The following is a 125,698-nucleotide window of genomic DNA, read 5'->3' on the forward strand; positions in this document are numbered from 1 at the left end:
CACACATGCCTTGAGGAACATTGATATGAAACTTCCCCTCAATTTGCCCAGCTGTTCTGGAAAATATATTTATATGTTTCAGGGTAAATCCTCTATCTCTTTGCTGATGATTCCACCCTCTGCCGTATCAACTGTCATCCCTCAGACCGCCAAGCAGCAGCTTCTTCGCTCTCTGCACATCGAGGTAAAATCACAAACTGGTCCAACACGTGGAACATGTCGTTCAATCCTGACAAAATTCACACTCTCACTCTGTCTCTCTGAAAGGACTGTTTGGACCCCCCCCCCATCTACTTTCTCAACAATCCTCTGGATGAAGTCATTTATTTCAAGCTTCTGGGTCTCACTATATGCCACGATCTTTCCTGGGAAAGCTACATTTTCAACCTGCCCTCCAAGGCCAGTCGCCGACTGGGAATCCTCCATCATGCAGTCCTTCCTCGGCCCACCTGAGCTCCTGCCCACATTTAAAGATTTCATCTGCAGTCTGATGGAGTGCTGCTCTCCCCTATGGGCTGGTGCTCCTGCCTCTCCCCTTTCTCGGCTTCACGCTGTGGAAACCAAGGCATTTCGAATCATTTGTATTTCCGGCGATGAGGCTGAGTCTTTGGGCCTCTCACTCTCTCACTGCAGGCAAGTCGGCGGTCTTTTTGTCTTCTACTGTCTGCTCTCCCATGTCGCCCCCCTGCTCTGTCTGTGATTTGTCCCCACCATATTTCCGCAGGGCGCTCAGTGTCCACCAACAACCCCCTTCTAGTAAAACAACCAAAATCACGAATCACTGCTCACCTTCACTCTTTCATTCCTCTTTTTCCCCACCTTTGCAATAAACTCCCTCACTCTGTTCAATGCCATTCTTCCCTCCAGACTTTCAAAAAGCTGTTCACTACCACCTCTTATCGTCTCCCATCCAAATCCTCGATCTTTTCTACCCCCTTGAATCCACCCAAAACACACCTCCTTCAAATTTCCTGCTTTCCTTCCTGAAAGTCCCTGTAATATCCATCTTGTATACCTAGTGTTCCCCGCCCCATCCCTCTCCCTTCCACAGATCTCCTAATGTCTCTGTTCCCCACTGTTTTGTCCTTCACACTCCCGCCCCTCTTGTCTCATGCCCCCCTTGCTGTGCATTGTGTGTTAGCTCTCATGCAAGCCTTGACAATGTATACAAAAAAAACCTCCAATATCGGTGCCACACCATGTGAACTATGACGTCATATGTGTAAACTTTGTTCTTATGGATAGGTGGTCATATTTGCAAAGTTTGCCTCAATCTGTTCAGTTCAGAGAAGATTTTTGAAGGTTAAAAAAAAAAAAGCTGCCGAATCACGTGACCAATGACCTCATCAAAACGTGTTTTTTGTGGACCATTTTATCTCTAAATGGTCCTCAAAAATTTTCACTGATCGGATGTAGCGTTTTACTCGTGCAATTATGGCGTCATAACGAGGGCACCCATGATGTCATAAAAAAAAAATCACACTCATTCCCCATGAGGAGTATTTAGCGTGTACCAAGTTTCAATTTTTTCCTTAGTGCGGTTTCAGGGATAGAGGCCAAAAGTTTTCAGTTTTTCCAACATGGCTAACACTCCACGTGACCCATGACATCATATTTATCATTTAAACATTCGACATGAGTCGCCACACCAATGGTGAAATTTCGTCTCAATCCGACAAGCGGGTGCAGAGAAAAATCACGAAAGTTCTGTGCGGACAAACAAACACAGACAGACAAACAAACAAATGAAAAATCGTGCTTAGCACGACACTTGGCGAATTAGTTGACCTTTCCGTGTGGTGGTCCAAGCTGTAATGTCATGGAATGTGTGGTGTTTATTTGTTGGTACATTAATAAAATTACACGACGTCACAAATAACAATGATCAGGCGCGCGTTGTCATGGTAACGGCAGCAGATTGAAAATTTTCACAACTCATTTAAAGCCACCATGTGACATTCAACAACTTATCATCGGTGCTTGTTGCCTACATTCTGATCGTAGAAAATATTTGAAAATACCTCGGAACATTGCTTTTCAACCAGCTTTATGATCCCGTTATCAGGTTTGAAATATGTTGTAAAACAAAAATATGTATTTTATATGTGTGTTTTTCATGTTTTGGGTGACCCTGACCTTGGGTCAATTTCGATCAAACTTTGTACACATGTTAATATTACATGCATAAATAGACAGTGTAAGTTTCAATATAAGTGCAAAACTCTTCGAGAAATAGCCATGTGTAATTCACAAAATTACCCATTGGTTTATAATGGGCGATAATCTAAAGTGATGCAGAATCCAGATCCTGATCTTGAACATCACCAAAAGTTACATATCTTTTTGCACTCTGGATTTCTATCAGCTGTTAAAATTTCATCCAAATCGGTTAAGAATTGTGAACTGTAGAACGAATATAATTTTTTTTAAATCACACCAAGAGCTAAAAACTTTGACGTCATACGCTTGCGAAAACTGTGCATAATTTGTACTAACATGCATTTTAAAACATTTAGATATTCCATTGAAGTTTGTTTTGGCGTCAACAGGAAGTCGCTACGACTTCCGGTTGCTGAGTTATGTTCAAAAGCTTGTTTTCACCTTTTTTGATGTAATGTCATGACGTTAAGTGCGATTATGACGTGATTTGATCCCAGACTATTTCAGCAAGATTGGCTATCACGTGTAAAAATTTGAGAAGGATTGCTTCAATACTTTCAGCTGCACACGAGCGTAAACATATTTTTGAAAAAATGACGTCAATAGACAAAACTTTGACGTCATACGCTTGCGAAAACTATGCGTAATTTGTAATAAGATGCATTTTGTAATCATTTAGATATTTGAATGAAGTTTAATTTGGCGTCAACCGGAAGTCGCTGCGACTTCTGTTTACTGAGTTATGTCCAAAAATGTGTCACGTCACGACGTTTGGTCCGATTAAGACGGGGTTTGGTCGCGGACCGTCTCAGGTGGATTGCCTATATATAAAATAATAATTTTATATATAATTTTATATATATATTTTATATATGAGGACATAACTCAGTAAACAGCGGACCGTCTCAGGTGGATTGCCTATCAGGTGTAAAAATTTAAGAACGACTGGTCCAACCGTTTGGGCTGTAGACGACCGGACAAACAAACCAACAAACGAAACAGACCAATATACTTGACAAAATCGAAGATTTCGCCAAGTAATATACAAACAAACGGACCAAATGCAATACCCTTTCCTTCCACGACGGTAAAAATAATGCTCTACGTCTTTTTTGGCCCCACCTCTCAATGGTGAAGAATCACTTTAAAAAAATTAAATAAATCTCGTATCCAGATACGGATTCGGATCTTCACCAAAATCTAATCAGTCCGTCCTTGTCACAAACCGAACCTGTCCACAACTTTTTGAGATATCATGCACACAGACAGACAGACAGGGGTGAAAACATAACCTCCTTCACTTTCTGTGGTGGAGGTAACACACAGTCATCGATTTCCCACTTGTTCCCCTGTGGAGGATGTAACACACAGTCCTCGATTTCCCATTTGTTCCCCTGTGGAGGAGGTAACACAAAGTCCTCGATTTCCCACTTGTTCCCCTGGGGTGGAGGTAACACAAAGTCATCCATTTCCCATTTGTTCCCCTGTGGTGGAGGTAGCACAAAGTCCTCCATTTCCCACTTGTTCCCCTGTGGTGGAGGTTACACAAAGTCCTCCATTTCCCATTTGTCCCCCTGTGGAGGAGGTAACACAAAGTCCTCCATTTCCCACTTGTTCCCCTGTGGAGGAGGTAACACAAAGTCCTCCATTTCCCACTTGTTCCTCTGTGGTGGAGGTTACACAAAGTCCTCCATTTCCCATTTGTTCCCCTGTGGAGGAGGTAACACAAAGTCCTCCATTTCCCACTTGTTCCGCTGTGGAGGATGTAACACAAAAGTAGGGTGGATTTACTGGTTCTGGCTCACTTTTCCCCATGTAAATGAATGGGGGATTTTCAGCGATTCCCTTTTTTTTCCCCTAAAAATAAACCCCTTTTTATCCGTTTTTCCCTGCTGTGCAGGGGTTTGGCTTTTTGTGAGGCAATGTTTTATGGCCGGATGCCCTTCCTGACGCCAACCCTGGTCGCCTCTTACGACACACAGGGATATGGTACACCTATTCTTACCGGGGCATACACCAGGACCAGTACACTGGCACTCATTTCGCAGACCTCAGAAGGATGAAAGGCTGAGTCAACCCCCTGGTGTTAATTCAGCAGCCAACGGGGCTTGAACTCAGGACACTGGGATCCCAAGCCGCCACCCTAACCACTAAGCCAACACCAGGCTTAGCCAACACCAGGCTTTGTATATATATAACCAGGCTATCCCAAGGTATATTTATTTGTCTCCCCTTTTAACCTGGAGGTTGAAACTCATTGAATTAAACAGCTCACTCATTGAACCTATAAAGATTTGTTCATTCTCAAATTCCTTCAATAGTTTAATTTTCTTTGCACAATAATCCCCATCTAAAATATTGAAAAACAAAACATTTGAATCTTTATATTTTTTAAGATACCCCTTTTGTGTCATTACGAAATGATAAACTTCTCTTAATGCTTTTGTTTGACCACCTCCTGAGCCACATATCATTTTGAGATTATAGTAAATTGTTTTTTCATTGTTCAATTGATAACCATCAAAGTTTTCAGTCCATTCAAGGATATTCATTTTTTTCTTTACATCCTCTAACTTACTACTTTTTAAATTGATTCGCTTATTTGTTTTATTTACCTTTGTTTTAGTTATTTTTTCAATAAGACTTATTTGATATTTTTCACATTCATTATGTTTTCCATTTATATATCAAGACTGAGATTTTCTCCACTCTTTAGTTTGATTAATACTTGGTTTGACCATTTATATATTGTGAAAAAACGCGGCGGTAGCCTTAAAAAAAACCCTAACTCATCTCCCCATCGTTAAAACGCAATCTATTTTATACACTCTATCATACAATATCCATATGGAACACAATCTATTCCATTATCTAAAATAAATCTCTTATCATCAAAGGCTCCTAATGCCTTTTTATTTACTTCTTCACTATATATGTTATGTTTATAACTTCTTATTGTATTCATTTTCCTATATTCTTCTTTCTTATTCATCAAACAATTATAATAATTTCTAAAAGTTATTGATTTCTTTATTACATATTTCTTTATTCCCTTTAACCTCTTATCAATCTGATCGCCATACTTATAAGCATATGCCTTTGCTCTCAATCCAATAAACTCACTCATTACTTTTCCACCCAACTCATCCTTAAACTTACCAATAACCTTTTCATTCTTTTTTGAAAATAACTCACTCTTCTTGCTGAAATTACTTGTATCATATACTCCAATATTTTTCTTCATATCTTCATAAACATCATCAGTTTTTATATCTAAGATAAAACTATCAGTGTCCATCTACAACAATGAAACATTTTCACCATACTCTTTCTTTAAGTCATTATACAAATAATCATACATCAATATCTTTGATAAATCAAGAACTGCTGTTCCAATATAAATTGGTTTATCCATTACAATACTTTCCTTTTTCATATGAATTGCAGAAAAGTTCTCTGAAAAAACCTCTTCTCTCTCAAAACTTGGTTTATTTATCAATGTCGAAGCTTCTTTCCAAGATGTTGCGAATCTAATGTTTTGCCTGTTTCTAACATTTTCCATAGTCTTTCCAAATACAGCATTATTCATTAATTTATAAAAGTCCCCTTCAAATTTTACTTTTGTATTTGCTCTCATATCTGTATTGAATTGAATATACTTTTTCACCCAAGGACTTTGTTTAAATTTTAAAACTCTATGAATTTTAGCTACTCTCAATCCTTCTCTCAAAAACTGTTTTAAGCTTCTCTGATGCAAAACATATCCCTCTTTATCATAGAATGTTGTTAATAACTTTTCTGTTGATTTACCTTTAATATTAAAACTTTTATGATAATCACTTAACCATTCTTTCTTTGGGGTTTCTTTCTCACATGCAAAAGGAAGATCTTTATGCTTATTATGAAGATCACTCGGGTACCTCAAATCAACTTCAAAATAATAACCTTCTTCTTCGTCATTCAATTCCTCTTGAGAAGAAATAACAATATTCATCAAAGCCTTTTCATAATCCTTTCCTTCCACCCACTCTAATTTACCATAAGGCAGAGATTGAGACATTGCCCATCCATACAAATTATTAGCATCAAAATACATCAAATAATTACTATCTTTTTCACTATCATAATTTGGAAGATATTTATTATTTGCTTTAGCATATCTTTTTGAACATACTTGTGATATTCCACCTCTCTTGGACTTCTCAATCATCAAAAGCATATCAACATCACTGATTAAATCTATATCTTGTTTTGTCATTTTCAACATTGCACTCCAAGCTAAACCAGGAGCTGTGAAATAGTGGGCAGGATCTAATCTATAACAATTTTTATTATGACAGAGTGATCTAAAAGCTTCAAACACATCAGCTAACAATAAAACATCTGTTTTTAGATATAAATCATGATATTCTCCAAGGTTCTTTATCTTAAATATTTTCCATATTTCTTGTGCGTGTTTATATTCCTTATCACTTATCTCTTCTTCATAAAGGTTATTATAGAAACTTTCTTTTGATGGAAGTTGTGTTTCTTTAAATCTCATAAATGAATCCATATAATCATAAGGATAAATTGCCTTACTTGTAAGAATTTTCTCTTTACTTTGAATTTCATTCCTTGTTTGAATTTCCTCTCTCTCGTAAGAATTCCTTCTTTAATCAGAATTTTCTTTATAATTAGAATTTCATCTTCAGTTAGAATTTCTTCATTAATTAGAGTTTCCTCTTTACTTTGAATTCTCTCTTTAATCTGAATTTCCTCTTTAGTGAGAATTTCCTTTTTTGGAAAGAATGAATTAAGATTTGGAAAAGAGTCCGTGGAGCTTAGATTTGATGCGAGGTAGGCTAGTGGTGTTCCCATAAACTTGTAAGAATCTAGAAACCTAATACGAGTTAAAGGTTTTGTGAATATCATTTTTGTAAATGAAATATACTTTTGACTTGTGTTTGTTATGGCAGAAATATTCCCTGGTGTTTTTGAAAGTTCATTTATAAATAGATGTGTATCATAGTTGGCGCTGTTGTGAAGAAAGACTGGAATAAAAGAAGGTAATTTATAATTAAGATTACAACAGGAATGAGCGGGACCTCTATATTTACCAGTAAGATGACAATGATCCCTAACTTTAGACTCCTTAATTTCCCCCTCACAAATATGACAGATATTGTTCTTTCTAAATTCTAATTTTTCTTCTTTGGTTAATTTCATCGGTTCATTTGTTTCTTTCATTAATTTAGTGAGTCTTATACAATCCTTTTCTAATCGTTTTACAAACTCTTGTGAAGCTTTTTTTTCACGATAATGTTCAAGTTTGTTACACTTTTCTCCAACAGATGATTTGATATAATAACAGAAACCACAAGTAATATGTTTTTGATATTTATTTGTATATGATTCTTTTGGATTAGGAGAAGTAGTATTTATCTTTTTAAGGATACATTCAAAATCAGCGTATATCACAAATGGGTGCATGATAGATTTATTATAATCTTCAAAAGAAATCTTTTCACCAGGTTTAGGCATTGTAATTACAGCTGATTTATGATTACTACAATATTTTGAATGTTGTTCTAATCGTTCTTTTGTATGAAATGAATTAAGACATCGCTTACAAGGATATATTTTGTTTGCTGTTCTGAATACCTGAGAAGAGATTAATCTTGATAAATTATTGATGTATGTGTAATGTGAATTCTTTCCAACACTAAAATATATAAGATCAATGTGTGTTTCTTCATTTTTATAGTTGTTTGAAATTTTTTATATTTGAACTTTGTTTGTATCCGTTAATCCATACACATTAATAGAAAGATTATTCTTTTTCTCAAATTTAGGAATATCTATTAGTGGCATTGGGAATTTAAAATCTTTAATGTCCAAGGTATTCTCATATTTCATATATTGTTTTACTCTTTCTGAATTACATTTTGGTGGATGAAAGTGAGCAAGAACAGACCAGAGAAAACATTTATTATCATTGTTCTTAATATTAACAACTGCCTTCTTTAGTTTTATTTCTTTTGGTAATTCAATATAAGAAGAAGCTTTAAGAGGGTTTGATTTTAGAATGTGTATATCTAAAAAGATGATTTTTTTATATTGAATCCACTTCCTACCACTGTATTATCAACATCCTCCTCTTGTCTTGATAGTTCTTCATAAACCCCACTATTCAAAAAATCTTGAAATGATGTTATAAAATGAAGATCTGTTCTCATATAAGGAGTTTGTTCTTCATCTTGTCTTTTCATATTCATTTTCACTCCCATATAAAACTTTAAAGTTTTCATTTCTTTTAATGTCTTTTTAATAAATTTTTCAACATCAGGTTTCACTATTTCAATTGATTCAGCTATTGATGATGGACCGGGTTCTCCAAATTGAAAAATCCTTATTTTTATATGCCCTTTAAATGCCCCATCAGTGTTTTCAATATAATAGTCTCCCTTTACTTTAAACTCATTTTTCTTGTGTTTTTGTGATTGAAGATGTCTATTATAACTACTCTTCAAAACATCCTTTGAGCAGATATCACAATGTTTTCTTTCCAACTCAAGAGGAGATATTTTATGAAACAGATTAAATGTGTGTTTGTTGGTTCGGAGGTGTTTTCTATAATGTTTATATTTGTGATTACAAACATCGCAGTATGTTGTATTCACCATATTTATATAATAAATCTTTGCCTAAACTAAAATTTTCTTGATGAAAATTTCGTTTATTTTACAGGTGAATCTGTGCTTAAAACCATTTTATCCTCCAATTTTTTCACTTAATAAATACAATGTTTCAAGACACAAAAGACAAGTTTCAAACAATCTCTTCATTTGTTAAAGATACTGAGAAATATGTCAAGGATGTAAAATTGAACAAAGATAAATATAACAACTATTGGATAAAAACTATTATGGTAAATAATATGAGTTCTTCAATTTCCTTCAGTGGAAGGGCTTTTAGTATACCTGGTAGAACATCAATTAAAGTATCTCTAACAAAAGTTTCTCCTCTCCTTCGAGTAATATATTCAAAACTAGAAAAAGCAATGAAACAAGAAAAAGTATCAAAAAACAAAAACCTGATGGATGAAGCTTTAGAAAGAAAAGATAAGACCATCTGTAATATGCAAGGAGAAATTTGTATTTTTTTCAACAACCCTAAAGATGTAAATCCTGATGAAATAAAGGATGTTAATATATCAGGTGAAATGACATTTCGTTCAATAGTAATTAACGATCATTTTAAAATTACCTTTAATATAAAAAATGTTGTCGTTGAATCTGATAATGAAAAAAAGTATATCAATATCGATGGTAATATTATTAAATATGAGTCAATATACAACTGAAAGTATAGATGAATTTCAGTTTAAGTAAAGTTTTACTTTATAAATATGCTAGACTTTCCTGATTCTCCATATGACAAATTTGAGAATTGTCCTGCGTGTGAAAGACGGGGATTAAACACAGAGTCAAAAGCCTATAAACAATGTATATTCTGTGATTATCTTCTAATTAATGATAATAAAAAATATAAAAAGGAAAATAATTATTTTAGATTTACACCAAAAATGAATTACTTTACAAGATTGATTAGAGAAATGAATGTAAAGTATGAGGGTGATAACACACCTTTCCTTACAAGGGAAGAAACTGAACGTATAAGAGAAATGTTCAAAGGATTGTTGTTATATATTATTCATGGATGTAATTTTCAGGGAAATATCAACACAAGATATTGTATAAATAAAATAATGGATTATCTTGAAATTAAACCTGAACTTAGGATAAAATATAGAGTTTCTAAAAAAGCCAATAATAAATTAAATAACCTGTTTTTCAAATATATAAATGAATGATTTTTTTACCTATTTGGGAAAATAAGATAAAATTTAACAACCATAAAAATCTCCCAAATTCATTAAGATGTCTCATAGTTGGTTCAAGTGGATGTGGAAAAACCTGCTTACTTTTAAAAATGCTCCTCACTCCCAACTTTTTAGATTATGATAATTTAATAATTTTCACAAAGTCGAGTTTTCAACCAGAGTATCAACTACTCTCACAAGGTTTTAATGCTGGTCTTCAAAAGAAGATATAATCGGTTTATTTAAACGTCAAAAAAACCTAAATGATTATAACATTGAAGATATAATTCAACTATTTTGTGATACACAGAGATGTAAAAAGAAATCAAATCCTATAACTTGTATTCTTAGTGATAATACGGATGATATACCGTCTCCCCAAGATTTGAATAAATCAAAAAAGAACCTCGTTATCTTTGATGATTGTGTTAATGAGAGAAACCAAACGGTAATGGACAGCTACTACACAAGAGGAAGACATTCTTCTTGTAATTGTATTTATCTTAGTCAATCGTACTTTCAACTTCCTCGTCGTTCCATCAGAAACAATGCTAATACTTTTATTTTATTCAAGTTAAATTCAATAGATATCAATAATTTTGGAGAGATAATTGTTCTACATTATGTAGTAAAAAGAAATTTGAGGATTACACGAAGCACACAACTGAAAAATATAAATATATTGTTGTGAAACAAGATGAGATATTAAGGGATATATTTTTTGTTTTATAAACAATTACATATATAAATGACAACTATTATTGTAAATCTTGTGGGTAAATCTGCTTCTGGAAAAAACTTTCATAAATCAAGGTTCTTGTGTAGTACAAATGAGAATATTGTAAATTTACTTAAAAAACACCCCGTGATACGCATTGTATCAACAACAACTAGAGCAATAAGACCTGGAGAAGTAAAAGGTGAAGATTATCACTATATTTCAGTGGAGGAACATATGCGATTGAGGAATGAAGGGCAAATATTTGAGGAGGTTTCTCTTGGTACAACAAAATATTCACATTGTAAGAGTGAGTTAAGGAAACTAAAATCTGGTGGTGTTGGGATATTAGAAACTAATCCAGAAGGAACGAGACAAATTATTAAATATCTGAGCGGAGTGAAGATTTTATCATTCGGTTTTGATGTTGATGAAGAAACTCAACGCAAACGTATGAAAAGCAGAGATGCAAGGATTAGTGAAGAAGAAATTACAACTCGCATTAATGTTAATAAAGAATTTGATGAAATATTTAAAGAAAAGGATTTATTTGAACACATCTACTTGAATGATGAAGAAAAGGAAAATTTCCCTGTTGATCTTTACAATTCATTAAATGATATTTTACAATAAATAAATGGATGCAAAAGAAAGAGCAAGAATATTTAAGGAACATCAAGAGTTGGTTTCAAAAGTTGTAAAACAACAGGAAGACATAAAGAAGAAACGCAGACAGAAACTAACGGGCGAAGAAGCATTTGAAAGAAAACAAGAGAAATTTTTTAAACCACTTTTAAAAACTTCCCAAGAAAAAATGAAAGATGTTTCCACAGTCCCCACAGTAGAATATACTCCCAGAAAGCTACAAATGTTAAAAGATTTCAGTCAAATGATGGAGGAAGAATTAGAGCATATTGGAGAATTAGAATATCATGATGAAGAATTATTTCAACAACTGGAAGAGATTAATCAACCCCCTGATTATATTGTGAATGCTGTTCAAAACAATGAATATTCAGCGGATTCAAAAACCAAAGCAGGACTCATTCCAACAGAACAACCAGCAATATTTCATCTTCTTCAAGAAAAGGTATTGATATTTAATGATGAATTAAGGTTCTTGGGTTCTGCTCAATCCCCTGTTAAACTAACTCCGAGATTAATGTTTCTTCTCACAAAAAATGGAAGACAAGGTTCAACTGTGAGGGATGAATCAAAGTATATTGATAAACCATTGGATATGGAAAATAATGATGATAGAGTATATATTGATCTGCTGAACACTCTAAATTATAAGGTTATTCTTTCTGGTAAAAGTAGGAAGAATGAGAAGGAGAAACACATTATTCAGGCTTTAAGTATCCTTGGTTCAGGTGTTAGTTTTCTTCCAAATGACCCATCGCAATTAGTTAATAGACTGTTATCGTTGTTAGGTAGTAAGAAGGCTGGAAATAACAATTGTTTTAATGAAGCATCAGCCATTTTAGACCAGTTGATGAACATGAAAATAATTAATAAATCTCAATATGAAGACATTTTATCTCATATTAAAAAAGATGAGAAGCACAATCCTTAGTTTCAATTTCACAACAAGCGACCACACATCTTCATTCCCATACCCACTACAACTTGACACAACAAAAGAATATGAGGCATCTTTATTGTCCATGGAAACTTATAATACCTTATTTAATATAACCGAGAAAAATGACAAGTTTAGTTATAATCCGGGAAGTGGATACAAAACGATAACAGTCTCACCCGGAGCATATGAGATTTCTCAAATATCTTCCAAAATTGCTCGTCTTATGAAAGAACAGGGTGATGAACCAAAAATATTGTTATAGACATTCAAAAACATACTTCAAAATCAACAATTAAAGTTAAAAATAACTACAAGGTTGATTTCACAATTGATAATTCATTTAGAGAGTTATTGGGTTTCTCCTCAAAAAAGATTGAAACTAATGGGACGTTTTACAGTGATAATGTCATTCAAATATCCTCAGGAATAAATTCGGTGTTAATTCACTGTGATTTGATTGATGGTGCTTATAATGATGGAAAAAAAACAAATACAATATTTTCATTCAGCGCATACTCAACCCCAATTGGTTATAAATTCAATATGGAACCTAAAAATTTGGTTTATCTACCTGTGTCAGGAAAAACCATACACAGAGTAAATTTTAGGATAACCGACCAAGATAATCGTGTGATTTCTTTTAATGGAGAAGTTATATCCATCAGAATTCACCTACGTGAAGTTTTCCAATAAATAAATACGATGGTTATTGTGAGGAAACACGAGTTGGGAAAATATAAAATAATTACAGGGGATGGGATGTTCCTTCTCCCTTACTACAAGGGTGAAGGTATGTATCTTGGTAGAGGATACTATAAACCTAAGAGACAAAGGGGTGTTGGACATCAATTTAGAGGAGATGGGATAATTGATACTCTCATGGGTATTGGTTCAACTATTCTTAAACATAAAGATCTAATTGGTTCAACTGCTTCTGCTGTGGGAAATGTAGCAGGTGCTGTAAAGAGTATAAAAGATGCTCAGAAGGAATCTCATAAATTACAAGCAATAAAAAGAAATTAAGAAAGACAAAACTCAGTTGTCCCCCAAGAACGACAGAAAATAATTCAAATACTTGGATCAGGGTTTCAAAAGTTTTAACATCTTTTTCCTAAATAAATACAAGTATGGAAGCAATTGATAGTATCTATGATTTGGATGATACTATTATTATCTCAAACTCCACTAAAAAAGAAGATTACTTCAAGGTAAATGCAATAACTGGAACAGACTGGAATACGAATGGTACAAAAAGTTTTGAAATAAATAATCAACAAACCTATTTGAATCTCTCCGAAAGTTTCTTGTTGTGTAAATTTAAATTCACTAAAGCTGGGAATAACACAAACGCTACACTTGTAAATGATTTCTTCTGGAAAATGTTTGATAGTGTGCGTTTGTATATTGGAACACAAGAAGTTGAAGCGGTTGATTATGTCTCTGCTGTATCTGAAATGATGAAATTTACACTCTATACATTCAGTGATAGAATAGGAAAGGGGTCTGTCGAAGGTTTTATTCCTGATATGTCAATGGGAACAAACACAGACCCTGGATATACTCAAAGGAAAGGAATGTATAATGATGATACAAAAGCAGAAAATAGTTTTACTGTGGCAGTTCCTCTTAAAGGTATATTTGGATTTTGTGATCATGATAAAGTTCTGTATGGTCTTAAAATTAGATTTCAACTACAAAGGAATGATAATGAAAATCGATTGCTTTTTGATGTTGGTAATGCTTTTAGTGATCAGAATAAATTTGTAATTGAGGAGATGAGTTGGTATATCAGTGAATATACTCCTAATCTTAAAACAGAAGAGATGTTGAATCGAAGACTTAACTCAAAGAAACCACTCAGTGTATCATACCTCTAAAGAAGATGTCAACACGTTAAACTCAACCAAACTACTTACACGTGGAATTTGGGTGTTCTGGAAGGAAAGCCACGATATCTGTGGATGATTTTTAAAAAGCCAGATGGTGATACTGCGACTGATAAGAATAATGCATTGAGTGATAATGCTAAGGTGAAACAACTTCGCGTTTCTCTAGATGGAACATTTTATCCACGAGATAGATTGGAAATTAATTGGGAAAAAAATGATTTTGCTGAAGCATACAAGTCTTACCAAAAGGTGTGTGAAAGTAATGGAAATAAAGAACCTATTTTGGATATGACAGCATTTAAAAGTTTGAATACAATCTATGCGTTTGACCTGAGCGCTCAAAAGGAAACTATAAAGTCTAATCGAGTGGATACTTCCCTATACATTGAAAGAGGAGAGAGTGAAGAAGTTGATACATATTGTTTGCTTTTGGAAGAAACAGAATTGCAGATTAATACAGATAATGGTGTGATGATTAGTCTCACATAATTTTTTGTTAAATAAATGAGTGGCAAAGTACCAACTGGGGTATATGTTAATCAAATCAATCTTCATCAACTATCATCTTGTGTTCAAAATCAAAAGCCTTGTACGATTAACGTTAATACAATTCAGAGAAAAGGAGCAGTAAGAATTGATGTTTTGCTCACAAGAGAACAGGTTAAAATCTTGAATGACACTGGCTCACTTAAAATTAAAATGACAAAACCAATGTTGAAAAAATATTCAATAAGAGAGACGAGTGGAGGATTTCTCCCATTTCTAATTCCTTTATTTGCTGGTTTAAGTGCGGTTGGAGCATTGACGGGTGGTATTTCAACAGCGGTGAAAACTGCCAACGAAAGGAAGGCTCAACTCCAGGCTCAAAAAGAATTGGAAAGACAAAACAAAGAGTTGGAGAAACAAATTAGTGGAAGTGGCGTAATTGTAGATTTTGCTGAAAAACTTGAAGGTCTGCCTGATAAAGCGAGATTGTTAGTTGGAGATATGCTTTCTTCTATTGCACAAGCAGGTGTAAAATTAACGAAAAGAGGTAATGGATTATATCTTTCTAATAAATAAATGAGCATTGATGAGTGGTTGGAAAAATTTGGAAAGAATACAACATCAAATTTACAACTTGTCAAATATTGTAAGAAATTAAAAATTCATAATGTGGTTATTTGTATGAGAGATGAATTAACAAATGTGCCGAAACATACAAAGAATATTATTATGAACTTAGAAGATAATAATGGGAACGGTTCTCATTGGGTTTGTATTTTTAATAGTCTAGACAAATATTATTTTGATAGTTTTGGTCTTCCACCACCTGTTGAAGTCATAAAATTCTTACAGAATGGTGTTTATCAAACATTTCAAGTCCAATAATTAAATTCTAAGTGTTGTGGTCAATTATGTCTATATGTATTATTTCAACTCAACAAAAATAAAAAATTTTATGATATTATTTTTAATCTAATATAAATGACTTATGTTGGTAAAGATGGTTCTATCTTTGGTGTATCTCAAGAACTGGATATTGATTTATCAAATTATTACACAAAGGCACAGACTGAACGACATAAATATAATATAACCAAAAATATTAACATGAAAAATGCTTATAAATTAAAAAATTATCCAAGCCCGACTGACGCGAATGACTTGGTGAGATTAAGCGATTTATCACAATATATATACTTAAATAAAACAGCCGTGTATTCCAAAGATACAGAAGTGTTGATATTATCTCCAGGTCATACAGAATTCACAGTTCGAATTACAATAATTTTTTATAAAGAAGGGCGTATCGTTTGTATGAGAATAGAACAATGGGGGTATGATATGAATGATTTAGGGTATAATTGGTCATTTAAAATTAACCTCGAAGACCTGGAACAATTAAATCAGTCTCGTAAGGAAGAATATTATCCACTTGGTATCGAGAATGAGTTTTGTGGGGCTACGATTAGTAAACAACAAATAAAAGAATTTAATAAGGGTAAATATAATAATGGTTTTGCCCTTGTTTATCTCATGAAAACAGAAAAAACAGGATTATATATAATAAGTAAGGAAATACAAAATGATTTAACTATGGGAAGATGGGGAGGTGTTTCGTGCCATAATATTATTCGAACATATATTTCCAATACATAAATGACAGCAAGAAGGCTTCAAGAAAATTATCATTTCTGTGTTCAAGCATACCTTCAAGAAAAGGGTATTTGGTATTTTAATAAATATGTTCTACAACATAAGAATGAGGTATTTTCAATAAAAGATTGGCATTATGCTGATGTTGATAAACTGACAACTTTAGATTTAATTAGAATGTTAAATAATGAAAAAATTATAAGGTTAAGAAAAGGTAAGGCTCTTTTAGAAATTCAAAAGAAATTTTATTGGTTTCCTGTTGTAAAAAAAATTATTTTGGATACAGGAATAACAAGAAATCCTGATGAATATATGTATAATATTCTATGGGGTGTAAGCGATTCAAGGATAGTAAGGGATGAGGAAGGAGTTGAAGAAGAGAGGGAAGAGGAGGAAAAGGAGAAGGAGGAGAGGGAGAAGAAAGAGAAGGAGGAAAAGGAGAAGAGAGAGGAGGAGAGGGAGAAGAGAGAGAAGGAGGAGAGGGAGAAGAGAGAGGAGGAGAGGGAGAAGAGAGAGAAGGAGGAGAGGGAGGAAAGAGAGAAGAGAGAGAGAGGGAGGAAAGAGAGAAGAGAGAGGGAGGAGAGGGAAGAAAGAGCGAGACAAAATAAATATCAAAATATGGAAACCAGTGAGATTAAAAAAAGATTAGGGGTATTACAGAAAATAACTCAACCCACCGAGGAGGAAAACAAAGAATTGACAAGTGTATTTGCAATACTTTCGACAAGACTATTGACATCGCCAAGCTATTCATTTTAATTCAAGTTTTTTCTTAAATAAATGGAGGAGAGAGTGAAGGCATTTCTAAGGATTCTTTATGTTTTAAAAATTAAGATTCAAATGTGCATGTTGGAAACTAAAAAGGTTTTTGCACTCTGCAGGAATTTTTCTCATAAATAAATGAGTTATTGTCTCAAATGTAAAAAGAAAACTAATACTAAAAATATTTCATATATTAAAAGTAAAAATAACAGGGTTATCCAAAAAGGAATATGTTCGGTGTGTGGTTCAAAAAAAATCAATTTATCTCCAAACACAAACGAGGAGGAGATATACAAAAGTTTTTATCAGGAAGTAAATTTACAACTACTGGAATACCAGGGGAATTACATCTACCAGGGTATTCTTTCTGTGGTCCAGGCACAAACTTGGATAAAAGATTAGATGAGGCAGACAATCCTAAATCCTGGAGTAAACCAATCAATAGAGTTGATGAAGTGTGCATGAGACACGATATTGATTATGGGAATACCACAACGTTGGAAGAAAAGCATGAAGCTGATAGAAAAATGTTGTATAATTTGTCTCTGATACAAAATCCAACCTTGAGAGAAAAAGTTGATCGGTTCATTGTGAAGAAGATGTTCAGTGCTAAATTGAAACTTGGACTTGGAAATTCAAAAAACTTATAGGCTCGAATGATGTCATTAAGACTGAAGAGCAATTAGCTGATGAATTACATAAACCAATATTCACAAAGTTTCAGAGAAGGAAAGTTTATTCCAAGGAAGTTGATTATATCTGGTCTGCTGATTTGATTGAACTCAATAATGACAAGGGGTACAAGTATGCTTTAACCGTTATTGATTTGAGGAGTAGATACGTATGGGTTGTCCCATTAAAAAACAAAACAGGTAATACTCTTATGTTAGCCTTTCAACAGATATTTAATAAAAGTAAGAGAAAACCTAAAAAATTGTGGATTGATGAGGGTAGAGAGTTTAATAACAAGACATTTATGAATTTTCTAAAAAATAACAGTATTACATTATACAGTACCTTTAATGAAGGGAAGGCAGTTGTTGTTGAACGTTTTAATCGTACCTTAAAAGAGACTATATAAAAAATTTACACAACTCGGTTCACAACAATGGTCATCTTTTATTCAGGATATTGTGGATAAGTATAATGACACGATTCACACGTCAACAAATATGAAACCATCAGAAACATTTACAAAATTAAAATATGAAAAAGAGATTAATGTCAGAAAACCTAAGTTCAAAGTTGGTGATATCGTAAGAATATATAGGTGGAAATCTCATTTTGAAAAAGGTTATATGAAAAGATGGACCAACGAGCTTTTTAAAATTGTTGATGTAATAGATACGGTTCCTTGGACTTATAAGATATATGATTTGGAAGGGGAAGAGATTTTAGGTTCATTTTATTCACAGGAATTACAAAAGACAAAGATAAATTGAAATTTTTTGACTCCGCCCCTTTTTGACTCCACCCACACAAGCCCCGCCCACACAAACCCCACACAAACCCCACCACACACAAACCCCACACAAGCTCCACACAAAAACTCCACACAAGCTCCACACACACAAACCCCACACAAGCTCCACCCATATTCATCATATTCACATAATTAGTGATTAGTTAATTAGTTCCCCACACACAACATGTTTATTTAATTAAAAAATTATCCACCCATCCACACAAGCTCCACTCATCCACCCATCCACCCATCCATTTATCCACACAAACCTCATCCACATTCACCCCTCCCACATAAGCCTCATCCACATTCACCCCTCCCACATAAGCTCCACCCACATAAACCCCTGCCCACATAAACCCTGCCCACATAAACCCCTCCCACATCCCACCCACACAAGCCCCACCCACACACACCCCGCCCACACAAGCCCCACCAAAGCCCTGCCCACACAAGCCCCGCCCACACAAGCCCCACCCCCCTCATCCCCCCTGTGCGCCCCCCACCTTTGACCCACCACCTCCCTCATCCCACCCCCACCCTTCCCCACACACACACATGGGGAGGGGAGGGATGGGATGAGGGGGTGATGGGTCATTGGGGGGGCGCACCTACCCTCCCTTCATGTCTTGATTCTCTTTTTGAAATTCAGAATCAAGTAATTGTAAACAAAACAAATATAATTTATTAATATTGAAAATATTAAATATTCATTTGCGAGAATGTATAATCTTTCCCAGCAATCTTCTTCAGATGTCTTGTGATTTCGAAACTCAGACACCATATTCTGTTTTGAAACAAAAAGTGGATAATAATTAGGTTTTATAAAGATAATTACATGGTAATATGAGTAAGCCTCGTTGACCACTGAATTAACACACCAGGAGCCTGTCATCCTTTCAAGGTCAATAAAATGAATTCCAGTGTACTGACAAAACCGCGTCCAAACTAATGATGCAACCAACATAAGACGACATTCTAAAGAGAGAGTGATATTAATAATAATTCAGAAACATTTACCTCCAGAAAATCAAGTGTTGTACAAGATTGCTTCAACAGCTGATGTTGTGTGATAGTGCTGAAAAAAAAAATAATAAGTCAAGGGTATAGATGAAGAGACAGACAGAGAGAGATACAAACAGACAGGGAAAGCAACACACACACACACACACACACACACACACACACACACACACACACACACACACACACACACACACACACACACACACACACACACACACACACACACACACACACACACACACACACACACACACACACACACACACACACACGTGTCTCACCATTGGTTTAATTCATTCGAGATCAGAGACTTCGTACCAGTCATTATAAATCATTGAATCATTGACCTCTTCAATAAGAGCAGAGAGAGGTAGGTAGAAAGACAGACAGAGAGACACACACACACACACACACACACACACACACACACACACACACACACACACACACACACACACACACACACACACACACACACACACGTGTCTCACCATTGGTTTAATTCCTTCGAGATCAGAGGACGTGATAAGACTTCGTACCACTCATTATAAATGTCTTTCAATTCTCTTCTAAAATCATTGATCTCTTCAATAAGAGTATTCATTTGATGCACCTCATCGTGATATGTAAACTCAATTTCTTCCAACGACCTGTCAGGAAAAAAATATATCAGAATTATCATGATTTAATTAATAATCATTTGCTTCATCGTTCAAAGAGAAAACCATACACAAACTTACCAACTCTGTAGTGAGCTGTTGTCTTGATCGGAAGAAAGATCGCTCATGTCTCAGTTGTAAAAATGAAAATCCCGTCTGGCAGAAACTTTGTCTGGTGAATCACTTATAAGGCAACGACGAGGAAATTACCTAAGCATTGGGTGCGGCCACAGGAAATGACAGCTTGGAAAATAACTGAGCGATTGTATGAATCATTTACAAAACATACTTAAAATGGTTTTGATTCAAATGTTTTCAGTTCGTGTTCTGAGATAAAATATAAACACGAGACCTTGTCTCACAGAATAGTTCCTATTTTTCACAGCATGACAGTCCAAAACCACTTCCTCATTCACACAGCACGACCGTGTCAAAAAAACACTTCCTCATTTTCACGGCATGAACTGAAAACATTTGAAACAATTTACTATAATCTCAAAATGATATGTGGCTCAGGAGGTGGTCAAACAAGAGCATTAAGAGAAGTTTATCATTTCGTAATGGCACAAAAGGGGTATCTTAAAAAATATAAAGATTCAAATGTTTTGTTTTTCAATATTTTAGATGGGGATTATTGTGCAAAGAAAATTAAACTATTGAAGGAATTTGAGAATGAACAAATCTTTATAGGTTCAATGAGTGAGCTGTTCAACCTCCAGGTGTTCAATTCAATGAGGTTCAACCTCCAGGTTAAAAGGGGAGACAAATAAATATACCTTGGGATAGCCTGGTGTTGGCTAAGCCTGGTGTTGGCTTAGTGGTTAGGGTGGTGGCTTGGGATCCCAGTGTCCCGAGTTCAAGCCCCGTTGGCTGCTGAATTAACACCAGGGGGTTGACTCAGCCTGTCATCCTTCCGAGGTCGGCGAAATGAGTGCCAGTGTACTGGTCCCGGTGTATGCCCCGGTTAGAATAGGTGTACCATATCCCTGTGTGTCATAAGAGGCGACCAGGGTTGGCGTCAGGAAGGGCATCTGGCCATAAAACATTGCCTCACAAAAAGCCAAACCCCTGTACAGCAGGGAAAAACGGATAAAAAGTGGGTTTATTTTTAGGGGAAAAAAAAGGGAATCGCTGAAAATCCCCCATTCATTTACATGGGGAAAAGTGAGCCAGAACCAGTAAATCCACCCTACTCACAAAGTCCTCCATTTCCCACTTCTTCCCGTCATTTTCAGCAACTTCTTCAACACCTTGTGACTTTTATCCACGTATGAAAGTTTCCGACCTCTCCATTAATAACGATGTACAATGTCTGTGCGAATTGGAGTAAATAAAAGTTATTCGGATGATTCAAACCTTGAAGAGGATGATCCTTTGATTCCGAACCTAAATTGAGGTGTATATCGATATGTTTATGTAAATGGATGTTGTACATTCACAGGCGATTGCTCTAAAAAAAAATCTTTCTTTGGATTTGTTTTCGTAATATAAGGATAATGTAATTGATGAAGGGAATAGTGAATAAGTAGAATATGTGAGAAGTATTTAATATTTATTTATGATTTGGGGGCGGGGCGTGGAGGACCCCAACTGTTGCCGCCATTATAATTTGAAGAAGAAGAAGAGTTAAAATGGCGGAAAATGGTGGAGCTGATAAATCCGACGGCCCACTGGATCCTCATCCAAATCCTGAAGCGTTTTCAGATCCTGATGCAAGACCCTTTGAGTGGAACGCCGACCTGGAGGTTTCCTTCTTTGAACTCGTGATGTACCAGAAACCGATTGGTAAGTTTAAATTGATTTAATTTCCATCTTTCTCGTGTCCCGCATCACGCCATGTTCACGTCGTCACACGAGGAACATAAAATGACTTCAGGGGACGATTAACAATGTTAATTATTCCACAGTTTGCATCCTTAATGGTTCCCATCGTCATTTCTCAACCTCAGGACGCCGATTTACTAAGTTTTTATTTATTTATTTATTTTTGACCTGTGAGGCCACGGCTCGGAGTACGAGTAGTCCACCCCTCGCTCCCCTCACGAGCATCTTATTATTTAATTATTTATCTTGTGACCAGACACTTGTACCTTTTTATTTATTTATTTTATGACCACACACTGCCACCTTTTTATTAATTATTTATTTTATTGCCGCCCACACGAGCACCTTATTATTTAATTATTTATCTTGTGACCAGACACTTGTACCTTTTTATTTATTTATTTTATGACCACACACTGCCACCTTTTTATTAATTATTTATTTTATTGCCGCCCTCACGAGCACCTTATTATTTAATTATTTATCTTGTGACCAGACACTTGTACCTTTTTATTTATTTATTTTATGACCACACACTGCCACCTTTTTATTAATTATTTATTTTATTGCCGCCCACACGTGCACCTTATTATTTATTTATTTATCTTGTGACCACACACTGCCACCATTTTATTTATTTTATGACCACACACTGTCACCTTTTCATTAATTATTTATTTTATTTCCACCCACCGGCACCTTTTTATTTATTTATTTATCTTGTGACCACACACTGCTACCTTTTTATTTATTTATTTTATGACCACACACTGTCACCTTTTAATTAATGATTTGTTTTATTTCCACCCACCGGCACCTTTTTATTTTTTTTTTTTATCTTGTGACCACACACTGCTACCTTTTTATTTATTTATTTTATGACCACACACTGTCACCTTTTCATTAATGATTTGTTTTATTTCCACCCACCGGCACCTTTTTATTTATTTATTTTATGACCACACACTGCCACCTTTTTATTTATTTTATAACCATATTACAGATATTTATTTGCTAATGTGACAATGCAAACTAGTGTTGTAGTCGCAACCGCCTCAGTTTTTCTTTTAAGTTTCGATGAGAAAGTTCACAGTGGGGTCACTCTACCCATCAGGCTGATTTTTCCCCCCACCCACCAACCAAATTATGAGTGAGCTGGGGAGGGGGGATGGTTGCATGTCATCGGTGATCTGAGTCAAGAAAGGTGGGGGTGATGAAGGAAGGACTAAAAACTGCAGAGCTCAACATAGAAGGTTGCTGGTGTTGAGAAAAGCTACACCCCCAACAAGCTGGCCACGCCTCTCCTCTTCCTCTGTGTCGCTGCATATGGGACCAGAAGGCCCATTTACAGCCTTGGACTGCCTCCTCTCCACCGCTCTTCTGGGTTTGGCCCAAACCCTTCAGTCCTGTGTTAATGATGCAAAGTGGTTGTGTGTCTTCCTGATGAAGAGGAAGCATACCCCCCCCCCCCCTGTGGAGAGGAATCTTCGCTCATGAGTGTTACATAGATGGAGGAGATTCAAATGTTTTGGAACGTGGTGCTGTTCCAATGGTGGTACTGGTTGAATTTTTTTTTTAATCTATTGGGTGCAAAAGTGAATTGTGACGAGCTGTGGTAGTGGCTCACGTTGAGTAGGTTTTAGTGAGGAGGGCACCCTGGGCCCTGGGAGCACACTGTTCCAGAGCAGATCATGGGCCCTGAGGGGGTGATTCTGACTGGTGGGACTGGGCACCCCAGGGAGGGCCCATGCGCCAGGAAGGGCTTCCCCAGAACTTGGCTGGAGCAAGCAAGCATGGAGGTTGCCCCAAGGGCTTGGGAGTGCTGCACCAGAGAAGCAGAGGGTCACACAACCCAGCCACTTTGTTGTTTCACAGCACAAGGAGAAATTGAGGGCGAGGCCTAAGACTTGATGGAGCACCAACGCATGGAGCGGCAGTTAAATTGGTTGCATTGAATCACTGTAAAGAGTGGTTAAAATTAGAGAAAATGTGTTTTGAAAAATGTTCAGATAGTGGGAATCCTTCCCCTTTGCACCATTTTGATGTCACCGGTTGCTGGAAGGCCCTGCGGTCACCTCAAATACTTGTGCCGGGACTCGAACCCATGATGGGTCGGGTTGGCGGAGGCGGCTGAAATTCCATAACTTCAGACTCTTCAGAGTTTTGCCAAGTTTGAATTCCTGTATGCTCAACTATCAACGCATCAGGCTGTATCAAACGAAGCAGACCAGGCACTGAGGGCTAGACTATTGGACCTCGCGCTTGCGTACTGTGGAATCCTGAATGACGTCGCGGATTTTCACATGCAACGGTCTGTTCTCTTGGCAATACAAGGATTGAGGAGGAATGCTGCCATTCACGTCTGTAAACTGGATAAAGGCACCCGAGTGGTAATCGTGGATAAGATTGATTGCATCGACGAGATGATGGACATTCTGAAAAACGAAACAATTTAAATATCTGTGCAGTGTAACGGAACATGATCGCACACCTCAAGTGGAGGGTCAGATTGTCAGACTGTTACAGTTTCTCAAACGTGGACAACGATCAAAGGAGGTGCATGACAGAATTAAACCTGTTGGAGTCCAACGTCAAAGAATGTACGGCCTGCCGAAGATTCACAAGGAGAATATCCCTCTAAGACTGATCCTGTCCATGGTGCGATGGGCACAACATGAACTTACCAAGTGGTTGGGAGAGGTACTGCAACTAGTATTGGATTCACTTTCTCATTTCATGGTTAAGGATTCCTTAGCATTTGCAGAATCAAATGGAGCTAAAACTCCAACAAGTGAGGACAACATCATTGCATCCTTTGATAGTAAAAGCTTGTTCACGAATGTACCATTGACAGACGATTTGAGATATGCGCACATTTGCTGGAACAACCGATGATCTCGGAACGCGTCTTCGTGGAATTTATGAACACAGCAACAAGGGAGGTGGAATTCAGTTTTAACATGATGTATGTTCAAACGGACTGTGTTCCCATGGGTTCTCCATTAGGCCCAGCTCTTGCAAATATCTTTTGAAGGCTATCACGAAATGCAGAAACTGGTTGGCGAGGGGTCGATTTCCCCCATCGTATTCTATCGGTATGTTGATGACATTTTATGTTTTGTTTGAGTCTTGGACGGTATGTGACAATTTCCAGGCATGGCTCAACACTCTCCATCCAGCGCTGAAGTTTACCACGGAGCTGGAATCGTCAAACACATTACCGTTTTTGGATGTTTTGGTTGATAGATCCAACCTTGGTTTCACGACATCCGTCTACCGGAAGCCGACTTTCACAGGGCGGTATACTCGGCGGGACTCCTGCAGCTCCATGAGAAACAAAATTGCCTTGATCAATATCCTGGTTAACAGAGCACAAATGATTTGTTCACCTTGTAATCTTCGTGCTGAAATTGACAAAATCATGAATATACTCTGTGAGAATGGTTATCCTGAGCATATAGTGAAGAGATACGTGCAAAGTTTCTAAACACGACAAAAGATTGGTCTGGACAAATGTCCAGTCTATATCTGGATGCCCTGGAAAGGGCAATCATCACGAAGGTTTGAAGTACAAATCAAACATATTGTATCCAACACGTTTCTGGCTGTGTAACCCGAGTAATCTTTACCTCTTGCAGTTTGCTGACCTTGGTCAACAAGGATGTGCCCACCTCACAAACCAGCAATGTTATTTATGAGTTTAACTGCCGATGTGAAGCTCGGTACATGGGCCGCACAACACTAAGATTGTCTGATCAGATAAAACAACACGTCCCCTTGGCGATTCGAAGAAATATTGTGAGGGTTAGAACACTATCAGTGCGAGCATGCAGAAATATCCAGCGAACACCAGCCACTGTATCTGCCATTGCACAGCACCTGGTTGCCAACCCTATCTATGCAGATATGTTCAGGATATTGAGCCGAGGTCGGAGCTCATTCCATTTTCGTTTGTTAGAAGCAACCTTCATCCTTGGCACCAATCCAATATTATGTCGTCAAAAGGAATTTGTACGATCTCTGTGTCTCTTTCAGCATCGAAAGATCAAGGGAAGTTCGGTAACAAATGGTGAATGGACCTTCGGGGAAACCCATCCCTCCCTCTCTCCAGGATGCGGTTGCAAACGTCAATCATCGATGATCTCTGCTCCAGCCAATGGCAGCTCGAGGTGAAGATGATGAGCCGACCAATGGGCGTTCGGATTAACCGTGACATTACGGTTGAACCAATCACTGTCTACCTTATTGAGACTTCTGTATAAAGCACGCGCCTGCACTTCCTCCTTCACTTTCTGCGTTTTTTTATTTTTATTTTTTTTAATTTTTTTTTTTTTTACCCTGAAGAGTGCAGCACGAAAAGCTTCGGTCACGATTATGTCGTGTTTGTTTGTATCCATATTAATGTTCTGCAGTTCGAAACATCCGTTTACTCTTCAGAGAAGAGAAAAAAAGAAGAGGAGGCCCTCCTGGTGCATGCACCCTCACCCCAACCACATGTTTGTGAAAATTCCATCTGGATTTAGAATTGTACAAGTTGCATGCTTTAGTGAGTGAATGCATAGGATTAGTGGAGCGACACATCAGACTTGGGTTGAAGACTGTTTTCAATTTTGTTGTCCATGTGGGATTCCAGATGAAGGTGGGGAGTAATTTTGTGTGACGTGTGTGGCCATGCCCAACATTGCTCCCCTTTCTGAGCGCATGCTTGAGAGAGTCTTAGAGTATGGTGGTGGGTGATTTGGAAATGACTCCTTGTGGCATAAAAATTCTTCATAATGACTTAGTTATTTCCTTAAAGTGAATGTCTCGCTGTAATGTTAGTCATGACATTTGATGGATGTCAAAACTGATGTCGATGCATTCTGGGAAGCCAGAAGTTTACAGCTGCTGCAAGCTTACATCACTCTGCGAAGATTGCATTGTGTTGTAAAGCTTATACTGCGTTGAGGTTCATATAGAGCCACGAGGATATCGGTGTGACCAGGCCCAATCTTCGTTTCATCAACATACAAGTGCTACTCGTTAAGAAGGATTGAAGTGTTTCTCAAAGTCCCACATTGTACCGGGAACTCAACTTGGTGCTGATTGTTGTTTCATGGGGATGGGGGTTACAATGGACTCCCTGCAGCGTTACTCCTACATTACCATGTTATAATCGGTTCAAAGTCTGAATATGAGTTTCACACCATGTCAAGGAATCCTTCAAAAGATATTGACCAGCAAAGGAATATATAGAAGAACACAGACACTGGAGCAAGTCTTCCACCAGAGAACCAAAGCTTATCTGATCATGCAGCTGCACAGCAGTACTTCTTCACCTGATGGAATACCATATGTCATGTTTCAATCAAAGGAAAGTAAGGTTGACAAGCTACATGAGCAGAAACAGCTGGCAACAAAATTTCTTTAACTTCATCAAGCCTGAGGTTTTAAGGAGGCTGACACCAAATAAACAAGTTAATCCACAAGCCTCAGACAAGCAAGCATCTTCCCTGGAGAATTTACCTATCTTTATTTGAAGTCTGATAATGGAGAATCTTGTCAATCGACACCACAGCAAGGACAACACAACATTAATGGAGAAAACTAGAGGAAGCTTGCATCCAGTGCAGTATCTTGTCAAATATGCCGATGAACAATCTACTCAAAGCCATGTCAGCCCTTGATCATGTTGACGTAGCACGAGATCACACTGAACAACCTCAGCAAACTACCATCGTGGGCCCTCAATTTGGTCAAGGATGAAGATATTGATGACCATTATATGGACGTCAGAGCATTGATGACAGTTTGCCTGGACCTTACTGCAGGAGTTCAGGATTCTTTGGTCAGGAAGAAGGCGGTGTGTGGTTAGGCTGATGAGTGTTTGTATCCCCTTTTGAACCCATACGCTTTGAAAGTATTATATTATTGTGGGACTTCCTTCTGCAGTGGAGCATAACGACATTGTCTGGCGATCGTTATTTCCCATATTGCATTTTCAGAATAAGCATGAGCTAATTCAATTGTGATTTAGGATAACGCTGTTGCATGTGTTGAAAACTGCCGGCTTCCTTCCTCACGTGCACGTCGAAAACTGCTTTTGCCTCAAACCCTACTTCATGTTCTTCCCTTCGCAATCTGTCTTGTGTTCTTTTAAGTGTTTTGACAGGCCATCATGCACACATTTGGGTGGGAAAAGTCACGAGCGCCACACCGGCACAAACGAGGTGAAAATTCTGGGAGGGTTGCCCCAGCAAGGGACTGAGTCATGGGGCAATAGAAGTTGAACGGGGAGGGGTTAGTGTTGTGAGGTGGGGGCTGAAGCTGTAAATGGGTGAGATGCAAACAGTGTTGGGGGGGGGGGTCAGATTCACACACCACTTGCTGGAAAGCCTGCACGTGGACTCTGTTTTTCCATCCAACGATCATTTGCCTGTCCATAGCCTCCAGCCACTATCTCCCCCATTCCCCAGTCTGCTGCGCCCACTTCTCCCCTTGAGCCAGTTTCCAGTCCACAGGATGAGCAGTAACTGCAAGGCCAATTTGTGAGCTACCTCAAAGTGGACTGCCAAAGTCAAAGTAGCTGCCTCAAAGTGGACACTATCTGCAGTATTTCTCTCCTGTCCAATCTCACTTGTCTATCTACTGAGGTCTTGATGTTTAATGAATGAAGGAATATGCCAGTTGTTCTTTGGCTTGTGGACACATATTGGGTAGTCAGGTGTTTATCATTGTGTTGCTTCTTATCCATATTCCCACCTGTTGTTTGAACACGCATAAAATCACTTTTTGTGGGTGATTTGAGTTTCTCATTGCTCATTTCAGTTATATTGTTGTGGGGCTGGGTATCGTTGGCGAGCACTACCGCTCGGGGAAGCAGTAGAGTCGGCTCCACCGGAATTTAGGTCGTGACCCTCGGACAAGTCCGAAAGGCACTGGCCCCTTACAGGACCATGAATCGCCAATAATTCGAACGCGTGGAGTAGGGTTAATTGCCAACTTCAATACACCTAAGTCCCCACGCGGCAAAGCTTACCGGGGAATTCACACCCTAGACAGGCTTCGAGCGGAACGAGTCGTTATCGTGCTCGAACCGTGTGTAACCCGAGCGGATGGTTACCGAGGCCTGTCGGTCCAAATTAACAATTTACTGCTTCGCTATTTCTCAACACGCACCATGCTAAGCCAATGAAAGAAACAGATACGATCTGGAACATTTAACAAAAGGGTTTATTTATAATGGGAGAGGGAAAGATGAAGAGCAGAGTTGTCACGAAATAAGCAATGCAATGTCCAATGAGCAATCACTTAAACAATTTCTTCTTATCGGACTGGCGCCACACACACAATGGGGCCAGTTGTCTTTTATTGTGCCCTCCAGCTCGGGAGGGAAGAGCCTGTTCTTGCACCTGCCTGCCTCGTGCGGTAACGTTGATCTTGTTCGGTGGCGGGACTCGAACCCGCGCTGATACACCAGACACCGAGGGACCGAGGTTTCAGCCACAGACGCCAGCCAGCTCGAATAATGACGAGGTGAGGGATCACTACGACGAGACGAGAGCCAGCGACAAGATGAGACCAGTCACGAGATGACCATGCCGTCCCCTTTCTTTTTTCTCTCCCGTGGACGGGGGGGGGGGGCCATGCCTCACGTCACCGCACTCCTCATTCGCCGGGGGAAATCTGACGTCTCCCCATGATTGGTCGGGGCATCTCGATCCCCCACCCCCCGAAGCGACTCTGCTTCTCTTGGAGCTTGCTCTGCTCCCATTGGCTGAAAGGTGGCAAACGTGCTCTCACCCTTCCGATTGGCTGAAGCGTGGAGTCAGTACTTCGGTGACCGACGGAACTCCGCCCACACGCGTGTTCGACATGCCATCGTGTGGGGAATGGTCCATCGTGTTATTTTTTTGTGGATATAAATTGTAGAGCTAAGAAAAGAACTGCTCAGCGCACATACACTAAATCGCCCATTAAACATAGGACGGGACCCTACCTAGAAACTTACCGATATAACTGATCTATAGGACCTGGCTGTTGTGTGCAGTTCGCTTTCAAATTCGTAACAATATATGTCTGTTAAAGGACCGATTAGGTTTGGGAGATTAGTGCCCAGTCAAGACTGTGCCTGTGTCGGAGCAACCATTGCTCGGGGTGCGACTTTGGGAATACGGACATGTGGCACTGATTAGCATGCCGCCTGTTTGATTTAGGTGTTCATTAGAATACGGTGTCGTGACAAACGGGCTCATAATCTGGCTCGGTGCACCCAAATCGTTTCGCCAGTGCGACCACATTGTGTGGTTCGTTGGTTTCGGACCCGGCAACTGGGCTGGACCTGATGGCTACAACATTATCATATAAAACGTGCACATAATGCTAATTCGGTAACATTCTTTACTTGACTCTATCTTCATCGCAAACCTCAATTTAGTTCTTTACCCTAAGCAAACCTTTTAATTTGTCAGTAATTGGCTGATTTACCGACTCCTCAGATCAACTGTGTATTGTACTCTGTTCATGGAGTTTTCATCCCTTTCAGCTCAAAAACTCTTCAAACAGTGAGTACACAACCCTTGCCTTAGGTCCACATCATTAGATCCATAACGACACACACTCCAACACACAGATTGATTGCAATACCCTCTCCCATTTCTTTGGGAATGGACGAGACGAATAGGTTTTTATTTTATTTTGGCAATTTATCATACTCTGTCTTGAAAGTTGCGACATTGCAGCAATACCAGATTTACATCTCCCTCTTTTTACTTCGTTTTCAAATACGTCGTCACAATCCCACTCGAACGTCGCTGACAGCATCCATCCTTTCTCCTATCCATTGCTTCAGCATTCGCCTCTACCCACCCTGTACACAAACTACTTTGTGTTTTTGCTGTAATGTCGAGTGGCTCAGGGGCACCATAAAAAATGTTACCTTCAAAGTGAAATTGGATGTTATTCGTCGGATGGATGCTGATCGTGCGGTTGATGTTGGGTTTTGTTTGCCTCCAATTACGGTGCGTACCATCTATAAAAAAAAGTCGACGTTCATTGCAAGTTGTGGCTTGTTTGACCGCTTTCCGGAAGAGGTACTGAAGGCAAGACTATTCGAACTCGAAATTGTTTTCGTTTTATTCAAGTATATCTGGTAATTTTTATTTTATATTAATTATTTCTATAACTACTGTTACCGAAGGTGGATGGAGGTTATGTTTTCGCCATTATTTGACTGTGAGCACGATATCTCAAACAGGTATGTATTTGGACGAAATTTGGTGGACAGGTTGCTGTGTGACGAGAACAGATTGATTCAATTTCGGTGGAGATCTGGATCTGAGAATTTTTGAAGAGATTCTTCACCAATGAGAGTTTGATTTGTCACAAAGTATGATGCAGCCTTCGAAAGGGTTTCCAGTTACTGATGAGATTGAACCACATGGTGAAATGGAGAAAAAGTATCTGTTTTGTCAACAAAGCTTCACAATTCCGGTGGAGCACAAGATCTTCGAAAAAGGCGAGGTTTAAAAGCGACAAAAAATGGTCATGGCATCCCTGGAAGGTAATCCCAATTTTGGGCATGGCTTTTGAGAATAGTTATATCATCATACATCCTTGAATAGTTTAATACGTGTATCCCTCCTCTCTATCATCTAACTTCATCTGTATCTTGTTTGGCGTACGATTATATTTATTTGTAAAATTATTCCATTCCGTGCACGTTGAGAAACTGACCTTGGATTTCGGAAAAGGTGTGTTCATGCTGTTGGTATGTGGAAGTTTTTTTGGAGGTCTCATTCAGTTATGAAAAAAAAACCATTAATAATCTCACATCATGTTTGAAAGGGCAGATTATACCACAGGCAAGTTTGTTTATTTGTCAAACATTGCTACCTTTTTATGCCTCTGCTGATGAAGTTGCCAGAGGCATTATGTTTGCATTCATTGACTGCTTTATCCGATCAGTATGAAAAATGTTGAGGTCATCTCGGGCTAAACTGTATTTGAGAGCAAAGTTGAGGCCATCGGTCACATGGTTTGGCAGCCATGTTGTTTTTCACATTAAAACCTTCAAAAATCCTCGTCTTCAAAAATCCTCGTCTCCAAAACAGCTGAACAGATCGAGGTGAAACGTTACAGATGTGATTGCCTCTCCATTATGAACAAAATTTCTCTACCTCTGATGTCATCGGTCACATGGTTTGTCAACCACATTGGATTTACCCGAAAACCTTTAAAAATCATCTCCTCCGGAATGGCTTGACAGATCGAGGAGAAACTTCTCCCATATATTCCTCAAGCCTTGGGGATACCAGGCTGTTCACACAAACACACATGCACACACAAACATTTAAGGCCATTTATCCCTGTAAGAACAAAGGTTAGTCTTGTGGGTCCCATGATGATCTTCTATCATGGTTTCCTTTTTTTGAGGCAATATTGTTGTGGCCCGGGGTCTGGCGGAGAACCACCACTAGGTGGGGGAAACTATGTCGATTCCCACCAGACTCCGTGACGCGGCGGGTCGCTTAACCGACCGTGGACGCCAATACCTCAGCCGCGTGGCGTAGGGTGCTCCTGTCTGGAATCAAGTGACCTAATTAACCACGTGGTTTCGACTACCGGGGAACCACGCCCTCGGTACGCCTTGCCCGAACCGGATCACTCTACCAACTACCGACTACCTTTCCGGATCGGATGCAGTCGAGCGGCACTGCCAAGGACGTACCGGCGAGAAGGAACGGATAATCGGGAATAAAGACCTGGCTAAACTCAGATTCGAACCATGCTGGACCCATGGAGGAAAAGACAAAGACGAGCTGGGAACATTTCTACATGTACTTATTTACAATAAATGGGGAAAAGCATGTGGCACAACAAAAAGGTTTATTCGGTATGTAATGCAGGGGAAAGATGAGAGAGGTGTTGGGTGCAACAATTATACAAGCAAATTACAAAAGCGGACACAGTGCCGACTTGATGCGAGATTAATAAAAGCAACAACAATTAAGATCTTATTCAGGCTTATCTAACGGACAGGCACCACACACTCAGGGAAAATAAACCCAGTGGAAGGCAAAGGACTTTTGCAGCCAGGGAGGGATGGAGTTGAGGTCACAGTTTTGGTACCTGAGCGTGTTTTGGGGGGAGGGATGATCCGTGGTGCGGCACCCGACAAAAGTGGTGTGGTTCGGTCTACCGCCGCACGCGTGGTAATCGTGTCTGGCGGAGTCCAAAGAGGCGAGAGATGAGCAGAGTAGGCAGGACCATATAAGAGGCTTGGGCGAGGACCAGTACAGTAGGCGGGCCGTCGAGACGAAGGCAGAGCCAGCCAGCAGGAACACTTTCACAACAATTATCTTTGTCCTCCCAACTTCTTCACAATTACAACGACCAACTTGGAGGTCCGTGCTTTTTCAGACTCGAGCTCGGGGAGGAGCCATGGCGAAGCCGACGTCATTGTCCGATCTGAGCATCCAGATTGGCCCGGGCCTTCATGTGATCCGCCTTTCTGGGGGGGGTTTCGGCCAGACACTGGTAATGCCCGCCCACTCTCTGCGTGTCAGTTTGGGAAGGTGGATGCCAATGCGGAACCCATAGCGAACGTTGGGATTTTGCCTCAGAAAAACGAGTCTCTGGGATACAGTGGGTAGTCGGTGGTACGCTGTGGCCAGCGTAACGAGGGGAGCAAGCGAGACAGATTTACCTCAGTAGAAGAGTGGGAAGTGGAATGGAGGGGATAAAATAAAAGGGAAAAAAATGATTTAATAACCTAACTAAAGCCCATCGCAGTGTACCCCCGTGTCTTCCCACTACCCAAGGAAGGGATCTAACGACACGTATATTAATGGAATAACTGACTCAGGACAACTATGTTGTATGCATACGGTTCCGAGAATTGTAACAATATTTTATTTTTATATATATATATATATTTTTTTTTAATGGCTGGATGCCAACCCTTATGTCGCCTCTGACGACACGCAGGGATACGGTGCACCTATTCTAAAACGGGGCATACACCGGGAGGATGCCAGGATGTTCACTAATAATTAATTAATAGGTCACATGGTCTGGCCACTGTATTGGATTGAACAAAAGTCTTTAAAAATAATTAATTATCTTTAACTGCTTCATCAATCGACGTGAATTGTCACAATTATCTAGTCATGGGGGATATACGTTTTAAATTTCAACCTGATGGTCTGGTCTGGCAGATTTATTTCATATTTTGATCTGGGTTCAGGGATTTTAATCAAACTTGGCACAAGTATGTATCATGATGGAATAATGTGGGTGGAGGCATATCTGGTGATGTGATGTCCAAGAGTGCCCATTTAGTTTACTTATTTAAAAAAAATCCGTTGCATGTAAAAATGGCTTTTCAGATGCTCGATGCACAGACACATTCTCTGCCTTTTACACCCTAAGCCTTGAAATGTTCTCTGTTTGACTCTCGTACTTGCTCGTCTCTATCCCGATTCACGAGTCCAAATCAAAGTCCTGCCTCTGCTATGGGGATTTCAACTTGAATCAGGTTAACCTCTGTTGCACTCACAAATCCCAACTGAAATACCAACCTTTCTTCCAAATGTGAAATCCCTCATGTGCAGCTTCTCCTCTTAAATGTCTGTTTGGACCTCAGTGCAATTTTAAAAGTTGTAACCAGTGTAATAAATAAAGGAATTTAGGCCATGTTACACGATATTAATTAAATTGACGAAGACTATGTAATTATCTGTAGATACAGTATGAATGAGTTCCATTGGAAACTGAAATGCACCAATGACTACATGATTAATATTGTTACGAATCTGGAAGCCATGAGCACTCAACATACAGGTCCTATAGCTCAGTTATTTTGATAAGTAAATGTGGATAGATGGCTCCCCTTTCCCTTATTTAATGTACATGTGCTGCGAAGTTATTTTGATAGTCAAGGTTTTCTTTTATTTTTACAACAACGCCAGCATCACCCTCACCTTCACATCGCTCTGGCCGACGCCATGGTGGGCGGAGTTCAAGGAGGAGCCTCACGGCGGCCCTCGACCAATCAGCCTGCTACGGGTGAGGTGGCTGCCGCTCAGCCAATCAGACCCCGCAACGGTGAGAAAGGCGGTCTGCGTGACGTCACCACGTCCCTGGGCGTCTGCGTGATGTCACCCTTGCCGCCCGTTATGGCCAATGACAGGGCGACGAGCACATTTTGCGTGCCAAAACCATCCAGCGAGGAGGGAGGAGGCGGCTCCTCCCCCCTGGACTAGGGTGAATAAGGTGGCGGCGCGATCGGACGAGGAGAGATCCTTCCTCCACAAGAACCGCAAGTCGATTGCGTGCCGTCTATCTGTTGGTGAACGAGAGAGCTTTTGAGATGGTTGATGACCATAGAGATAGAGTAGGCAAGGTTGTGGTCAATCTGATGGGCAGGTTGAACGAGTGTGGAGTTATCAGCCCTCGCTTTGACGTTCAACAAAGACTCGGAGAAGTGGCAGAGAAACCTCCTCCCTTCTCGACAGTTTGGGATACAGAGAGGAGAGGTTTGGTTGCCGGGACAAGCACAGAAGGGAGGTATGGATTCTATCATCTCATCTCGACACTGGCCTGGTTCGCCCGTGTCAGCTTAACCACACGAGGTGGACAGCTGTGTGTGTGTGTGTGTGTGTGTGTGTGTGTGTGTGTGTGTGTGTGTGTGTGTGTGTGTGTGTGTGTGTGTGTGTGTGTGTGTGTGTGTGTGTATGTGTGTGTGTGTGTGTGTGTGTGTGTGTGTGCGCGCCCGTCTCAGTAGGAATTGTTTAAGTGCTTGTGTGTAAATTTGCATTATCCTATAGTCGGATAACTCTGCTTCTTGCGTGCTCCCCCTTTCCCCCATTATAAATAAATACATTTGTTGAATGTATCAGTTCGTTGCTGTGTTTCTTCCATTGGCTTAGCATGGCGCGTGTTGGTGAATAAAAAGGCTGTTGCCGCTGTAAATGTACATTTGGACTGACGGGACTTCGGCAACCATCCGCTCGGGTTGCGCACGGGTCGGGCACGCGAACAGCTCGACTCGTACGAGTTCCGTCGAGTGTGAATACTCAGTAACTCGCCATGTGGATCTCTTGGTATTTTGAAGATTGGCAAATAACCCTGTACCACGTGGTGGAATTATTGCCAATTCACGGTTCGGTAAGAGACCCGTACCCTCGGAGTTTTCCGAAAGGTACAATCTCTATTCTGGGTGTTCGATAGAGATGACCCAACTGCTCCACCTCGCGGTCGTGCTCGCAGTCGAAACATGGCTCCGCAACAATGCAACTTTGACATATTCTGATTCAACTTGAGTACAAGTATGTGGCTCTTTGTGTCTGAGAGGACATTGGAGCAGCTGGTTCTCATTTGGGGTAACAGTTGGAATGCATGGAATGCTTTATATACTCTTATCTGTGCTGGGAACATGGAGGGGTGGGTTGCCGTTTGTACTTTATTACTGTTGAAACACTTTTTTTTTCAACAACCTCTATCTTCCTTGGACCTTGAGTAATTGTTTGTACTTTTTTCTCATTGGCTGAACTCTGCTTGACTCCAGAACTTGTCTGCCTGGACCACCTGGTACTTTACCACTGATTGAATTTTGTTTCACCCTTTTCTTTTCCCATTGGTTGAACTCTGTTTCACTCAAGTTTTTTTTTATCTGACTTGAGGCCTTGAGCAAGCTACTCCTCCCAAACTAAGAGACTGACCACAACTGTTTCTTACCTTCTCTTGTTTGTTCAACCATCTCGCTCTGTCCCCCACTTGTCCTCGTTTAAGTGTAGAAGTACTTGGTCATGGGCACTGTGTTGGAGAGGTTCATTGATTGTATTCTGTTTATTTCTCTCCATGCGTATGTATTAAAGATTCTCTTTTGTTACGCTGAACCTGAGTGAATATCAATATTTCTTCCATATGGTGAACCATATTTTGGGCATATTGAGCTGATGTGGAGTTTAACTTTAATTGGCTAATTTTCCCATTTCCCCCATTTTTAACCTCCGCCATCTTCGAAGATGGATGGAGGTTACTGTTTTCACGTCTTTCTGTTTGTTTGTTTGTTTTCTTGTTTGTTTGTTTGTTTGTTTGTTTCTGAACAGTATTACGAAAAACTCCTCGACGGATTTCAACGAAACTTGGTGGGGGGGGTTAGGTATGGTCCAAGGATCATGCCATTAAATTTTGGACTTGGTCCCCCCCCCAAAAAAATAGAGAATTTTTTTTATTTTTTTTGCATTTCTACATGTTTTAAGTGATTTCCAACCCCCCCCAAAAAAATTGTTACCCCCCACCCCCAAAAAAAGATTTTTTTTGCATTTCTACATGTTTTAAGTGATTTCCAACACCCCCTCAAATTTTTTTTTTACCCCCCCCCCCCAAAATTTTTTTTTTGCATTTCTACATGTTTTAAGTGATTTCCAACCCCCCCCAAAAAAATTGTTACCCCCCCCCAAAAAATTTAGAGACTTTTTTTGCATTTCTACAGAGTGATTTCCAACCCCCCCCGAAGAAATTGTTTTAGAAATTTTTTTATTTGTTTTGCATTTCTACATATTTTAAGTGATTTCCAACCCCCCCAAAAAATTTTTAGAAATTTTTTTATTTTTTTGCATTTTTACATTTTTTTAGTGATTTCCAACCCCCAAAAAATTGTTACCCCCCCAAATATTTTTTTTTTTTGCATGTCTATGTTTTAAGTGACTTCCAACCCCCCAATAAAATTGTTACCCCGCCCAAAAAAAGGGGGAATTTTTTTTTTTGCATTTCCACATGTTTTAAGTGATTTCCTACCCCCCAAAAAGAAATTGTTAGAGGTTTTTTTTGCATTTCTACGTTTTAAGTGATTTCCAACCCCCCCCCCCCCACCAAAAAAAAAAATTGTTAGAGAAAAGAACTATAACTGTCAGCACTGTTGACATCATATTTAATGAATAAGATAAAAGGTTCACTTGAGTGACCCAGCAGTATTGGCGGCGGAGGTTTTGCACTCTCCCGAGTGCTCCCCCCTCTAGTTCTTTCCTTCATTCATAGATAAGTCTGTTTGGAGTACAAGACAAAGCGAAATAAACTCGTGGATTACTTTGTGGGGATAAATTAGGAATGCAAATTGTTTTCCAACATGTTTGTTTTCATGTATGGATAGGTACAGTATTTAAAACGAGCTGCAGAATCATTATCGGCACTGGCTCCGAGCACATTTCATTTTGTCACAGTTCACTACTCTTTAGGCCTAAGTCACATTTGCTCTACGGCGGCCGTACGCCCTCTGAATTGACAGAAACGTGCGGCGGCCGCAGAGTTTCTGCGGTGGCCTCAGGGTGGCCCAACGCCGTTTGGCTATCTTTTACAGGCCGTAGGGGTCGCCGTGGAATTATAATGCGGAGTTGTAACTTTTTTCATTTCTACGTTCGCCGGAGCAATTCAACAAGCTGAAAAAAAAAATGAGCCCACTCGTTACTATCCGTCTGGCCGCACGTTCGCCTTAGGGCCCCCCCCCCCCCGCGGTCCCCTTGCGGGCACCTTGAGGCTACCTTGCGTCTGCCTTAAATTATATGGCCGCCGCAGGGCCCCCTAAAGGTCACCGTGCGACATCAAATCAAAGACCGTACGGCAACCCCACGTTTTCGGTCTCCACAATTTCTAAATTCACTGTGCGGCTCCCCGGGAGAAAAAAAAAAAAGTGACTGCTACATTGTGTGACCGTGGAAATACTGCGGCCGCCGTATAATTGCTAGTGGCCGTAGATTTTGGAGACCCCACGGCTGCCGTGGCAAATGTGACTTCGGCCTAAATAAATGTGATCACATGACGCACTCAGTATTTTATTTGTCCACCGAGCCTTGCAGCAGCGATTGGCCTTCTTGGTTTTCCAAACACAAGATTCATCTTCGTACAAATGTTCGGATCGCACCATCTCGTGGCACCTCGGTAACCCCTTATCCGCTCCGAATTTGCTGAGCACTGTATCGCTCCGGGCTTCCCTCCCCTTCTCTTTCCAAGCCCACAAATTATTCAAGCAGTCCGTCCGAGATACGGAGGCCTGATCTCCCTCCCCGTAACCCCTTCCACACCCTCGCCTCACCCGTCCCGACAAGCAATCTCGGCGCAACATTTTTGTGAGTACCTCTGTGACTGACTGTTCATTTAGTTGACCATTTGTGTATTTAATTAGTTCTTTATTTTGATTTGTTTAACGTTTCTCAAAGATGTAGTTAAGTGAGGTTAGTTATGTTCGGGTTACGAAAAATATGCCGTGGCAACGCATCCCCCCCATTTTCACACAACGTCTGTGGGAATCTCCAGTTTGCTTAATGTTGCACTATCTCGGAACACATCCATGACATTATGTGGAAACTTACTGTGGTGTGTTTTAAATTAACATTTATAAAATGTTCCCACAGGCGTGAACCGACATTTTCAAATGATCAGCATCCGTGACAAATTCAGCAAGAATATTGGGAGGCAAGTTCCTTCCCAGGTGTTGTGGGATCATCTGAACACTTACTATGACATTGAGGCACTGGTAAGTTGTTCTCACTTTGTTACATAAGGAAACATTTCAAAATGAAACGATATTTATTTGTCTCCTGTGTACATCATAATAATTGAGATTGAATATTATCCACTGCATTACGTTGTGCCAAAGATAAATATTTGCTTTTTTAAAAATTCATTTTGTCTGGATCTGAAGGCCTTTGGCTTGAAGTTGAGGACTTCCACCCTTTCCATGTAATCTTTTAACTTATTTTAACCTTTTAACATATCCCTAGACATATCGCGTGCTTTTGACACGGTCTGGCACCCGTGTCACCAAACTCTGCTCTGTCACCAAATATCAAAACGCCCTGCTCACCAACCTCTCTTCCTATGGTATCCAAGGCCATCTCCACTCGTGGCTGGCAGACTTCCTCTCCTGTCGCAGCCAACGTGTGGCCCTAAATGGAGTTCTCTTATCCCCTCTTCCTGTCCAGGCTGGAGTTCCTCAAGGTGGCGTTCTGTGCCCTGTTCTTTTTCTGGATTTCATCAATGATCTATCTGACTGGAAAATCCTCTTTATCTCTGTGCTGATGACCACCCTGTGCCGTACCATCTGTCATCCCTCAGACTGGCAAGCAACAGCTTCTTCGCTCTCTGCAGATCTGCATAAATAACAAACTGGTTCAACACATGGAACATGTCTCTCAACCCTGACAAAATATCACACTCACTCTGTCTTTCCGAAAGGACCATTTGGAAACCCCCCCACCCCATCTACTTTTGTAACAATCCTCTTGAAGTCCTTTCATTCAAACTTCTGGGTCTCACTATCTGTCATGATCTTTCCTGGGAAAGCCACATTTCCAACCTGGCCTCCAAAGCCAGTCGCCAACTGGGAATCCACCGTCGTGCAAAGTCCTTCAGGACTGACCACATACGACTAACACACCTCACCTCCTGACCACATACAAAGCTTTTATCCGCAGCCTGATGAAGGACTGCTCTCCCCTCTGGGCTGGTGCTCCTGCTTCTCACCTTTCTCGGCTTCACGCTGTGGGAACAAAGGCATTTAGGATCATTGGTATCTCCCGCGGTGAGGCTGAGTCTGGGTCTCTCACTGTCTCACCGTAGGCAGGTCAGTGGTCTTTGTCTTCTCCTGTCGCCTCTCTGGTCTCACCCCCGCTCTGTCTGCGATGTTCCCCCCCCCTCATATTTCCACAGGGTGCTCAAGGACCGCCAGCAACCCCCTTCTGGTAAAACTACCAAAATCATGAATCTATGCTCGCCTTCACACTTTTATTCTTCTCTATTTTTCCCCCCACCTTTGGAATATACCCACACATTCTCTTCAATCCCACTCTTCCCCCCAGGTCTTCAAAACAGCTGTTCACAACCACCTCTTATCTTCCCCATCTAAAGCCATGATCTTTCCTACCCCCGCTAATCCACCCCAAACCCACTTCCTTCAAATTCCCTGTCTTCCTTCCCGAAAAATTCCCTGTCGTGTAAGGTCTTAAAAGTCCCTGTGATGTCTATCTTGTTTCTTCCATGGTCCCCGCCCCATCCCTCTCCCTTCCGGAAATCTCATAAAGTCTCTGTTCCCCACTGCTTTTGTCCTTCCCCTCTCCCACCCCTCGTCTCCTGCCCTCCCCCCCCTTGTGTGATGCCTCTCATAGGAGTCTCGACAATGTATACAAAAAAAAATTGACACCACAGTCTGTACAAATAATATACCGTTGCATTTTGGTTGTCACAATCAAAGATGAGACTTGTTTTATCCTCTGAAATTGAGGATCCTGAAAGAGCATGGCAACAGATGACCATGCACTGACAACGTGGTAATGAACAGGAAAAGTGTTGATTGGATCCTCACGTGGCCCCGATGAGGATGCACGAAGACGAGCATGATTGTGTGCAATGCGTAAATGCATTACATCAACAAGCTAACTCTAACCAACAACCGTGAAAGAAGACTCTTCCTGAAGAGGTATCCTCGGCTCTTGAAGACTGCCTTTCAGAGCAGAGAAAATGGCATCTGCTCAGGAAAGAACTTTTTATCTGTCTTCTTTTTATTGCTTTGCATTCATTTTTAGCTCACCTGGAATATCGTTCCGGGGAGTTTATGGGATCGTTCGTCCATCCGTCTGTCCATAAATACTTGCAACTTCTTTTCTGAAACTACACAAACAATTTCGATGAAACTTTACCACAACCTTCATAACCCATGGTGTACCAAAGTTTGTTCTTGGCATTAAAATAAAATCCGCAGGTATTTATTTTCTTCTCCATTACATGTTTTGTGGGTCATCCACACCTACCAGGTGAGCATCCAGGGGTATTGCTCCAACTTTTTTTTCTTTGTCTTGTAATTCTGCAATTGCATGCAACTTAGCCGAAAGGCTACCTCAGTGTAGTTTAAAATAATGAATAAAAGGACACTCGGTGGAGCACGTACCTCCACCAGGCTCTTTAGTTTACGTTTTGTACCCCACTGATAGGCTGGTTCGGAATTCGGACCTGAACTAAAATTTCATGAGCTTGTTCTTGTCAACTAACCAACTCGTCCACCAAGTTTCGTCCGAATCCGTTGACTGTCGTGGCCAAAAATATTAGCACCCTTGCACTTTTTTCAAATAATGCACCATTTCTTCCATAAAATTGTTGAAATCTTTTGGTATCCACATGTGTGTATTTGGTTTGCAGTGGAACAAAACCAAAAAAGGCTGAAAAAAAATTGACTAAATAGTAAATTCCACATAGAAATCCTAAAATGGCCCGGACAATATTATTGGCACCTTTCAGAAGTTGCTTGAAATTATTAGATTTCAAGCAGGTGATTCTCCTTTTACTTTGAAATTGAACTCACCTGTGGTGAGTTGCAGGTGCCTGCAATATAAAAATCACTCATCCAACCAGTTTGAATAGAGAAAAGGAGGCATTCTGCTGTTTTGTGTCACTGTGTGTACCACAATGAGCATGGAGAAAAGAACGAAAACCAGAGAATTGTCTGAGGAGGTCAGACATAAGATTATAGCCAAGCATGCACAATCTCAATGCCACAAGTCTATCTCCAGAGACCTTGTTGTTCCTGTGTCCACCGTACGCAATGTTATCAGGAAGTTTAAGGCCCATGGCACCGTTGCCATCCTCCCTGGATGTGGCCACTACAGAGAACTTGATCGAAGATTGCAGTGAAGGATTGTTCGAATGGTGGAGAAAGCACCTCGATCAACTGCCAAACATATTAAAGCTGACCTTCAGACACAAGTTACGACAGTTTAAACTCGCACCATCTGTCGCCAACTCCAGGAAAGGGGGTTCTATGGAATGAGACCCAGGAGGACCCCACTGCTGAGAGGGAGACATAAGAAAGCCTGACTGGAGTTTGCCAAAACACACCTGAACTAGCAAAAATCCTTCTGGGAGAATGTCCTGTGGACAGATGAGACCAAATTAGAGCTTTTTGGTGAAGCACATAATCTCCATGTTTGCAGAAAACAAAATGAAATCGTCAAAGAAAAGAACATTTTTCCCTGCAAGCAGTTGGGAGAATGCACCCTTCAGATTTGGGAGAACTGGAACAGTTTGTGCAAGAGGAGTGGGTCAAACTGCCAGTAAAGTGGTGTCGGAAGCTCATTCATGGCTATAGGAAGAGCTTGACTGCAGTTATTTTGTCGAAAGGCTGTGCTTCCAAATATTAAGTCGAGGGTGTCAATAATTTTGTTAATGCCATTTCTTTTTATTTTCTGATTTAAAGGATACATCAAGTTCTGAATCAAAAACAAAGGTTCTGTAATATTAACAGTGAAATAAAGAATTGTGGAGAGAAAATACTTTTGTCAATTTCAACTTATTTTTAGAAAACATTGAGTTTATTTGAAAAAAGTGCAAGGGTGCCAATATTTTTGGCCACAACTGTATAACTTTTTGAAATGTCGAATATATATATATATATATATATATATATATATATATATATATGTATATATATGTATGTATATATATGTATATATATGTATATATATGTATGTATATATATGTATATATATATATATATATATATATATATATATATATATATATGTATATATATGTATGTATATATATGTATATATATGTATATATATGTATGTATATATATGTATATATATGTATGTATATGTGTGTGTGTGTACATACATACAATTGCCCGATCACTCAATGGTGAAGAATCACAAAAAATTATTGGATCTTCACCAAAATCGAATCAATTCTTCCTTGTTGCACACCCAACCTGCCCACCAAGTTTCGTCTGAATCCGTTCACAACTTTTTGAGAAATTTTGTTCACAAAGAGATAGGGGTGAAACATTACCTCCATCCACCTTCAGTAGCGGAGGTAATAAAACAGACGGACACTTCTCAAATTGTATTATGAGAACAGCCATAAGGGGGAATGGGAGTAAGAGAGACTGGTTATTTCCTGAATAAATATCGAGCACAAGAATGGCTTTCTATGGAAACTGACCGAGGGCATGTGTTGAAGCATGTTCAAGAGATAGATGAAAGTCTTTTTCCATCATTCTGTAATGTGTCCAACTCCCACCATCCCGCCTCTCTCATACTCTAAATCGCCCTGTTGGTAATCTGTCTGAATGTTCTCTGAAGTATTTATGAGCGGCTGCTTTGCATGTGGCAAATATCCCCCACAAATGGGAAGAACATGAGAAGAGGGTTGCATACACAGTGTGGAACAGCATGTCAGTGGCTGTACCTGGACACAAGGCATCTTGCAAGACTTGAAGGTTCTGGAAATTGGGGCACATGAGGCTGCACCCTCCTCGTCCTTCGTGGCTGACAGGATCGAGAGGGCAGGACGATGCTCGTGGATGGAGTTTGTTTTCCACAAACGCTCGACACCAACTGCTCAAACTTTTTTCTTCACCCTCACATGCTTTTCCCTTCTCCCATGAGTCTTCTGCATAGTTGCATCTCTTTTCCTTCTCTCATGAGCTTTTTTCTTTCCTCTCGTGAGCTATTTCCGTCACAGCTCGTGCGAGCCTGCCCTGTTCACTTCTTTGCACTCTTGCCCTGTTCTTCACATCGCTCTTCCCCCCCCTCCCCTCTCATGAGTCTTCTCCGTCTCTCATTGGTGTGTGGCCGATGGGGGTCGGTCCATGACGTGCCATGTGGAAAATTCCACGTCATTCTGAGGAAACGCTCGGTACAGCCCTCGCCCGTCCCTTCACACGCACAAGGCCGCGACAGAAGCTACCGATCCCTCCCTCACACGCAGGCATTCCCTCATACAGTTCTTTTGCACCCCACAGACCACGAATACCAAGCGTCATGCACTGTGCCATGCACATGTGTAAAATAATGTAATTAAAACGGAGAGATTCCACCGGACCGAGGGATGACCGAACGGCCGCAGGGTTGAAGGTAAACCCAATGTGGTGAAGGAGGGATTGTCGCAAGGATGTTTTCTGAAGGAGAGTTATTGGTGGATTGAGAAAGGCAGAGGGGAGGGGGAGGAGGGAAATGGACAGATGGGGAAAAGGAGGGATGATTGAAAGTAACAGAGCAGGAGGGGGGAACCATTACAGTGGAAAAAATACAACCTTGCTAACGCATGTCCCCACTGAACAACCCCTCACCAACGGACCAAGGACTACCTACACAAAGACAATTGAAATAACTATTCCTCAGGTCCCCTACGTGGCCAAATATGCTCTCCCCCTGGGGTAACTTTTCAAAACCAGAACAATATTTCAAAAATTTACTGGATCAGGCATTGTGTGTGGTGGAGGTGTGTGCTCCACTGAGTGCCCTTCCATTTTAGAAATGTGTTTACATGCTTGAGAATTTCATTTTCACACCGAATATACATATATTTATTTTCACACACATTTTCAGAAAGATTTGTGTTTTATTCAACACGAGCAGTCTCCCCCTGCCCCCTTTCGGTTGGAATGATATGGGTGCACAAGGGGAATTCTAAGTGGAGTACAATCTTTGCTGAAGTTAAGTGACGAAATTGATGATACGTTAATTTCTGGTTTGAAAGTGTTTTGCTTCCAGTGTGATGAGCGCTTTTATTAACTTCGAGCAGAGTACCTTTCCCCTGGGTGGGTCGAGTTTGCACAGGACTTGCTGAAAAGAAGTGGAGTCCGTATTTTTTTTAAGAAGACTCGATGTTTGCGAGATGTGCTTAAAAGGTTCTTGATGGTCGAAAGGTCGAAAAAGGGTACGTGAACATTAGTGTCGAAGGGATCAAAAGGGTCTAATCTCTCAAGCATGTAAAAAGGTCAAGTGGTCAAGAGTCAAAGATGTCTCTAATCTGTCTTTTGGGTGTAAGAGGTCGAAATGATTCGGCCGAAGGAGTATAAAGGTCACAGGTCTGGGGGTGTCCTTCGGGGCGTCAAGGGTATTGGTGGGGGGGGGGGGGTCTGCAGGCTCTTTGGGGTCTTGATGGTTTTGGGGGGGGGGGAGTCTCGGCATTCTAAAGGGTCGACAGGTTTCAAAGCTACATTCCAATAGTATGTAATCAGTAGATGTACGTACGTGTGTGTCGTCAGCGTGTCACTAATGTTCAAATAGAATAGACATCTTGTGACACACAGACATGAACTGAGCTTTAAATATATTTTGACGATCTAACATTATAAATAGTACTTATTTTATATATATATTATATATATATACACACATGTATGTGTGTTGTTGCTCTCGTTGGGCCCCGTGACTGCCCTGCAAGGACACTGCTGATAATATTCCACCGTTAACCACAGCCATGTAGGTCTGGCCCTTGGCAAATGTGTGTGGTGTCCCTGCCCTATCGGGCTGATTGACAGTTGTAGTCTCACCCACCTCTGAGTCCTTCCTCTTCCTTCACAAAGGAATGCAGTTTTGTGTACTTTTCATGGAATCCTTTCAGGCAATTAATATTGCAATCATCAGTTTGCACATTCCCACTATAAAATGCAGTTGATTGGTGTTAAAATCAAGTTTGTAGCTTAAACCAATTTTGAGTTCGGCTGTCTAAAAAAAAGAAAAAAAAAGAATGACCAACGGGCACTTTTGGGTTTCATTTTTCTTGTTCAACGATGACCCATGGTTTAATGAGGGTTATTGGATGGATGAGGAATTCTCTGCAGACGACTGGTCGGTAATTTATCGGTGTGTGTGTGTGTGTGTGTGTGTGTGTGTGTGTGTGTGTGTGTGTGTGTGTGTGTGTGTGTGTGTGTGTGTGTGTGGTGTGTGTGTACACACACACACACACACACAAGATTTATGTTGTCTTGAGCTGATGGAGTGTCTGGGCCATCCCAACAAAGTCTACCGACTTCTTGATGGTACAATTTCATGTTCAATGATATGATTTTAATTTGAGCCTTCCACTTCCTTCTGATGCCTCCAACACCCCCTCCATTGATCTTAAAGAAAAGAGAAAAGAATGAAAATATTTTCCATGTGCAAAACCATTCTTACCCAAACTTTGTGTCCTTCAACCCCCTCTCCACTCCTGCTTGAAGGTCCTCATAAATTTGCATAATTCTTTCTCTTTTATCCAGAGTGAATCTCATGATCTTCCTTTTCCCAACCTGGAGCAGCCTTTCTCTTTGCCGGAGGAGATCATGGCTGTGAGGGAGAAGAAGGATGGTGAGGGTCATGGGGTTATTGTTGGGTATGCGAACGAAGGCCTGTGATTATAAGCTGATTTACCAGGGGGAGCTTCCCAATTATGAAGCAAACGGTTTTCCTGGATTGAGAGTTTTTAGATTTGTTAAGGAACATATTGGTGGGCAGCCAGGTCAATAATCTCAACTTCACTTGAGTAAAATTGATTAGCTAAAACCATATCAATATCTTGCCATTTGCAATTGCAGTGAAAAGAGGGAAATGTTTTAACCTTTACACCGGAACGTTATGGAAAAACTGTTGTTTGTCACCTGGGGTCTGCTGTGACTCTGCCATGTATTTGTGAAAATTTAACAAGTAAAAGTAACACACAAAGCATCATTTTGTCGAAGCAACTTTAATGGCAACCCTTCGAACGGAGTAAACCCAAATTCTCTCCAATGAAATGTATATACTATGCTCTTTGCAGTAATTTTTTGTGACTTCTCGCACACCATCTGCGATTTCCTGTCCCTTGTCCTGGAGCACATGTAACGACGACATTTGGTGGGTCTCTCCCTGGATGGCGGTCATCCATTTATCTTGCACCCCAGAGCATTGAGGCCATGCTTGGCTCCTTTCTGAATAACTTGTGGTTCAGCCAACCAGTCTTCCATCTGACTGCTGATCAACTTGTTACCAAGCTCACTCAAGATTGCTCGACGTGTCCTGGAGTTGTTCGAGAAACGTTCAGGAAACGTAATTGTTGACACAATCAGAGCAGCAACATCTATAATGTTGAAGAAGATTGCCATACGCCAGTGCAGAATTTTCCTTTTACGGGTGTGTGCAGTGTGACCAAATAGCTCAAGTTATCAACTCCACCCTTTGTTTTGTTGTCGTACACCAGGATTTCAGGATTGTGTTTGGGATTATCTTCTGCAGGCACATCCTTGTTTTGATGGATTGAGAGGCAGATGACCCTTTTGTTTTTCTTTGGAACGTTTGACACAATTGTGAGGTTGTTTTTTTTTTCCACTAAATCCAAATGTTGCCAACCACTTCATGATGAGGACTTGTATTTCAGCAGGAATATCAGGTTTATTGCTTTTCAAAGTCCCTTCCAGTGTATTGTTTTGCTGCAGAAGTTCAATTGCTATTGGGACACCGGTGAAGAAATTGTCTGTGGTTACATTTCTTCCTGTTTTGTACCAAGGGGACACGAGATCCTTCGCCACCCTTCTACTCCGGTTCACCTTCTGGGTTTCATTCAGACGTTTACCAAGGTACACCTGGCCAGTCAGCGCATAGCTTCTCTCACTGTCACGGTTCCACCAAACCTTGATGCAGTATTTAGCTGGTTTATACTGGCCAGGTAATGATGAAAGGGACAGTGACCTCTATATGGTACCAACTGCTCATCCGCAGTCGTAGAAGGGCCAGGTATGTAATATTTCAGCAGGGCAGCAATAAATATGTCTCTGATGGCAGTGAAGTTCATCATCTTCCCCCCGTGCGTTTTGTGTATTTCGCTTGGTGAATCGAAAGTGGCACAAGATTTGTTGAAACCTTTTCAGGCGCATTGTTGCCCTGAGCATCAGTCTGCCAGTTCTGAAAGACCAACGTTCATCGAGCTGCTCACGGTTGCTCTTGACCACACCTGCGAGAATCGGGAGTCCATAAATGATTTCAGCTCGACGTCAGTGACAGATTTCCAATCGCTTGGTGGCTGGTCACCATGAATTTCATTGCACTAAAAAGAAAAATAATTTCATTTTGCTTGTGGTCTGGTGAGACTCTAGAAGCCAGGGAAGATTGTTTCTAACTTCCATCACGTTTGTATTGCTCCAAAATAGTTTCACGTAAAAACTGTTCATATTGTCAGTTGAATTGAGACAACACGATGGGAGATATCGCAGAAGGGGAAAAATGACAACATTAGTTGCAGAAAAATCAACAGGAATAGCACCGAGGGGTCCCAACAGACCCCACATGCCGGCTTCAAGATTAAGGATGTGGACAAGCCCAGGTTACCATGTATGTCTGTGGTGGAGAGCGTCTCCTCAAAGGGTGAATGTGTCTGTTGCCATCGATGGAACCTTTTTTGTTGTTTTTGATAGCAAGTGTTAGCTATTACGACCACCTCCATCCCATCCCGTACAACTACCCACCTTCATCCATGCCACACATTCTTAATCTCGCTCTTTGTCGATTTAAGTATGCAGCAGCCAGGCAACTCGAGGTCTAACACCTGATCCGCTGTGATGTTTTCAGGCATAATTTTCAATTGTTTTTGAAAGTGTCCTTGCCTTTCATGTGATGATCGCTCGCCTTGAGAATATTTGTTTTTGGAGATTTAATCCTCCAACAATCATAGCACTTGGGAAAGTCGTCCCGTGGCCAGACAAATTTTTTTTTTTGTATCCCACTGATAGGCAATGGCTTGTTCTTGTCACAAAATCTTCTCGGCTGATTCCTGTCACCTACCCAACTCATCCACCATGTTTTGTCATAATCCATCCACAACATTTTAAAATATGTTGTGCTGTATATCGTTTTTAGGACCATCTCTCAATGGTGAAGAATCACTTTTAAAGCATAACCTTTAAACGTGAAAGCATAACCTCCGTCCACCTTCGGTGGCAGAGGTAACAAGCTATTTCCAGATGTGATGCATTTTGGAGAACAGTTGGGTACCATCTTGTGCAGCATGGATAACACTGAACAACAATTTTTTACTGGAGATGTGTAAAGTGATTTAGACTAATTTGGGTACGCTGATTTCAAAAATCATAACCGTTTTGCTGTATCACGTCAGGATTTTCAGTAACAGAAATATTCCCATTGCCTAGAAGTCAGGATTTCAATGAAATTTACAAAAATTCATTTATTCATTTATTTCATCATGAATGCTTCAAAATTATAGAAATTACAGAAAAACTCCACTAGAATGGAATTAAAAATGCTTTAGGCATTTGGCTTTGCGTTTGTGCTGCTCTGTGTCAGTTTCACGATGCAGGAACCAGCAGAAATCGCCCATCATGTTCGGGTTGTGCCGCCCTTGGTAACGCGTCTCCATGAGTGAAATCTCTTGGTGGAATCGCTCGCCGTGCTCGTCCGAGACTGCTCCCAAGTTGTCAGGGAAGAAGTTCAGGTGCTGGTGTAGGAAATGGATTTTCAGGGACATCCTGGAGCCAAGTTTCCTGAAGGACTCCAGCAGCTGCTGCACTATTTCTTCATAGTTGTCCGCGCGCTCGTTCCCCAAGAAGTTGTCCGTCACAGCTTTGAAGCTCCTCCACGCTGCCAGCTCTTTGGGGTTTAGAGTTGTCGGAAAAGTTTCGTCCTTCATAATCTGTCGGATTTGCGGTCCAACAAAGACACCAGCCTTGATCTTGGCCTCCGACAAGGTGTTGCCAAACTTTTCCTTGAGGCCCACGCCTCAACCCACGCCCATTCAGATCCATTGCCCGTACAAAACTTTTCATCAAGCCGAGCTTTATGTGGATTGGTGGAAGGAAAACCTTGGCTGGGTCGACAAGGGCGACATGCTTCACGTTGTGTCGACCAGGTACATGCTCTTTTCGCTCTTCCCAATCTTTCTTCGTCCAGTGATTCTTGTCGTCTCTGCTATCCCAGAGACAAAGGAAGCACATGTATTTCGTGTAGCCTGACTGCAGCCCTAACAAAAGCGCCACCACTTTCAAGTCTCCGCAGATGTGCCAGTTGAAGTCATTGTACTTGATGGAATCAAGCAGCTGCCGCATAGTCTCATAGGTCTCTGTCATGCCGAACACGTGAGCCAGTGGGACTGATGGGTTCTCGTTGCCATTGTGGAGCAAAACAACCTTCAAGCTGTTCTTCCCCGAGTCGATGAAGAGGCGCCAGTCTGCAGGATCGTGATCACACCCAAGTTCTTTCAACAGACCGTTGATGTCACTGCAGAATGTCATCGTGTCTTCCATCTCAAAGAACTCAGCCATGTCTCTGTGACGTGCTCTGAACAAGGATATCTTGGTGTTAGGTTCAAGTAGATTCCACTGCTGCAGCCTTGATCCAAGCAGCTCTGCCTTCGCCTTTGACAGCGAGAGATCTCTTACAAGATCATTTAAGTCTCCCTGGTTCAGAAGGTGTGATTCTTGAGTGTCGGGTTCAAAAGGTTCATCATCACCATCCTCTTCACCACTGCTTACAGCTATGTTCTGATCAGCTGGAGGTGTTGGAACGGGGTTCTCGTCATCATGAGGCACAGGTTTACGAGCAGAGACGCAGTCAGCGTACTTGATGTGACCTTTAGTCTTCTTGTTGAAGCCGGCGATGCTTGTGCAGCAGAAATAACAATCATCATGATGATTCTGCGGCTCACGCCATATCATGGGCACCGCAAATGGCATGCTCGCGCGCTTGCCCACCAACCACTGAGTCAAGGTTGTGTGACAGCTTGTGCAGCAGATGTGTGGTGCCCAGCTCTGTTCTTGGTCCCCCACCTTACACCCGAAGTAGTGAAAGTAGGCGGCCTTCATTTTCACTGCTGAAGATATACTTCGCTGTTGATCTTTTTTGGTATACCGACCACAGACATAACAGAAGTTGTCAGGATGATTGGTACAGGAACGCCAACTCATCTTTATCTGAAAGAAAGAAAAATATAACACAAGTTAACAACAATTGTACGAAATAGACATGTTAAAGACATATGTAAATTTCATTGAAATCCTGACTTCTAGGCAATGGGAATATTTCTGTTCCTGAAAATCCTGACGTGATACAGCAAAACGGTTATGATTTTTGAAATCAGCGTACCCAAATTAGTCTTAATCACTTTACACATCTCCAGTAAAAAAAAACTTTTGAAATTTGTTGTTCAGTGTAATCGTCGTGTTACCCCGCATGCTTTCACAATCACTTGGTCTGTCTGTTACTTCTTCCCCGCATAAACAATGGTAGCGCCCAACATGTGAAGAGTTGTTCAGATGTATCTTCAGCGGGGTGCCTGCTTCTGGGCTGTCAATCGGGTGCTCCCAACTATTTTGGTGTCGTCGACGCCACAACTGAGAAGGATTAGAAAACAGATAGAGTCCTCAGATGAGTATATACCAGCTAGCTCGAAAGGGAGAGGAAATCGGCTCCAGGCTGATTTGCGATCGCCAGAAGCACGTGCACATGGTCAGCGCCTCCCACTCGGGTGATCTGGTGTCAATTGAGAATGTGGTCTTCGTCCAGTGCTGCATCACCACCTGTGAGGAGAGTCGGTAAGAGATGGCAGACATTTTGTGTTCAGGCTCTGAATGCTAAATTGATTAATTTGCACAAGGAATGCGGTGATGAGATTATTTTATAACCCTTTTCGGAGTTGTTACCCTCGCCAGAGGAAAAGATCGCATTTGGAGCCGTTGAGAACAGAACTCGAGTATGGTTTTTTTATTTTTTATCTGCAACCACTTGTTGGATTGAGTGACTTCATATCGTATGTTTTAATGATAATTATGATGTCATAGGTCACGTGTGACAGGCATGTTGGTGGAAAAAAGGAGAAACTATGGACCTCTATCTCTGAAACCATGCCAAGGAAAAAAATTGAAACTTGGCACATGGCAAGTACTCACCATGGGAAAGTGCTTTTTAAAATGTTTTTATTTATTAATGACGTCACAGGTGCCTTTGTTGTGACATCACAATTCTATGTGTAAAACGCTACATCCGATCAGTGTGAAAATTTTTGAGGTTCACCTTGGCATAAATTCGTGGACAGAAAAATAACTGACGTCAACGGTTAGGTGGTTCGGGGTGAAATCCAAAAGTCATTAACATTTTTTACAAATGCATTTTTGGCTCTGAAATATTCCATAGACATCAAATTTGGGTAAAGGTTGGTCTTCATACTCGTCTTGGTTGGAGTCAACTTATTACATACCAAAATAATTGATTGCATACATATTATTTTTTGAAAAAAATGGTTTTTGATGATTTTCTAAAAAGACGTTTGACACGAAAAAAGCCTTTTTCGAAAGCTCAATTTTTTTTTTTTGAAAGCATCCCTCCAGTAAATTTTTGATTTGTAATGACACATCATTATCAGAAATAACTGTTCAGAATTAATTTTGACCATATGGAACAATATAATTTTTCACCATATCACATCAACAACATGAACATTTTTTTCCGTCCCTTCGCTTTCCGTCCCTTCACATTGTACAATACCGAGAAGTTTGTTGGGACTAAACTTTCACTTAAAGTACATATAAAACAAGGATAAATGTGTCCAAGAGCAGCGTCTGAAAGGTTTTGTCAGCTAAAAACAAAAAAACAACTACAACAAGAACAACTTCCGATATTTTGTCACATGCCTTGATTAAGCTGCGAGACCCGTCATAGTGTATTTACGAAATTACAACACATTAAATGGAATAATCTTTAAATAGTAACGTGAACTTTTCGAAACTTTAAAGCAAATGTCTGAATATATTTAAAAGTTCATGATAGACGCTCTCAAAAGGCATCCTCAATGCGAGGATGTGTACAGGTGTTTAGTATTTAAGGAGATCCGGATCATGTAAAGGTTTTGTCTTCACAAGAAGAACAACAACAACGCCGAGCATTCTTAGAGCAGCGTTCGCTAAGCGAGACGCTGCTAAAAATGCGATTCAGACTTCTCCCATATGATTACAAATGCAGTAAAACAGATTTAATTTATATTTACTAGTGCGGGCCCATCGGTGCATAAACGACGACTGGATTGGGCCATTTTTTCACCCCCTCTCTCGTGGGTGAGGCGTGCCAGTATGTGCAGCTTCGTTCCTTCGCTCTCGTAAACGACAACTGAATTGGGGCATTTTTTTTCAATTAGATCGGACCAACCGTATCATAAATGGCCATAACTTGGGAAACACTCAGGTCCCCAGCGTCATTTGTGACGTCGTATCAAACGAAGAAGAATTGTGACGCCCCCTCTCTCTCGCCCCCCTCCTCTCTCGCCCCCCCCTGCAAATGTATTCACAAAAAAACAAATAAATAAATAAACATTAATTGTGACGTCATAGCACCATGTCCTGTCATGGGTTTGGTAAATGAATGGCCATAACTTGGGCACGGCTTGTCCGATTAATATCAAACCTTGAAAAGGCACGTACTCAGGTCCCCAGCGTCGATTGTGACGTCATACCAAACGAAGAAGAAGAATTGTGACGTCAACCGTGGAAAAGAAATAAATAAACAATTGTGATGTCACAGCACCGTGTCTTGTCATTGGTCGACAGATAAATGGCCGTAACTTGGGAACCGCTCGTCCGATTGATATCAAACCTCAAAGGCACATCCGCGGGTCCCCAGCAATATTCCTGGCAAGTTTCAATCAGATCGGACCGGCGGTCGTCGAGAAACGGCGGTCGCATACATACATACAGACAGACACACACACACACACAGAGATTGCTGGAATTAGATTCAATTAGATCAGACCAACCGTATCATAAATGGCCATAACTTGGGAAACACCTGGGAAACACTCAGGTCCCCAGCGTAAATTGTGATGTCATATCAAACGAAGAAGAATTGACGCCCCTCTCTCTCGCTTCCCCTCTATTGCCCCCCTCCTCTCAACCCCCCCTCTCTCAACCCCCCTCCTCTCTCAACCCCCTCCTCTCTCAACCCCCTCCTCTCTCAACCCCCCTCCTCTCTCAACCCCCCTCCTCTCTCAACCCCCTCCTCTCTCAACCCCCCTCCTCTCTCAACCCCCCTCCTCTCTCAACCCCCTCCTCTCTCAACCCCCTCCTCTCTCAACCCCCTCCTCTCTCAACCCCCTCCTCTCTCAACCCCCTCCTCTCTCAACCCCCTCCTCTCTCAACCCCCTCCTCTCTCAACCCCCTCCTCTCTCAACCCCCCTCCTCTCTCAACCCCCTCCTCTCTCAACCCCCTCCTCTCTCAACCCCCCTCCTCTCTCAACCCCCTCCTCTCTCAACCCCCTCCTCTCTCAACCCCCTCCTCTCTCAACCCCCCTCCTCTCTCAACCCCCTCCTCTCTCAACCCCCTCCTCTCTCAACCCCCTCCTCTCTCAACCCCCTCCTCTCTCAACCCCCTCCTCTCTCAACCCCCTCCTCTCTCAACCCCCTCCTCTCTCAACCCCCTCCTCTCTCAACCCCCCTCCTCTCTCAACCCCCTCCTCTCTCAACCCCCCTCCTCTCTCAACCCCCTCCTCTCTCAACCCCCTCCTCTCTCAACCCCCTCCTCTCTCAACCCCCTCCTCTCTCAACCCCCCTCCTCTCTCAACCCCCTCCTCTCTCAACCCCCTCCTCTCTCAACCCCCTCCTCTCTCAACCCCCCTCCTCTCTCAACCCCCTCCTCTCTCAACCCCCCTCCTCTCTCAACCCCCCTCCTCTCTCAACCCCCTCCTCTCTCAACCCCCTCCTCTCTCAACCCCCTCCTCTCTCAACCCCCTCCTCTCTCAACCCCCTCCTCTCTCAACCCCCCTCCTCTCTCAACCCCCCTCCTCTCTCAACCCCCTCCTCTCTCAACCCCCTCCTCTCTCAACCCCCTCCTCTCTCAACCCCCTCCTCTCTCAACCCCCCTCCTCTCTCAACCCCCCTCCTCTCTCAACCCCCTCCTCTCTCAACCCCCTCCTCTCTCAACCCCCTCCTCTCTCAACCCCCCTCCTCTCTCAACCCCCTCCTCTCTCAACCCCTCCTCTCTCTCACCCCCTCCTCCCTCTCAACCCCCTCCTCTCTCACCCCTCCTCCCTCTCACCCCCTCCTCCCTCTCACCCCCTCCTCCCTCTCACCCCCTCCTCCCTCTCACCCCCTCCTCCCTCTCACCCCCCTCCTCCCTCTCACCCCCTCCTCCCTCTCACCCCTCCTCCCTCTCACCCCTCCTCCCTCTCACCCCCTCCTCCCTCTCACCCCCTCCTCCTCTCTCTCTCACCCCCTCCTCCTCTCTCACCCCCCCTCCTCCTCTCTCTCACCCCCCTCCTCCTCTCTCTCTCACCCCCTCCTCCTCTCTCTCACCCCCTCCTCCTCTCTCTCACCCCCTCCTCCTCTCTCTCACCCCCCTCCTCCTCTCTCTCACCCCCTCCTCCTCTCTCTCTCACCCCTCCTCCTCCTCTCTCTCACCCCCCTCCTCCTCTCTCTCACCCCCTCCTCCTCTCTCTCACCCCCCTCCTCCTCTCTCTCACCCCCTCCTCCTCTCTCTCACCCCCCTCCTCCTCTCTCTCACCCCCTCCTCCTCTCTCTCACCCCCCTCCTCCTCTCTCTCTCTCACCCCCTCCTCCTCTCTCTCACCCCCCTCCTCCTCTCTCTCACCCCCTCCTCCTCTCTCTCTCACCCCCCTCCTCCTCTCTCTCACCCCCTCCTCCTCTCTCTCACCCCCCTCCTCCTCTCTCTCACCCCCCCTCCTCCTCTCTCTCACCCCCCTCCTCCTCTCTCTCACCCCCCTCCTCCTCTCTCTCACCCCCCTCCTCCTCTCTCTCACCCCCCCTCCTCTCTCTCTCTCACCCCCCTCCTCTCTCTCTCTCACCCCCCTCCTCCTCTCTCTCACCCCCCTCCTCTCTCTCTCTCACCCCCCTCCTCCTCTCTCTCTCACCCCCCTCCTCCTCTCTCTCTCACCCCCTCCTCCTCTCTCTCACCCCTCCTCCCTCTCTCTCCTCCCTCTCACCCCCTCCTCCTCTCTCTCACCCCCCTCCTCCTCTCTCTCTCACCCCCTCCTCCTCTCTCTCACCCCCCTCCTCCTCTCTCTCTCACCCCTCCTCCTCTCTCACCCCTCCTCCTCTCTCTCTCACCCCCCTCCTCCTCTCTCACCCCCCTCCTCCTCTCTCTCTCACCCCCTCCTCCTCTCTCTCTCACCCCCTCCTCCTCTCTCTCACCCCTCCTCCTCTCTCTCACCCCCCTCCTCCTCTCTCACCCCCCTCCTCCTCTCTCTCACCCCCTCCTCCTCTCTCTCACCCCCCTCCTCCTCTCTCTCACCCCCTCCTCCCTCTCTCTCTCACCCCCTCCTCCTCTCTCACCCCCTCCTCCTCTCTCACCCCCCTCCTCTCTCTCTCTCACCCCCCTCCTCCTCTCTCACCCCCTCCTCCTCTCTCACCCCCTCCTCCTCTCTCACCCCCCTCCTCCTCTCTCTCACCCCCTCCTCCTCTCTCTCTCTCACCCCCTCCTCTCTCTCTCTCTCACCCCTCCTCCTCTCTCTCTCTCACCCCCTCCTCTCTCTCTCTCACCCCCCTCCTCTCTCTCTCTCACCCCCCTCCCTCTCTCTCTCTCTCACCCCCTCCTCTCTCTCTCTCACCCCCCTCTCTCTCTCTCTCACCCCCTCCTCTCTCTCTCTCACCCCCCTCCTCTCTCTCTCACCCCCCTCCTCTCTCTCTCTCACCCCCTCTCTCACCCCCCTCCTCTCTCTCCCCTCTCTCCCCCCTCTCTCACCCCCCTCTCTCTCTCTCTCTCCCCCCTCTCTCTCTCCCCCCCTCTCCCCCTCTCTCTCCCCCTCTCTCTCCCCCTCTCACCCCCCTCTCTCCCCTCTCTCACCCCTCTCTCCCCCTCTCTCCCCCCTCTCTCCCCCCTCTCTCCCCCTCTCTCTCCCCCTCTCTCCCCCTCTCTCACCCCCTCTCTCCCCCTCTCACCCCCTCTCTCCCCCCTCTCTCCCCCTCTCTCCCCCTCTCTCCCCCCTCTCTCCCCTCTCTCCCCCTCTCTCCCCCCTCTCTCCCCCTCTCTCCCCCCTCTCTCCCCCCTCTCTCCCCCCTCTCTCCCCCTCTCTCCCTCTCCCTCTCCCCCCCTCTCTCCCCCTCTCCCCCCTCTCTCCCCTCTCTCCCCCTCTCACCCCCTCTCACCCCCTCTCACCCCTCTCTCACCCCCCTCACCCCCCTCTCACCCCCTCGCCCCCCTCACCCCCTCGCCCCCTCACCCCCCTCACCCCCTCGCCCCCCTCGCCCCCCTCGCCCCCCTCGCCCCCTCGCCCCCCTCGCCCCCTCTCACCCCCCTCGCCCCCTCGCCCCCTCGCCCCCCTCGCCCCCTCGCCCCCCTCGCCCCCCTCGCCCCCTCACCCCCCTCACCCCCTCACCCCCTCACCCCCTCACCCCCCTCACCCCCTCACCCCCCTCACCCCCCTCGCCCCCCTCGCCCCCCTCACCCCCTCGCCCCCCTCGCCCCCCTCACCCCCTCTCCCTCGCCCCCCTCGCCCCCCTCGCCCCCTCTCCCCCCCCTCGCCCCCTCGCCCCCTCGCCCCCTCTCCTCCCCCCTCTCGAATCGACGCCCCCCTCTCCTCCCCCTCTCACCGACGCCCCCTCTCCTCCCCCCTCTCACCGACGCCCCTCTCCTCCCCCCTCTCGAATCGACGCCCTCTCCTCCCCCTCTCGAATCGACGCCCCCTCTCCTCCCCCCTCTCACGCCCCCTCTCCTCCCCCTCTCACGCCCCCTCTCCTCCCCCTCTCGAATCGACGCCCTCTCCTCCCCCTCTCGAATTGACGCCCCTCTCCTCCCCCTCTTCCCCCTATCTCGCCCCCCTCTCTCCCTCCTCCTCTCTCGCCCCTCTGTAAATGTATTCACAAATGTCTACCTTTCCAACACTGAAAAAAGCAATAAAATAGCCGTAACTTGGGAACCGATGAATATCAAAAGGCGCCGATGAATATCAAATTTTGGTCGTATTCATATTGTGTTGGTCGTATGCATAACATATTAGTAACGGGCACATAACATTTTGTTCTTATCGATAACTAATACCAACGAATGCTTAGCCTGTTGTCAGCGTTCACAACCTATCCCCAACGATAGTTTAACTTCGGCAGAGCGCGCTGCACGTATCGCCGACGAACTCGTGGCGTAGCCTGTTAAAAACCTGCTGCACGCTGATTTAAATCATGACCGCCTGAGAATTGGAAGTGTCAACCACGCGGTCACACCTTGACGATTTAGCCAGCGTATGCCGACCTATGAAAAATGTCTAAAACGCTGGCACACGTCGAATACGGTATGGGTAAGTTGTGTATACGTTAAGAGCACGCTGAAAAACTATGAAGTACGCTGTCATATTTCGTGGTACGTTTAGTACGTCGTGAAATTTCAAGCATGCTGAAAATTTTATGACTTACTCGCCGTCAAGCTCACACGTTCCGCTACGCTGGGAATAAGTTGTCGGCACGATATGCGATTGTTGACACAAGCTCCTTGTAAGTTACTCATAAGTCGAAACACGTCGGTTATGTTTAGCATACGCGAAACTTATTTTCTCCGTCAAGGCACATTTTCTTTTTTGCTCCTTGGCTCCGTGAAGGCACGTGACAAAATATCTGAAGTTGTTGTTGTGTTTTATGTTTGTTTTTTTTTCTTTTCTTTTTTTTTTGTCTCACGAATTTTAAAATATATTCGGACATTTGCTTTTAAGTTTCGACGTGACGATATCCTCAAACAAAAAATATTCAGAGGAGGAACTAAGAATAAGACATGAGCAAACTGAAGAGGCAATCTGACATGACGTAACGGCACGTGACAAATATCGGAAGTTATTGTTGTTTTTTTTACGCTGCCAATACGCCATTATACGGTAGCCGTAAATTAGAAACACGTTCAGTAAATTCTGTGGTCGTCCGGAAGACGTCAATCAAATGCGTTGGAGGTACGTTACACATAGGTTCAAAGCACGTTACTCATAGGTGACAAATAAGTTTTGGGTACACAAAGCATTATCTCGACATGTTTTTACTTATGAGTAACTTACAAGTAACGTGCCTCGACGTTTCAACGATCGCATAACGTGCTTCGACGTGTGTCAACGATCGTGTAATGTGCCTACAACACGTTACTCATCGGTTATAAATAAGTTTCGAGAACGCTAATCATTACCTCGACCTGTTTCGATTTGTAAGTAACTTACAAGTAACGTGTATCGACGATCGCATAACGTGCCTACAACTTATGGCCAGCGTAGCGGAACGTGTGAGTCATACGCTGGCATACGTCGTAAAATTTCAAGCATGCTAAAATTTGAGGACAACTGCAAAGTACAACGATGAAAGCCAGCATACTACGACGTATTGCAGTGTTTTTCAGTGTGCTCTTATTGTTATCAAAACTTACCCATCACGTATTCGACGTGTGCCAGCGTTTTAGACAAATTTTTCATAAGTCGGCATACGCTGGCTAAATCATCAAGGTGTGACAGCGCCTAAACCTTGAAAAGGCACATCCGCCCCCCCTCTCCCCCTTCCTCTGTCACCCCCCTCTTTCCCCCTCCTCTCCCCCCTCTTCTCTCGCCCCTCCTCTCTCCCCCCACTCTCACCCACCCCCTCTCGCCGCCACCTCTCTCCCCTCTCTTGAATTGTGACGCCCCCCCCTCTTTGCCATCATCATTCCTCTTTAGCCGGCTGTCTTGTCTCACGGCACTTTTCTGTATAAATAAAAGATTCCAGGAGTAATCTTTGAAATCCCGTGTTTAATTTTCCTTGAGTGTCCTTCAAATTGTTGTGATCCCTGTTTGCCATGAGCATGTGATGAGGAATATAAAGAGTTAGTTTAATTTAAAATGAAATAAACATTAATTGTGACGTCATTCATGACGTCATAGCACCGTGTCTTGTCATTGGTTTGGTAAATAAATGGCTGTAACTTGGGAACTGCTCGTCCGATTAATATCAAACCTCAAAGGTACATCCGCGGGTCCCCAGCAATATTCCTGGCAAGTTTCAATCGGACCGGTGGTTGTCGAGAAACGGCAGTCGCATACAGACAGACATTAATATCAAGCCTTGAAAAGGCACATACTCACGTCCCCAGCATCGATTGTGATGTCATACCTTACGAAGAAGAAGAAGAAGAATTGACGTCAGTCGTGCAAAAATAAATAAAACATTAATTGACGTCTGCACCGTGTCTCTTCATTGGTCGACAGATAAATGGCCGTAACTTGGGAACTACTCGTCCGATTAATATCAAACCTCAAAGGCACATCCGTGGGTCCCCAGCAATATTCCTGGCAAGTTTCAATCAGATCGGACTGGCGGTTGTCGAGAAACGGCGGACACACACGCACACACATTGCTGGAATTATGGTAGATAATGTATATACACTCTCAGCAAGAAAATAAAAGTTAAGATTTCTCAATTCTATCGATTCCATCCCTTCGCCATGATTTTTTTTGCAGAATTTTTTTTATGCATCAAGTGACTAATTTGAAATTTGGTGTACTTATGTAGCCCAACTCCACTTCAAATTATACTCTTTCCTGGAATTAATACCCTCGATCAGTTTTGGACTCTAAGATTATTATACCATTTTCTGTCCCTTCGCTTTACGCGACTTTTGGATTTCACCATTCGGCAGCCATATTGCTTTTTTTTTAACTTTTTAAATCTTCAAAAATCTTCTCTGAAATGGCTGAACTGATCAAGGCAAAACTTTACAGCCATGAACACCTATCCATAAGGAACAAAACGTTCCCACCTGTGATGTCGTCGGTCATGGTTTGGCAGCCCAATTGGATTTCCCTAAAACTTCTAAAAACCTTCTCCAGAACAGCTGGACAGATAGAGGAGAAACTTCACACACGATCCCCAAGCCTTGGTACAAGGGTGTTCACGAATAATTATTGATGGGTCACGGTCTGGGAACCATATTGAATGAAAATCTTTAAAATATTCTCTCTTGAACCGCTTCATCGATCGACATGAAACTTTACAATTAAGATGCTGCGGTGATACCAAATGTTCGTCTTGAGCTTCAACCTGATCGGACGCATGGTCCAGCAGCCAGAATTATTAGATTTTTTTTTTTTAAATCAGGCTCATTTGGCTGTGCCTGGATGGGTTTGAGAGTACAGGAGCCGCAACTGAAACCCGAATCTATCCAGGTTCCTCCTGATGACTTCATCTTTGCTTTTTTTTTTCTTGTTTGCATTCCTTCTGATGACTCCAATGCAGGACTTGTTACAATTTGGTCTCATTTGAATTGAATGTATTTTTATCCAATTCTAAATTCAATTGAATAATTTTTTTTTAAACGTCAGTCAGGGTCAGGTGTCCAAAGTGGGACGTCTTGGGACCTGGTCCATACTGCTAGCAGTGAAAAGGTGCAATTCCAGTTGTCTCGTTAATTACGAGACACACCAGTACACAACGCCACACAAAACAAGTCCTGGCGAGGCTCTCTAACCTCTGATTGCTCTTTTTCTTGTTGACTTTTGAACCATTACATGTACACTGTTGCCGAATTTTAGGACAGCACACCAAAGATTAAACCTTCCCAACCTTCCTGCATAAATTTTTTCCCACATTGCAAAACAGCACGTACTTTAAAAGGTGTGCAGCAGGTATTTTAATTGGCTCAATTGAGATGCCATGAGGCGTCAAGCCTTTCCGGATGAACATTGTTTTGTCCTTTTTGGGGGGAGAGAGATGTTGTAATATCAGGTCTTATCCCCACGCTTTTTTGGGGGGGAAAAGGAAGGATATTGTAATCTGCTCCGTCCGTCTGTGTCCGTCTCCCTCACGTTGTCTTCTAAATGGTTATGCAGAATAAATTCACTAAACCTGGTAGTTATGTTCACCATGTGGCACGAGGGTGCAAGAGCAGGATAATTTTGACCCCGCCCCTTGAAAATTACACTGCTCTTTTGCACCCTTGGGGTGGGGTGAAAAGGTCAAATACCAAAAAAATGCAATTACAGGCAGATTTTAAAACATTCATTCATGAATATTTGTACGTGAAATCAACATTGGGGATGTATGAAATGTGTTGTGTTTTGGGGGTCTTTTTTGGATCTTGCCTTTGGTTTATGCCTTGAGGGGACTTGGGGTCTTTCGGGCCAAAACGGGGGGTGGGGAGGGGAAACCCAAAAAGTTGATATTGGGTAATTCTGGTGGAACTTTTTTTTTTTCCATCTTTCAACTTTGTTTTAGGTGGGGGATTTGCGATGGCATGCCATCGACTTCACTCGAGTTGGATATTCAGTTCGCAATTTAACGTCCTTTCATCATTATCTCAGTCTTTCTTAACTGTGGTTTCATTTATCATTGTTGTTTTTCTTTGTCTTCCTCGTCATTTCACTCTCCTTCCCTTGTTCATCTAATTGCTGATATTTTTTGTGGATTTTTATTTTAAATTGCAACTTTATATTCTTTTCAAAAAAAATATTTTTTTTCATTAAAATTGTTGACTTCTCATTTTCTTCCCCCTCCGCACCCTCTTCTTTCACAGAACCTGTAAAGAGGAAGCGTGGGTGCCCCAGAACTTCCACAGGGCCAAGTAGCAACTCGCATCCTGGAGGTGTTGGGAGTCGCAACTCGCATCCTGGAGGTGTTGGGAGTCGCAACTCGCATCCTGGAGGTGTTGGGAGTCGCAACTCGCATCCTGGAGGTGTTGGGAGTCGCAACTCGCATCCTGGAGGTGTTGGGAGTCGCAACTCGCATCCTGGAGGTGTTGGGAGTCGCAACTCGCATCCTGGAGGTGTTGGGAGTCGCAACTCGCATCCTGGAGGTGTTGGGAGTCGCAACTCGCATCCTGGAGGTGTTGGGAGTCGCAACTCGCATCCTGGAGGTGTTGGGAGTCGCAACTCGCATCCTGGAGGTGTTGGGAGTCGCAACTCGCATCCTGGAGGTGTTGGGAGTCGCAACTCGCATCCTGGAGGTGTTGGGAGTCGCAACTCGCATCCTGGAGGTGTTGGGAGTCGCAACTCGCATCCTGGAGGTGTTGGGAGGGCAACCATTGTCAAACGTAAGCGTTAGTGAAACCGCTTCACCTTGTCCACCCACAGCCCCACATCCTTCATTGCCCTCTACATTTATTGTTGGAGTTTCTGTACCTTTATTACTCTTACCTGGGAATTTTTTTTTTGTGGGGGTGGTTGGAATTGCATTGTAGGGTTCATGAGAATCCCATTGTTCAGAAAGCGAGAAATTCCTTGCTCCAGGCATTTCTCGCTTTATTGAAGTCTCTTCCGCATTGAATTATTTTTACTAATATCTTCCTCGGACCTTAATTATTTTATAACTTGGTTTACGGATCCGCCTACGGTATATTTGCAGAAATGAAATATAAATATAAAACATTTTTAGCCTTTTATATTTATACATTTTCCGCCGAAGGTGCAAAAGTTTCAAAACCCAAAATGTAAACGTCGGCATTTATTTTCAAAATATAATTTCGTGCACATGCGCGCCAAAATGCCGAGTCACCTTTAACTAAACTGCGCAATCGTCTTCGGTCATGGCGTCTGAGCAGCGGCCAGCGTGGTTCAGATTGACTATGGTTTCTGGGGCGAAAGTGATTGTTAAGAAGTACGTCAGCAGTATAAATTTGAGTGACTGTATTGGTGATTTAATCACGCAACATCTTGACGACGAATATTCTGGCCGAACTATTGCATCAATTCAGTGCAGCAGCAGGGATGATTCACAGGCTACTCTCGATCGTGCCGATTTTGTTTCCATCGAAAGTTGGACACCGCTGTTCGTATTGAAAGATTTCAGTGCCAAGTACCTCAGTTTCCCTGCGAGATGCTGATATTCAGCCTTCAACAGACCAGAACTCAGCCTTTGATGTGCTCATGGGGATGGGGAGACGGTACGATCAGATGCCCACTGAAAAGTAAGAGCTGGTTATGGCTCTGATTGACCGTTTTGAGTGTGTTTACTCCAAGTAGACACCTTTTTTAAATCATATCCAGCACTATGCACTGGTGTGCACGCACACAGACGACTTGGACGGTGATTTTCTCAGCATTGTTTCCATTTGTTTGGTGATCCAACAGGTTTCTATAAGAAAAACGTGCCAGACTATATTGTAAAAACAAGTTTTAATCCTTCTTTATTGTTTTTCACATCAGATGATGGTGAACATGGGCATCCTGCATTTGAATGGTCTTCCATCTTCAATGTTTTCTTAGATCCTCCTGATCTGGGATTTATATTTATTTTCCCCCCACTGGCCCTTGTCTTTTCCATGGAACATCCGAAAAAAAAATCATAAAAATATAATTTCTAAAAATTGAAATATTTATATTTCGACCGACCTGACATTTTAGCTGAAGAACTGGGTAAACCAAGTTATAAAATAACTAAGGCCTAACGTGAAATTAAGTCAATGGTTGGGTTAGATGAACATGCTCATGGATCCCTTTTCTTTGGTAATGGTATTTAGACTGACTGCTTCCTCCTTTTGGACCAATTGCATTCCTGCTCCACACATGTATAGGCAGCTGTTAAAATCTTGATTTCCTCCTCCCAAGTTACCTTGGTGTTCAATTTCGCAGTTCTTTCAAGGCTCTGTGGACCGCACATTGCATCACGATTCGTTCTTGCTCATGTTCTTTCTTCAAAGGTTACTCTCGCACGTCTTTCAATCCTGACAAATCTCGCACTCACCCAGTCTCCAAAAGTAGTCTGGCAAACTCCTTCCCCTGCCGTCTACTTCCTGAACCATCCTCTCAGAAGTTTAGGAACTCAAACTCCTGGGTCTCACTGTCATGAGCTTCCTTGGGTAAACCACATTTCAAAACCAGCTGCCAACTGGGCATCCTCCATCGCACAAAGTCCTTCCTTGGCATACCTGAACTCCTATCGGCATCTTGATTGAATGGTGATGTCTGGGCTGGCTCCTGTGCCTCGCATCTTTTTCTGCTTGACACTGGAAACCAAGGCCTTCAAGATTATTGGAATCCCATGCGATGAAGTTGAGTTTTCTTGGCTTTTAGCGTGGAGGAAAAGACGTCTGACGTTTGGATTCTGATTTTAACCGTCCGCGAAGTCGTCTTGTCTCAAAAGCGGAGAGTTTCCGCACCGGATTCCCTCCATGCAGACGCGCGTGCGAGTTGTGTGCGAGCGGTGGCTCGTTGGCTCGCATGGTGGACCCCGTGAAGGCGAGCGCTTGTTGCGATGCGCAGGGCGACAACAAGGCCCCATGTATCGTCCGACGGAAGGGACGAACGAGTGGGTCGCAGACCGCCGCCAAAAAAAGCCTTGCTCCAAGTACATGACACTGGCCAGGATGTGGCAACCATCCTCGCTTGGGCAAAGGAGCACTACTTAGTGGGAAGGGTTTCGCGAAAGATGGACAGGCCTCATGGGGCAGGAACAGTTCCTCATGGAGCCCGTGGAACAAGTTAGTGGGTATGTTAGGTTAGATTTAGAGATGGATTTTGGAGACATGGAATGTGTGGTCGGGATGTAGAGTTAAAAGGAACGTGCACTACATTAAGGGATGATGGGGAGCTCAAGTTGGTTAGCAGAATGGCAGTGTTGAATGATGAAAGTGAATGGAAAAATTGAAAAACAATGAATGAATGTGGGTCAGCAGGCCCAAATGTGTGAATGGAGCGAATGTGGAATGCATGGTGCAAATGAATGATTGGGGGGAGGAGTGAATCCCACCCAAGGTACCCTGGGGTCAGTGTGATGTTAGTCAAATTTACCAAAAGTTCATTCTGTTGGTGGTGAAGGAAGGCACGATACCTTTTGGAGGGGTGTAAGAGTTCATTGCCCGGCTGGGAGCGTGGCTGTTGAAATGTGTATTGAGTGGACGGCGCACCGGACCACTCGGCCAGAGTTGGACATGGGTCCGAGGGACCAGGATAGTGTTGGCACGGGCGATCCTCGGAAAGGGACCCGGAGCACCAAAATGCCACGTGGGCATGGAAGGGGGGCAATGCCAGGAAGGATACCCCCCCCCACCCCACGTTCATAGGGAGCAGGTCGGCTCGGAGACAGCCTCAGGGCCAGGGGTGCCATAGTTAGAGTTCAGCAGACGGAAGTCCCTGCCAGTTGAGCCACGCTGCCCAGCCACGAAATTGTGCAAGGGCACGAGAGAAAATTTGAGGGCCAGGCCCAAATTAATAATGGACACCAACACAGGCGATGGGAATTGTGGTTGTTAGAACCGATAGTTCAGTGACAGGCGTGTTGCAAAGCCCCGGGGATAGTTTGAAGTGTAATAAATGCTGGGGTAGCGAGAAAAAAAAAAGTACCCCTTCGCACCATCCATCCCTTCGCTCTTTGTAGGCCGCTGGACCCACCCTGGGAAAGATTGCTGAACTCTGGAGGCTATTCTGAGGCTTTGTTGGTCCTTGAGGCAGGACACTGGTCTCTCCCTTATTCCCCTCAAGAAGGAGCTTAGGGGTTGGGAGTAGACAGACAGGACAGGTTAGCCGGACAAGCACAGTAGGAGGGTTAGGGACACTTGGAATTCAAGATAAAAAAAGTAAAGAGGGGTCAATTTTGTTTTCTTGTTGCAAACTAAGGGAGTGGGTATGGACAGACAGACAGGCAAAGGCAATAGGTTGGGGGAGACTGTTGGTCCGAGCCCGTTTCCGGACTGGCCGGCACCACCACACTCCCTCCACAACCTCAAGGGACCATACCAGAGGCCAGCCAGCTTCATATGCCAGCCTGTTGTGCTCCAGTTGCTGGTCCGCATCTGCCTTGCCATGCATTTGTTGCCTGCCTTTGTCTTGACCCCATGCCTGCTTGCCCTTGGTTGCATTGCCACCAACTCACCATGTGTGCCAGGACCATCTCCAGTGTTTTGCAAGGACTGCCCTGCAGGCAGCCACACCACGGGGACTGCATTGGTGCAGCCCGTGCATCCATCATCCATCTTGTGTTTTGCATCCTGTCCATTCTCCATTCCATTCACATGAGCCAGGGACTGCATTGAGCAGCCTGGCTGCCTCCTTGTCTTTTTGCATAATGGCCTGTGGGACGGTGCATGGCCTGCCATGTTAGGGTGAGTTGCCTCCAGCAGCTGAGGTATGAAGGAAGAAAGGGGAAAAAAAGGTTCAGTGAGACAAAAAAGGGACCTTTTGAGCAGGCCCTGAAGACGTCTGACCTTCAAGCTGCTTTGCACTCACCTACACAAAATGATTAACTTTACTGTGCCTTTTTCCTTCCACAGATCACAGGTCCTGGGCCATGGTTAGTGTAAATATTAGAAAATGTAAATAAGTTTTGCAACCCACCTGTGTGTTTGTCTTAGCGCCAGCAATTTGGTTAAGTTGTCCATGTGAGTGTTAGTTTAGTTACGTAGCGCACTTGGTTATTTATTTTTGGGACATGTATGCAAATGTCACACTCAGGGATCCGTTGGTAAAACGTACTTGGGGAAGAACCTACACCTGCATGGCACACGAAAATTTACGACTCGGGACGAGTCTGTAAAAAGGGTAGGGGGTAGTGTTACGGATTTGGAAACCTTGTGCAGCCAGAGTCACCGTAGTCCAGTTATTTTGATTCGTATATGTAGTTAGAATCCATCCCCGACTGTCAAATGGGAATTTCATGCGTGTGCTTAGAGTTATTTTTTTTTTTAGTTAGGATTTTACAACTACGACTACTACATCCACTACAACAACGCCACCCTCGTGCACTCGACCGGTCGCCATTGCCCACGTGTTGTTGGTTGAAGGCCTGGGCGGAGCCTCAGATCAAGGCTCTTTCCCAAGGAAGGGCATGGACAGTTTCCTCCAGCCAATGAACGAAGGGCGAGCATGACACGCACGCCCCAGCCAATCGGGAGGTGATTACGACTCGTCCAACAACCCCTCATCCAATCAGGGTTCGAGAGAAGAGACCCTTCCCACCTCAGAAGAGTTGAGTGCTTGTCTGGACCAGTGTTTGAGGGAGAGGAGATCGTGGCAATTGCCAAGTGGTCTGTGGCTGAGTGGTTGTTGACGAGGGCTCTGCAGACGGTCGGAGTCGTGGTTAGAGCGGTCTGTGGTCATTTGGAGGGTACGTCTGGTGACCGAGCAGCCAGGGTCGTGTGCCATGGACTTCGGGTCGTGGGTTCGAGTCGGTGTGACCGCACGAGGCGGAACAGGTACCCCGGCTATACCGAATAGACCCACGGGGTCCAGTTTCTCTTTGTGTGCGTGTCCGTAGGCCCTGTCTTTAAGTGGGATTGTCTTTGTGTGCGTGTCTGTAGGCCCCGTCTTAAAGTGGGATTGTTAAGTGCTTTTGCTCATTGTACATTGCCTGACTTTTATTCGTGAGAACTCCGCACTGTTCCCCTCCCCGATTATTGTTATAAACTGGAGGGGGAGCACTCTGTAGAGTGTAAAACCTCCACCGCCAATACTGCGAGGTCACTCAAGTGAACCTGATATCCTATTCATTCAATTTGACGTCAACAGTGCTCACAGAGTTATAGTTTGCAACTTTCCCTTTTACATACTCAATTTATTCGTCATAACTAGATTCCTTGAGACAGAAATTGATTTTACGTAGGTATATCCACCTGAAGTTCCAAAATCAGCCGCAATTATAATTTTGGCATGTTTTTTTTGTTGGAAATCACTTATAACATGTAGAAATGCAAAAACAAATTCAAATATTTTTACAAAATGGCCGCCCAAGCGGCCATATTGGATTTTGAACCAAGTCCAAAATCTGGTGGCATGATCCTTGGACCATACCTAATCCCCCCACCAAGTTTCGTTGAAATCCGGAGTTTTTCCGTAATTCTGTTCACAAACAAACAGACGGGTGAAAACAGTTACCTCCGTCCATCTTCGATGGTGGAGGTTAATAAACCCGTTAAATGTACCAGCTCGTTCTCTGTGCTTTCCTTCATTGGCCTAGCAAGGTGCGTATTGAGAAATAGTAAAGCCGTTCGTGCCGTAAAATTGTTAATTTGGTCCGGCGCGGCTTTGGTAACTTCCGCTCGGTTACGCCGGATCCGAGTCGGTGATAGCGACTTGATTCGGACAGTCGGCCTGCGTCGGTACTTGGACAAGTGGACCCCACCTCACGCAGTCAAAATATGGGCGACCACGGTCCTCTAAGTGACCCTTGACCTTTCAGAGTTGTCCGAGTCACCACCTAAATTGCGGGTGTTCGGTGGGAGATGGCTCTACTGCTCCCCCTGGTGGTCGTTTATCGCCGCTGAACCCCGGCCCACAATATTGGGCAATTCTGATGGAACTTTTTTCCATCTTTCAGCTTTGTTGCAGGTGGGGGATTTGCCATGGCGTGCCATCGACTTCGCTCGAGTTTGATATTCAGTTCGCAATTTAACGTCCCTTCATCATTATCTGTCTTTCTTTACTGTGGTTTCATTTGTCATTGTTTTTCTTTGTCTTCCTCATCATTTCACTCTCCTTCCTCTTGTTATCTAATTGCTGATATTTTTTGTGGATTTTTATTTTAAATTGCAACTTGCTATTTTACCCCAAAAATTTTTTTCATTAAAATTGTTGACTTCTCTTTTTCTTCCTCCCTCCGCACCTTCTGCTTTCACAGAACCTGTAAAGAGGAAGTGTGGGCGCCCCAGAACTTCCATAGGGCCAAGTAGCAACTCGCATTCTGGAGGTGTTGGGAGGGCGACCGTTGCTAAACGCAAGCGTTAGTGAAACCGCTTCACCTCGTCCACCCACAGCTCCACATCCTTCATTGCCCACTACATTTATTGTTGGAGTTCCTGTATGTTTATTACTCCTACCTGGGAATTTTTTTTTTGGCAGGTGTAGGGGGTAATGGCATTGTGGGGTTCATGAGAATCCCCTTGTTCAGAAAGCACGAAATGCCTTGCTCCAGGCATTTCTCACTTTATTTGTCTCTTCCACATTGAATTATTTTAGCTCGCCTGTTTGAAGAACAGTAGTCCTGGAGCCAAGGGCAAAAAGTGGCATAAAAGGGCCCCAAAATCACTCCTGATTTGGATAGAGGACCATTTGACACATTTTGAGGGAGGGTGGACATCCTGAAACCTGGCAGTAAACCCAGAATTCATGGTTTTGTCAATTGCTTTTGACAAACCGTGGCAAAAGTTTGGGGTAGAGGAGATTCAAATTGACAAAGTGTCACAAGGAAAACAACCTATGGTAACATATTACCACTTGGAATTGAGCTTATAGTCACGTATAGGATGAATGTAGGCACGATCTGATTGGTTGAAGTTCAAGGTCACCAGAGGTCAAAATGACGTCATTTGACTCTTTCCCAAAATCTGGACCATAAAAAACTGAAACGACCCCCATTGTCCATTGGGACCATACTCTGTACAGAGCGTTGGTGCTGCCGAAGCAGTCTCCTTGGCTATTGGGCACAATGCTGGACAGGTCGCCGCTCTGACGCAGGACCTGAAACCTGGCAGTTTCAGGACCCCCAAAATAATGTAAATGAATGGATTTTTCATTTATTGATCAATTCTTGTACAGAACAAGATTGGTAAGTTTTTAAAACCAGTGGTGGGAAATGTACATGTATATTAACCCTTCGGGGTCCAATTTATATCTTGCTGAAAAGAACGAAAATGGCCATTTGGAGGCGAAATGTTCAACTCGCTTAAAATGTCAACATTTTGTGAATAAATGTCCTGAAATCACTATCAAATTGAGAGGTGTGAGGCAAGGCAAACCCCCTCATAGCAGAAATATTTCGAAGCGACTCAGGTGCCGTGCGAATCCCAAGATTGGAAGCTGCGTCTGGGTGACAGAGGTAAGCCCTGGACGGGGAATCTACCTGGGGCACTCCCAGGTGGGAATCCCCAGTTAAAACATCGGTCCGCATGGCATCAGCTCATCAATTTATGGAAATTACATCAGGTAAGTACATTAGTTAAACAATGGTGCTAAATATTAACTGATTGCATACATATTGCATAGCAAAGCATTGCCGGCCAGCATAAAATTCATGCAGACTGTCCCCAAAGAAATCCATGTGATCGATGACACTGAATTCTGTCACAGACGACTGATCTGTCTCAGTTTATGGCGAGTTGTTCCACAACGTTGGAGCAGCACATAATGCCCTGTCAGCCTCCCCATTTACGACACAAACATCAGACCTGCAGAATACCTAAAGGTCTGGCCTATAGCTATTCTATGGGCCTTAATCAATATGTCATGAGTTAGCACAGTAGTGCTGGTGGTTTGGAAATGGGGCCCCACTATGGACACTAATTTTAATTGCAAGCCCATTCTGTTTTCCAGGAAATGAGATGGCTGATTTACCAAGTAAACGGCTGAGGGTGATGTCGCCATCACCAACCCTCTCCAACAATACCGAGAAGTGCATCATATGTCAGAAGACTGATCTTGAACATGAAACTACGAGAACAGAGAATGGGTAGGGCACGAATAATCGAAGCAGCAGGCATTAGAAAGGACATTGTTTTGGAAAGACTGAAGCAAGCTGACCACAGTAAAATTACGTATCATGTTAGCAATGACTGTTACAAAAAGTACACATAAGAAGATACTTGAAAAACTTAGGCAATCAAACTTCAGCTCCACTGCAGCTGACCCAGGTAATGCTAACCCCAGCCCACGGCAGAGTTCGTCTGCTGACCAACGGTCACGACGGTTAATAGCAGCCTCACGGGATTCAGCATGTCGGTCAGAGGACGATCTCTTCGCAAAATTTTGTATGTGGCAATGCAAAACATAACGTGTACACCAAGTACCGAATATCTGAAAAAGAAAGAGCAGAATCGTTCCTCCAGGATGAAGATTTTGCACGGACATGATCTTCAAGATGTAAATGCCGTGTTTGGAGCGGATTTGTGCTGCCACAAACAGTGTATCCGAAATTGCATCAGGAAGGGGGAAAAAAAAACTATCCTCCGAATGTGTCATGTCCAATAAATTCTGTTCCACAAGACGGAAGCGCTGTTCCAAAAGCATCAGGCGGAAGCCAGAAATTGGATTCGGACGCGTTGAAGAGTTGGTGCCCAATTGAGACGCTGCATCTTAAAACAGGATTTGAAACTGGACAACAAATTCTGTGATTCTTGTGAACTAGAGAAGGCATACAAAGACATTGTGATTCTGAAGTAAGTTGCAGATTTCTTCTCTGCACTTTTTGATATAAAGTGCAATGACTGACAGTGAGAATCAACTTGAAAACACTGAAATGAACTATGAAACTGCAAAAGATCTTGGCTGTGTATCAAATCATCTTCTAGATTTGGAACAGTGGTAGAAAACGAACTCTGCTACACATGATGAATTCTGAATCAATTTACAATGCTTGCAGGTAAAAAAAACCGTGATTTCCAGCCTGAATCGGTTTGGACTGGCAATTATTTACAATGAGATTCTCAGATATCATTCAGATATGGCATTATTTGTTACTGAATCAAGCCAGGGTCGGGTACCTCTCCCGAGTATGTTTAATCCTGCCGAATTCACCATGGGGGCATTCAATAACTTTGACCATGAGGAAGCCACACTGTCTGGTATTGGGGGGGGGGGGAGTCATGATACCGTCCTGATTCTTATGCAGGACAAATCACTTGGAGTGTGGCAAAACCCTTTCTTCCCGATAGTCGGAGTCGCTCTGCTCCATTTTGAACAAATCCTTGGGAACCCCGTACTGTGATGAAAGGTCGGGGCTTCTTTGAAGGTTTGGTGTAACTTTTCAGCACTTGACAAGCTAGTTCTTCCTTGAATTGTCTTTCTCGGTGTGTTTCACCCGTCTGACATATTCGGTTTTCCCATGCTATCTGACACTCCAAGTGATTTGTCCTGCATAAGATTCAGGACGGTATCATGACTCCCCCAATACCAGACAGTGTGGCTTCCTCATGGTCAAAGTTCTCGAATTCCCCCATGGTGAATTCGGCAGGATTAAACATACTAGGGAGAGGTACCCGGCCCTGGCTTGATTCAGTAACAAATGATATCGGAGAATGTATCATAGCTAATTGCCAGTCCAAACCGATTCAGTCTCAATCATGGTTTTTTCTTACCTGCAAGCATTGTAAATTGATTCAGAATTCATCATGTGTCGCAGAGTTCGTTTTCTACCATTGTTCAAAATCTAGAAGATGATTTGATACACAAACACTATCTTTTTCAATTTAGCAGTTCGAGTTCATTTCAGTGTTTTCAAGTTGATCCTCGCTGTCAATGTCATTGCACTTCATGTCAATGTCAAAAAGTGCAGAGAAGAAATCTGCAACGAACTTTGGAATCACAATGTCTGTATGCCTTTTCTAGTTCACTTGCATCACAGAATTTTTTTGTCCAGTTTCAAATCCTGTTATAAGATACACCGTCTCAATTGGGCACCACAACTCTAACGCGTCCGAATCCAATTTCTGGCTTCCGCCTGATGCTTTTGGAACAGCGCTTCCCTCTTGTGGAACAGAATTTGTTGGACATGATGACATGGATTCAGAGGATAGTTTTCCCCCTTCCTGATGAAATTTTGGATCCACTGTTTGTGGCAGTACAAATCTGCTCCAAACACGGCATTTACATCTTGAAGATCACATGTCTGTGTAAACTTCATCCTGAAGTAAGGAAGCTGCCTGGAGGAACGATTCTGCGCTTTCTTTTTCAGATATTCGGTACTTGGTGGATACGTTATGTTTTGCATTGCCACAGACAGAACTTTTTTGCGAAGAGATCGACGTCCTCTGACCGACATGTTGAATCCCGTGAGGCTGCTATTGACAGTCGTGACCGTTGTTCAGCAGACGAGGTACTCTGCCGTGGGCTGGGGTTAGCATTACCTGGGTCAGCTGCAATGGAGCTGAAGTTTGATTGCCTAAGTTTTTCAAGTATCTTCTTATGTGTGTACTTTTTGTAACAGTCATTGCTAACATGATACGTAATTTTACTGTGGTCAGCTTGTTTCAGTCTTTCAAAAACAATGTCCTTTCTAATGCCTGCTGCTTCGATTATTCATGCCCTACCATTCTCTATGCTCATAGTTTCATGTTCAAGATCAGTCTTCTGACATATGATGCACTTCTCGGTATTGTTGGAGAGGGTTGGTGATGGCGACGTCGCCCTCAGCCGTTTACTTGGTAAATCAGCCATCTCATTTCCTGGAAAACAGAATGGGCTTGCAATTAAAATCTTAGTGTCCATAGTGGAGCCCCATTTCCAAACCACCAGCACGACTGTGCTAACTCGTGACATTGATTAGGGCCCATAGAATAGATATAGGCCAGACCTTTAGGTATTCCGCGGGTCTGATGTTTGTGTAGTGAAGGGGAGGCTGACAGGGCATTATGTGCTGCTCCTAGGGTGGAACAACTCGCCATAAACTGAGACGGATCAGTCATCTTTGTGACAGAATTTACAGTATCATCGATCACATGGATTTCTTGAAGGTATTTTCCTCCATTCTTTGGGGACAATCTGCATGAATTTTTATGCTGTATGGCAATGCTTTACGATGCAACATTCATACAATCGGTTAATATTTAGCACCATTGTTTAACTAATGTACTTACCTGATGTAATTTCCATGAAAATCGATGTGCTGATTAGATGGCCATGATGCCATGCAGACCGATGTTTTAACTGGGGATTCCCCGTCCAGGGCTAACCTCTGTCACCCAGACGCAGCTTCGAAATATTTCTGTAATGAGAGGGGGTTTGCCTTGCCTAACACCTCTCAATTTGATAGTGAGTGATTCCAGGACATTTATTCACAAAATGTTGACATTTTAAGCGAGTTGAACTTTTCGCCTCCGAATGGCCATTTTCGTTCTTTTTTCGAATTTCAGCAAGATATACATTGGACCTCGAAGGGTTAATGTACATGTATATTTCCCACCACTGGTTAAAAAAAAACCAAAAAAAAAACTTTCCTTTGTTGTTCTCTACAAGAATTGATCAATAAATGAAAAATCCATTCATTTACATTATTTTGGGGGTCGTTTGTTTTTTTGGGTCCAGATTTTGGGCAAGAGTCAAATGACGTCATATTTTGACCTCTGGTAACCTTGAACTTAACCAATCAGATCGTGCCTCCATTCATCCTATATGTGACTAAGCTCAATTCTAAGTGGTAATATGTTACCATAGGTTGTTTCCTTGTGGCACTTTGTCAATGTGAATCTCCTCTTCCCCTAACTTTTGCCACGGTTTTAGTCAAAAGCAATTCTGACAAAACCATGAGTTCTGGGTTTACGGCTGGGTTTCAGGATGTCCACCCTCCCTCAAAATGTGTCCAAGATGGTCCTCTATCCAAATCAGGAGAGTGACTTTGGGGCCCTTTTATGCCACTTTTTGCCCTTGGCTCCAGGACTACAGAGATATTGCGCGACCCTCGGCGTGAGCGTGAAAATGTTAGTTTTTGGTGCAAGTTATTTAGAAGCTTGCCATTCATTTAATATGTGTACTAGGATGCTGATATACCCCAAAGGAACCTCAATGCAAAATATTATTGTCGTGAAGTTGAAATTAACTAATGATTTTTAAATTTCAACTTTAGATGGTATCAAAGCCAACCAATGCTTGCCTGTTTCTACTAGATGCTTGCCATTCATTTAATATGTGTACTAGGGATGCAATGAAGTCCAAATGAAATAAATTTTGTTGGTGCTCCTTTTTCAGAGACTCAATATTTGTGGTCAAAACACTACATATTAATTTTGCTTTTAGATGCATTTCTCATGGCAAGGCGAGTCGGTAATGTATTATTACATAATGTTGATAAATACCATTGCACATGCACTTATAATTGTGATGCCATCATAATTACAAATAAAAATGATACTGCATGGTAGTTCGACTTGTTCATTAATAATGCTGCCACTGTAACGTGATCTGCTCTCTGGGTGTCACTTTCCATTTTTAGCATTGTATTAATATTTTTGCATCCTTCTCGTCTTAATTCAATTACAATAAATTATCAAGTCGTTTACCGAGTTTTTTGGTAAATTCATAGAAGGTACTTCAGTATTTTTGGCACAAAATATTTTCTCCGTGTGTTTATTTGGTATTTGTGAATTTTTTTTTTATTTCAGGGCAAAGAACCTGTTCATATCTTTTTGGAAATCAAGGAGCCCATTCATACAACGGAATTTTTTTTTTGTTTTTTTTTTGTTTTGTTTTTTTGCAACTTGTGGAAAAACGTACAAATCTCGAGTCAATTTTCAGACATTCGTGTGTGTACTGTGAAAAATGTAGCACTTCATTCACCAGGAGAGAACTTGAACAAACAACTGTTTGAAACAATCATTCAAATGTGAAGTGTTTTAAAATGTGGGTGAAAACTTTAGCCAGCCATAAAAAGTTTAGTACATTTCAGAGAAGTTTCCCATATTTGTTCAAAAAAAAAAATCATTGGAAATATCAATGTCATACAAAATCATCCAGAAACACAGAACCTGATTACTTAGAAAATGCAGAGCATGAGACAAAAAAAAAAAAAACAACGCAGATAATGAGCAACTGAAAGAAACAGCCAGTGAAAAAAAACTTGTAATGATCAGAGTTTCAAATCCATTATGTACACAACAAACAGACTGCAGTATCACTCAAGTATCTTTTTAACCCTTTAAGTTCAGACCAATAGACTTGACAACTTTCAAAATGTTCACAACTGAATCTGTCTTATGGACATCAATCAATACACTCAAGTTTACCAATCACAAAACCAGGTGTTATTAAGAGCATAATTGGTGATGGGAATTGTTTTCTGTAGCTTGTCATGTCATTACTGGATCTGAAGTTTACCATGCAGCAATGAGAACTGTTGTTCAGCATTTGGAACAAAATCAACATATATTTGACACTAAGCTCACTGAAGGAACAATTGAGTATGTAATAGCCTCCAAAATGGGAATATGGGCTACAGAGGTTGAAATTATTGCTGCAGCACACCTACTCTGTACAGACATCTACATTTACTGGTCAAAGGCATGAATGGCTAAAGTACAGTGGGAGTATTGTTCAACCATCTCTGATTAGCCATGACAAGTCCATCTACTCAACCATGCCAATTGTAATCACAATGAAGTGGTGTTATGTACACAGGATGCAGAATATCTATTCACAAAATCAACATACGATTCAAATGAGAAAAAGGTGATGGAGCAGTTATACTATCAAGCAAAGTTGTCATCTAATCAGTCACGGAAACATGTTGGTGCTGGAACTGTTCGTCAGACATCTCTTAGCGACAACAAAGGACAGTGTTACAAAAAAAACGCAAAATTGCAAATGGAGAAAGTACCTCAAAAACCTACATCATTCCATCATTTACATTGAAGCCAACAAGTTAGTTAAGATACAATTCATTTATTTTCACATTAACATCAAATATGTAGTTAAGTTTTCTCTTTTAGGTCAAAGACAATCACTTAAGTCAATTATGAATAGCAAAATAACGATCAACTTTAAATTTAATCACAGATATGACATTTTAAATTTTTTTATGTTGGCTTTCTTATCTATTTGCCGGTTCACAGAGGCTGAGTGCAACCATGCAAAGTGATGTCTGACCCAATGCACTCATCAGAACGTCAAGAGAAAGAAGGCCCCCCCCAACCAAACGCCCGAAGTATGGTGGCAGTGGAGGCCAAGGGACAAGGCCAAAGTCCAGGTGCATCATACACATCCCTGAGCTTCAGTATGGACCTCTCTTGGCATTATCAATAAGTGCAGAATCCGATGAAAGACTTGCCAGGTTGAAGGACATACGTGACAGGAGACCGTCTCAGCCATTAGAGTCTGTTCACCGAATGACTGCTACCTGTGACCTCATACCAAACACCATTACTGAAGGTGATGGATGTCACAGAGAATGTTACCAAAGATTCACTATGAATCTCAATCGACTTTCCAGTCATTATGATCCATCTGAACCATCATGTTCCGGTTTAAGTCGGAGGGGCTCAGCTGGTGACGAGGTACTATTCTCACCCGATTGTATATTCTGCCACTCGATGGAACGGAAGAGAGTGAAAGTCAAAGGGACATGGACAACTGAGGGCTGAAGTCAGTTTGATGGATGGAGAACGGTGCTCAAAACTGCTGAAGACAAATTAGATGAGAAGTTGCTGATCAGAATTAGAGGCCATGATTTGTTTGCTACAGAAGCTAAATACCACAAATCCTGCAGGGTCCAACACACACAAAATGCCGACAAATGGAGAAGTACAAGCATAGAAGACAAGGAGCAACAAATCAAACAAGCAGAGGCACACAGTGAGGCGTTTGGTGCTGTATGCCAAGTAATCGACAGGGATATCATCATCAGCAAGAATATGATGAAACTGTCAGAGCAAACTGAAATTTATATCTCTCACCTGAAATGCACCAACTTCCCCAATCCCAAATTTCGTTGAGAAAACCTCAAAGCTAAGCTGGAGAAACATGACAATTTCAAGGACAGACTGGCCTTCTGCACACTAAACAGAAGAGGAAACTTCAAGTCTTACATTGTCTACAGCTCTCACCGTGACATTAGTGATAGTTTGATGTGCATATGAACTGGATTCTCGAGACATGATCCAGGATGTTGGAAATTACCTACGTCAAGTGATTCTGGAGAACTTCGCAAAAGCTGATGACTTGAAATGGCCTCCATCTGCCCAGGACCTTGGAAACATGACAGCCGTAATTCCATCACAATTGGAAAAAAATTTGAATTACCTGATATCAGGCAAACCAACTCCTCACATGTCGAAAGTGCACAGGCTCGTGAATTCGATTGGGCAAGATATTTGTCGTGCAGCATCGAATGGGGAATGGAAACTCCCGAAGCATATGCTCATATGCATGACACAGTCACCTTTTCAGGAGCGAAAAATTGATAACCTTGCTGAACCGAATGGGACACTCAGAAAACTACTCATTCTCACTAGTTGGAAACTGCCCTTGCTCAGGCTGTTGCCAAAACATCAAGTCTGCTGTCAACGCAAATCATTCGATCACCAGGGGCCCCTTCCATTTTCCACTCTGAATTTGATAATTTTGACCAGTTACTGAACAACCACACTGGAATGGTCTCAATCCACACTGCACATGGCATCATGCTGCAGGACACAGAAGGCAAGCAGGAGGATCAGGAGAGTGAACTACCAGGTTGGGATATGGAAGAAGGCCCACATTGCCAACCCTGATATCCCTGATGCTGGTGACGGACACGGTTGGGCACTTGTCAAACAAAAACTGGAGCCTCTCTGGTATGAGAGGTGTGTTCTCCCACAGCAATTGACAGATATTGCTGAATCAGTGAACACCAGTGATGATGGAGATGATTAATCGGATGACGATGACAGCATACCAGAGGAACAGGAGTACTCACCTGGTGACAGCTCGGAGTCTGACCAAGATTGAAGAACACAGCTGAACCATTAGCTGTTGACATTGATTGAAATGGATGACAGTAAAATCTCATGATATTGTTACTTACCTGATGAATACAATGAAACTGTATGATCATGATAATATATCAACAGAAATATGTATATGAAAGATATACTGTGTTATCGCCTGGTAAAAGGAACACTGTTACAGACTTATTACCTACTATATGTAAATATAATGTTGGTTTCAATCATTGTTTGTAATCAGAATTTGGGAAATAAGTATGAATGTAGCACATTTATATGTATTGTAAGATACATTACTATATTATTTAGAGTGGGAAAAAAATATACCAGCGATATTAACATCAATAATGTTCTCAGCAATTTATTGAATTTTTAAACCCCAACCCTGCTTTTGATTTTGTGAATACCGTTCTGTTGTTTATAGTGTGATAACATCATGTGTGTTCATGTTATCTGGATACTATATATATGAATAACAAATTAAGTCAGATTCTTATTCTGGACTATTTGGCAGAAGAAAAAAAATGTCTTAAAAATAAGCTTTATTGAAACTTCTACAACACAGTAATGAACGGTTAATAAGACGATACAGTACATGTACTCAACATGTTATATAAGCTCTTGGATATATTAATTTTAGACACATACATGGAACCAGCATGAGATTATGTTTCATAAGCCATAATATGTGTTGTCTGACAGTGTCATGAGTCGTCGAGAAGCCATTCTGATTGGGTACGGAAATCGCTTTTGGCACAAATGACAAATTCATTTTTGAGGGTTCCCCTTTTCATGAGGCTAAAAGAGGTAGTGCATCCCAATATTTTCAATGTTAACATTCAAATTCGTATTCAGCATATCCAGACACTTCAAAAAAACATAGTTTTGTTGGGGGGGGTGCACGGTGGCCCTATCGAGCCCATGGCCTAATACCTTTCATGCAATTACACGAGCTGCCAAGAGGAGGACAAATAAGTTTGCATGGGAATGTTGTAAATGTCCCAACAAATGTCAACACTCCCGTCAGTATACTTCCACGAAAGCCAGATGACACAGCAGCCATACCACTAAAACTGAAACGAAGGCTTTCATACAAGCATCACTACCAGTTCCAAAACATAAGACCAAACAGAGTTGTTGCTGCAGTTCACTGGTGAGTTGAAAACAGCAAGCCATATAGAGACGAGGGCATTCAAGTAAACAAGGACTGGGTGTCTACAGCCGACACAGGAAATGTAGAAGAACCAAATACAGGTGGAGAACAACCACAACAATCCAATGACAAAGAAAGAGATAATTGGGACGAGACGACTGAAGACAATATACTTGTAGGAGATATGGATACCATGATGCAGAACATTATGGAGGATATAATACAGATCACATCACTGGCACCTGGTGAAGGGGGGAAACCACCAAGTACATTTCTGGATAAAAACTCAGAGGAGCTATCTTTTCCTACATTGTACTGTGGACAAGCAAGGACTGACAACAAAGACAGAGACGTCAAAGTATCATACGGTGACATGTGTAAATCAGAGTTAAGGAGGAAGGATAGAAGAGTTGCTTCTCATATACCAAATCTGTTCTCCAAGGTGAAGAAATTACAGATAAAACATATCCTCGATAAAGCAAATTTGTGCTTGAGGAAAACTAAAGGAAAACAACCTATAACAGCTGGAGAGTTGAAGTCTCAAGAGAATGTTGACAATCTCATTCATAGAGATGAAGGCTACAAGGTCTTTAAAGACCTCCAAGGATCGCCTCCATATTGGGAAAAGGTGAAGAAAGACCTATTTGCTCTAATACGACAGCTCAGAATCCTGACATGGTTTACGTCCTATTCCTCAGCAGAGACCAAATGGGAACATCTTCATATTTTGGGAAAAACTGTTGATCACAAAGTGTATAGCAAGGAGGAAATTGCAGCATTAACTTGGCAAAAGAAGAAAGATCTTATACAGAAAGACCCTGTGACCTGTGCCAGGCATTTTGACTTTCAAGTTCAAAAACTCATTTTCAAATTACTTAAAAGTGAACACAATCCGGTTGGACATGTTACTGATTACTTCTAAAAAGTAGAATTTCAGATGAGGGGATCACCACATACCCACATGTTGATATGGACACAGGACTCTCCACATATAGACACATAAAATGGAGGATGTCATCAGTTTTATTGATAAACATTTGATAAACATGTTACATGTTCCAAGAACGACATTGATGAGCTGATCAGTCGACACATACATGCCGACTCGCGAACTTGTAAAAATAAAAATAAATGTCAATGCAAATTTGGCTTTCCACTACCTCCTTTACCAGCAACCAAGATTCCTGAGCCTCTTCTACCAAACACTCCAAATGATGATCGGAAGCGGTACAAGGAGCTGTGGAAGCGTGTACAAAAGGCACTAAATGAATGCACAACCATTAAAACTTATGAGGATTTTCTTAGTTACCTTAATGTCAGTGAAGAGGAATATCTGAGTGCCATCTGTTCATAAATTAACAGCAAGAAGGTATTTTTGAAGACAGATATGGATGAGACAAGAATCAACAATATAAATACAACTCTTGAAATCTTGGAGGGCAAACATGGACCTGCAATTCATTCTGGACGCATATGCATGTGCTATGTATATTGTGTCTTGTATCGCAAAATCACAAAGAGGAATGAGTAACCCGCTATATCATGCCCGTCAGGAAGCCAGGAAAGGAAATCCAGATTTAAAACAGCAAGTTCGCATGATTGGACACATGTCGAAATATCCGCTAAATAGGCTGTGTACTTGACTTTACAAATACCACTTCATAAAGCGTCAAGAGAAGTCATATTTGTTAACACTTCTCCACCGAATGAAAGGACTGTCATGATCAGGAATTTCACGATCCTTAAAACAATGCCAGATGACTCCGATGATGTGACCTTCTTAAGTGTATTGGATCGTTATTCAGCGAGACCAAGCACTCTTGATGATGTATGTCTTGCAGCCTATGTTTCATTGTACAGACGAATTCCATCAAAAAACATCGAATAAAAAGGTTGTACATTGTGTTGGTGGTGACAGTGATAAAGATGTAGATGAACAGCTATCAGTTGACGAGAACTCAGAAGAAAATCAACAATATCAACATGATGGTGGCTATGAATTGAAGAGAAGATCCACTCAAGTTGTGCTTCGATATGTACGTTATACATATGAAAAGGACAAGGAGAATCATTGTAGAGAGGCATTGTTGTTGTTTCATCCATGGAGAGAAGAATCTGAATTAATGGGTGGCTATACGACATACCAGGAGAAATATCAACACCTACTAGAAACTTCCACAGACTTCGAAATGAAAATGCAGGAATACAACCACTCATCAGCAAGTTTAGATAAAGCCATGGAAGATATCGAAGTTTTAGAAGAATCTGATCTGGAAGATCAATGGGATAAAGTGGCACCAAATGCACAGTGTACGGAAAGAGAAGATGAGGAAACTGGCACTAAACCTTCAGATCTTTATCCTTCCTTTGCACCTGTGAATGAAGCAGATCTGGATCATTCAGATTTGGCACACAACCTTGGCATTACAGGAAATGTTGATACATTGGATGTCATATGCAACATGATGAAAGATGATGAATACCGAGAATTGGTTAGATCACTCAACAAAAAAAAAACAGAAGGATTTCTTTTACCATGTGATGAAATGTGTCAAAACTGATCTGGAGCCTTTCCACATATTTTTGACTGGAGGTGCTGGAGTAGGGAAGACTGCTGTAGTCACTGCAGTATATCAGATGCTGATTAGATATTTTAACAAAGAGAAAGGGGAAAATCCGGATGAAGTGAAAGTGTTGCTTGGGAACCCCAACAGGGAAGGCAGCATTTCTTATATATGGATATACTTTACACAGCTTGTTCCATATTCCTGCCTCTCAAGGATTTTCATACAAGGCTCTGACATCCAACAAACTGAATAGCCTCAGGTGTAAAGGGGCTGTCACACCTTGACGTTTTAGCCAGCGTATGGCAAGGTATGAAAATGTATGCAAAACGCTGGCATACGCTGAACTATTGATGTTTTTTTAATTTAAGTTTTGGGCATATAATAACGTGTTGGACGTATGCATAACGTATTAGTAACGTACACAGAACGTTTCAATCACATATAGAAAACTTGTACCAACGAATGCTGAGCGTGTTGTCGGCGTTCACAACCTATCCCCAACAATAGTCTAACTTATGCATAGCGCGCGGCAGCGTATCGCCGACGATCACGTGGCGTGGGCTATTAATAGGCTGCCACTCGACGATTCAAATCATAACCGCACGAGACATCGAAGTGTGAAGCCGCTGTCACACCTTGACGTTTTAGCCGGCGTATGCCGACGTATGAAAAATTTGCCGAACCAAGCTGGCACACGTCGAATACGTTATGGGTAAGTTTGTATACGTTAAGAGCACGCTGGCATACGTCGTAGTATGCTGGCAGACATCGTAGTACGCTGGCATACGTCGCCATACGCCGAGTAAGTCGAGAAATTTTCAGCATGTTGAAAATTTCTCGACGTATGACACACGTTCCGCATACGCTGGCCATAAGTTGTAGGCACGTTACGCGATCGTTGACACGTTACTCCTAAGTCGAAACACGTCGACGTAATGGTTAGCGTCAGTGTTCCAGCTTCCCTGGTTTTTTTTCTTCGGTATGATGGTGATGTTGACACTTCGATTTCTAGTGTGGTTATGATTTAAATCGTTGAGCAGCAGCCTATTATATATTATATTATAACCGCACTAAAAATTGAAGTGTCAACATCACCGTCATGCCGAAGAAAAAAAAAAAAAACAGGGAGTCTGGAACACTGACGCTAACCATTACCTCGACGCGTTTCGACTTATGAGTAACTTAGAAGTAACGTGTGTCGACGCGTGTCAACGATCGCGTAACGTGCCAACAACACATTACTCATAGGTTAGAAATAAGTTTCGGGTACGCTAAACATTACCTCGACGCGTTTCGACTTATGAGTAACTTACAAGTAACGTGTGTCGACGTGTGTCAACGATCGCGTAACGTGCCTACAACTTATGGCCAAGCGTATGCGGAACGTGTGAGTCATACGCTGGCATACGTCGAAAAATTTCAAGCATGGAAAATTTGTCTAACACCTCGGCGTACCACGACGTATGCCAGCGTACTATGAAAAAAGGCAGCATATTACGACGTATGCCAGTGTGCTCTTGACGTATACAAACTTACCCATAACGTATTCGACGTGTGCCAGCGTTTTAGCCAAATTTTGCTTACGTCAGGCATACGCTGGCTAAATCGTCAAGGTGTGACAGGGCCTTAAATTTAGTGCAGTGAGAGTTTTGATAATTGATGAAATTTCAATGGTTGGAAACCAAATGTTCAATTTCATTCACCAGATAATGGGAACATCGTTACCATTTGGAGGGTTGTCTGTCATTGCTGTTGGTGATTTATATCAGCTTAAACCAGTCTTTGATGGATGGGTATTTGATGATCTCACACATTGCTATGGACCATTGGCTGTAAATCTGTGGAAAGAATACTTCTATGTATACGAACTGACAGAAATCATGCGGCAGAAAGATGACCAACAATAGGCATTGTTACTGAACAGATTAAGAACTGGGACACATACCTCCAAGGATATTGACATTCTCAAAACAAGGACAGTGGAAAACAACAAAGATTGAGCATATCCATTATTCACTCCCCATATTTTCCTGAAAAATTAACTTGTGGATATGCATAACAACAAGGTTTTCCTTCAGGCACCAATTTCAGCACAGATCTCTATAAATGCATTTGACACAGTGCTTGGAGATGTGTCAGAAGATGTAAAGTTGAAAATTAAAGCCAGTATTCCAAATGACTGCACCAAAACCATGGAATTGCTGAAAACCTTGCAAACAGTTGTCGGGTTGCGTGTTGAATAATTATCAACGAATGTGGATGTGGAGGATCGACTAGCAAATGGTGCTTCATGCATTGTCATGTCTATTCGGGTAGATGCAAGAACATTAAAACCGATGCAAGTTTGTTTATAAAACCATCGGTCAAAACTTGAAAAGCAACAGCAAACACCTTTACCAAAAGAATGTAGACCAATCATGGATTCCAATTCAGCAAGTAAAAAGGCAATTCAAAGTTGGCAGATACGAAATGGCTGAAGTTCTGAGATGCCAATTTCCTTTAAGACCTGCATCTGCCAAAACTGCTCATCGTTGCCAAGGAGACACAATGGATTTGGCTGTTATAAGTTTCCAGGGACGTGGATTTCCACATGTACAATATGTAGCCCTGAGTGGAGTGAAATGTTTAGACAAACTCTTCATAGAAACATCAATTTGTGTCAGTCAAAAGGTCACTGCAGAAATGACAAGGTTACAAGGTGAAAAGAAATTGGAACTGGCTCTACCATTATCTGATATGTCTTCAACATCTGAAAACACTTTCAATGTGGTATTCCACAATGTCAGGTCTATATAAGCATACCAGTGACATTAAGTCTTGTCAGTTCTACACTGCTGCAGATCTCCCAATGTTTGTAGAAGCAAAGATTTCACCTTCAGATGAAATAGAAGCTTATCGAATTCCAGGATTCTATTCGTACATGTATCCCTTTACTCACAGTGGATAACAGACGTTCAGTCTATGGTACTGCAGTCTGTTCACGTTCTCCATTGTTATATTAAGTAAATACATTCAGAATGTCCAACTCCAACCAGGGATTGAATTCACCATCATCGTTCTACACAACATTTTTGACATGACAATGCTGCTTGTTGTTGCACTATATGCATCTCCCAGCACAACTATGGAAAGGCTACAAACAGTTCTACAAGACATAACATCGAGGATTAATCAATGGAAACCAACGAAAATAATCCTTCTTGGAGATGTAAATGTGGATTTGCTGAAAAGGAAGAATAATCCGATTCTTGACATTTTGGATTCTTGTGATCAAAAAATCAGTTTACCAACTCCAGATTATGGATCATTGATCGACCATGTTTACAGCGATATTACAAATTCAAGAAGTGAATGGGGGGGGGGGGGGTGTGTTTGAGTCGTACTTCTCAGACCATAAACCTTTATTGGGTTGTATTACTGAACTAAATGAATAATGATGATCTGTGGAATTTTTGATGATGAAGAGGGGTGCATGTTTCTATAATTGGAACTTATTATGTTTATCTGTGAAACTGTTCAGGAGGTTGTGCTTTTTTGTCACATCAGATTTGGTAAACTGATGTGTTGCCTGCTTAGCACGAGAGTTAAATATACTTGCTCATAAAACTATTGTGTGAACTGCCGTTTCACAATGTCATAGTAATTAAGTTGCGTTGATTATGCATAAACTGTGGAACTTTTGATGATGAAAAAGAGGGGGGTGTATTCAATAACTGGAACTGATGCTTATGATGTATTGTGTGTATATATATATATATATATATATATATATATATATATATATATATATATATATATATATATATATATGGAACATTTTAATGATGATTTAATTATTTATCTTTAAATGGTAAGTACGAGTCAATATTTATTTCAATATTATCATGATGAGTTGAACACCTTGATGTGAAACGATTTTGTCATGTTCATGTTTTCATTTTTAACCTCCGCCATCTTCGAAGATGGATGGAGGTTACTGTTTTCACCCCTTTCTGTTTGTTTGTTTGTTTGTTTGTGAACAGTATTACGGAAAAACTCCGACGGATTTCGACGAAACTTGGTGGAGGGGTTAGGTATGGTCCAAGGATCATGCCTTTAAATTTTGGACTTGGTTCCCCCCCCCCCCAAAAAAAAATTGTTGGAGAATTTTTTTTCTTTTTTTGCATTTCTACATGTTTTAAGTGATTTCCAACCCCCCCCCCCAAATTTTTTTTTTTTGCATTTCTACACGTTTTAAGTGATTGCCAACCCCCCCCCCCCCCCCAAAAAAAAGAGAAAATTTTATTTGTATTTCTACATGTTTTAAAGGATTTCCTACCCCCCCCAAAAAAAATTGTTTGAGAAAAAAATCTTTGCAACTTTTTTTTCAACAAAATTGATTTTTTTTTTTTTTTTTGCATTTTTACACGTTTTAAGTGATTTCCACCCCCCCCCCCCCCAAAAAAAAAATGTTGGAGAAAAGAACTATAACTGTCAGCAGTGTTGACATATTTAATGAATAAGATACAAGGTTCACTTGAGTGACCCAGCAGTATTGGCAGCGGAGGTTTTGCACTCTCCCAAGTGCTCCCCCTCGAGTTCCCTTTTTAATGTTTTTATCTACCACACCATTTTATACTGATTACAATATACAAATACATATTGTTACGGTTCTGGATATTCACAGATCACCATTCAGGTTCCCCGAAGATCAGTTATGTCGATAAGTGCGTGTCCAGATTAGATTTCCCCACCGATGTATAACGGGATTTATTCGTGTGCCGGGCTGTGAACTTTTGAGGTAGTGTTATTCTTTCCTATCTTTATTTTAAACAACATCTCCTCACCACCTTCGCCACAACCACCAACATCTCCTCAACACCAATCTCCTCCTCACCATCATCTCCACAACGGCCGACATCTCACCAGCATCTCCACGGCGCCGCCATCTTTTCACCAACAACATCCTCTACTGCTATCAACATCTACTGTTGATGTGGAAAACATCAACATCTCCACAGGCGAACACGATGGCATCCTCGCAGCGGCAGGGTTATTTCAAGCACGGCCGAGCATGACTTGCAAAATGGATCAAAACGACGAAAGGGGCGGAGCCAGCCGGGGGTGAAAGTTCAAAGGTGAAAGAAGGGAGGGCGCTGATTTTGGGCGATGAAGCCCAGGGCGACCCCTCCCCTCGGAGCTATAAAAAGGCGCGTTTCGATGCCGAGAGTCTCCTGGGTCAGAGTTGGTCACAAGTTGGTCGGTGGAAGCAGTCGAGTTACCAAGTGGTTGGTCGTTGGAGTCAGCAGCGAAGTCACTAGCCGGAGAGAGGTCGCCAGCTGGAGAAAAGTCGCCAGCCAGCTACTTAAGGGTCCGGGCGATCGAGCCCTGAGTCGGTCGAGCGGCGCTGACGAGTGAGCAGGCTCTTAAAGAGCATCAACTCGAAAAGAGCAAGGCCCGTTCGCTCATCTGAAGCGTCGTCGGCCAGGCCCGATCGACCACGCCGCGCTGCTAGGCCATGGACCAACCAAGCCACGGTTACAACAGCCGTCGCTTTGACAACTGAGACATACGGAGGGTCGCCGACAAAAAGACCATCGAGTCGTCTCAAGGGTGACAAAAGTAACCTGCACGGCCTCGCGGAGCTCCTTCGGTCATCCCAGCTCCGAGGAACATTAAAGGCTTACGAGCCCAGTTCTATCTTTCCTTTCTGGGGTTTTTCAATGAAAGTCTGTGGCGCCTTGTCTACCAAGTAGAATTGTTGCAAGTGCATGTACATAATAAATAGATATCGGCTGTAAGTTTATGCTCGTGTCTTGTCCCCCATCCCCCCATGCATTGCATATGTGCATTTGAAATAAATGTCCCCATCGTTGAAATGTCACCTGCTCGTTGCGTCCTTTCCTACCATTAACTGCTATAATTGCGTTCGGAATAATTAGCTGGCTGATTAATAGCCGATAAAACGTACATCTGGTCCGACGGGGCTTGGCGATAGAAAACCGCTCGGCAATCGCAAACGGAAAGAGATGCTTAAAGCGGCTCGTTTTCGTGCAGGGTCCGTTGAGGTGTAAATCCTCGGCATTTCTATCTGCGCGGATAATTAGGTACATCGACAATTCGGCGATCGACCCTGTAGCGCGCATAGAAGAGTTGGCTGATTTATGGTGTGGTTAACAACACCTGTAGCTGGGTTTCAGCGTTGATCCGAAAAGCTGCGACTCGATTGCTCGTTCGGTGGGCGCGCGCGGTCGCAATTTAGCAAAAGGCGGTCGCCCGCACGCCGAACGGGCGAAAATCCACAACAATATATTGCTTTTAAATTATTTGGATCAGACTTCACTGCAATGCTTTGTAAAAATTATTATTAGACGAGTTTTTTTTTTAAAAAACGATAAATGTATAAACAGGTGAGCATTGGGTGGCTTTGACAGCAACTCTCTGGTTAGTAATATCTTCCTAACATCCCAACCGTGAAGTTGGTTGTGTGAACCAACGTGTGAAATCAAGTCGATGGTTGGGTGAGTTGAACATGCTCATGGATCCCTTTTCTTTGGTAATGGTATTTCGACTGACTGCGTCCTCCTTTCGGACAAATTGCATTCCTGCCCCACACATGTATCGACAGCTGTTAAAATCTTGATTTCCTCCTCCCAAACTTCCTTGGTGTTCAATTTCGCAGTTCTTTCAAGGCTCTGTGGACCTCACATTGCATCACGATTGGTTCTTGCTCATGTTCTTTCTTCAAATGTTACTCTCGCGCGTCTTTCAATCCTGACAAATCTCACACTCTCACCCAGTCTCCAAAAGCACAGTCTGCAAACTCCTTCCCCTGCCATCTACTTCCTGAATCATCCTCTCGGAGAAGTTTAGGAACTCAAACTCCTGGGTCTCACTGTCATGAGCTTCTTTGGGCAAACCACATTTCAAAATTCGCCTCCAAAACCAGCTGCCGACTGGGCATCCTCCATCGCACAAAGTCCTTCCTTGGCATACCTGAACTCCTCTCGGCATCTTGATTGTTATGGTGATGTCTGGGTTGGCTCCCATGCCTCGCATCTTCCTCTGACAAACTTTGACACTGCGCAAACCAAGGCCTTCAAGATTATTGGAATCCCAAGCGATGAAGTTGAGTTTTGTTGGGCTTTTTCGCGTGGAAGAAAAGATGTCCGTGATGTTTGGATTCTGAGTGATTTCGGTGTTAAACCCCCACGGCAAAACTCAAACCCCCTGCAGGGAAACCCTGTTGAACCAAAGTGAAAGCGTAATCACATATTACAAAGGCAAAATTATGCCGCAACATTATTCCCCATTACAACATCATTACATTACAATATGATGTCCGAGAAGAGGTGTACACTGTGTACACGTGTGTATGTTCGTGCACGCATGTAAAAAAAAAAAATAGTCATCAATATCGTGCTGGGAAGTGTGCATTATCAGTGTGAGTGTGGAAAATTACTGGGGATTAAAAACTGGGAATGACCAAGACATACGTGACCTTGTCTAGAGGCCCTGCATGATCAAAGTTGTTTTGCATAATCGGTCGGGTCGGGCAAGCTTCATCTGGATGCTGAAACGAACCGGAGCACCGTACACTATTTCCGCAGTGGAGCAGCTCGTGTACAAAGGAGGACCACAGGTACGACGCCCACCCAGTGTGTGGAGCTGTCGAGAACTTTCAGGGAAGACTTGAGTTGGCGGTGGAAACACTCCACCATTACCAATTTCTGCTGGATGGTAAGTGGAGGTTTGTACCCGTTCGGTACCCAAGGGTTAAGTCAGCTCATGAAATAGAGCCGTTTTGAACTGGCTACCATGATCCATGGTGATGGTTTATGGAACACCAAAACATGCGATGCAGGTGTGGCCAAAGGCCCTGGTGATAGTCGGTGTGGCATTGTCAATCGGTGCAGCCTCTGGCCAATGAGTGAAGCGGTCAACACAAGTCAGTAAATAGCGATGCCCGTTTGAAAGTGGTTGGGGATCCACAAGATCCACATCAACCCTGTCAAAATGCCGATCTGGTGTTGAAAAGCCTCCCACCTTTCTCGGCTTCACGCTGTCGAAACCAGGGCATTTAAGATCATCGGCATCTCCCGCAATGTAGCTGAGTCTTTGGGCCTCTCACTCGATCACCGCAGGTTGGTCGGTGGTCTTTCTGTCTTCTACCGACTCCTCTCCAGCCTTGCCCCACTGCTCTCTCTGCGACTTGTCCCCACCACATTCCCACCTGTGGAACCGACTTTCACATTCTCTTCCATCTCATTCTTCCCTCCAGGTCTTCAAGGTCACTGTTTACCATAATCTCAGATCATCCCCAATCCAAAACCATGATTTTTTTTTTTTTTGCTCACATCTTGCTCAGCTTGATGTCATGGAAAACAAAGCCTTCAACATCATTGGAATCTCTTGCACTGAAGCTCAATCTATCAGTTGGCATCGCCAACACATCAGTGGTCTCTGCCCTCTTTGTGCTTTCCCCCAAATACGTGCAGGATGCACAATGTCCATCGACTCCCTTCTGAATAACTAAATCCAGGATCACTGCTCACCTCCACTCAATTGTTCCTCTTTTTTTTCCCCCTGAGCTGTGCAATGAACTTCCACACTATCTTCAATCTCATTCTCCCCTCTGGGTCTTCAAGATGGCTGTTCACCACCATCTCAGATCATCCCCCCCCTCCAAAACCCGTTTTCTTTACCCACTAAAGCACTGCCCATCCTTCCCAAATCTGGCTTGTGTCCATATTATCCACCACTTTCCATTTCTGCTGTTCCTTTTATGTTGCGTTCTGATCGGTTCCGTGTCCAAGCCCTTTCATGAGCCTTGACTGCATATAAAAGAAAAAATGTGGCGGTGAGGTGTTGCGGCTGTGTCCAGAGCAGGTGATGCGTCTGTTCTCGTTTTCCTTTCATGGTGTTGCCCCAGCAGGTGATGCATGACATGGCAAGACACCATCCCTTGATGAATAGGACTTTGAGCTCCAATTACTTTCAAGTTTTTGAGAATGGGAAGGCATCTGTAAAAGAAAGAGAAATGGTTCGAATTGTGACAAAGAACATCCTGATGGTGTCCCTTAAGCATGAGTCACATTTGCTCTCCGGCTTGGATACGGCGGCCGTACCCCCTCCCCCCCCCTGAATTGACAGAAACGTGCGGCGGCCGCAGAGTTTCTGAGGTGGCCTCAGGGTGGCCCATGGAATTTTAACTTTTTTCATTTCTAGATTGGCCGTAGCAATTCGACAAGCCGTAGATGTGTTCCACGTCGACCGTACGTCGGGCGTACGGTGGGCTTGCGTTATTCGTGCGTTTTCCATAGGCTCTTATCAATGAAAAATGAATTTTGCCAACCCCCAAAAAATTACGGCGGTCGCATTATTTCCACGTTCGCCTTAGCCCCCCCCCCCTGCGGTCGCCTTGCGTCTGCCTTGAAAATTCTATGGCTGCCACAGGGACACCCTAAGGTCACCGTGCGACATCAAATCAAAGACCGTACGGCACCCCCCACGTTTTCGGTCTCCACAATTTCTAAATACCCCGTGCGGCTCCCCGAAAAAATAAAAATATATATATATATGTGACTGCTACATTGTTGTAACTGGAAATAACGCGGCCACCCTATAATTGCGAGTGGCCATAGATTTTTTTTTAGACCCTACGGCCACCGAGCCAAATGTGACTGAAGCATAAACAAAATATATATAAAACCAGAGAGTTGGTGTCAAAGCCACCCAATGCTCGCCTATTTATACATTTATCGTTTTTAAAAGACTAGTCTAATAATATTTTTTATAAAGCGTTACAGTGAAGTCTGATCCAAATAATTAAAAATATATATCTATCTATATATATATATGTATTTGTATATTGTAATCAGTAAAAAATAGTGCGGTAGATAAAAACATTAGAAAGGAAATAACTTGCACCAAAAACTTTAACGTTGATGTGCTCCAAAAAAGTTAAGTTCAAAACAGGTCAAAAATTTTAAACATTTGAAATTATTTTTTCATTTCAACTTCACTACATCAATAATATACCCCAAAAGAACCTCCATGCAAATATCAGCATCCGAGTACACATACTAAATGAATGGCAAGCTTCTAAATAACTTGCACCAAAAACTTTAACATTTTCACGCTCACGCCGTGGGTATCGCTATAGCTCTCTGTTCTTCGAACAGGTGAGCTAAAAACACCTGCTGTTAAACGTGTCAAACATAACTCCACTGCGTGAACAGTTTCTGCATCTGCTGCTGCATCAGTGTAAACATCTGCTGCAATGGAACGACTCCCTCCACTCAGTTGTTCGGCTCAAAGCGTGCCTTGAGTGCGTGGGGTCTTCCTGATGGGAAGTTGAGAATCGATCATGAAACTTGTAGATGTGTGACCATCGAATGTATGTATTTTGATCCATTCTCAGTATCTACTCGAAAAACTTTTCCAAATCCATGCTTCCCTTCAAAAATGGCGGCTGAGCGAACCCAGTGGCTGAGTAAGCTCTTGTTATTCTTTTTTTTTTATCTTGCCAAAACGAAGTTTTGCAAGATATGTTGGTCAGCTTGTATGTTTTTTATTTTTTTGTCTGTAATCACGTATAAATCACTCTGCAGAGCACAGTTATCATTGGAAATTTTTGTAACTTCGCATATCAGAGGCCTATAGAGGAGGTCCCTTTCAGCGCACAAAATTTTGAAGGTCAAGGTCAAAGGTCAAGGTCACTTTGTCGCAAATCAGGGGAGTCAACGAAACCCTTATTTTTTGAGTAATTTTGATCGGATCGTCTTCAAACTTCATGGGAATATAATTCATGGTCTGGCGCTCAGCTGGTTAATTTTTGGTGGCGATTGGCCTTGACCTTCATATGTTTTTTTTTTTTTTGGTCTGTAATCACGTATAAATGACTCTGCAGAGCACAGTTATCATTGGAAATTTTTGTAACTTCGCATATCAGAGGCCTATAGAGGTCCCTTTCAGCGCACAAAATTTTGAAGGTCAAGGTCAAAGGTCAAGGTCACTTTGTCGCAAATCAGGGGAGTCAACGAAACCCTTATTTTTTGAGTAATTTTGATCGGATCGTCTTCAAACTTCATGGGAATATAGTTCATGGTCTGGCGCTCAGCTGATTAATTTTTGGTGGCGATTGGCCTTGACCTTCATATGTTTTTTTTTTTTTTTTTTTGGTCTGTAATCACGTATAAATGACTCTGCAGAGCACAGTTATCATTGGAAATTTTTGTAACTTCGCATATCAGAGGCCTATAGAGGTCCCTTTCAGCGCACAAAATTTTGAAGGTCAAGGTCAAAGGTCAAGGTCACTTTGTCGCAAATCAGGGGGAGTCAACGAAACCCTTATTTTTTGAGTAATTTTGATCGGATCGTCTTCAAGCTTCATGGGAATATAGTTCATGGTCTGGCGCTCAGCTGATTAATTTTTGGTGGTGATTGGCCTTGACCTTCATGGTTAGCGCCTCAGGTCAAACATATTTGACCCCAAGGTCAAATTTTCAAGTTTTAGGAACCATATCGTGTAGTACCTCAAATTGAACACCTCGATGAGTACTTTCTAGATATGTCAAGCTTGAGACATTATGACATCATTTGGTGACGTTATGAGGCAAACGCATATTTTTCATGGTTACTCTGTAGAACGATTCTCATTAGAATCTGTCGTAGGCAGATATTCCTCAAGGAGTCGCTCCTGGTGGATAGCAGCTCTGTTCACCTCAGTGTGACCTTAAAGAAGTCACACGTGGTCACCTTTTGGCAAGATATGGGTCACCCTGCGGGTGACATTGGTTTATTTTAATTTTAATGGTGCTTTCAGAGCCGGTAGACTCGAAACACGCCACGCACCTGAACGCGATCGGAATTGTTTATTAGCCCATTGAGTGGAAGGAAATTCAAATGGATTTCCCACACTCCTTCAGGAATTTTAGTACCAGCTTACAGAGTTGAGGGTGCTTCTGGTTCATCAGCCTTAACACTCCCGGTAGTGTAGTTAGGATAATATTCCTGTTGAGGCTGTTAATATCGCAATTGACAATCCCTTCCTTCACTTCATTGGAACATCAACATGAGAAAAGACCCCAATCCGCCTTGGAAAAGTTCCAAGAAGCCGGTCCTTGAGAGTCCTCGGGATCTCTTTGTCATTTAAAATTTGTGATCACTACCCAAGTTGTCGTCATGGATCTTCTGATCACATCTCGCTGCTTCAATTGATGAAATGAGAGTTAGATCCAGAGGGGACATCTTCCCTGCAGACGGATTCATACATGTTCCCGTTCCATCATTCAAAACCACCATATCAAATTCATCAATCAAACCCTCGATACATGCACCATTTCTTTCCGTGGTTTTCGAGCTCCAAAGAATGTTATCACTGTTGAAATCCCCACATACAAGGACCACCCCATCCCCCCTTCTAAAAGCCTCCTGGAGCCTCTTGTGCACCAACGGTTGACAGGGATTGTAGAAATTTATAATGGACACTATTCCCCTTGAGCCATGGATCTTGATAAGGTAACACTTCAATTCTGCAATGCTTTCCATTACCGAGAAGGGAATACCAAATTTGACAAGAATCACACAGCCACCCCCATTCCCACTTGCTCTATCCCGACGTACAAGGGTATACCCCGGAATATAGAATCGGTTATGTTTCTTCAGCCATGTTTCTTGCAAACATATAGTATATCTGGTTTTGTTACCAAATCGAAGCTGAAAAATTTAAATTCAGATTCATGGGCCACTCGACTTTTAGCATTCCATTGGATGATTAACATTAATCCATCGAGTCCTGAGATTGTTTGGCATCAAAACTGGTTGGTCTCGATGTCTCTGTCTCTTTTTCATCACTTGTCTTGTTATTAAATATCTTATTGATATCCTTGGAGGAAATGCCCTCCCATCCCAAATGTTTACAGGCTGCGGAAGAGATTATGTTAATCTCCGATCTCCTTTTCACAAGAGCTGTACAATTGACCACCTCAGTAATGAAACCAATAAACCCAATCTGGAAATGTTTGAAACCGCCATGCCACTTGTATGCTCGGTTTGGCATTCCTGGTCCATGGACTCGGTCTGACAACCAACTGAACTTGTCTATTTTTGTCAGGGCAGTAGTTTTAGTTATCAGATTGACTTCCTTCATTGGCAACACTATGTTGGAGACCTTGAGGACCACCTCCGCATGAAATAACTTCCCAGTAGTTTTGACTTGTATCTTAGCCGCTCTTTGGAATTCCAAACAACCTCTGGAGGCTGCACGATGGTTGCCACCACAATTGGCACAACACATTTTAACACTCCTTCAGCTATCGTACTCGTGTTCTCCATCACACTTGCTGCAGTGTTGTTTTCCCCTACCGGATGGTGCAGTATGACCGAACTTTTAGCATTTGTAACATCTTTAGGGGGGTAGGGATGTCCTCCCGAACAGGAAAAGTTTTGTCGCCCAAATACACTTTTGGAGGAAGAACAGGGTTGGAGAAGAACAGCATCACAGATGTGGTGTCCACTTTAACCCCCATCCCTGATCGTAGTGAGACGACGGGTGTCACATGCTCCCATATGGCTCTTGATATCATCCATATTAATGTCAAGGTCTATCCCATAAATTACTCCCCGGTATTCCCTTAATGACGTGGGGATGAGAGCAGAGATTCGGAAACCACCGGAGAGAGACACTCCAGAATTTTTCCCCGCTGGCCCACCGATTTACACTGGATCAGTAGGTCCCCTGATCTAAGCTTTTCACCATGATGGACATCATCAAATTCTTTCCCAATTAAAGTTGCCAATTTTAACCGGTTGCTGAAAATCGATGGCTTGGGTCCTTCCAAAGACGAGATCATTATTGGGAATTTATCGTCCAGCTCTTCTTGACCCTTAACCCCTTTACACCCCTCAGACTCATCACTGCTTTCTTCCACAGGCTAAACCCTCTTCGTAGTTTAGTAGATAGTAGAAAAATCGTACAAACGATACGAAGCATCAAATTTGGCATTTCTGTTCTGCAGGGCTTTCTGATCAAATCTGCCCAATTGGCCATTTGAAAATCCAAGATGGCGGCCATTTTTCAAGATTGCCGCCAAGTTAGCCTCCCGAAGTTGACTTTTTGCTTCTAAGCAAAATTCTAAATACTTCTAGAATTTTCTAGATACTTCAAAAATACTTCTAAAGAAGTATTTGTAGTTGTCCGATTTGCATGATCTAAGTGTGGATACCTATGTTTTCAAGCCTGCTGGAGTGGATTTTCTTGTTTTTAAAGCCCCTGGACACACTTTTTCTGATTTTCATATGTTTGCAAGACTTAACATGTATGTAGTAGTAGCTACTTATGCATGGGGTGTAGGGGTGTAGTGTTAGAGGTAGTACCTTTGTTTCAGCAGTCAGCCACATCCCTTGGATGGAATACTGGCACTGGCCCTCATCACTGGCCCAACTCTCATCTATGGCTCCAAGAAGTTGCTAGTGCACGGCATCGGCCACACCCTGGTAAACCGCATTGGCTCGCGGGCTAAACTAGATGAGGGTAGCACACAGAAGGTCTCTGCGTGTGATGGAGTACATCTAACTCCAAATTTTCGAAGTGCACGAAGTTGATAAAACAGATGTGCTGATTGAATCACCAAGTGAGAATTTCTTGAAGGAGTGATTGTCAGGCACTACCAAGGCACATTGGTGACATCACTGCTGTGAAACTCAGCATGGGGTTCAGTGTCAGCTAAGTAGGAATTGTATGTTGGCATCATACTGGAACAACTTACTAGTGTCCCAAATGTTGCCTAATCAACCCCAGATCAGTTAGGCAGCCGCAGCTGAATCGACAGGACGTGCCAGCGCGGGAGAGCAGAGCCAAGGATAATGGGGTTTTAGTTATCTGGAGGGTGTACAGATCGCACGGGACTTATGACACTGGATGAACGATCGGACTAGGTGTAGGGCAGATGCATAAACCTAGTTGTATCTCATACAGGAAAGTGTCCATTATACATGTACAGGGTGGTAAAAGGATAAACCCTCGACCCTGAACGTCATACTGGCCATGGACGTGAATTCCACTGGTAAATCATGGAATATTGTCTGGACCAAGTGCTGCATATGTCAGGAGGTTAAGAAAGAAGATCTAAAGTCCCCCCAGGTCAATCCTGCCAAAAGAGGAGATGATGGGTATATGAACTTGGCAAGGAATATTCCTCTGTTTCACTCACTCAATGCACTACCAATCAAGCTAGACCCTGCAAGACTTGACGAAGGTGGTGGAATAGAGGAAACCTTGAGACAAAACAAGGCATGATATCATGAGAGTTGCAGGCTTCTATTTAACACAAAGTTACACAGAGCTGAAAAAAAGATCAATCCCTGCAGGTGCGAGTGATGAGGGCAGTAGAAGTAAGATCCCACGAAAGGTCCAAGAAGTTTGTGGAATAAAATAATTATATTAACGTACTCTAAATTGTAATCGTGCTGGTTTTTTATAAATTTAATATTTATGCTGCAAGTCGAATTGGCTGTCAGTGTTCCTTCCCTTTAGCCAAGAGACTTTTGCCCTAAATGTTGATAAAAGGATTGTCTTGCTATGGAACAAAGTGACCTTTCTGATAATACCAAATTTGTTATGATTACATCATTTGCTTTTCACCTATAAGACACATAATGCATTTTAGAGTTCTTTGTTTAAGGCTTAACAACCCCCACCACTCTCCCATGAAAAGCATATAAATACCAGAAATTGTAATCTTGTTTTAGTGCAAGCACGCAAGGATGTATACCATCTCAGTGGGTTGCACTCCAAGCACGTGTGGATGTATACCACCACAGAGGGTTGTACTCCTTGGCTACCAAGTTAAAATAGAACTCTGATGTGATGTACTTTCACGTTGTGGCAAGTGAATTGATCGGTGTCTTTGATTTTAAAATACAGGATTTGCATCGAGTCGGTTAAAAGGTTAATTAAAAGTAAATATAGGACCAAATAAAACGTTAGACAATAACTTCCACAACAACCTAAAACACAAGAATGTTTTCTTTGCGAAACCCAAGGGGGTGAGCTTAGAGAAGCAATGACAATGAAATTGAATAAGAGAATAAACAAATGTGAAAAAACACTCAGTGATAGAAAACTCCTTGCCAAACTGAATGTAGGAGATGTCGTAGCACAAGAACTTAAATATCACCCTGCCTGCTTGGTGGTACTGTATAACCGAGAACGAGACAACCTGAAGGCGCAGGAGCAAGAGAAAGCACAGGAGCACTGGAAGGAAGCATATCCAATTGCTTTCTTCGAACTGGTCACCGACATTAGTGAGATGAAAACTGCCAGTGATAGTACAAATCTGCCCATTTTCATGCTTGCTGATATAACCATGCTTTACAAGCAGCGGCTGGAGCAGCTTGGTGTTGAATCGCCTGATGTTCATCCTACTCGACTTCAGGACCAGCTGCTTTTTCACATCCCCAAGCTGCAAGCTCATCGCCAAGGACGAGATGTTTTGCTGGCTTTTGAGAATGATGTAGGCTCAATCCTCACACAAGCATCCAAGTACGGTGAAGCGATCCATCTAGCGAAAGCTGCTGGGATAATAAGACGAGACTAATGACATGGACGTACTAGTCATAGCAATATCTGTACTGCCATCCTTACAGGAACTAGGTCTTGAGAACATGTGGATTGCCTTTGGCCAAGGAGCCAAGGCATGATGGATTCCAGTCCATGAGGTAGTTTCTGCAATAGGGCCTGAGAAAGCTCGAGAGATCCCATACTTCCATGCGTTCACTGGATGTGACGTCGTGTCTGCCTTCCGCGGTAAAGGAAAGAAAACTGCATGGCAGACTTGGAACGTCTTTGATAATGTTTCTGAAACATTCCCCAATCTCAGCCAGCATCCAACATTGATTCGTGATCTTGACCTGCAGAGGCTGGAGAGAATCGTTGTCCTCATGTATGACAGATCAAGCGTAGCCACTGGTGTGGACGGAGCAAGACTGGATCTCTTTTCCCGCAAGCAGAGGCCGTACAACTCAATTCCACCAACACAGGCAGCCCTCAGAGAACATGCAAAGCATGCGGCCTATCAGGCTGGGATCATCTGGGGCCAGGCAACCATCTCCAGTCCAGACACAAGCAGTCCCGCTGAATGGAGATGGACACAGAAAGGAGAGACGCAGCAGATATGTTGGACAACACTACCCCTATTGCAGTCAGATGTCAGGAAGTGACCAAGTGTTCCTGTAAGAAAGGTTGCAACCGGAGATGCAAGTGCTTTCAGTCAGGGCTCCCCTGCACAGCACTCTGCAGCTGCATATGTGGACAGTAGCAGCTGGAGGAACATTCGCATGGTATGCATAACTTTGAACATTTACTAGCCAGGGCCCAGTTGCAGAAAGGCCTTAGCTTCATATGACAATCATTAAAGTGGTGCAAAATCAGAAAAAGTGTGTCAGGGGGCTTTAAAAACAGGAAAATCCACTCCAGCAGGCTTGAAAACATAGGAGTCCACACCGAGATCATGCAAATCGGACAACTACAAATACTTCTAAGCAAAAAGTCAACTTCGGGAGGCTAACTTGGCGGCCATCTTGAAAAAAATGGCCGCCATCTTGAAATATCATTTGCACTGCTTGTATCATCATTTGCACGATTCCTCCCAAAAATTGCTGTTATCTGCCCCACTATCAGTGCCCGACCCTCGAGAAGATCTAATCCATTGTGGAGGACACGCCCGGTCGTCGTCTCCCACTCCACCCTCCATAGGGATCACCAGGAGCAAACTTTGACCCTTACCCACCAATGACAAATCGAAAAGAAAACCGAACTGTGGATAATACCAAATACCTGAAGAACCCAGAAACACCGGACGCTCCACCTCGCTCCACTACAGTGTACCAGGTGCGGTGGGACGCAAGAAGCACGCAGGCCAGCATCTACTCCGCTTTATTGCACGACCAGAAGCACACTCTTCCCACCCCTAGCGGGCGAGGCATGATATACGAAAACCCAATCACGTGACACAGCACACTCCTCCCCTCGTAAAATGACCCGTCACATAATGAACGGATAATCACAACATGACCATCGGAAACCCATCAACACTCATAATCCTCCAAGTACCACGGCTGCACCCTGACCCGCCTCGGACGGGCAGCGCCACCAGACAGCCCAGGCTCAGACGCCTCCCGGCTCGGTCGAGGTGACACCCTCGCCGGACTCGCACTTTCCGCAACACCAGCTACCCCCGACTGCACAGCCTGCTCGACGTCCCCGGGTAGGATGGCATCAGGCGAAGCCCCCCTTGGCGCCGGCCCAGCCAGCCCCGGCGATACAACGTCAGGTGCCGGCGATACTACCGGTGGGGGTCCCGCATCGTTCGGCTCGGGGAGGTGTGGGGGGGGGGGTGACGCTGAACAGCGATCATGCATTTGGTCCACGTGCCGCTTCCACACATCCCCACCATCAGTCCGCACCATGCAATTCGCCGGCCCCAACACCACAGAGACCACCGCGGGCACCCATTTGGAACCGTGGAAATAATCGCGCACCATTACCCGCTGCCCCACCTCGAAGCTGCGCAGCCGCATCGGACGCGACATCGCCCCACTCCCCGACCCTCCAGGTCGCAGCAAATCCAGCCTGGACCGCAAAGCCCGTGCATAGAGACGAATGGCAGGCGAATCACCCGTGACAGGATGAACTGCGTTCCTGTAATGGAGCAAAAGGACATCGACCACCGTCTGCACAGGTGCAACACCCCCCCTGCGCAAAGCCCGCTTCAACATCTTGACAAACGACTCAGCTTGGCCATTCGTCTCAGGGTGATACGGTGCGGACCTTAGATGTCGAATACCATTCTGGCGCATAAACTCATCAAATACACCCGCGATGAACTGCGGACCATTATCAGAGACCAGGATCTCCGGCAACCCTTTGTTAGCAAAGATCGTCCGCAGCTTCTCTACTGTAATGTTTGCTGATGTATGCTGCATTACTACAACCTCCGGCCATTTAGAGAATGCATCAATCACAATCAACAACATCTTGCCATTAACCGGTCCCGCAAAATCTACATGGACCCTCTGCCAAGCTCGGTCTGGCACAGGCCAGAGACCCGAAGCTCGACGCGGGTTATCCGCATCTGTCTGGCACGTGGCGCAAAGCTTAACCAACTGCTCAATGTCTTTGTCCAACCCCGGCCACCACAACAGGCTACGAGCAAGACTCTTGGTCTTCACGATGCCAAGGTGACTGACATGCAGTTCTTTCAAACACCGCTGCCTGAACCTCGGTGGAATCACGGTCCTCATTCCCCACATTACGCACCGTTGGACCAACGACAGCTCCGCTGCGCGTGACGTGAAAGGTTGAAATGCCGGTGTCGAAGGCAGATCGCTCCAATTCCCTGTAGAAATCGCCTGGACGACACGGGCAAGCACCGGATCACGAGCCGATTCCACCGCGACCTGCCTGGCCGTGACCGGCCCGCTTTGGACCTGGTCCAGCGCGAACACATCGACCCGGTCGCCCAACTCAGACGCAGCTGGACCCTCCGCACACGGCAAGCATGAGAGCCCGTCGCAGTTAGCATGCTTCTCGGTGCTTCGGAACTGAATATCATAATCGTAAGCACCCAGAAACAGACACCACCGCTGTATTCACGCGGCTGCTACCACCGGCACCCCGTGTTCGGGTCTCAGGATGAATTGAAGTGGTTTGTGATCCGTCTGCAAAGTGAAATGCCGCCCCAGCAGATATTGATGAAACCTCCGCACACCCCAGACGAGGCTGAGAGCCTCACGCTCAATCTGGGCATATCCGCGCTCTGCTGTGGACAGGGTCCGGGATGCAAAACAAACAGGCCGCTCGGAACCATCGTCCATCCTGTGGGAGAGCACTGCCCCGATGCCATATGCAGAGCTGTCGCATGCCAATAGGAGCGGACGCGCAGGCTCGTAGTGCACGAGGACCGTATCCTCTGTGAGCAGCCGCTTGACGCGGTCGAACGACGCCTGGTGTGCAGGCCCCCAAGCCCAGCGCTCGTCCTTCTTGAGCAACCGCGTTAATGGCGCAAGTTGTGAGCTGAGCCCGCGCACGAACCTTTGGTAATACTGGGCCATACCAATGAACGAGCGCAGCTGCGTCTTGTCGCGAGGCGGTGGCATGCGCTGAATCGCCTCCACCTTCCGAGGACCTATCAACAGCCCCTCCGGCGTGATGATGTGCCCGAGGTATTCCAAGCGCTGCTTGAAGAACGCGCACTTGTCCCTGTTTAAGCGCAGGCCGCACGCTTCTAGCTTTGTCAGCACTCGGGCAATGTTCGCAAGATGCTCATCCGCCGTTTTCCCCGCAATGAGCACATCATCCAGGTAGGTCTGAGCGGGCAGGCCAATGCAAACCTGATCCATGGGTTTCTGCCACAAAGCTGGGGCCGAAGCAATCCCAAAACAGAGTCGGGTATATCGATAGAGTCCTTGACACGTGTTGATTGTTAAAAGCTCGCTACTTCCGGGATCCATCGGCAGGTGAAAATATGCATCACGCAGGTCTAGCTTCGTGAAGTATTGGCTCCCCGCCAATCGCGCATATATCTCATCGATTGACGGCAGTGGATATTGCTCCACGCTGAGCCCCGGGTTAACCGTGGATTTGAAGTCCCCGCACAATCGGACGTCTCCATTCCGTTTCAGCACCGTGACAACCGGGGTGGCCCAATCCGAGCATGACACCCGTTCGATCACTCCACAGGCCTCCAGCCTATCCAGTTCACCCTTGACCTTGTCCCGCAGGGCATACGGCACCGGACGTGGTTTACAAAACCGAGGAACCACCCCCTCCTTCAAGAAGAGTTTTGCCTCCATGCCCTTGAGTTTTCCAAGGTCGTCGCTAAACAACCCTTGATGTCTTTGAAGAAACTCCTCCAACTGATCCTCCCACTGGCTCGGCACGGGTTGCACAAGGTGAACTGCGGCCCAGTCTAGCCTGATGCGGGTCATCCAATCTCGGCCGAGGAGAGACGGCCCCCTCCCCCGTACGACGTACACCCGAAGCGTGGCAACCTGGCCTTGGTACCGCACAGACACGTCTGCCATCCCGACTGGCGTTATCTTCTCACGGGTGTATGTGAACAGCGTGAGGTTTGACCTGATAAGCTTCAAGCCGTTGAGTCTACGCGCGGTCTGTTCGCCGATGAGCGACACCGCTGCTCCCGTATCGACCTGGAACGTGTTTGGCGTTTCGTTCACTTCGACTTCCACCGTCATCGGGCGCGCTGTCGCCGGGCCAATTGAAAACAGGCTCAACAACGGCCGCTGGTTCCGCCCCGAGTCGCCTCACACATCGCCGTCCACGACTTTAACGGTGGCCGACGCCCCACGGCACACACGCGCCAAATGACCCACCTTGTGACAATTCAAACACACGTTGCTTTTACACGGGCAAGCACGGCGCAGGTGTCGACCTCCACATCCCAAGCATGTCCGCGGGGTCACCCCGCCGCACGCGCGCCCGCGTGGCGACGTCCGACCCGCATCGAAGGTCGTGCGCGCGTCCCGGGGTGCTCGCGACCCCGCGTGGCCGGTGATGGCTCGAACATCCCCGCGAGTCTGCTCGACCGCTGTAGCCGTGCTGACCGCCGAGTCGAATGTAATGGCTTCATCCTTCAGCCGTAAAACTGCTGAAACCATTTTCGCATCTTGTAAACCAGCAATAAAACGATCTCTGAGCCGAGCTGGCCGCTCCCCCGCCGTGAACTTGCAGGCCACGGAAGCACGCTTAATCCGCGCCACGAACTCAGCGACGCGTTCCTCTGCCCCTTTCGAGAGGCGATCGAACTGGAATCGAGCGAGCTGCAATGACTTCTCCGGCGCCATGTGTGCTTTCATTTTCTCCACAATGTCCCGAAACGCCAGCCCGTCATCCCGGGGCCTGTTCGGTGCCACTAAATCATCCAGCAGCCGATAATGCACCGGCAAAAGCGAAGCGAGCAAGATCGACTTCTGCTTGCTCTCATCGACCACATCGTTCGCGTGGAAATAGCATTCCAATTGCTCCGAAAACAATTCGAAGTCGTCCCCGTCGAAAACGGGCATAAGTCCGTATTCAACCATCCTCGTCAGCCAACTAGAGTGTACCAGGTGCGGTGGGACGCAAGAAGCACGCGGGCCAGCATCTACTCCGCTTTATTGCGCGACCAGAAGCACACTCTTCCCACCCCTAGCGGGCGAGGCATGATATACGAAAACCCAATCACGTGACACAGTCTTGTGACACGAAAACCCAATCACGTCTTGACATTCCCAAACGATGCACCGCAGCTTGATCTCCGACTCATCCTCCCCAAGATCCAGTCGATACAAGCGCTCAAAAGTGTGGGGGCCAGTACACACTCCTGCTACAAGGATAGTCAATTGTTGCCCTCTTTGGTGTAAAGACCAACTGCTGTGGGCACTGGTATGCAAGCAGATGGTGGTGAACCCTGTCAAGAATTGGCTGAGCAAAGAGTTTTCCCAGCACTGAGAGCAGCATCACCCCTCAGTAGCTGTTGCAGTCTTGGACATCACCCTTCTCTTTTCAGAGAGGGACAAGAAGGCCCTTCTTCCAGTCAGTTGTGATGATGCCTGTGTTCCACACAGATAACAGAACTGCATGTAATGACATGAGTGCAGCATTTTTACACCTTGAGAAGTTCAGCATGGATGCCAGAGATCATAGGAGCTATATCCCCTCTCAACCGGTTCACCACAGCCCATGTTTCCACAAACGGAGGTGATTCACAGTTGATTGGAGGGTCAGCAATCAGAATTGTCACATCTCTGATGTCCAAATCAATAGCTGGTGGGTCAACCTCGGACAGACACTCAAAGTAACCGGCCCAGCGGACCTTCACTTTGGTCTCCTCTGTCAAGTGCCCAGCACCCTCTGCTCTAACTGCAGTACACCAAGGAACGGGTTAGCAGGAATGCATTACACAAATTATTTTGTAAGAAGGATGAGATTCACATGACCACGGATGATGCTCTTCCCTTTTACAGCTTATTCACCCAAAGGCCTCCTTGTCCGCCCTCAGCGCACGTATAGTTTTATGCTTCAACTCCCTGAACAGCTCAGCCCTTCCAATAAACCTGGCCCTGCGACTGGTCAATGATATCCAGTGTCCCTTGGGAGACAAAGTTCTTTGCCTGACGGAGGGTTCCAAGACATCCACGGGGGGGGGGGGGGTTATATATGCAGTAATGAAAGCAGATTGCACAAAACAGTGAAAATTGCGTACGTAATTGCCAAAAAAAGGACCCCTGTGGACTGTATTGCTCTGGCATGTTAAAGCAGGGTCGAGAGCATGGCATGGCGCTCAATGGAGTTCCACTTTCTGCACATTCCTTAATCTTTTGTTCACTCAATATAATCGTGTGAACAGTAGAAAAAGTTAAGTTGAATGCTTTTTCTTCAATAAATACACTGAGTTATAAAAATTGGTCATTTTAAAAAATTTCGCTCCAGATTTCGACACTTATTAAGTTCACGAGATCTGATTCTCAAATCAGATATAATATTTTGATTATAGACGTTAATTAGTCCGTGACGGTCAATTGTGTTTCCAAAGCAAGGGATGTTTGAAGAGGCCAAACAAAATGGCGAATTAAGACTCCACCAAGGTGACAGAGAACCGACCAAGGATGATGCCTTGCTGAAGGATAATTTTAAAAGTGTGTTAACTATCTTCAAAAGGGGTGTTTTTAATTTAACCCAAACACACAATTTTCAATCATACACTGCCTTGGAGTTCCCTTAGTATGTCTGCAAAATTTTAGGCTGCTAGGTTTCATGGTTTTGGAGTTATGGAGACAAACAGACACACACACACACACACACACACACACACACACACACACACACACACACACACACACACACACACACACACTTACTTGTTTTGATTGCATGTAGCCTTACTCATTCTGCCCTCTCCTTCTACGACCGGAATACCCTCTTGTGAGAGCCCCGGCCGCACTGCGGTCCCCAACAGAAATAATTTGAAATGTAACAAAGCCCCCTCTCATCTACCTATTTATCCCAGGTCAAAGACCTTTCAAAGAGAAAATCTTGACTGTAAATAATAAACAAACAGATTGAAGGATGTGTCACTGCCTTAAAGAAGTTACTCCACTCCACTAGTTGGAACAAATGTTGCCAAGAAATGTGGAACTTGCCACAGTGAGGATGGATGGGTGCTTCATCGACGAGTCGTAGAAAAAGGGAAATGAGGCAGAAAACTGTTACAAAACATTTATGGACAACATGGTCAAAAACAAGAAAAACAAAAACAATCAAGATGTGTTCAAAGCATTTTCAACCATCTTCAACCCAGTGTTATAGCGTTAAAATGTCGATCCCATTTTGTTGTCGAAGAAATCAAGCACATTCAATGATCATTACCCTGAGTCGTCAGGTGTCACAAACCTCGTCACACAGCAGGAATTTCCACAGTTCAAAACGATTATATAGTGAAATGTTAAAAAAAAAAACCCAAAAATGTTTGGGTTCCCCTTTCATGAAGATTGCAATTAAAGGATCCCAGACAGAAAAACGTGGACTTCACTGCTGGCTGTAAAACGAGGGGGATGTGGAAAAGAAAGGAGGACACGAAACAACTTTTAAAATTGATGAATGTCTGGAGGAAATGATTCTGGTACATTTGTGATGATTTTTGTCAGTTTGGATTGAACAAATGGAAGGTAAAATTCCACTGTTTGTGACTGCTTTTGTGTGAAAGAAAAGCATTGAAACCATTGTTGTGGAATGAATCGATTGATCAAGTAAATGAGTATTTCCAGTGTTGATGAAAAATATTTAAGTTTGCGGAGAAAAAGAAACCCTGTGGCAAAGCATTTATAAACCGGTTGGCAAGAAAATAAATCCCCCCAAAAATAGTCCTGCTCATGATCATCCTCCTTTTCCTCCTTTTCTCCACTCACGGGGGGCCCATCCTTGTCGTGCTCAACACTCGCATCCGCTGCACTTACTTTCATTCTCTCGACCTCGGCTTTTGTTGACCGGTGGGAGTTAGCTGGCGAAACATACTCTTCCTCTGGGGATGAGTTTGCAAGGTTTCACTCGGCTGTCATGAAGCACTGCCGTTGGAATTTCGGTGACGAGCCGTACTCTGAATTCAACCTTGATGCACGGACTCACTCCTCACCACAGTCGGAACTTCATGGTCTTCGGCTCTTCGAAAGGAGCGTGACTCCAGCTGCTGTCGAGTTCGCATGTCTTCTGGCCGTCCATCAGTTGTGCACACTCATCATAGTCTGTTGAGGACATCTTTTTTTTTTAATATATGGACTGTAGGAATCCATCCATCCATTGGGACCATACTCTGTGCAGAGCGTTGGTGCTGCCTAAGCAGTCTCCTTGGCTATTGGACACAATCCTGGACAGGTCGCCACTCCGACACAGAATACCAGCAAGCTGGCACTAATTTTGCCAACCTCAGAAGGATGACAGGCAGAGTTAACCCCACCTGGTATTAATTCAACAGCTGAGTGAGATTTGAACTCAGGATCCTAGGATTCCAAGCTCACCACCGTAACCATTAAGCCAACACCAGGCATAAAGTGGGAATGTCAAACAATAAATTATATATCTCCCAATGTCGTTTTTTATACTCTCAGGGTTTTCCAAATTGTTATATCTACGTGTTGCAGTGTCTCATTTTCAGCATTTATGTCTGACACGTGCCCAGGCCTTCAGCAACATCCATTTTTAACCAATTTTACTTATTTTTTCTCAATTATGTTGATGGGTCTTTCTCTTTGGTCTTAAGTTGCTGGTTGTCTGATTTCACCAGTTATTTCCTTTGTTCTGATATCGGATTCACATTTGTGGGTTTCTTTGACCGTAGTGATCTTTTTAAGTGAAAATTTATCAGATTTTGAAGATACATTTGAGTTTTTTTCAATTGCTCCTGGAAACGTTGTCCTCTTCTGTATATCCCCAAGCCATTGTGCGTGTAATACACTTTGCTGGAGAGGATTGTTTCCTCTATAGATGAGCTCACTTCTTTTAAACTCATTCTGTTCATTTGCGGCTTTGCTTGTGACGGTTTTGGGGTCGGGCGTTACTGCTTCGGGTTTTTCCTTCGGTGTGAAAACCTGTCTCATGTTGAGGATGATATCTTCTCTTTTGTGTGAATTCTTTCATGTCTTTTCATTGATGAGGAATAAATAAATTCCTTGTTGCAAACACAACACTTGTACGGATTTCTTCTGCTGTGTATTTTCTGATGTCGATACAAGTGTGAGGAATGACCGAAAACCTTGCTGCAAGCATTGCACTTGTATGGCTTCTCTCTTGTGTGTGTTGTTTCATGAATCTTCATTGTTTGCGAAAGACGAAAGGTCTTGGGACACACCGAACACTTGTAGGGCTTTGCTCCCGTATGTATTCCTTGATGGTTCTTCAAATTACACAAAAGACCGAAGGTCTTGGGACACACAGAACACTTGTACGGCTTCTCTCCTGTGTGTATTTTTTGATGTCGATACAAACATGACGAAGAAATAAAATCCTTGTCGCAAATAGAACACTTGTGTGGGTGTTCTCCTGTATGTGTTCTTTGATGAACTTTCAGGTAAAGTGATTGACCAAAGGCTTCAAAACATACAGAACACTTGTAGGGCTTCTCTCCTGTGTGGATTCTTTGATGATTTATTAATGTTCCTCGATGAAGAAATGCTTTAACACACACAGAACACTTGTAGGGCTTCTCCCCCGTGTGTATTTTTTGATGTTGATGCAAATGTGATGTAGAATCAAAATCCTTGCTGCACACGGAGCACTTGAACGGCTTTTCTCCGCTGTGTATTTTTCGATGTCGATACAAATGTGAGGAAGAAGAAAGATTCTTGTTACAAACAGAACACTTGTATGGCTGTTCTCCCGTGTGTGTTGTTTGATGAATTTTTAAGGAAATTAATTGACGAAAGGCTTCAAAACACACCGAACACTTGTGGGGCTTCTCTCCCGTGTGGATTCTTTGATGATTTATTAATGTTCCTCTCTGACCAAAGGCCTTAAGACACACTGAACACTTGTGTGGCTTCTCTCCCGTGTGTATTCTTTGATGTTGAAGCAAGTGTGAAGAAAAAACAAAATCCTTGCTGCACACAGAACACTTGTACGGCTTTTCTCCGCGGTGTATTCTTTGATGATACTTCAAAGTTTGCGAAACACTAAAAGCCTTGAGACACACAGAACATTTATAGGGCTTCTCTTTGGTGGTTATCTCCATTTGCTTCTCTCCAGTGTGTATTCTTTGATGTTCATGAAAACACAATAAAGAAACAAAATCCTTCGCACAAACAGAACACTTGTGTGGTCTCTCACTTCGTTTGATATTTTTGAGGGTCTCGGTGCAGCTTTTGCAACTGGGGTTGTAAGACACGATGTCAAACGCATCAGTTTCTTGACCAACAGTTTGTGTCATGTGACGATTGTCAACTTCTGAGTGGAACAACTGGGAACAGTTGGAACAAGAAACCAGTTCCATTTGTTTCGCTGGAAAGACAAAGCACAAAAAGCATTCAAAATTCACCAAAACTTAAAAAAAATGTTGTGTAATTGACAAATATTTCACTCAGATTCGATTAACCATTTGCCATATTTCTGTCCTTCACTCCGTGGCGAAGCTGCTCCGTATCAAGCATTGAAAAAAATGGCAGAATTTTTGATGTTCTCAAATGTCATGCAACAGTGACAACACAAACTACCTTACAAGAGGTTATTCGATCATTATGGACAGCAGATAATAAGGTATGATGTGTGTTCCTTGTTTATATATTTGAAGGTCTCCCTTTACCTTGATTCAAATCAAAAATTGATTCCAGATGCATAATTTTTCAGACCCGTAGAATGAAGGAGGGGTAGTAGCTTGAAAGGGAGAGAAGACTTTGTTCCTCAACTAATGCTTTACAAAACTCTGTCTGTTTATAGATCCTCGTGGAGGATCTCTATGTCTTACTCACGTTATTGTTCTTCATCTTCTTCTTGTGGACTTTTTTTGTTTCACAGCCTACAGTTTTCATCGAAACTTCCTGAAACTTGGCGTATATATGTAAAAATACCCTGCGCAGACACAAACCATCTCCGATTTTGAAAATTCCTCCGAGAAAAAAAAGTTATGACGTCAAAATATCTCCGCTAATGGAAATCGCCTAAAAAATGATCTCCGAAACTAGGCAAGCTTTTTAAATTCTGTTTGCGGGAATCGAATAGGTCATTAGCAGAGATGAATTACCACACATATGATACGTCACTTCTTCTTCTTCTTCTTCTTCTTCTTTCGGCTGCTCCCGTTAGGGGTCGCCACAGCGGATCATCCGTTATGATCCGCATTGTGATTTGGCACATGTTTTACGCCGGATGCCCTTCCTGACGCAACCCTGGTCGCCTCTTACGACACAGGGAAATGGTACACCTATTTTAACCGGGGTATACACCGGCCCAGTCCACTGGTACTCATTTCGCCGACCTCGGAAGGATGACAGGCTGAGTCAACCCCCTGGTGTATTAATTCAGTGGCCCAACGGGGCTTGAACTCAGGACCTTTTGGATCCCAAGCCGCTGCCCTAACCACTGCGCCAACACCAGGCTTACATATGATACATCACTATGACGTCATAAATTTTTTTTGACATTTTTTGTTTCACAACCCAGAGTTTTCATCGGATCTTCGTGAAACTTGCCATGTATATGCAGAAAGCCCACGCGCAGGCAGTAACCATCTCCAATTTTGAAAATTCTTCCTAGAAAAAAAGTTGACGTCATAATATCGCCCCTCATGGAAATCGCCTATACCATTATTTCCGAAACTAGGCAAGCTGTTTGAATTTTGTTTGCAGGAATCAAGCCGGGCATTCGCACAGATAATTTATCGCAAACCTGATATATCACAATTACGTCATATTCAATTTTTATGACGTCATCATTAAGAGGATGAGGATCTTAGCTCATTTGAGCTTGTTATATTAAAAATTATTTTCAAAGTCTCTTTGTCTTCTACCATTTCTTTTCTGGTCTTGCACCCTCTGTTCCTTATGTGCCTTCCCTCGCCCCAGGTTTCTGCAGGGTTCTTCTTTACTTCCAACCGTAGAATGAACCTCCACAATATCTTCAATCTCGATCTTCCCTCCAGGTTTTCAGACCTGTTCACCAAAATCTCAGATCGTCCTCCATTCAAAACCATGATCTTTACTACCCCAGTTAACCCTCCCCAAGCCCAATTCTTTGCAACTTTCCTGTTTTTTCCTTCCTGAGGGTTTGCTTCTGTATCAATCTTGTCCATCCCCTGTGTTCTCTCCCATTCCTTAATCGTCCTCATTTCCCTCATCTTCAATGTCTCTCTCTTTATTTTGTCCCTCAACTATGCTATTGTCTGCCCCCCCCCTTGTCCTCTTGTTGTTGTTTGTTTTTCTGTTGTGTCCTATGTCCATTTTATGTTCGAACTTCACAAGACTAGACTCTGTATATACAGTGCTTATAGGAAGTCTCAACCCCCTTTCCAAATTTTCACCTTTTGTTGCCTTATAGCCTCCAATTAAATTGTATTAAATCAGACTTTCTCCACCTTTATTTACACATCGTCACCCACAACTTCCAAGTGAAAAACAAATTCTACAAATTTGAGAAAATTAATTAAAAATACAAAACTTGAAGATCTTGGTTGGATAAGTGTCCACCCCCGCCCCCCCCCTTTATAATAGCAATTGTAAATTAGCTCAGGTGCAACCAATCACGTTCAAAATCACACACCAAGTTAATTGGCCTCCACCAGTGTTAAATTGTGATGATTCAGATCATTTCAGAATAAAATCAGCTGTTCTTGAAAGTTTCCTCTGCTGGGTGGTGCATTTCACAGCAAAGACTCAACCATGAGCACCAAGGAGCTTTCAAAAGACTTCTGGGATAAAGCTGTGGAAAGGTACAGATCAGGGTATGGGAATAAAAATATTTCAAAGGCCTTTAATATCCCTTGGAGCACAGTCAAAACAATCATTAAGAGGTGGAACGCGTACGGTATCACGAAGATCCAACCTCAATCAAGCCGTCCCTCAAAACTGGATGACCAAGTAAGGAGGGGACTGATCAGAGAGGCCACCAAGAGGCCAATGGCAATGTTGAAAGAGCTACATGCTGTTATGGCAAAAACTGGTCACTGTGTGCATGTGACAACAATATCCCAAGCACTCCAGAAGTTTGGCCTGTATGGGAGGGTGGCAAGAAGGAAGCCATGACTCAAAAAAGCCCACCTTGAGTCCAGTTTGATATATGCAACAAACCACTCTGGAGATTCTGAAGCCCTGTGGCAAAACGTTTTGTGATCTGACAAAACCAAGATGGAACTTTTTGGCCTAAATGCAAAACGCTACGTTTGGTGCAAATTCAACACAGCACATCAGCCAAAGAACACCATCCCTACAGTGAAGCATGGTTGTGGCAACATCAGGTTATGGGAATGTTTCTCATCATCAGGGACTGGGGTACTTGTCAGGAAAGAAGGGAAAATGGATGGAGCAAAATACAGAAAAACCTGAGAGGAAAACCTGTTGCTCTCTGCGAGAAAGCTGAAATTGGGACGGAAGTTCATATTTCAGCATGACAACGACCCGCCATCACACAGTCTTGTCCATACGTGAGCTTTCTGCACTGGAGTGGCTAAGGAACAAAAAGATAAATGTACTCGAGTGACCCAGTCAGTGCCCCGCCCTAAATCCAATCGAAAATCTCTGGCATGACGAAGATTGCTGTCCATCAACGCTCCCCATGCAACTTGACTGATCTTGTACAGTTTTGTATATAAGAATGGTCAAATATTGCCCAATCAAGGTGTGCAAAGTTGGTAGAGACCTATCCCAACAGACTCACAGCGGTAATTGCTGTCAAAGGTGCTTCCACCAAGTATTAACTTAGGAGGGTGGACACTTATCCAACCAAGATATGTCAACTCTACCAATGTGACTTCAAAACTCGACCCGCTCAGATTACACCACATAGTAGGCTCTCTTTCTCTTTTCTACAGATATTACTTTGGTTTTTGCACGCAAGAACTTGCTGCTTGTGTACCTCCACCATTAGCGAGACCAAAGAATATTCGACAAGCCACTACATCACATGATTATTGTGTGGCCATTGGCAACTCAAGGGTGGGCCATTACGATGTTTGTTTCTTCCATTCGACTGCCAAACTCTGGAACTCTTTACCTTCTCACGTTTTCCCAAACACTTATGACCTTCCCCTTTTCAAAATGCAGATTTTTTTTATTTCCTCAAAAACTCTGAGACTATTCTCTTTCCTTGCTTTTCTATCAATGCAGTTCTTTTATTCAGGCTTGGCCTCAATGAGGACTATTTCGTCCGTGACTGAAGCCTTCATAAATAAGAAACATAAATAAATTAAATATACATATATAATTTCTGACCAATAAGGCAGCAAAAGGTAAAAATTTTGAGACAGTGCAGACTGTAGGCACTGTGTGTGTGTGTGTGTGTGTGTGTGTGTGTGTGTGTGTGTGTGTGTGTGTGTGTGTGTGTGTGTGTGTGTGTGTGTGTGTGTGTGTGTGTGTGTGTGTGTGTGTGTGTGTGTGTGTGTGTGTATATATATATATATATATATATATATATATTTTTTTTTTTTTTGCGGTTCTCGGAACCGCATGAATCCAACAGACAGTGGTCCCAAGACAGTTATTCCATTATTATACGTGTAGATAGTCCCTTTCCTTTTGTCTAGCGGGACAACAGGGGCATGCATTGCGATGATCTCATAGCTAGGTTTGTTTTCATCATTTTTTCTTCATTTCGTCCCCACTCTTCTTTTCTGATTATTCCTGAGATAAATCTGAGCCATGTGCGCTTTCGCTGTGAAATGGGCCCTCACGGAGGCCAGTGCGTGTGGCGCCGCTGCTGCGAGGAAACGATGACGCGCGAGCATTAACAGCGCAGAGCCCTCGTTCCCAAGCGAGCCCTCAACACAACGTGTGCGGAGAGTCATACAGTGCACTTGGCAGTGCGGGATTATTGACTCGAGCTTCCGATGATCTGGGGAAGATTGCCAGTTGCATTAAAAAGGCATGCGAATGAATACCTCTTAAGAGGCTGCACGAATGGTGTTTTTCACAACACAGGAAACACAGCTAGCCCACGCTGCACGAAATGCGTATGGAGGCCGATAAAGACGACTCCATGCCAGGTTGGGCGGGATACGAGTGTGCGAAGTAAAAGCAGCACATTCCTTTTCAACGAAATACCTAATACATATTGGTGTTCGCCCCACATACAAGCTAGCAGTATCGTGCGGACGTGAGCGCTGGCCACGTGCGGAATGGCCAAACCACGCGCACTGTATGGAATGTGCTTGAAGGCAGACACGTACGCCGCTCGTGAAACATGCATGGTTTTATCCATAACAATATACCTCGCTGGCAGCAGCGGATTCCTCACCGATGGTGAATGTCTTCTCGTCTCTTCGGCCAGCGAAACTGTGATCGAGCCGGGGAATGTTGTACAGTGCAGGCCACATTGGCGCGCGCGGAGCGAGCGCGTTGATTGGCGCTGGTCGGACGCACGAGCGGGCATACAGGACCCTCAGCCGGTTGCCAGGGCACAGCCCGGGGATTTTTGCGGGACAATTCGCGCGCCAATTTTGGTGTGGGTGATTCGTGTCATGTCGTGGCGTCGGAGCAGAATATTTTCGCTGTCTGAGATGACCTTGCCAGAAACGAAGTGGTGCGGTTTTCCGCCAAAGTTAGCGGGACACATGAGGGACAGGGGCCAATCGGAGCGCCCGATTCAGGTGATGACGCTTCGCTTCAGGGTGGCCCCCACCTCACGCTGCAAGTTCTATAAAGGTCGGAGCGGTCCCTCCGCCTCTCTCTCTCTCTCTCTCTCTCTCTCTCTCTCTCTCTCTCTCTCTCTGGCCTCGCCCTCGTCTCTCTGCTCGACATCGCCACGACCCGCCTCCTGCCGCCTGGACTCCACCTCCTCATCTCCGCCCACACTACGTTGACCCCACCCGCCTACCTGGTCCCGCATACCACTCCATCCACGCACTCTGGACTCCGCCACTTCTCCACTCAAGCCCCTCCTTCACGCCCACAGTCTTCACACGCGCTGCTGAAGCCAGAGACGATGTGCCAACTGTCGGGTACCACACCACGGAGCATTCCCCCCACCCCCCTCCGAAACGTATTGGCGGCGTGTTATGTAATCAAGTACAAAGGTACAAATTACAGGTACAAAGCACCTGTCTGCTTAAGTAAGACGGCAGAAGATTGTTATTGTTATCATTATTATTGTTATTATTTTGGCGTTAAGTCTGCTCTGTGTCCGCTTTTGGAAATTGCTTATTACGTGCTGCATCACACCACTCTCCCCTATCTCCGCACAATACACCCCAATAAATCTTGATCGTGCCACATAACTTTCCTCTCCCATTGTTAATAAATTATTATTAGAAATATTCCCAGCTCGTTTTTGTGGTTTCTTTCATTGATCCAGCATGGTCCGAATCCGAGCTTTGCCGGAACTTTATTCCCAACAATCTGTTCCTTTTCGCCGGTACGTCCTTGGCAGTGTCGCTCGACTGCATCCGATCCGGTAAAATGAACGGATCCGGTAGTGATCCAGTTCGGACAAGGCGTACCGAGGGCGTTTTCCCTGGTAATTAAACCACGTGATTAATTAGGTAACCCGATTAACCCATCGACGGGAAGACCCTATATCACACGGTTGAGTTATTGGCATCCACGGTCGGTTAAGCAACCCGTCGCATCACGGAATTATCTGTGTGTGATGGCCTACAATTCTGGGGAGTCTGGTGGGAGCCGAGATAGCTTCCCCCACCTGGTCGTTTTCTCTCCTGACCCCCGGCCCACAACAATATATATATATATATATATATATATATATATATATATATATATATATATATATATATATATATATATATATATATATATATATTGTGACGAATTTCGCCCGCCCGGCGTGCGATCGGCCACGTAACTGGGTGATCGGCCAGGTCCACGAGACCGAAGGGGTCTTACCTGTACCCTCGTGGCGCGATGGTGGGCTAGCCGCAATGTCCGCGTAACGCGCTTGACTCCGTGCCCCTGGTATGGTCGGTGAGCTCCTCCAGGCGTGCTTCGTGCAGGCACCACGGTTGGGTTGGGGAACGGACGGGGTTACCGGCGCTATCTCAGCGCGGATGGGGGAGGGGGGAATTGTTGATGCTCGGGGTCGGGAGAGGGGAATAGCGGACGCTCCGTCCCGCCAGCAGGGTCCCGGGACCACACCGACTCCGGCGAACTCTCGCCCCTGAGCCCTCTTCTGCGTCCCTGCTCCACTCCGCGACTCGTCCCTCGACCTCCACTCCGAGCTCCGCCCCCTTCGACCAGCGTCACTTTCTGCACCCCTTTCTGCCCACCGACTCGCGCCACTTTCTGCACACCGACTGGCGCCACTTTCTGCACCCTTTTCTGCACCCCTTTCTCCACATGTTTCTTCACTTTTTAAGCTGCGTTGTCCTCGCATCTTTATAGACCGGGGGAGGAGCTTGTATGCAGATTCGCGGATCAAAACGCGCTTGGAGGCGGGGCCACACCGCCCGACGCTTGCCCATTGGACGGAGAAAAAGGGGCGTGAGCCTCTCCTGATCCGTTTTCCTCTCCTAAAATGAACGCATTCACAGCGGGTTCGGAGGCGGGGCCATGCCACCCGATGCTTAGTCATTGGATGGAAGAAAAGGGGCGTGAAGCCTCCCTGATCCGTTTTCCTCTCCTCAAAGGAACGCATTCACACTCGTGGCTTGCTGCGTTCGGCGAGAATCACCGAACGGGCCCAGGACAGCACGACGTTTGGTGTTGACTGGTGGTGTGGTTGATGGTTGTGGAAGGAGAAAGGCGAAGGTGGTGGGGCGTTTGCTGTGGTGGTTTGGTGGTTGGCGGGCGTCATTTGGGAATGGCGGTGAAGCGATGTTTGCGGGATGGAGTTGTGAAGGTAAAGAGGCGAAGGTGGTGGTGTTTGAGTTGTTGGCGGCTTCATGGTCCAAAATAGCGATAGAGAAAGAAAAATGGCTAACTCAAAGCGTCGCAGCCCGGATGAATCACACATATTCCCCCTAAACAACAGGTGTGGACGAACTACACATGAACTTAGAGTCATAACTGATCTAAGGACCTTTTATGGTGTATTGCGAATTTCCACAGCCGTAACAATATATATAAAGCCTGGTGTTGGCGTAGTGGTTAGGGTAGCGGCTTGGGATCCAAAAGGTCCTGAGTTCAAGTCCCTTTGGCGGCTTGAATTAATACACACCAGGAGGTTGACTCAGCCTGTCATCTTTCCGAGGTCGGCGAAGTGATAACCAGTGTACTGGGCCCGGTGTATGCCCCGGTTAAGGCGCTGCACACGACGTTTTAGCCAGAAATAGCAACGTATAAAAATGTATGTAAAACGTTGGCGTACGCTGAAGTTTTGAGGTTTAAAAAAAAGTTTTGGTCGTATTCATAACGTGTTGGTCGTATGCATAACATATAAGTAACGGGCATAGAACGTTTCGTTGTGTTATAGATAACTTATACCAACGAATGCTTAGCCTGTTGTCGGCATTCACAACCTATGCCCAACGATAGTTAAACTTAGGCATAGCGCGCTGCATGTACCGCCGACGAACTCGTGGCATAGCCTGTTAAAAGGCTGCCGCATGCCGATTTAAATCAGAACCACCAAAAATTGGAAGTGTCAACATCGCAGTCACACCTTGACGATTTAGCCAGCGTATGCGACCTATGAAAAATGTGTGTAAAACGCTGGCACACGTCGAATACGGTATGGGTAAGTTGTGTATACGTTAGGAGCACGCTGAAAAACGAGGAAGTACGCTGTCATATTCCGTGGTGCGTCTAGTATGTCTTCAAATTTCAAGCATGCTGAAAAATTTACGACGTACTCGACGTATGGCTCACAAGTTCCGCATATGCTGGCATAAGTTCTCTGCACGCTCCGCGATCGTTGACACATGTCGGACACACATTACTTGTAAGTTACTCATAAGTCGAAACACGTCGAGGTAATGTTTAGCATACCCGAAACTTAATTTTTAACCTATGTGTAACGTATCTCAAACGCACATTGTCGTATGTAGACGAATTTGATTGACGTCTTCCGGACAACCACAGAACTTACTGAACGTGTTTCTAACTTACATCTACCGTATAATGGTGTATTGGCAGCGTTTAGGGGAATTGTTATATACAAATGGGCCTCACAAGAGGAACCCGTCAGTGTTCCAGACTCCATGTTGAGTAGATGTCAATGTCAATACTATCAGTAGTAGTAGTAGTAGTAGAAGGTGAGCGTGTCAGTAGTAGTAGTCGTAGTAGGTGAGCGTGTCAGTAGAAGTAGTAGTAGTAGTAGTAGTAGTATTGGTAGTAGTAGTATATCCATGTCAGAAGTAGTAGTTGAGCGTGATGATGGATCCTCGTTGCGTCCACGAATGGGAGACTACTTTGCACCATTGTTCGATGTTCTTTTCGGCTAATTTTTTTTTCTCATTCCCACGATGAACTATTTTTTTGTTTTAGTTTTAAAAGTATTCAAAACGACTTGGACAAATGCATAATGTACTAGTTATGAACACAGAACGCTTCGATAACTTATACATAAGTTATAACAACGATTGATTAGCGTGTTTTAGGCGTCCACAACCTATGCCCAACGATAGTCTAACGTATGCATAGCGTGGCAGCGTATCGTCGACGATTACGTGAGGTTTTCTATGCATAGGCTGCAACTTCACTTTTAATAAATGGCTGTCACTCGCCTATTGTTTTTGGACGCTGGTGCTCGGCAATTGAAATCGTTTCCATTGAACGAGTTAAATCGCTTCCACTGGACTATTGAAATGATTTAATAATAATGCTTGGTTATCCTTGGACCCACTCTGGCTAGCAGCTCGTCGAACATCGCTGGGGGCATTCGCAGGGAGTTGATAAAGGATGCATGGTCCTCGTTCCGGAGTTCCACCATGAGCTGGTCATATATGCCGTAATGGCGTCGCCTCCCGATCCATGGTCTGACCCAGTTCTTTCTCCTCCGTTCACGTCTTCTTCTCACGGCTATATTGGCACGCAACTGGTGCAGTGTCAACTCGATGAGGTCATGTTGATGTTCGAGGACAGGGAGGTATTGTCGTCTCAGCATTGCCGTATCCTCCATCTCTCGGAATGACATCGACATGTACTCACCACGAAGTCTAAAAATAAGACGGGTTCCTCCTGCGAAACCCCTTTTTATATACCAATTCCCCTAATCGCTGCTAATACACCATTATATGGTATCTGTAAGTTAGAAACGCGTTCATTAAGTTCTGTTGTCATCCGGAAGACGTCAAATACGTCTACGTCTTTTTCAAGTAACGTGTTGTGAAGTGTCAACAACGTTTGTGTAGCGTGCTTACAAAACGTTACTCATAGGTTAGAAATAAGTTTCGGGTACGCGAAACATTACCTGGACGTGTTTCAACTTATGAGTAACTTACAAGTAACGTGTGTCGACGTGTGTCAACGATCGCATAACGTGCCTACAACTTCTGGCCAGCGAAGCGGAACGTGTGAGTCATACGCAGGCATAAGTCGTAAAATTTCAAGCATCCAAAAATTTGAGGACAACCCAAAAGTACAACGTTTAAAGCCAGCGTACTACGACTTATGTCAGTGTTTTCAGCGTGGTCTTAACGTATACAAAACGTACCCATCACGTATTCGACGTGTGCCAGCGTTTTAGACAAAATTTTCATATATCGGCATACGCTGGCTAAATCGTCAAGGTGTGACAGCGGCTTTAGAATAGGTGTACCATATCCCTGTGTCATAAGAGGCGACCAGGGTTGCGTCAGGAAGGGCATCCGGCGTAAAACCTGTGCCAAATCATTATGCGGATCATAACGGATGATCCGCTGTCTCGACCCCTAACGGGAGCAGCTGAAAGAAGATATATATATATATATATATATATATATATATATATATATATATATATATATATATATATATATATATATATATATATATATATTGTTGCGGGCTGGGAACAGGTGGCGAGAATGACCGCTACGTCATCTCCCACCAGACTCCGGAATTGTAGGCCATCGCTGACGGATAATTCCGTGACGCGGCGGGTCGCTTCACCGACCGTGGACGCCAATACCTACACCGCGTAGCGTAGGGTCTTTTTGTCTGGAACCAATTTACCGAATTAACCACGCGCTGTCGTCTACCGGGGAACCACGCCCTCGGTACGCCTTGACCGAACCGGATCACTCGACCAACTACGGTAGAGTACCAACTACCAACTCTGGATCGGATGCAGCCGAGCGGAACTACCAACGAAGTACCGGCTAGGATGAACAGATTATCGGAGATAAAGACCCGGCTAACCTCAGATCCGAACCATGCTGGACCAATGAAGGAAAAGACAGAAACGAACTGAGAACATTTCTGATTGCCCTCAGTGGGGAGGGGCCTTGGTGAAGCCAACGTCACTGTTCGCCCTGATTGGATGGGGCTTCCACGGGGCCGCCCTTTCTGGGCAGGTTTCGGCCATACCGGGAAGCCCGCCCACTCCACACGTGCGGACTCGCCAAAAAAGAACTACTGCAAGAGGATTTTGCCTCGGACAACGAGTCGCTGGTTGGGCGAGTAGGCAAACAAGCCTTTGTTCAGCCCATGCGAGAGGATGGTATTGTGGTTCGCAATGGAGGGGATATAAAGATTTATTAATCGAACTAAAAAAGCATCGCAACGCACCCCTTTGATTTCCCACTAAACACAAGGAGGGGTTCTATCTACACATATACTTTACGGAATAACTGACTTTGGGACAACTGTATGTTTGTATGCATACGGCTCCTAGAACCGTAACAATATATATGATAATCACAGACACAATCCAAGAAATGATGTGGATTTTTACTTCTGGGTTATTCCGTGCCAACTCACCTAAATTTCAAAAACCTCCCGAGGTCACCTCCTCAGATTTTGCTGGAAAAATTCTTGAATGTAGATCTATATGGCTCTACCCACCATGCAAAAGATTAGTTTTCAATTCCTCATAGTTTAAAAAATATCTTTCTCGTTTTGCTCGTTTTGTTTTGGCCAAAACACCATTTTTAGCTTCCTATCGACTGAGAAATATGCATCCCAGAAGCCATCTGATGCCATAATAGAAAAATTTGGATGCCAATTTGTAAATATTTGCAATATTAACTTTCTCGAGGAGTCCATTATAAAATTATAACCCACTGAAGTTGGAAAAAAATACGTTTTTCACATTTGGCATTTTTAGAGCCAAATTTCAAAGGTCTCTCGAGATAGATATTTTTTAAACTATGAGGAATTGAAAGCTAATCTTTTGCATGGTGGGTAGAGCCATATAGATCTACATTTAAGAATTTTTCCAGCAAAATCTGAGGAGGTGACCTGGGGACCCTTAGGTGAGTTGGCACGGAATGACCCCTTCTTATCTTCAATCTGAAAGGAAAACGTGAAGACTTACTTCATTGTGGTGCAGTTCTGGAATGCATATCCTGTATATTGTATGACGTGATGACATCATTGTGATAAACTTATCTTTCGACCATGTCAAGTCGCAGTAATCTCATTTGGGTTGTTATTTACAATGCTATTTCTGCAGAGTGCATTGGTGAAATGAAGACTCAAACTTTTGCTTCTTGAGGAAGGTACAGAAAGATTTCTGGAGATTTCAAATGCAACCAATATCTGTAAAAATAACAAACAAAAGAGGTAAACACAGCGTGATATGTTCTCTGCATAACTCGGCTTACCTTCGAGCAGTTGAGCAGGTTTGCTCGGCTCAGTGGTAGGAGAATCACACGGTTCCTGCTTTACATGCTCATTGTTCAAATCATCTTGTGAGACCTGCAGAGAGTTACTCTGGAAGGTTTCCATCTTCAACAAAGGAGCTTCATCTGCAAACCGTGTGACATCAGTGTATTACAAGAACAGTCCAGTCCATTGGGACCATACTCTGTACAGAGCGTTGGTGCTGCCGAAGCAGTCTCCTTGGCTATAGGGCACAATCCTGGACAGGTCGCCACTCTGACGCAGGATACTTGAATGACTCGGTCATCCCAGCAAGCTGGTACTCATTTTGCCGACCTCGGAAGGATGGCAGGCTGAGTCAACCCCCTGGTGAATTAATTCAGCGGGCAACGAGGCTTGAACTCAGGACCCTCGGATCCCAAGCCGCCACTCTAACCACTGAGCCAACACCAGGCTATTACAAGAACGAAAGGGATAAAAGAGTGAATCAAACAAAAACTAGAATGCACTCGTAAAGCACATAATATCACCTTACGTGGTCATTGTGAACAAAATAACACCGTTACCTGAACATGCTACTATGATGGCCCACTGTTATTATGCTCCATATTCCAGTAACATCCATGCTTCCTATTGTTGTGGGCCGGGTATCGGCAGCGAGCACGACCGCTAGATGGAGCAGTAGAGTCAGCTCCACCGAACACCCGGAATCTAGATCCTACCTTTCCGATAACTCCGAAGGTACGGGTCCCTTACAGAACCGTGAATCGTCAATAATCAACCGCGTGGGACAGGGTTTTTTGCCAAACTTCAAAATACCTAGAGCCCCACGTGGAGAGCTACCGAGGAATTCACACCCTCGACGGACCTCGAACGGGACGAGCCGTTACCGTGCTCGAGCCGTGCGTAACCCGAGCAGATGGTTACCGAGGTCCCGTCGGTGCAAATGCACAACTATGGCAGCAACTGCCTTTTTAATCGACCAACACGCACCGTGCTAAACCAATGAAGAAAACACAGAAACGAGCTGAAACATTTAACAGGGTATTTATTTATAATGGGGGCGGGGGGGAGGGAACACACAAAGAGCAGAGTTAAACCGACTATGAGAAATGCAGTCAATGTACAAGCGAACACAGGCACTTAACAGTTTCTACTTATAGACGGGGCCCAAGAACACACACACACACGCACACACAAATACCCAGAAGAAATGATGGCCGCGGCCTTTATTGAAGGTTCCCAGCTCGAGGGAAGATGAGCTGGAAACCAGAGCTATCTCGGACCTTCCCGCCTCGTGCGTTCTTCGACGTCCTGGATCGGCGGGACTCGAACCCGCAACTCGATGCCGCTCCAAGCACCAGGTACGGAGGGTAGCGTCGGGCGCTGGCATGCTCCTCCGGCAAAACAGGCGACGAGGCAGGCAAAGCAAGCGATCCTCCTCCGGCTCGTAGGTAGGCGATCCACACGGCGGGAAGACCGACTGACTCACCCGATCGCCCCCCCCCCCACAATTATCCCTCCCTCTTCACAGGTGGGAGGAATCCGTCCCGCGTCATTCCATCCTCAGTGGACAGACATGTCGGGCGATCTCTCGGCCGTCCGAGATTGGTCAGGGGGAGGTGCTCATGTCTCCGCCCCTCGACTAGGAAGTCGAACAGCAATATGTTCCGCCCGCTCCCAACAGAGGCGGCGGACGTGCTTGCACCCCTCCGATTGGCTGAGAGGGGAGCCATGCCCGTATTTGGAGCGAAGTCCAACACGCCAATGCCCAAAGAAACACCACCTGGCACATTGGACTCCGCCCACGTACATGCTCATACGCACGCGTGCAATGGTGCCGGTGGAGGATGGTGGAAGGAAGCGAAGGCAGGTGTCGTCGTTAAAAAGTTGTTGTTGTTGTTGTTGTTGTTGATATAAAAATGTAAAAGAAAACCCTGACTATCCAAATAACTCCGCAGCGCATGCACATTT

The 125,698-nt window shown here is 43.5% G+C and overlaps 2 protein-coding genes across 5 annotated transcripts in view; one reads left to right on the forward strand and one right to left on the reverse strand.

Annotated features, from left to right (window-relative positions):
* Positions 1 to 21,854: 21,854 nt before the first annotated feature.
* Positions 21,855 to 76,402, forward strand: LOC147009321 (uncharacterized). The gene is made up of 5 exons (XM_085862136.1): positions 21,855 to 22,052; positions 39,485 to 39,606; positions 47,113 to 47,200; positions 63,320 to 63,835; positions 70,351 to 76,402. The coding sequence occupies exons 1-5, from the start codon at positions 21,899 to 21,901 to the stop codon at positions 70,455 to 70,457; spliced, it is 987 nt and encodes a 328-aa protein (XP_085718262.1). The 5' UTR covers positions 21,855 to 21,898; the 3' UTR covers positions 70,458 to 76,402.
* Positions 76,403 to 108,099: 31,697 nt separating this feature from the next.
* The window catches only part of LOC147009322 (uncharacterized), a 72,584-nt gene continuing 54,985 nt past the window's right edge, over positions 108,100 to 125,698 (reverse strand). Inside the window, exons 5-7 of one of the 4 annotated variants that reach the window (XR_015052832.1) lie at positions 123,727 to 123,870; positions 113,637 to 113,795; positions 111,245 to 111,383 (exon numbers count right to left, since the gene is read on the reverse strand). Coding sequence is in view for 3 of the 4 variants with exons in the window: in XM_085861880.1 (XP_085718006.1) it covers positions 109,984 to 111,383; positions 123,727 to 123,870 (1,544 nt within the window). In the remaining variant the exon portion in view is untranslated. Of the gene's footprint in view, positions 111,384 to 113,436; positions 113,796 to 114,094; positions 114,540 to 123,726; positions 123,871 to 125,698 lie in introns of those variants that run through there. The other 3 variants (XM_085861880.1, XM_085861882.1, XM_085861881.1) reach the window with 3 other exon arrangements.

The sequence above is a fragment of the Eptatretus burgeri genome, chromosome 17, assembly GCF_056783735.1.
Source record: "Eptatretus burgeri isolate ZD-2024b chromosome 17, Ebu_testis_v1, whole genome shotgun sequence".
Lineage (NCBI taxonomy): Eukaryota > Metazoa > Chordata > Myxini > Myxiniformes > Myxinidae > Eptatretus > Eptatretus burgeri.

What these genes read in the sequence shown, in the direction of transcription:
- LOC147009321 (XM_085862136.1), top strand. Translation starts at nt 21,899, where the DNA reads ATGGCGGAAAATGGTGGAGCTGATAAATCCGACGGCCCACTGGATCCT. An exon ending in GATGTACCAGAAACCGATTG is followed by an intron (nt 22,053 to 39,484) that starts GTAAGTTTAAAT and finishes ATGTTCCCACAG; the next exon opens with GCGTGAACCGACATTTTCAA. An exon ending in TGTGAGGGAGAAGAAGGATG is followed by an intron (nt 47,201 to 63,319) that starts GTGAGGGTCATG and finishes CTTCTTTCACAG; the next exon opens with AACCTGTAAAGAGGAAGCGT.